Raw genomic sequence first — 144,179 nt, 5'->3', positions numbered from 1 at the left:
AGTGGATGGTGTTGTTTTCCATGTATTGTAGAAATACAGCTAAAAGCAACATTTATCTATCTTTCAGAGTTAACTGACACCCCCCCCAAAAAAAACCCCAAACACCCAAAAAAATGGATTTCTTTCCTTCTTAGGTGCTTTAAGGTACATAACAAAAACCCAATAACAAGGTTGTTTCTGCTTAAAAAAACCAAAACATTTGCAAGGGTTGCAAACCCCGTCAGGTTTACAGGACAACCACTGTATTTGTCTTGAGCTAGTACACTCAGAGCAGTTCTTACTTATGAGAAGATGCTACTTTCACTTCACATAATGTAGGATAATTCTTTTATAAACTAAGCTAAATTATCTTTAAGGGTATCACTGGAGTTATTCTGGATTTACAATAATGTAACTATGAGCGGAGTGCGAGCATGAATTTGTGTCTTACTCCATCTTTATATGCAGTTTTCACAATTTTGTTTTTACATAATTTGCCACACTGGGAGGGCCAATGGTATGAATGTAGCAGGCAACAGGGAAGTATTCATTCCTCCTGATATTTGACAGTAAACTGAAAACTTTGTCCTAGTGGGGAGGTTAGTCTCCAGAAGCTTCCTGTATAATCCATGCAGAAAGAAAAGCTCCTCCAGAGAGTGTCTGAGAGCACCTGAGTTAGGCTTCTGCTCTGAACTGCTCTGTGGAGCGTCCTTTCACTCTCTTCATATATAAGGAGATTGCCTTCCTCCCAATATACATTGGGTGCCTAAACTTACATGAAGGTGAAGAACCACCCTGGAGAATCTATTTTGTGCATGAATTTTTGTGCATAGACTACATGACTAGTGGGAGAATGCTTTTTATTTTGGGGGGAGGGTTAATTTGCACTGCTGTACAATTGTATTTAAATCTTTTTGCAAAGAACAACCTTTTGCCTACTGTCCTAAAGAATTTATTTGTTTTCATGAGTTTGTCTCAACCTTCAAGTTACTGTAACAGTTTTGTGTATTTAATATACAGTGTGTGTTAATATCACAGACAGTTTTATAACAGCATTATAACATACACCATTCCCTCCAGCTTTTTATGGACATCTACGCTTCTGCATTAAACTACTGTAGCTTGTGGAATTTACAGTAGAAATCAAGAATGAAGCCTGATGAAAAGTCTTTTAAATTGTGTTGTATACATCCACTGCATCCATCTTGCAAAAGGACTAAAATGAAGAGAACTCTTACGAGATAATTTCTAGCATCGTATCTTAGCAAGAGTACAGGATTACCGTTCTGCTAGACAAACCATAAAGGAAAAAAGATTGTAGTACAGTAGGAAGGCTAACTTCATCTTTTTATTTGAAGTCAAGTTTAATTATTTATGTTTTCTGAGGAAAATAAAACCAAAATGGTAACTATGCATTCTTAGTTTAATAGAGGTCTCATTTTAGATTCTGCAACATTAAAATACAACTAATATATCCTATCTAGAAAAATAAAAGCAGAAGAGACCTGGGGGGGAGGGAGGGGGAGGTGGGGAGAGAGAGAAATACAGACAGACAGATAGATATCTCTCCCTACCTCTGCAAAAAAAAATGGAGCTAAAGAATGAGGAATTTTATAGTTACAAAGCAGTCTAATTATTTATTGTACTCTGAAGATATATTAATTCTTAATTTGAGAATTTCTGTATGATTTTTAATGTGAGCTTTATGCAAGTGACGGAAGTTCTTATTATATTACCAACCAAATAGAAAAGACACAAAAAACCTGGACTGTTCTTCTTACCTTAGAAATGCTCTGATTTTCTACTGAAAAATATAATAGATGACACAAGTTATACTTCACATTATCAGTAAATACTACCATAAACTCACCATGAGGCAACACAGGTTGTCATATCTAGTTACTACTTTCTTTGGAAATAAATGACTTCTGGTTATCATAGGCCGATGTGACATGACAGTGTAAAATCATATTCCAGTCTGTGGTGAGCAAGATGATAACATATGTCACCACTCTACTAAACCTGTGAAAATCCCTTGGAATTTTTATTTATTAAACCTCATGTTCACCACACTGTACAGTACATGGCTTATTCACTGGTTACAGTAAAGCACTGCTTACTGTTAATTGCTTCTGTGGATTCAATTTCAATAGCAATCAAGCTTAAACAAACTAGTGAAAACTCTGCTTAAAGAAATACTATGAGCATTTCTCAAAAGTACTAGTATGCTACCAAATTAACTCAAGGACAGCTCTTTAGCAATCTGCGTTGCCTGTTTGCAGTCTACTAATTCAACTAAATTTAGCTCACAATTAAAATACAGCTGACCCATACTAAAAGTACATTACCTGCATTTAGGTTCTATTTACATAACAGTTCTTACCCTCTTTATCACTCTATCTCTCAATTTTTTTTCTTGTTTATCTTACTACAGATGTTCTTCATGGGGGAATTATCCTGAAGAAATACTTTAAGGAAAATTATGATTAAACAGTCTATATATAATAGATAGAAGCAATTCTTGCAGAACTAGCTTTGCAAAGCAAAAAGCAAACTGAAAAATTTAATTCCAGAGTTTAAGACCTCTATGTTCATAGAAATGTCCAATCCCTCTTTGACTTTTGCCAAACTAACATTCCATAGCAACAAGATCCACGTTCTGTGAGAAGTACATCTTCTGCTTTAAATTTCACTGAGTGTTTTTATCATACATGACAAGATCCTAACCATCCTTATCAAGACATTATTTTGTGGCTTTTTATCATATCTATCATGTAGCCCTTCTGTGAAGCTGGTGATGCCAATTGTTTCAGTCTTTTCTCCTTATCCTCTGTCATCCTTGCCAGATAGAACTGAGCTGCTCCTAATTTCGCAAAACTTCTGTTTGCAGTTGGTGACCAGGATTGTACATGGTGTTTGAAATGCAAGGGACAACTGATTTAATGACAATAAAGAGTTTTTCATATTATTCCTCCTTCCTGTACCAAAACTTTCTACTATAGCTGCATGCCAAGCAGAGGACTTTAATGCACTCTTGACAATGCTATCTAGGTCCTTTCCCTTTGATACAATTAATTTAGAACTCACTAAGGTATAAAAATAGATAAAAAAAATCCTTGTAAAGTACATTAATTTGCATATATCAACACTGAATTTAATCTGCCATCAGGTTGATCATTCACCTAACTTGTTTATTTTCTTCTGAAGTTTCTTATTACCCTCTCTGGACTTGGTTAACCTGAATAATTTTGTGTCACCTGTGAATTATATCACCTCAATGCTCATCCCTTTTTCCAGTTCATTAAAAAATATATTAAGCTATGCCACTCCTGCTGCAGAATAGCATGCACTTGGATGTCAGATTCTACTATGGTAAAAACTGAGAATTCATTTCTTCCTCCTTTTTATATCTCCTAGTTTGATTGATCCATGGCAAAAACTAAGTGAAATCTTTTTTGACTGAAAGGTACAGGAACTTCATTGGGCATGGAATTTATATTTTTTCTCCAGCTTCGTGACTACTTAATTTCTGTAAATTTTGTGAGGGTTTGAAAGGCTAGACTTAAATGATTAAGCAGTTTACCTTTATCCACATTTTTATGACATGTTAAATGAGTTCTAGTAGATAAATTGGTATGTGAATGTCCTGTTGTATACAGAAAATCAGAAAACCAATTTTTGTTTACCAGATCAAGTTCATTTAAAAGTAGTATTTATATTATCCTAATTCAAGGTTGTATAGTTCTGAGCACTTCGGACATTTCAACATGCGTCTTTATTTAGAATATTTGTCTGAAGGGGTTAACTGAATTCCTTCAGAATGTGTGGCTCCCCATATTTGTCATTTATGTTTGAGAGGACACTTGGCACACTTGGAGCCTCTTTAGCCCTGCAAAGCTTCATTTTCAGAAGCAAACAAGCAACCTGCTTCCCCACCTGACATATAATTGGTCCCTAGGATAGTCTGGCAAGCAAAATCATTACCAGTACTGAGCAGCTAAGTTTCTTGTTCCTGCAAAGAAGGATTTGCAGTTGTTAGCTCAAACATAAAAATTCTCTGTATTTCTAACTAGCAGATTTCCTCAGTTCTCTGTCCCTTGAGAGCAAGTTATCAGTTCAATGAAGGCCAAAGAATGGGCCATACTACTACCCTGAAAGTAACCAGACTGTAGGCAGGTATGTCAGGGCTACCCATCTTCCCCCTAAAAGATGATACCCTGCTCTGCTGGTGTCCTCTGCCTGATGATGAAAGTGAAATTAATAGCAACATTGGAGCCTTCCACTGTCTGAAACAAGAGGACTTTTCTGAAGCCCGATATTTTGGAAGGTGGAAAAGGGAATGAATAAGAGAGGACAGAGGGAATTATTTGCTGACCTCCCTAAGATATCTTGGGAAAGTTTATTGAGTTTGCTAAGGATTTAGTAGAGGGAGGCAAGTGGAAGCTATAGAAGTATCACTGATGCTTCCCTAAAATTGGAAAGTAATCCTCTAAGTTATATTAATAATTAATTCCACATCTTGATGCTCTGTAATTCCTTTAAAAGGAATCTATATTATTATTTTCCCAGGAACATGGGGTACAATACATTATACACAGGATTAACATATCTGTCTGGTAATTATGTAATCTGCATATAACCCATGTTACAGAATTTTTTTCCATGCATTAGATTTTCTGAGCTTTTTGAACACCTGACAGCTCAATATGCAGAATAGAAATATTTTTTACACAAAGGAGTCCTTTTACAAGATGGAGTCCCTACCTCTTTGCTAGATTATCTGTTCTAGACAAGATCACTGTTCGAAAACTTCTAGTGAAAGGTGGCACACATCAATTTTTGATGGTTCTAAATTCCTTGGAAATTCATATTGCATTGTGCAAACAGTTTCAAAATATGTAAGCTGAATTTTTTTGGTGATCTGATGACTTAAGATCATCTCTCCATATGAGAAGAGGCTCAGAGAACTAGGACTGCAGCCTGGAGAAGAGAAGGCTGATGGGGGATCTTATCAATGTGCATAAATACCTGATCAGAGGGAATGAAGAATAAGGAGCCAGACTCTTCTTGGTAGTGCCCACTGATAGGACAAAAGATGTCGGACACAAATTAAAAATCTAAAATTCAGTCTGAACACAAGACAACTTTTTTACTGTGAGGATGGTCAAACACTAGAACAGGCTGCCCAGAGAGGCTGTGGAGTCCATTTGTGCAGATACTCAAAACTTGACTGGAAACAGTCCTGGGCAAACAGCTCCAGCTGGCCCTGCTTGAGCCAGGGCGTTGGACTAGATGATCCAAGACCAGGTGTTTAGGTTGGACTAGATGATCCCTTCAAAAGTAAACAATTCTGTGTAAATGTATACAGAATATTTAATGATTATTATTTAAAAATAATTAATGCTAGCTATAACTACTAATAGACAGTCTAAACACAGGAACTAATTAACAAGTCAAACATAATCCAAAACCAGCCAAACCAAACAACAGATGAGAGTAGTTCAGTCTTTGGTGAAGCTTGGAATTTCCAAACCACTTAACTCCTTTTGAAGTCAGTCTCCTGCTGAGAAGCTTCAATACATTTACAAAATTTACACCTAGTGCCTCTTCTTTGTGCATAAATTTAGTCCTATTATACAGGTCCAGTAATGAATATAAACTCTCAGAATTTTAAAACATCATCAAATCTATGCACCTCTCTCTCATGAAGAAGTGAGAGAAGTCAAAAATCCACCCTTTACTGATTCAGCCAGTAACAATTCAGTTAATTGTCTCAATGTAGTTAAATCCCTAAGGCATGATTTTATGGGTGAAAATGTGAGAAACGCTTTAATAAAAACTAATACCTCATTATTTTTTTCCCAATAAATTCATAGAATAGAGTACTAATGAAATTATTAAACCCTTATGCTCTTTTGTAAAGACTACCTTTTTTTGGTGATACAAATTATGAAAATGTTTCAACAATGGTACTTAAAATATTTTCGAAGGAATCTTTATCCCATTATTGCACATTAGACATGTTTTATGATATGTTAGTGTTTAGAGTGTGAAGAAGAAGAGACTTCTCACTTCTTCCAAAGCAACATAAGGGACATCTTGAAAACAGAACACAACAGAGGTGGGAAATGTTTATGAGTTAGAGGAGCATGTGCTACCAGAGCCAACTTAAGTAAGAGGTATCAGATGTTTTTGGTGATGAAAATCTTTGTGTAAGGTGAAATGGTCTACATTCTGTTTCTTTTATTCCAAAGATGAGATGGATTTGAAAAACCTACCTGGCTCCTTGATGCAAGGACTCGCCACATGAGATAATCTCCAGCACATTACTATTGGCAAGCAGATCTTTCACCCTTTTTTCTCCGTGCATTACAGAAAATATTAAATCAGTTTGGTGTCCATAAAAACTTTTGATCCCAGGAATAGCCTAGGGTACTATCATTATCTTCAGGAGAACCATTTGTAGATCTTCAGTAGGTAGCACTAATTTAATTTCTTTGCTAGAGAAAAAGTGGCTGATTTTCTAGATCAATATTTGATTGAATATGTTTGAAATGTCAGCAGATAAAGGCCCCTTTTTCTGGCCCAAAGAGTTTTTGAACCACAGAGGTATACTGTTCTAGCTCCCCTGGGATCTGACTGCAAGGAGGTCTCAAAGATCTGTTAGAAACCTTCCTGCTGTTCCTTGTGTTCTTCCAGCAAGACTTTCTAAAGATTGAGATGAGAAGAAAGAAGATCAAGAACCAAAATGTCTTTATATCCATTTTTTAATCTTTCCTGGTGCTTCTCTTAACTAAAAATAATCGTTTATAACACCAGTTTACAAAAAAACTCCTGTAATAGGATCATGTGAAAGGAAGAAAAAGAAAGTGAGGGCTAGTCCTTCAGATTTGCTTTAAGAAGATGCTCCAACAACTTTTGCAAGCCATTGACATTTGAAAGGCTCTTTCTCTTTCATGACACTAATTAAAGCAGAATATCAATGTATCATCATCTTGAAAGTGATCTGTTAAAGAGATATGCTCAAGGCTGAAAAACCAGGGCAATGGACATATGTTTTAGAACTTCAGAAGAAAAGTTGCCCAGTTATGTTAGATAACTACAGAAAAGCATAAAAGTGAAAAGATATTCTTAAACAATAAGAGCTGCTGTTGCAAAAATGGCATGATGTGAGACGCTGCGTCAATATATTCCATATAAATTCATGCCAAATACAGGCACACACAGTCATTCCCCTCCCTCAGCCCCATACAGAACAATGCTCATGTTCATGCTGTTCAAATGGAGAGGCTTCTTTAAATCTTCAGGACCTAGACTTACATTTCCCAGAATGAGACAATGAAATATTGTGGATGGAAACTTCTTGTAAAATTGAGATAAGAAATGCATCTGAAGAGTAAACCATATTGCCTATCTTGACTACATGTATAGCTTGATGTTACATGATTAACAGTATATATACTTCTACATAATAAGATCCATTCATCTTAACATTAAAAACTAATTTCAATAAGAGACAATTGATGGTGATTTGCTTCATTATATTTTACTTAGAGCTTTGATTTTATTTTTAGAAGTAAGTATGTTTAACTTGTTAATGTATATGCACACTTTTTTGATATATAAGTTAGAAAGAAAACTGTATCAAAGATAGTGAAAGCATGTGGTACCCTATCAGTTCTGATGATAGTGGTTCTTACTCAGCTGCTGCAGTGTCTAATATCACTTTTCTGCCATCTTTATAAATATTATTTGCAGGGATCCAAAGTCCTCTGCTTTAAAAACGCCTGTTCAATTAGCCAGTATTTGAGCAACATTATGTACTACTTTAATTTATTTCGCTGTGAAGTAAAACATATCCCTATAAGCCAAAAATGTGTATGATACATCAGTAGGTGGTTTGTATGTCATTTCAGCGACCCTGGGAAAGACTTTCAGCCTTTTCATTTCTTTTGGAAGCAGCAAAACTGCACCAACATTTCTGTTAATCTCTTGGGAAATACAGAAAAAAAATCACTACCGCTCTTGTATCTACCACATAATTTAGAAAGATGCTCTAGTAACTCCAATGCCTTGTATGTAAATAGAATGTTGGTTGCTCATTATTTCGTAAAAAAAAAAAATTAGCAGCTCTGCCACCCACTATTTCTGCATCATACCTAAATGACTAGATTATATCAAAAACACCTCATCCGGTTGCTGTACCAGGTTCTGCTAACCGAAACCATAAGCCTCCAGCAGCGAAGTCAGATACCCAATAGTCTCTGCATGGATCAAAGTAAGCCAAACAAAATCTATGTTTTGTACCTGCTTCCAATACATTTGGGAAGCACTGTTAATGAAAAATGAGGTTGATGTACCTATTGCACACTTTTGGATTATTGTTCACTACCATCAATCTGAAACCTAATGAAACAGAGACCACCTACAGTGGAGGGATATTGTGTCCATCTGACAAACTGCATCCAATTTACTAACTGATGGGATGGCATAAGCTGCCACTGGTCATATGATTTTCAGCTTCTGATTGGTCATACATTAAGCATTAGTAATGGGGCAATGCCATTTCCACTATCATTCTCTGGCAAGAGTAAAAGTATTACATAGTACACTATAATTCTGTGATAATGATAGCATGCAATGTGCTGTTTTCTCCCCACTGCGGACACAAAAATCGTAGGAGACTTGGCTTCTCCAGACTGTCTTTATGGAATTAACAAAGAAATATGCTTGCTATGACATATATTGAACCTTTTCAGTGCATTTCTGAGTAACTTTATAGGCACATGTGTTATGTATGTCACAACCAAACTCTGCAGGAAGAGATAAAATAGTGCACACATCACACAATGGGTATAAACAATGGGCAACCTAGGCTCCAACCTGCATAGCACAAAGAGTTTTTTTCAAAGAAAAATGCTGACTCTCTAAATGGAAGATGCTTTTGTTTCTGCACCTGTTTTGCTCAGTATCTTGTTAGGCTGCTTCTACTTCTACTATATGTCATACTAATAGGGAGAAGCAAAACAGGGAGAAATTATGATGGATATTAGTTGATCCTCTTGTTATTGCTAGATGTGATTATTGCTTTTTCCTGCTTGGGCTCCCTCAGTGTACTCCTAACAGAGTGCAGCTTATTAAAAAGCTCTGCTGTTTAAGTTTTACTAGCATAATAACCAGTTCTCTCTTTATGGTTGTTGTGAAGTCGATTCACTGGCCACCTGTCAGTTTGTGAAATAAATGTTAGGTTTTCCTAATGACTATTAAGGTTTTTCATGGATTTTTCTCCTATCGTATCTCTCTGAACTTGTCCAGTGCTGTGTTCGTGCTTGTGATTTATGCTTAGCAGGTGTTTGTTTGCTATGGGTTTCTAAATGTTGGCTTCCTACTGTAAGAAAGGAATGGGAAGGTGGGAATGGGTTTATTGTATCCTGTATATTGTTCCACAACTACGAAATGGATTTCCAGCTGACACTCTATGTGCTGCTACGTATTAAGCCACAAAGCCCTATCTATATCAGCAATATACCAACTAATGCAAGGGAATTCACAGTTAAGACTGAACCTCCGTTATTAAATCAGTGTGTTGTGCCTAGGTATTGCTGTACGTATTGTTTTGATATATACCAAGAACACTGCAATAGGTAAACAAAAGCAGGTGAGCTCACAATACAACTTCAGTCTTCACTATGAGATTCTGTGCCCTGACTGTTTTAACCAGACCTTTTATATTCCCTGAATTTTATCTTTTGCTATTTCAGTTTTTCAACTTTAAAATGTTTGTTGAGGCTATGTGATCCAGTAAAAAATATCCTTAGGGATCTCGTGTAAATACATAAAATGTTTAGCTAACTTCTTTTAAAAGACATTATTCACCTGATAGTTTGGATCTAAAATACTAAAAAACACTGCAATTAGCTAGATTAGAGCAACCTAATTTTAAAATGCATATTACTTACCTGATAAACTGTAAAAGCTCTTGTCACAGCCATTACAGTGTTTGTTATAAATACTTTTTTGCCCCTAATTCTCACAGACATTCACTTTAGAGGATAACTACTGCTGTGAAGTTGTGGATTGTTAAGTGTTACTAACAGCATCGAGACGGTTTTCAAAACTGTACGTATACAAACAGTGGAATACTGTAGAAATCGTACCTTCCCTTAGTCTGTAAGAGCTTCTGAGGCTGCTTGTGTCACCTGCAGGATCATTATCCAAAGCCTCCCGAGTCAGCAGATAGAAAATTTATTGCCTTCAGTGGGCTTTGGATTAGTCTACATTTTAATATACCTTTCAAAGATGGGATTTTACATGCACGGCTCCTCTTTTTCCCCAAAGACAGATCCTACTTAGCCTATAAGTCATAATTTACTTATGTCCTCAAGGGGCTCCACTGCATTTTGGTCACCTTCTTCCCCCAGGTTAGGTCTTCTTTTTTCCAGTGCTCCTGACTGAGCATGATTTGGGGCTTTCTGTTATTATTACATTCTCATCTTGTTACTCATGTTACCCAAGTAGTCATTGCCATGATCTGTAGTTAACTCTTACAGTTTTATGAAGTTTTGACTTTTTTCCTGGTGGCTTATAATGGCACTGGTATGCCATAAAGGGGAAAGAACATATAGCTCAGCTTTCTGGAAAAAGTAGGAACCAACCTAATACAAGATACTGCAAAAACCTGCAACTGGTTATCACACTCAGTACTGTGGGCTGGCTTTGATTCACCTTAAAATCATGATTATAGAGGTTTAAGTCAGCATTTCACTTGAAATTAGAGCCTACTATAAAGAATGAAATCTTAACAACAAAACCACTACACTTAACGGTGTTTGTAGGACTACCCGAAAATTACATTTAAACTAAAATAGCCTTGTATCTATCCTTTGCAGGAATTTAGTTACTGCTCTTTTTTCTTCAGCCATTCAGTGTGTTTGGGAAGTTGCAATGCACACAATTTTATTTATCATATAACTTTCCTTCATACCATTGAGATATACACTAGAGCTAAGATTGGCTGTCATTTGCCAACAAAAGGTTGTTATTTTTGTTGTTAAGTATCTGCATGCTGTTTTGACAATAACTCTTCAGTTTCCTTGTCTCCTCCATTTAAACTTCATAGCACATACTAGATAATTTAGAAGATCTTCTGAAGACTGCTACTTATCAATATCCGTTAGCTCCATTTTGTAACTCATTTGAGGAAGGTGTCATTTGATTTATTTCTTTATTTGGATATTTACTACTCTATAATAAGAGTACCCAGTCAATGCTCTGGGCTCTACCGACAACCTTTTTAAAATATGCACATAAATAAATAGAATTTCCAGTTGTCACAAGATCATCAGAGAGTCCAGCAACAAAATAGATATAACAAAAATAATTTTTCCCTACAAAGTGACTGATAGTTCCAATGACCTCACTTGAACAGAAGCTGTATATCATTACTGTAGTACCATAATGACATCACTAATCCTTTCCACCTGTATTCTTATGGGATAGGGAGAAAAAATGGACCAAAGATGAGAAAACATATGATTTTATAAACCGAGGGAAGGCACCTTGAACAGTTCTAAGAGGGATGCTTCTAATATGTGTAAGACAACTTAAGAGAAAGGAATCTGGATGGAAGAGATCCTGTTTATATCATATTAATCTGGCCTATCAATATCTGCGGATCTTTCCATAATTTTATTGGTTTAAAAAGAACACAGCCAAGCTTATAATAGGCCTAGTTAGCATTATTAGAATACTAAACACAAACTACCTGCCAAACAGAATCATGTACACATGTGTGTTTTTGTAAAATCTGAATTCTGGTATTGTACCACAGTGGAATCCTATTTTTCTCATAAAGTCTGCAACAATGCTGTATAGCTCTTGAGAGAGCAACTTTTTTGTATAGTGTTTGAATCACCTTCCTTTTAAAATGCTGCTAAGTGTGAAATTAGTGTTGTCCTTCAAAGTGCATGAGAATAATTGTCAGTAATTGAACACAGTTTGGGGGCTAATTATATAAAAATTGATATTAAAAGAAAACTACAGAATTGATTGAGTTTTGCAGTTCATATTTAGTTTTCAAATTACTAGAGTTGAAAGGCTGTGGTAAGAAACAATAAAAATCCATTCAAAGCTGCTAAAGCAAATTAAGGTTTACTAGTCCTTTGAAAGACAAATGATCCAAGTGAGGTAATGTAGGGAGGACAGTAAAAATGCTCTTGACGTTCACCATAGATTTAAAATATCAGGTGTTTTGGGATGCCATATGTTGAACACATTTAATTTTTCCACCGAATTTCTGTTTAAATGGTTGGGATTTCTATTTTGGTTTGTCTTTAGAAGGGAAAACTCAAAATGTCATGGAAGAAATGCCTTCTTCAGGTGTATCAACTCCAGAATTTTGTTGAGGATCCATTAGAGTTAGTACATGCTGAGATGTGAAAGGAGCATAGCCTGTCATGACCTTGATCTATGCTTTTGAATGGGAGAAGGAAATTAGTTTTGAGGAGAATTTTTAACCACCACTTGTTCTAATTATATAGTGTCAGAAATAAATGGGATCTTGACAAAAGCAGAGCAAATGAACTTACTGCTGTTCCTCATGCTGGAAGGAATTTTGCAATCCCAGAAACAGTTGAAGCATTCCCAAATTTTCCTGGAAGAACAACTGTAAAGAAATAAGACAGAAGGGAGAGAAATTATGTTGCAGGTCATAGGCCCAGAGGGCTTCAAGTTCTATTGTATATTTCTTTGCAACGAGAAATAGCTGGAAATTGCTGAATAATTAAGGGAAAAAAAAGTCAAATAAACATTGATCTACCCCAAAAAGTTATTGGTAGAGAAACATTTCATTTTTGAACTAGTAGCATGGAAAGACCACTAAGCGATATTTTGAACATGCATGTGACACTGCTGAATGTTTTAGATGTGGATAGCCTACTCATGGAACATTCAAAAGACTGGTCCAAAACAATTTAATTCAGGTTTGTTTTTTTTATTGAAGCTTATAAGTATTGTGAGGAAGATGATTGTCATGGTTTAACCCCAGCCAGCAACTAAGCACCACGCAGCTGCTCACTCACTCCCCCCCCATCCAGTGGGATGGGGGAGAAAATCAGGAAAAGAAGTAAAACTCGTGGGTTGAGATAAGAACAGTTTAATAGAACAGAAAAGAAGAAACTAATAATGATAATGATAACACTAATAAAATGAAAACACTAATGATAAAAGGATTGGAATGTACAAATGATGCGCAGGGCAATTGCTCACCACCCGCTGACTGACACCCAGCTAGTCCCCTGAGTGGCGATTCCCCGCCCCCACTTCCCAGTTCCTAAACTAGATGGGACGTTGCATGGTATGGAATACACCGTTGGCCAGTTTGGGTCAGGTGCCCTGGCTGGGCATGAGAAGCTGAAAAATCTTTCACTATAGTCTAAACACTACTGAGCAACAACTGAAAACATCAGTGTTATCAACATTCCTCCCATACTGAACTCAAAACATAGCACTGTACCAGCTACTAGGAAGACAGTTAACTCTATCCCAGCTGAAACCAGGACAATGATACACTTTTCAGATTTGTTTATTTTCATAGAATAGAATCATAGAATCATAGAATCATTTAGGTTGGAAAAGACCTTCAAGATCATCGAGTCCAAACATCATCCATGCCCACTAAACCATGTTATGGAGTACCCCATCTACGTGCTTTTTGAATACCTCCAGGGATGGTGACTCAACCACTTCCCTGGGCAGCCTGTTCCAATGTCTGACAACCCTCTCAGTAAAGAAATTTTTCCTAATATCTAACCTAAATCTCCCTTGTTGCAACTTGAGGCCATTTCCTCTCGTCCTACCTCCAGCCACCTGACAGAAGAGACCAGCACCCACATGGCTACAACCCCCTTTCAGGTAGTTGTAGAGAGCGATAAGGTCTCCCCTCAGCCTCCTCTTTTCTAGACTAAACAGCCCCAGCTCCCTCAGCTGCTCCTCATAAGACTTGTGCTCCAGGCCCCTCACCAACTTGGTTGCCCTTCTCTGAACATGCTCCAGCAACTCAATGTCTTTCCTGTAGTGAGGGGCCCAAAACTGAACACAGCACTCGAGGTGCAGCCTCACCAGTGCCAAATACAGGGGAACATCCACCTCCCTGAACCTGCTGGCCACACTATTTCTGATACAGGCTAGGATGCCATTGGCCTCCTTGGCCACCTGGGCACACTGCTGGCTCATATTCACCTGGCTGTCAACCAGCACCCCCAGGTCTTTCTCTGCCGGGCAGCTTTCCAGCCACTCTTCCCCAAGCCTGTAGCACTGCATGGGGTTGCCATGACCTAAGTGCAGGACGCAGCACTTGGCCTTGTTGAACTTCGTACGATTGGCCCCAGCCCATTGATCCAGCCTGTCCAGATCTCTCTGTAGAGCCTCCCTACCCTCAAGCAGATTGACACTGCCTCCCAACTTGGTGTTGTCTGCAAACTTGCTGAGGGTGCGCTCAATCCCCTCATCCAGATCATTGATCAAGATATTAAACAGAAGGGGCCCAACACTGAGCCCTGGGGAACACCACTTGTGACCCACTGCCAACTGGATTTCACCCCACAACCCTCTGGGCTCGTCCATCCAGGCAGTTTTTCACCCAGCGAAGAGTGCACTTGTCCAAGCCATGAGACGCCATCTTCTCAAGGAGTATGCTGTGAGAGACAGTGTCAAAGGCCTTGCTGAAGTCAAGGTAGATAACATCCACAGCCTTTCCCTCATCCACTAGGCGGGCCACCTGGTCGTAGAAGGAGATCAGGTTGGTCAAGCAGGACCTGCCTTTTGTAAACCCATGCTGACTGGGTCCGATCCCCTGCTTGTCCCGGACTTGCCATGCGAGTGCTCTCAAGACAAATCGTTCCATAATCTTCCCCGGTACCGAGGTCAGCCTGACAGGCCCATAGTTCCCCGGATCCTCCCTCCGACCCTTCTTGTAAATGGGAGTCACATTGGCAAGCCTCCAGCCCTCTGGGACCTCCCCCGTTGACCAGGATTGCCGATAGATGATGGAGAGTGGTTTGGCAAGGACCTCTGCCAGCTCCCTCAGTACTCTTGGATGGATCCCATCTGGTCCCATAGAGTTTGTGAGTGTCCAGATGGTGTAGTAGGTCACTAACTATTTCCTCCTGGATTAAGGGGGGTATATTCTGCTCTTTGTCCTTGCCTTCCAGCTCAGGGGGCAGAGTACCCTGAGGATAACTGGTCTCCCTATTAAAGACTGAGGCAAAGAAGGCATTAAGTACCTCAGCCTTTTCCTCATCTCTGGTGACTATGTTCCTTTCTGTATCCATTAAAGGACAGATATTCTCCTTGGCTTTCTTTTTATTGTTAACATATTTGTAAAAACATTTTTTGTTGTCCCTTACAATAGTGGCCAGATTGAGTTCTAGCTGAGCATTGCCTTCTAATTTTCTCTCTGAATGATCTAACAAGATCCTCCCAAGTTGCCTGTCCTTTCTTCCAGAGATGATAAACTCTCCTTTTTTTCTTGACTCCTAGCAAAAGCCCTCTGTTGAGCCATGCTGGTCATTTTCCTTGGCAGTTCAACTTGCAGCACATGGGAATAGCCTGGTCCTGAGCCATTAAGATTTCATTCTTAAAGAGTGTCCATCCCTCCTGGACCCCTTTGCCCTTCAGGACCATCTCCCAAGGGACTCTCTCAACCAGTGCCTTGAAGAGGCCAAAGTTTGCCCTCTGGAAGTCCATAGTGGTGATTTTGCTGACCACCTTCCTTGCCCCACCAAGAATTGAGACCATCACACCTCCCACCAGTCATTCCCTGTTCGTAAACAATAGATCTAGCAAGGCTTCTCCCCTGGTTGGCTCACCTACCAGCTGTGTCAGGAAGTTATCTTCCACACTCTCCAGGAACCTCCTAGATTGTTTACTCACTGCTGTGTTGCATTTCCAGCAGACATCTGGAAAGTTGAAGTCCCCCACGAGAACAAGGGCACATGATTCTGAGACTACTGCCAGCCACTTGTAGAACGATTCATCCGTTTCTTCAACCTGGTCGGGCGGTCTGTAACAGACTCCCAGCACAATATCTGCCTTATTGGCTTTGCCTCTCATCCTCACCCATAAGCACTCCACCTTGTAATCAGAATCGTGTAGCTCTCTACAGTTAAAACATTCCCTAACAGAGAGCCACCCCACCACCTCTTCTACCTTGCCTATCCCTTCTGAAGAGCTTGTAGCCATCCATTGCACCACTCCAGTCATGGGAGTCATCCCACCATGTTTCTGTGATGGCAACTAAGTCATATCTATCCTGCTGCACGATGGCTTCCAGCTCCTCCTGTTTATTGCCCATGCTGCGTGCACTGGCATAGATGCATTTGAGCTAGGTTATCGAATCCATCCCTAACATCAGCATGCTGCCCCCAGGCTCATCTCTGGTGCACCTAGTTTTATCCCTTATCCCCTTCAAACCTAGTTTAAAGCCCTCTCTCTGAGCCCCACCATCTCACGAGTGAGGATTCTTTTACCCCTTTGAGATAGCTGGATGCCATCTGTCACTAGCAAGTCTGGTGCCGTGTAAACCTCCCCATGATCAAAAACCCCCAAATTCCACCGATGGCACCAGCCTCTGAGCCACGAATTAACCAGGTGTGTTTTCCTGTTCCTTTCAGTGTATTTCCCTGCCACTGAAGGGATTGAGGAAAACACTACCTGTGCTCCCGATCCTTCTACTAATCACCCCACGGCCTTGAAGTCCCTTTTGATTGCCTTTGGATTTCTCTCTGCAATCTCATCACTGCCAACCTGCACAACCAGCAATGGGTAATAATCAGAGGTCCGAACCAGACCAGGGAGTTCCCTGGTCATGTCTTTTACCCGGGCCCCAGGGAGGCAGCAGACTTCCCTGTGGGATGGGTCAGGTCTGCATATTGGGCCCTCTGTCCCCCTCAGAAGGGAGTCGCCTACGACAATTACCCTCCTTTTTCTTTTTCCAGAGGATGTGAGAATGCATGGGGCTGCCCGACTGAGCCTAGGCACCTCCCTAGATAGGGCTTCATCTACACACTGATCTTCATTGACCTGGTCCTCAAATTCCAGAGCCCCATACCTGTTGTGTAGGGGCAACATTATTTTCCTATAAAAATGTCATTCCCTCTTTATCAAAAAATCTAGAGAAGGTTTGTATGAATGATTGCTGGTATTTTTCTCTTAATGAAAAATGGTAACGCTAGAAAAAAGAAATATTACAATAACATTTTAAATAAATACAAGCTAGCTAAGTATAAAATAAATATTCCTGTAAATTTTTTTTAAAAAAATCTGATAAATTTCAGCTTCCATGTAATTTTTTTCTAAATGAAATAGCAAGTTTTGGAAAAATAACTGAAATGCATCTGAGTAAAAAAAATCCATTTCTTTCAATAAAGACAAAGTTCAAGGCTAAACAAACAAACAAAGTCCAAAGAAAAGAAATCACACCAGGATGAAGAGATATGAGGAAAGACTGCATAATACTTGCAACCTCTAAATGACCCTAAACAGGGAATCAGCATCTGATGAATCATAAGATTATCATTAAAGTAATTGCTTTAAGGAAAAAACTTTTTCTTCTATTTTACTGTTAGTATAGAGAACACAGAATTTGAGCTTCCAAGGCTCTGCTGACAGCCACAATGTCATCGACTTAAGCTGCTCTCAGCAGCTAGGCCTTTTAAAAAATAGTCATGGTATCTAGAGTCACATCTCTGAAATTCACAGCTTTGGCTGGATACTAGGTATACCATGAGAGCATCCATTCTGCAAAATTGTTTTATGTCCAGCAAAAATTTAATATTCACAAAACCATATTACATGCCTGGGCATACACTCAGAGAGCAAAGTTTAGGTGGTCACGAAGAAACTAAGTTAATTATTCTGTTTCTAAAACATTCAATCACAGACCCTTTAAGTAATAGTTTGCAACACTAGAAATAAAGGCAACATGCAGTAGTTTTGCAAATTGTGTGAAATGTAATAGTGGTAAACATATGCAGAAAAACTAACAACCACCCAATGCTCAAATACTAAAGTACTAAATATGATTCATTAGCAAGCAATTAAAATGTTAAAGAGATGAAGCCAAACTGTTTTACAGAGGAGATGCCACTGGCTAAAGTTATAAGCAGTGGAACAGGAAACATGCTTAGATATAACAGTCAACTCCAAGTGTGTAGGATCAAACAAATTTGTCTACTGAAATGGATGTACAAACTACAGTTAATGAATCTGATGAAGCTTTTAATGGATTGGGATGCATTAAATCTATAATATATCACATTGCTATAGGCCCCAATGTGCTTTCTGAAGTAGATGTGCCACATAAAACTCAATTAACTCTCAGAGACAGAATACAAACTGAACTTCACCAGATGGCTCAATCATTTGGAGTTAATTCAGACACTATTGACTGGGTTAATAGTATGGTCACTGTACTAAAACAACAAAAAAAGTTATGAGAACTTTAGAGATAAGAAAGACATGCATAAAGCAATCACCCTAAAGTAGTTCCCCAGAAGACTAGGTGAAGAGGTCACATCTAGACTTCAAAATGCAAGAGAGCTTTTAGTTTAGGATGTCAGCCAAGGAGCCTGGCAAACCTAACTTTATAAAGAATTTGTTTCTTCCACTCTTTTTGAAGAGGTTTGCAAGAAAGAATATGTTTCACAATTCCATCAGCACCTGATTTTTAGGAGTATCTTGTTGCAGATTTTGAAGGGTGTGGACACCATGGAATCAAGTAATTACTACTGACCTGCTAGGAAGTGAAGAAGATCAGCTCCCAAATCAGAATGTTTAATTTCTATAACAGAGAAAGAACATTAGACTGAACAGAAACACACTTCTTGTTCAGCCTGGAAGAATTTGGTTATGTAGAAGAAAATAGTGACAAATAGCCAGATTTGACCCTGCAAAAATGGATTTAAGTGTATGAATGGAATATCCCAGAACAAGAGGGTCTGGCATACATTCATGGGCTTGTTCCCATACTTGAACATATTGATCCATAACTTCTTATGGTTAAGCACTTCCTTCAAAGAATACACAATGACAGTAGGTTGAATGGCAGAAGAAAAGCCTTTGGAATACAGAAGACATTATACTGCAAGTACTGGAATATTTTGAGATTAAGCAAGGTCCACAATCTCAGCTGTGTTATGGACCGTTTTAATATTTACTGACATGTACTTCTAACCCTATAAAACATAACAGAATGCTCACACTTCTTTTAGTTCAGAAACAGTCTCTCATCTAATGCCTAAGAAATCAGGATTATTTAAAAATAAAAAAATCCAATATACAAACGATTGTTTTCATAAATCCTGCTGTCCTTGCTGAAGCCTTATTTTATACTAACACCTCTGTTTTGAAAAATAGGTTAATTATTTTACTTTTTCTATCTGTCACTATTACTGCCATTTTTAAACATGCTTAATTGAGATATAAATGTTACGTAGCTGGCAGGAATCTTCACTGCTGTAAATGTTGCCTTCTCTTTAGCTGCCTTCGAAATACCAGTCCAAGGTCAATCTGAAAACAGATTTTCCTTAAAAATAATCCTTCCTTACAAACAGCTCACACATATTACTGAGTAGTACAATATTACCCAGTTGCACCAGAAAAATCTTTCAAGCTTTCAACAACTTCAAGGCCACATAGTTTGAAGAAGGAAACTTCAAAGATCAGCCTCAACTCCTAGTTCTTCTATATGACTGCACTCTTAGCAAAGCCCCTCCCTATTTTCTTTGTGATCTTTCTTGATTTAATTAGAAACATCTTTAAAAAGCGCCTTTTTTTTTTTTTTTTTTACTATGGTAGTATAACATCTGCATTTTCAGCAGTATGCTATTTAATCACATTGGGTTATAAAGTGAAATTCTTAGTACTTAGTGTAGTATCTTGTAGAACCCATGCATTTTGTCTTTTAGTGTCCCTGACTCATCATCTTATATTCTTTCATCAACATTTTAATAGCCACTCTTAAAAATGTAATTTGATGGGTAATTCTTGAAACCTGTTTCAGTTGTTATTTCTTTAAAAAGTTATGTCTCTGCACAGGTTTTCTTTCTGTGATTACTGCACCTGAAACTAATTCCAAGCATTCAAACATACAGACTTAGACTCAGGGCCACCGTAAACTCAGAAGGTGATAGAGCTGTGCTAGATTGTCATCCAAGATTCTGATTCACAGGTAAGAAAATTTTGTCAGTGTCAAGAATTTCACTTTTAGCTTTAATTTAAATATGTTTGTTTATTATGTATCTAATGTATGGTATGCAGTGTAGTTTTAGTTCAGACACCTAAATTCTGTTTTAACCCTGTGTTCAGCCCCCATGTGCTTTATTGGATCTAGCACTCACTGTCTACATTTAGTCCTCTGTTCCAAGGTAATTTAGTCAGTAACTCTGAAAATCAACTATCTGCAACTATTTTGCAGCAGACTAACTGGGTAGAGCATTTATTCACTTTAACTTCTTTCTTGTTAATTTGACAAAAATAAAACTCTATATAGTAAAGTAGAATATCTATGCATTTCAGGGAATTTTTGGATCAAAGCTTCCCTGAGGATAGCACTTACTTAAAACCATACCTGATCTGGATAGCTCTGAAATAGATATTTATGTTAAATGTTTACTTAAATAGTTTTCTGAGTCTTCTTTCTTGAATATGGGGGTTGAATAATCATACTTATTTCAACTGGACAATTTAACATAAGAAAGTTACCTATAAGAGTATCTGTTCCTTTCTTCTCTAGCAATTCATAAATAGTTATCACAGAAACCAGGGGCTAGGTTGACTGTGAAAGCCCAAAAGAGAGTTCTACTCCCATATTTTTCCTTTGACAGATTTCTGCTAAAGTACTGGGAAATAGGGAAATTCAAACTAATTCAAACTACTCCCTGGACTCTCTGAAAAATGCCAATAAGGCCGGGGGCGGGGGGGGGGGGGGAAGACACAATAGAAGTGGCATTGAATTATTGGCAAGATCTAACATAACTGTACTGTATAATGTTTAAAACAAAACAAAACAAACCCCCACAAACCCAAAACAAAAACCCTCAACCAAACAAAAACCTTTAAGGTGTCTGCCATTGTTAAGGAGATTCCAGAAAGATAAATAACTTGAAAAAGCAGAGGAAAGAAGGTGTAGATGCTAAATATCTGATGGGGACTCTTCACCTAAAACTTGAAAATATACTTTAAGTTCTGGTTTGAAAAGTGACTATGCAGTACTGATGCTTGCTTATTCAACAGCTATGTGCACTACGGAAGTCATATGTGCCTGCTTGGGTTTTTAAACCACATTCTGCAGAGCACACAAAAATGTGACAGTATTTTCTTCCTATGTGTTTAAAAAAAATAACCTCTATACAAATTTCTACTACATATTTAATGACACACCCAGAAAACTACTGTTTCTATAGGAATAAGGGAATGTACTGAAGAAAGAAAATCTAAATTTTGCCTACAAACATTTGCCTTACTAAACTGCATTAGTCGTTACAGATAGACAGGCTCCTCTGGGGAGTAATACAGAGCAAAAGCGTAATTTTAAGTGCTTTGAATTGCTTTCGGAAGGGTTGGGTTCTTGCTATACAGATATTGCTTGACAGTGCTAAAGTCAGCATATGTGCACAGCCCCTAAAGAATAGGATGGAAGCGCTGAAACTCTATGGCAATATCTCTATTCTCAATCTGGATATTGAAAATAATCAGTCTGCAGAAATGTGCCCTTTGCAGATTCTGCATAGCATACCTCCCCTTTGGAGAATTCTACCAAACCTTGTAAACTGAAACCTGCAAAAATTCTTGATACTTCTACAGCACACACACAGAAAGTTAACCTTATCAGTTACTTTGCATAAACAAAATCTTTTTTGTATTTATGTACGTATATGTTATACCAGGTGACCAGTCCTTACTTCCAGGCGGTGTTGCTGAAGTCTTCATGCACGTCTCGATATGCCCACCTCTCGCTTTCTTAAGCAAAATCTTTAAAGCACGTTGGTCCTTGAAGCACCATTGGGCTGAATACATGCTTTTGACTCACAAGTGATAATTATGAAGCCTTGTTTCAATGGTGGAAGGACTTTGCATTGCAACTTACATTACTAGTTCATTCTTAAAGAAGTAATAATCGGAGCCATTGTCTGAACTCAATTTCATTACACATGAGCAAATCTGGAATAAAGCTACTGCAGTCAGGTTAAAATCAATGAACTATATCAGATTTATATTGGCTCAACTGAGATCATAAATTGGTCCTGTAATTGGACCTTTGGTTTTAAATAAAACATTTGCAATTGGCTGTTCTGCCCAGGAAACAGAAAACTGTATCTTGACAGCATTCTGAACCTATTAGAATTAGTTGGGAGAGGGTAACTACATGATGAACATTTAATTCTATAAAAGAGAGACAAGTAAAACAAGAAATAGGGAGGTGCTGAATTTGAAGTAGATTATCCTTAAACTTGCATCTGCATTAGCAGTGTTTATAGACCAGGAGGAATGTTAACTTAAAGCAAAATAGGTTGTGATGAAGGTGTGATGTCCTTGTCACACTTTTTTTTTTTTTTTTAATTTTAAAAAAGCTGTAGTTGTATTCAAGTGACTGAATGCCCATTTGCAGCTGGAGTGCATTAGATGCATTCCAGCATTTTCCACTTCATTTTAATCCAAAAGGAATTCAGTTCATGTGCTTTAATACCACATCATGATGTGAATTAAAGCACAGAACATCAGGACAATCAGAGATTCACTTCAAAAGCACCAATGCTGATCTGAACTAAAATGACACTAAAAAGCGAAGAACCCCCAGGTACAGAAAGATATTTGTAGGCTTTGCTAAAGATTGTTTATATGCTCAGTGGAAACTCTTACAAAAAGGCCCTGAGTGACTCCTATCTGAGTTCTGTGGTAAAGTGGGAAGACAGGGCAAGAAGGCCTGTGAATGAATTGCTTTTTAAACAATGAGATAAAATGATCTTGTCAAGATGAAACTATGCTTGCTGGTTTTTAGGGAGCTATAACTAATATGTAATACAAAAGTGGTATATAAGACATCTCTTAGGACTGAATTGTTCCTGAAAAGAACAAAGACTTACTGAGATGACATTAACTCTTCTTTAAGAGAAAACATCAACTGCAGTGCAGATACTTCTAGTCCAAACCAGCTAACCTGGATAGGTTAAGGGCTGAAATACAGGCTTGCTCTCTCTTATATAACACCTTCCATTTTCAGTGCAGATGAAAGCCGTAATGTGTTGATAGTCCCTTTACGCCCTTTTCACAGCTCACCCTCATGGGCCAACAAGGTGTCTTACAAGTCAACTTGCAGAAGAATCCCATGTTACTTGACAACAGGTCATGTTCAGGGGAAGGCAGAAACTGCAAGGAATCCTTCATACAGATAAGGCTTGATAAGAGAGGATGCTCACACGGTGACGGAACTGTCTGCCTTATGTACCTGCAGCAGCCATCTCAGTTCTGGATTTCTGTTTCCAGAGCTTTTCTGGAAAAGGCAACATAATCTGCTTCAGAAGCCTTCATCAAATATTTAAATCTATGTGGACAGCTTTGCTAGAAGCAGAAGAATCTACTGTGTTCCCTCACTCTGATCAGCTGAAGCAGCGCTTTTTGGCACAGAAGGAACAGCTAGGTCAATGGTGTCTTCAGCATCTTCAACCAGTACAGCTATTCATGAAAGGAGTGTCTGTCCATGGCCTGACATTGGGGTACAAATCTGCAAGTTAGCTGTACACTGCAGATACAGCCTAAATGTAATTAGTTCTTTTGTTTAAGAATAAACTGACTCTAACCACTTCTTGGGCATGTGATTCCTTCAAGACAAAAAGGCAAATAACTCAGTTACATTTAGAAAAATGGCTTTAATGAACAGGAAAATGGCATTTAATCTTTCAGTGCATCCTGCATTTTATGAGTAAATTCCGTGGGAAACTGTGTAAATGGAACATAATTATTTTTAAAATAGAATCCTTTGTTATTAGCTACATAACTGTCATGTGTACATAAAGCACCCTGCTGTACAGACAAAAGACTGGAAAAGTTTCCTGGAGAGTTTCTGCTATTGAAAGAATAAAAATTGAAGCAGTGGGGTGAACTTTTGGTTTACAGACTCAAATACTGAATGTTAAACCTGGCTGAGAGAAAATCACTTTATTCTGATAACCGGATTACTTAGAACAAAAATAGAGAAAATTAAGAACTGAAGAGCAGAAAATTAAGGTGGAATGCAATTTAAAGAGTAAGTAGATGATGTAGGCTTTCATTTTTATCCCCCCCAGTGTCCAGCTAATTAAAATTACAATCAAAATGAAAGTCTAAACTTGTAAATATCTTTAGCTAATGATTTTGTCTTTTTAATCATCTTCACATTCAAAGACTTTATTTTATTCATTTAGAGCTTTACAATAAAATGAAATTGTTTTTCTCTAGTAAAATCCTTTTAATTTTCGTTATCTGTTTCTTTGTACATCATACATTATGTATTTTTCTTTTTTCTTTCTAATTTCTGCACAGTATTCTCTACTTTTATAGTCTGTGCTCCTCTTAGGCATTTACTTAAAACTATTAAAAGTTAAATGTAATAAAATGCTATAATGTAAACTTTTTGCTTAACATAAAATCACTAGAGTTGCATCTACTGGCTCGAAAACTAATCTAGACAAACACTAGCTTTCTTCATAAGGTGCATATACAGATACAATGACTTTTTAAGCCACTGATCACATACAACTTTAAATTTAGACAGAACAATAAGTATTCATCATCTTTGTTTCTAAGACAAAGAATGGATTTGCCCCAATTTATAGACTGCTATCCATGAATAATGGCTGGTTTTTCTGTGAGTTTTGAGGCAACTCTTTGAAATGGTTCAAGAGTTAAAAGTAATTAAAGACATTCTTAATGTACTGGGCAGCAATGACTCACCTTTCTGCCCTTAGTGTTCTAAAAATTAGTGTTTGCTGTAAGTATACTTTGCACTTCCCAACAATCTGGGAATACAGAGTAATTTTATCATTTAAAAATGCACACAAACTTAGATCCTTTTTTACATGCTTATGTCACCATGAAATTTATAAAAAAATTATTTAGTTTGGCTTCAAAATTTGTTATTATGTAAGTTTTTCTAAACTGTGGTGAGGAAACCTTGAAAATGTAGGAAAAATGATGCTCGGTGATATGGCTCAGTCTTAATGAATTCCCTCATTTTGGATAATACAGGCATTTTTATTTTATTTTATTTTGCTAGATGATATTGACTTACAATGGGCACGAAGGTTGGAACTTAGCCAGTCATAACAGTGTAGTTTAACACCATACAAATACAACATTTCTTTAGTAACCTAGTTCATTTTGACCTCAGTATTACTTGCATGATCTAGCTACACTGAGAAATCTGAGGATTCTGACCTGGATCCTGGGAGTCAGACTGTGGATTCTGAGCTATGCTTGAGAGATGGTTTTGTATTCCTACAGTATTTAGAAAATGCCACAAAAAGGTAGTGCCAGTACCCAAGCGAAATACCACAGGGTCAAAATACTCAGATTCAGTGACTGGCTGATGGACAAAAATTCAGTGTGAACATATCTAAAGGTGCTAAGCCTTTAACTTTACAGAAAGATGTTTCTCAAGTTTCACATCTGTAAAGACTGCCATGGATGCTACAAGTTACGTGTGTACAGGAGATCCCATTCACATGCAAACACAGACCATGGGTGCATTTGCAACTTTTAACAGTTTTCAACCTACCTGGGAAGATTTATACTGTCAATCACCGTGGTATCTGAATTATCTCCAGGTAAAACCTATTAGCAGCACAAAAGACCCTCAAAGCTATCATGAAGTATTTGACAAATGTTTTGGGGGTTATAAAATTCTAGCTGGAACAAGACAATATTTTCATTTGTTATCTTCACTTCGATTTTCTTATGGATTAACAAAAAAGAGGATGGTAGCATTATAATCTATTTTGCAGGATAATGACCAATTTTACATTGGCGTACATATACACATCTCCACTGAAATAGTCTCATTTTACATTGGTAAAAGCAAGGCCAGATTTTGGCCCAGCATCTTTTAGAATCCCTAACAACATACGTTCCCTGGTTCTGAAAGGCAACTTTCGTCTGGCTGCTTGGAAGATCTCCAAGAGTCTGTGCTCTGCAAGGCTTGAAAGGGATTAACTGCATACTCTCATGCCTTTAGAATCAATATAACATATGGATTGGCCTTGTCTTCTTGAGTTGCCACTGACTGCAAAGGGAGTATTTGTACAATTCAGGAAGATGTAATTGGGCTTAAAGCCTCTGTGTTTTTTATGTGCACAAGTTAATTTATGTGAATGCATTAATGTTCATACATCAGTTATTTCACTGGGTCATCTGCCAAAAAGAGTGCCAGGATTTTTCCTATATGTACAAAGATGAACATGAGCTTTGAAAGCCCTCTGGACTGAAGATATTTTAAAATATCCAATGCTTACTTAATAATTTTATACTGTTAATAGATCAATCAGTGTTCTTGGGTTTGGCACTAGCATATGTTTTCTAATATTAAAGTTCTTAAATACAGAACAACAATTGCATTCAAAATCATCAGAACAGACTCATTTGCTGCTTCAGACACTTTTGTTAACAGCTGCACCGCTTTGTACTGAGGTATTAGAGATGTCCACCGTTTCCATCTGAGTTTGTGAACTGTTAATGATGCAAAATGGTTTTAAAATAGCCAGAAATAAAAGTAAGACAATTCTGTGCAAATCACTAGAAGTATTTTGTAGCAAAAATTTCATGGGTAAAGCAAAGCAGGGAGTACACATGAAAACTGTGCCAGTAACAGGCTGTGGCCTGGGAGGATTGTAGTAGAAGGGGAAGCCTGGTGGTTCTCACCTGCGTACTCTTTCAGTGTCCGATCTGACATCTCACTGTTTCCAAACAGGGTGGTTTGGCTTGTGGATGTGCCCTCCTGATGCTTGCTTCATGGCAGCTCCAGTGCTTGTGTTACAGCTTCAGCAAGCCAGGCCAGCCTAAAACTAATTCATCAAAAAAGCAGTTAGTTTTTGGTCAGTGAACAAACTGGACCAGTGTACAAGGGGATCAATGAGGAGCCAGAGTTGGCAGAAGTGAGAAGAAGGGACTGCATGGCCAGGAGCAGGGTGAAGGGAAGAGCACGACTGTCCTTCACAACAGTGAGCCCTTCAGTGGGATCAGTAGTACAATAAAACCTCTTTCACATGACAACCATGGCCTGCTGCTTTAGTCACAGAAACCTCCATCTAGTCCCAATGGCTGTTAGCGTCTGAGCTGTGTTTTCAGTGGAAAATTGAAGCTTGAGAGGGAAACTCCTCAATTAGCTGAGGACAAGGTTTAAGTGTTATTTTTTTGTCTAAGACCTCAGTTAATTTTCACTGGTTTTCAGTATGTACACCTTCGGTGTAGCTTTTAGGCATGAGCAAGCAAATTTACCTTAGTAAAAAAAAGATACAACTGCATACTATTCAAAGTATTCTTTTGCTATATTTAAGAGTACTTTCACATGCTTCTACCTTTAAGAATTCATTAGGGCTGGAATTCTTAAACTGTATTCTATGGTGCATTTTGTAGAGGCCTGTGAAGTTGTTCTGTGTGTTTAGGTCTGTGCAGAAGCCAAAACATTATAAATATTTTTCTAGTGTGGCTTTTCTTTACAAACAACTACTGCTTTTAACACCAGATTTTGTGATCACTAGGTAGGTGAGGAATCACCTCAGAAGAGAGGTGCTCTCTGAAATAGAGATGTTCTGTATGAAAAAATAATCTAAACTATGAAAGTTTAAAAACAGTTGATCGATGGCTTTGCTCTCTTAGTAACACTGACCTTCAGTGGCTTGAAATACTATTGTAATTTTCCAATTTGCTATTATAAAATCCAGATTTCATAAACATATTATTATCTTTCCATTATGATTACTTACTCCCTTGAAGGTCTACAATGCTTTTCTATAACATCTAAATGGAAATGGGATTAGGATGAGATTCTGTCACTCAGGGGATTTGTGGAAAAAGGTGGGGATACACACAGAAAAGGTCATTTTTTAGGGGCGAGATGAACAAAATGACACTGAGTTATGAAGGACAGCAATAACAGTATTAGCAATTTTGCATGTTTTTAAATTGATTGTTTTATGTTGGAGATACTAATGTTGGAGAACAATGCACTGTTATTTTCCTGCCTTTCATAATATCCTTAAATAAATAAAAAAAATCAAGCTCTTAAGAAATCTACATTATTTCAATGATTTATTTTTTTTTTAGGTTACTGAGTGTTTTCACATGAATTCTGTCTTCTGTGAATGTACTTGCTGTTTGACTGTGGGATAATTTTACTTACAAAATCTAGCTTAGAAATTGTCGCTTTCAAATGTTTGGTCTGCATACTGTTTGTTTTGTCACTCAAGTCATGATTTTTTGATTACTTAACTGGCTGAATGTGATATTTGAATGGACAAATAATTAATAACAAACTCCATTATGATTCTTGCAAACAATGATTGTAATTAAATTAGTAACGGTGGCCTGTGGCTGAAAGATCAGATCAAGACTCCTTTGCCTTAAGAAGTATACCTGTCAAACCTCTTTCTTGCTTTCATTTTGCTATTTTCCTGTTTTAAAAATTTTGAAGTCTGTGTGCCAGATCAAAGGAACATGATGTTTCGAGTAATTGCATTTTTATACAAAGTTTAAAAGTGTACAGTATATACAGTGTAAGATAATGATTAATGTTCTCTGGGCCCGAGTACTAAAATATTTTATGGTTCTGATATTACAGTATTTTTATTTAGATACATTACTCCATAACTGCACTTGGCTAAAGTGACTTGACATTTCTTTTAATGTCAGAGACTAAGATAAACAAGTCCAAAAGAAGAAGAAAAACTGTTTTCAGTTTTGCATTTGATGCAATTAAGAAATAATCTCTCTACCTGGTAAAGTACAGAGATACTTCGCAATTAAATAAGGTAATTTCTAGTATAATGCACATTGAGAGAAAACAGCTCAAGAGAAGAAGTATTTTGATCAAAATGAAATTAATAGATAACATGAAGGACACAATTTACTATGAAGCATTGGATTAACTGCTCAAGGTGAGCCATGCTGGGTATTGAAATGCACATGCACAGCTTTAGGGGAGCAAAATATGGGCATACAGCTTAAAGATAGTGATATTTAAAACCTGTTTGTGCATATATTTAGAAAATGTTTCCTAAATTGGTAACTGAGTCTTGCATTGTCCAAAGTTCTCTGGAGCAAAAAAGGGTGACTAGAGCAACATTCTTGCAAAGAACTGAACTTCTAGAACATGTCTTTCTCGGGTACAGATAACTTGCTGGAAGTCTGGAGATCATCAGTGACACTTGCAAGGTGTAAAAAACCATGTTAACCAGCACTGAGGAGGTATTTTTATTACCATGTATTCCTGAAAATCTTATTATGATGAATTTAAATGGCAAATCTTGGGAATCTTTCACCTCTCTATTGACTCTTCTTAGTGCATTTTATGCCTGATGCTTGGGCAAATCATTGGCAGAATCTGGATACAGGACAGAGGAACTTCGGCGGCATACAAAAAAAACACAGAACACAAGAGACTTTAACATGTAGCTCAAATGAGCAAACAAGGCTTCATGTTCATTCCCTTACATGGTAGCTATATATCTAAAAGCCACTACAATATAAAACTGCAAAGGGTTTGACCCTTTTTGACTCCTCTGTTTCCATGCAATAGCCATGTACAGATCTCCCAAGCTAAGGGAACAAGATCTAGCAGCAGGTATAAACATTTTTGTTGTTTTCTTTCCTTCTCTTTCAATTCTCCTCATGTCCCGCAGGTACTGAGCTGCTGCCAACCACCAGAGACAGTGTTCCTCTGACTGCCATAAAAACTTGCAGAAAACACTTGCAGCGGGTTCCCAGTTCCCTGGCCTGGAACAGCTGATCTCCTGCTAATAATGCCTTTTCTACATCTTGGGAGCCTTCTGTACTCATTTCCACAGTGAGAAGCACTGGTTTAAAGACATGAATGACTCAACGTGCATTGGGAGAAATAACCTCCTCTACTACAAGAGATGAATAACTGGAAAAATTGACAAGATTTAGCCACTTTAGTCATTCACACCATATCCAACAGCGGAGGCCTTATCAGCTGGCCTATAAATATATGACCTTCTACAAACTTCAGCAATATATTGCATGCTAATCAGATTGCATTTGCATTTGTTCCCAAAGGAAGCAGCCTCAGGGATTCTCAAGATTCAGTCACTAGTTCTGCAACACACCTCTTAGATGACTGTGGTAAGTCACCTATCCCTTTGTAAAACTGTTTTTTCTTTCTCAAACGTGTCTATTTTCGCAGAAACTGCCTCTCGTGTTTTGTGTGATGCCTTGCCTTGGTGATACGCAAAGTCTTAATGCCTCCTGAAACATACATAATAAACCCCGAAGTTGTGTTTAAGTCTCTTTCCTCAGGCTTTCCCAAACACAGGGACTGTCAGGCCCTAGTGGCAGGGCACCCAGGAAAGTGAGGAAGGTTTTTATCCCAACAGCTGCCTGAGAGGGCAGAAGAGCTTTTATCACCCTGAATGTGTTCCGGCAGGAAACATTATATGATTCCTAGAAAAGCAAGGCACGAATCGAGCCAGAAGTAAACCCTTGCCTTGCTTTGGGTGGCACTTCAACCTGCCTGGCGCAGCCGGCTGCCTATTAAGAGCCCTGCTCGACGGTTCTCCTTAGCCCAGGGCGCTCGTGCCCTCGGGACGCGCTAAAGCGTGAGGAAACCCCGCGGCTGGTCCGCGGCCCGGCTCGCCTCCCGGGCAGCCGTGCACCCTCGCAGCTCTGGCGGCCGCTCCTCGCCGCGGGCGCCTCCGCAGGACTGCCCCCCTCCGGTAACGGTCGGCACGCGCCCCTCCCTCCCCCTCAGGCGCGTGCGCCGTCTGCCGCCGGGGGCGGGGCCTCACCCGGCGGCGCGTCGGATTCGAACGGCTGTGCCGGGCGGGAGGGAAGGAGCGACGCGGCATGACGGGCTCGGGGGCCTTGCTCCGCCAGTGCCCGCTGCTGCTGCCTCAGAACCGGGAGGGGACGGCCTACGAGGGCTTCGTCACCGCGCAGGTACCGGAGCCCGCGCCGCCGCTTGGTCGGCGGCCGTTACACCGCGTCAGCCCCCCCCCCCGCTCTCGCTCTCTCCAAGGCCTGCGCTGGCGGGCAGCCCCCGTCAGCCGGGCGGGGGCGGGGTGGAGGGGGGGCGCTTCCCGCCTCGCCCTTTTGCCGGGCCGGCGGCTTCCCGGCCGAGCGCGGAGCCGCCGGGTTTGTGAAGCAGGAGGCGCCGGGGCTGGGGGTGGGGACGGACGGGACGGACGTTGTAGCAGGGCACCTCGGCTCGCGCCGCCTTCCTGCGCCCGGTTCCCTGCCGCGTGCCGTGAGGGGGCTGTGGAGAGGCGCCCAGGCCGCGATCCCGCGGGTTTGCGCTGTTTGTGCCCGCGGAATTGCTCTTCTTTTGGCGGCGCGGTCTCGCTGATGGCTTGTGGGCTGGACGTGTGCTGGCGAATGTTTTGGGGGGGGGCAGATTCGATGTGCCTGCACTCTTGGCCTAGGGTAAAGGTTGAAGCAAATGACTAATGGTGGGTATTTTCCTTTCACCTACCGTGTTTGTGAGGTTTCAGCTTAAGTAGCTACATCATCTCTCTGAGGATGTGGTAAATTGCAGTGCCGGGAGGAGAACAGCACCTCAAGACAGGTTGAGAGTGGATGCTCTTAAGCCAACTTTGCCATCACAGCAGTGACGCTACAGCCATGGCTCATTAAAATATCACACAGGCACGTGCATACAGATCGCAGAAACAGCTCTTAGCAGGTGTATTTTCATTTAGAAATAGCGTGGGATTTTCTACCTATAAAAATAAGTAAAAGTCAAAAGACATTTTGCATTTTCAAAAATGTAGTTTTGCAGTCAAAATTCAGGAAGGTGTTTGGTGACTCTTGTATTCAACTTTCACAAGACGTGTGCGAGCATGTGTTTATATTTGCATTACTCTCAAAGCTGCAACTTTTGAAACGCCCTGTGTGTTAGAACGCATCCTGGAAATAATGGGAAGGTTAAGATGCAAGTGTGAACATCTGTTCTCGGATGTGGTTTTTTGATTAGGGCTAAGGCCATAATGTAGCAAAGTCTGAGGTTACACGCTTAATTTAAGCGTCCAGTAAACATCAGCTTTGGAGGAGTTTGGAAGCAACTGATGTGCCAATGGGCTATATTCAGCTCTGAAATGGGTATCTTGTTTTTGCCCGTGAGCATCACAGAAACAATAAGGTTGAAAGGAACCTCTGGAGATCCTCTAGCAGGGTCAGCTGGAGCAGGTTGCTCTAGACCATGTCCAGTCCGTTTTTTAATATCTCCAAGCACGGAGACCACGTGACGTCTTGGGCAGCCTGTTCCATTGTTTGACTACCCTCACTGAGTTTTTTTCATTGCATTTAGGTGAAATTTCCTGTGTTTCAACTTGTACCCATTGCCTCTCATCCTGGCAGTGTGTCGCTCAGAGTCTGGCTATACCTTCTCTAGTCGTCCTCCATCAGGTATTTGTACACACTGGCAAGGTGTCCCCTGAGCCTTCTTTTCTCCAGGCTGACCAGCTGAGCTCCCTCAGTCTCTCCTCGTATGAGAAATGCTTTAAGCTCTTAGTCAACTTCATAGCTCTTCACTGGACTAACTCCAGCATATCCATGCCTTTCTTGTACTGGGGACCTGGCACTCCTGGTGTGCCTCACCAGCGCTGACCAGAGGGGAAGGATCACCCCCTTGACCTGTTGGAAATGCTTTGCCTAATGCAGCACACGAGGCTCTTGGCCTTCTTTGCTGCAAGGGTGCATTGCTGGCTTAGGGTCAACATCATATCCATGAGGACCACCAGGTCCTTTTCTGCAGAAGTGCTCTCTAGCTGGTCAGTCACCAGCACGTGCTGGTGCATGGGCTGAATCCTCTCCCGGTGCAAGACTTTGCACTTTCCTTTCTTGAGTTTCCTGTCAGCCCATTTCCTCAGCCTGTTGAGGTCCCTCTGAATGGTAGCACAATCACACGGTCTATCAACCACTCCTCCCAGTTTTGTATTCTCTGCCAACTTGCTGAGCGAGGGTGTATCCTGTTCCATCATCCAGGCCACTAGCGAAGGTCAAATAGTGTTGGTCCCAGGACTGACCCCTGGTGTGCAGTTAGTCAGGGGCCTTCCTGCTGGACTTTGTCCTGCTGGTCACAATCCTTTGAGCCCAGCAGTTCTGTGGGTTTTCAGTCCACCTCACTGTCAGCTTATCCAGTTCATCCTTCTTCAGTTTGTCTATGAGAATGTTATGGGAAACAGTATTAAAGGCCTTTCTGAAATTGAGATAAAGCATCCACTGTATCAGTCATCTAATCACGGGAGGAAACCTGGGTTTGTTCTTAACTTCCCGCTGAAGGAATTTCAGAATTCGTGGACATAATTCAAGGTATGCTGCTCTGGAATAAAAATTGTGAGAGGAGTTAACTGCTGTCTTCGGTTCAGGGAGGAATTAAACCTACTCGCAAACCTTCTTTATTTCAGTTTTATTTTGATCATCCCTTAAGAAAGTAGAAGGAGGATCACAAACAGGGACAATAATTGAAAATATAAGTAGGGCATTTAGGAACTGCCCCATATGGATTGCACTAACAGGAAGAAAAATTACATTAATGTACTTGGGATTGTTTTTGTTTACAGTTCCTAAAACCTTGCTGAAATGTGTTGTGGATGAGTGCCCAAGTTCCTTTTCAGTGTAGTGCTTTTATCATAAGAGTCAGGTTTGACTTTTTCTTGAGTTGAAGACAGACTTTCATGTACTTCATCATGACTTGGGTTAAATTGTATTTCTTGGTTTTGTCCAGATTTGGATAATGTTTATTTTTCTTCTGAAAGGTGTTATTTTTGTCTTTATGAAATGTGCACTGAAGCATTTTTACTGAATTCTGTGAGTTAGAGGTCAAGAGTATTTCAAGTTAAGAATTAAAATCGGCTTATTTCTACCTGTCACTCATGCTGCTTTCTCCTAAGTAAAGAAATTCTGAATAATATTCCTGAAAGTAGGAGAAGACAAACTTTCTTGGAAGCTGATCTTATGGAGAATGCTTCCCACAAGTGTGTAATATTTTTCTTTGCTGACCTTCCTATTAACTAAATGTTTATTTTCAAGGGTAGAGACTTCCATATCAGGATACTGTTACCAATAGATTTTCAACTGAAAAATGCAAGGTAAGATAGTTTTATGAAAGCAATTTGTAAGTGCATGTAACAAGAGTTTATTGTGATAAAAGCAATGATGGATATGTATATGAATTATTCTTTTTTCCATTATCAGTGTTGGTAATTAATTCTTACTGGTTTCAGCTTAACCTTGCAGCAAAATTGTACAGTGTTAATAAACACTGACAATAAACATTGCCTATATCAAAATATTTTGTTGTTAATTAACTTAGAAACCTGTTGTAATTAATTGGTTGTATTTATATATAAATCAATATACTTGGGGAAAAAAACATGTTCATTTAAATCAGATTATTTATATGTCACCATTTGGGAAACAGAAAATTTGGTGCAAAGTTGTAAATTTAAGCAATTATGTACTTGATGGTTAGCATAGGTTTTTTAAACTTCATTTTCTCTTTCCTGTTAGTACGTATTAATTTGCGTTACTTTTCTTTAAAAACTCAGTTCTTAATACTGTATTTATCATAGTAATTTGGGGGGGGGGGGGGCGTGTATTGTGTATATGCACACATACATGGATTAGTCCTTAACATTGTATTCTGTACTTTTGCCTAGGCCAGTCTGCTCTGAACTGTGAACAGATGTGGTATTCGATAGCTTTATTACTTTCTAGGTTGGATGCTTAAAACTGCATTATAGGTAACTTTGACATTTTCAGGATATCATTTTTAAATATTGGTATATTTTATGAAGTCATATTAGCTTGCAAGAATTATGTTGTTGTCTTCGGCAAAGAACAGGCTTTTGTAGGTAAATGCTTAATTTTTAATAGGCTTTGGGATAGTGACATTTGAAAGTTTTAAATAACTTCGAATATGAAACTCAAACTGAAGTACTGTTTACTTCATCTTTTTAAAGAAAAACTTTTGTGTTATTGTGTAGCAGACTTTCTAATCTCTTCTAAAAATCATGTACTGTGAATTTAAAATGTATATAAAATACTGTTTGTCTAGGATAGAGTGTAGCTGGCACCTAAAGAAGATACTGCATGGATATCAGCATATTTTAAAGCAGGTATACAACTTTTAAAACCGTTTCTTTTTAATGTATATTTATAATAATTCTGAGAAGCTTATACTTGTACACCTATTCTAAAAGTGTTAAAGAACTCTCATTGTATAGGCAAGATTTATTTTGAAATGCTTGAGGATTTGCAGGTCAATCTAGAGAGAGGGATAGAATTCAGTAAATTATTTTATTTTTTTGAAGATTGAGATAGAACAATTTTTAATAAATGGCTGCTGACATTTTACTGGAATTTAATCTCAGAAACAGATTTTGTTTTTCCTTTTTCTTCCTTTTTTATATATTGAATTTTTACAAACTGTTCCTAATGCAAAGAAGAGAATTCACATTAACTATTGATAGATCTAGCTCATTCTGTGTTGTAGACAGTCAAGGAATCTAAGTTAAACCTCCCTATCCAGAAAGAACTTTGGAGCAAGGGTACAGCAGCCCTGCAGTCACAAAGAGTATTTTGCTTCTAAGAAGGCATCTTTGCCACACCTGCTAGTTGAGACACTGTATCTGACAGACTGGGCACCCCAAGGGTTTTGAGTAACCAGAGATACAGAGCTGAGGAAACAGAAGTGTAAATATGTACCACACCTGAAGGTAGACAGGGATCCTTAATCATGTACAGTATCTAAAAGCAAACGGGTCTGGAGAGTTCCTGAAGGAAATGTAACAAACTAAGAAAGATTTTTGAGTAATTCTAAAGCTTCTGTTCTCCTTGGTGAAGACTAAAGTGTTCATAAATACAAAAAGTGTAAAGTCTTCGTAAACTGTATAAATGTGTAATGTGACATGATGTGATGAAGGTGATGGTTAATTTTCAGTAAAGTTTCCTGTACTTTGGGAGATGTGTTCTGTGATAGAAATATTTAAACGTGGTATGCGGTTGGGGTTTTTTACGTTAGTTGGTTTGACAATACTAGAAAAATAGATAGACTGAAATTGTTTACCGCGAAAAGTTATGAGTTTAAGAAAAGGAACTGATACTGTGTTCTCTCCAGAGGTTGCACAGCTGTCCAGATCTTGTCAGTTTTATGGTGGAGCTGAAAACTATTTTGGTAAGTGACAGAATATATATATGTGGGAGATGGGATCTTATAGCTCTGGGCTTCCCTTTCAGGTTTTTTTACAGTTTACTGTTTGGTGGATGAATTTATGGTTTTCTTTAAGAAGAGGTGATTTTGTATGTGTGCTGTTCATGTAATATTTGTATAAATATCCTTTAGGATTTTAAGTGACTGTACTCTCTGGAAATTGAAGTGTTTATAGAAAAATTAAAATCCTGGCAAGGGATCTCAGTATAGAGCCATCCTCTTTACAGTGATTTTCTTGGAATTTCTGGAATTGACCAGATAGTAAAGAAGGCTTATAATCACACAAAAGATTATACAGTCAGTGGATTGCTGAAGGTGCTTCCACCTGTGTGACAACTTGACCAATAAGTGCAGAAAGCTTTTTTTTTTTATAATTCAGAGACTTGTTTATTTTTTTTAAAGTTTTTTTCTAATCTGGGATTGAAGAGTAGCAAAATCTTTAGTTAACAACATGAAACTGACAATTTCTTGTCTGTTAGTAATCCTATGAGCGTTCTTGGTAAAGAATACTGGCATACAACCTACTTAACTTAGAAATAAAACACAGTAAGTATTCTTCAAAACAACAACAAAAATACCGCCCTGGTATTACGCTACTGCTCTATACTGGGAATGCCTTTCCTCAGTATTGGTTCAATCCCTGCCAAACTGGATTCCACTAAACCAGGCAAAGGCGCTTGGAATAGGACTGAATAAAGAATGTCTACATGTGGCTATTTTGGAATATTTCACAATAGTTATTCCAATCTATTTGCCTGGATACACAAGCACTCAGAAAATGAGAATGTAATGAAAGTATAATGCATTCAAAATAGTAAAATAGTGATCTTCAGTGCAAATAGTAAAAACAACAGAAGATGCTGTGGGAGAACTGAGCAGAAATGATTGTTACACTGATTTTATTATTAATTCTATTTATTATGTCATTTATTTAAATTTATTTTAAATTATTAATAATTTTATTATAAATGTCATTATTTATTTGCCCTGTAAGCATAATTTTAACTTAAGTACATTTTTAAAGAACAAGTAGCACAACACAAATGTGGAACATGTAGTTTGGTTTTGTTTTTCTTTGTGATGTGGCATTACTTTTTTGATAAAAATTTCTTCTTGAGGCATCATGACATACTTGATGAGTGTCTGTATCAAAACTTACTCTCTGGGATCCTATGATGTTAAAACTGAGAAATTGACTTTTTTTTTTAATTGCTATATAAAGTTGTATATAGCTACTTAAAAATAATATGGGGAATTTCATATATGTGTCGTCTTTTGTAGCTGTGGAGCCCAGGAGACAGCTGTGGGCTTAATAGAACTTTTTTTGCAATGTTCTTTCAGTCAAGATGCTTGACTTCAAATTTATTAGCTGAAAAAGAGGCACATTTGATATTTGCATCTGAAGACTATGTTGTCAACATCTGTGGGGTTTTTTTAAATTGCAGATGTTTTCATTACCAGTATCTGAAGTAATTTACCAAACAGCTTCTTTGTCTGCTTTAGCTGGAGGCTATAACAAAACAAATGCAGTGTACAGTTAATTTTACATAAGCTTAATATTTTTGAATGAATTGCAAAAGTCACATGACTAAATAGATGCAAAAATATTGAAATCTCTCTTAATGATGTTTTTAATGTTCTTTTAAACAGGAAATTGCTTTAAAGAATACACAAGACCTGCATATACCACGGCCACCAGAATACTATTCCTGTCTTGTCAGAGATCTAGAAATACTGGGTTGGAATAAGTATGTTTATTTTATTTCTTAATAGGCATTATCTTTAGAATATCCGTTCTTTTATATTTGTGAGTTGAACATATCAAATATACTTGTTCTGTTAATTTATCCTGTTCAAAAACTGGTTTTGCTTTAAAAACTCAGCTGCTTTGTTTTTAATGCAAAAAACCCCAACAAACCTGTATAAACTGAAGGTATACTTTCAGTCTCAAATAACTGAGCTGAAAGGTGAGATGCTGCTACTACTAAGAAATCAATTCTTCTTTGACCTATAAACTCTTGGCATAGTAAACATATTTAATACAACTTCTAACAGTTCTCCTTTTTCTTCTTTCTTTTCCCTGCTTTGTACAGTTTTTTTCAACTATTCCCACATGCTATGGTTGATTATCATGTACCTTTATGCTTTCATAAAAACAGCTCATACATTTTTTAGAATTAGAGTAATTATTTTTAAAGAACAGTTCTATCTTCATAGCACAAGGATCTCCTTAGACAAAGGAATAACATAGTTAATCCACAAAAAAGTAAATCTACAAAAAAAAAGAAATGTGAGTGGAGGGGAGAATTTGGAAAGCTGGACTTCAAAACAGCCAGCTCTTTGTAACACCCACAGGGAGAAATGTATATATATTTTTTGCTACCCAGATGGGCTCAAACAGCAATGAGGGGTATTGAAAAGCATTAATTAGTCTCCAAAAACCGTGTAAGCAGACCATATTTGGGGTAGCAGGGGGGCATTTCCATGTGGGAAAAACGTTGGTTACTGCACAAGTATAAACTGTCACCTGAGGACAGAGGGTCAGTGCATCCAAGAACATGGTTTCATGTATGTGCTGTACTACAAATTGAGTATCTGTGGAACAAGATGTGGCAGTTCAGGTCTTTTTCTGGGGGAAGAACTAGAAATGAATCTTTTCACCCCAACTAAAATGGATGGTTTAATACCATGAGAAAGAATGTCACATTAGCAAAGGATATTTGACTTTGTTGAGGAATCGAATAGACACATAGCTGCCTCTGGGTGCCTTCTCATTAGGGTCTGAATGAGTGCAAACAGATTATATTATTCAGTCCCATATACTCTCAGATGAGCTCATACAACAAATTTAATTTCATCCTCCTGCAGAAGAAAACAAGGTTGTTCTCCTACCTCCTATAGAAACCTGAAAGAACACACAGTTGTGATCAAGTGCATGAGGTCCGTGTGGAAATTTTTCAGAAATCTGCAAAGCTTCCTGTTTTGCAGACTTTTACTTGAAAGGCTTTAACTGCCATCACATGTGCCACCACTGGCAAGTTCTCTGATACTGAGTCTTTTACTTCTCCAGCAGAGAGCCTGGAATGGACTGATTTCTATCCTTTCCCCTAGAACCTCCAGGAGATCTCTCTGGTGTTGAAGGTAGTTGTTTCTGTGTAGGGAGGCATTAAGGAAATATATTTGAAGGCTGTCTTTAACTAATAATATGCAATTAATCTCACAGTGCCTTCTTTCAAGGGGTTAAGGTAAAAGATTTTGTAGGATGCTGAAGAGTTTTGAATGAAAAGCTACTTAATTTCAGTAAAGTGAAAGTTAAAAGAAAAAAGTCTACATTTGTGGTTTTCAACATGACAAATCTACTTTTATCTTAGTCTTGGATGGTAAGTTAACTTTAACAAGTGTTTATTTTGCTAAATGAAATAAAGAAGCCTTGGGTTTAAGCACAGTTTTGAGTTTTCTCACCTGATTTATATATAAATAAATAATATGTGATTAACATTAAGTAGGAATTTGCTTTGAAGGCCCACTTTTATTTAAAGATTTAAAATATCCTTGTTAAATCAGCTGAAGTTTTTTTGGTGATTTCCATTATTAAGTATGTCATTGTGCCAGCTGATGACATTCTCTATTCAAATTTCTCAGAATCAGGTCTGAGAATATTAGTTAAAATTTCCTAAATACATGGGAAATAAACTTTGAATCATGCCTGCTCTCCCAAATGAAAAAAAGTAAAAAGCAAAACCTTAAAAAGCCCATGCCAGCAAAATAGACACTGACACACAATAAATATACTTTAAAAATATAAATATAAAATGTACTATATTTATAATTGGATATATAAATATAGTATATCGCTAAATATACCAAAAATAAACTTAGAAAATACAATTTAGTAGCTTATCTCAAAACTGCTATTTCTTCTGACTTGCTGTACATACAATACATCCAGTGGTTTATTATTAAAAAGCACATCAGTGTTTTGTCAGAGAGCATGCTTCTAGGGCAGATTTTGACCTAGTTTCTAGGCAAAGATGTGGTCTTCATGTAGACACACAACTTTGTGCTTTTCTCCAGTGTAGTCATGTAAGTCACTAAACATACACCTCTTGATTGACTTATGTTACAGATAAAGTCTCTATTTGATTGGGTTTTTTTGGATGGGGAAGTCAATCATTAATCAAAGGGCTAGTCTGTACATAAGAGGATCATATCTGGTTTACTGTGAGTTGGAAGGATAATTACCCAGAGAGGTGATTTGAAGTACATTGGTAAGTTACACCTCTAATTCTAGTGTGCTTTTAACAGTATAATGAACTACTAAGAAGGCCTCTTAACCTAGACTGATTTTGTGTTGCAGGTGATGTGTATTTGCATGTTAGTTAACATCCTGGTGTGGTCTTTCAGCACAAAACTAAGCCTGCATTTAGTACTGGCAGTAAGGATCAAACATTGCTCACACCTTGAGAAGCCTCCAGCTTTACTTATCAGGATTTTTCTTAGAAAAGAACTGGCTTGTTGTGGACCCTAGATTTAGTTTTTCCTAGTGAGTTTGGGGTCATGCTGGAAGCTGACTGCATCCAAATCCAACTGAAAAGCTGAAGGATATTTTGTTTGAAAGAGAATCAAAGCAATAGGCTATGGTTGCTTGACCTCTGGAGTGAGTTAAGAAGCTCTCAGGTATGGCACAAATTTAGTGTGTTCTAATGGCTTTCATCTAAGGAATATGTGAAGTTTCTCAGAAACAAATTGAAGGCATTGTCTGCAATGATCTTACACCTGTTTCCTCCTAAACCACTGAAAGTACAAACTGTAATGAAGATTGCAAATGTGCAGGCTGCTGTGATTAGATATAATCACTTTCTCTGTGATACAGAAAAGTTGATTCTTTGACCTAATTTAGGTGTGGGGGAGGGTGAATATGCTTTCATATTCAAATACTTGTACACAAAAGTCACAGTTCAACAGGTTAAAATTGTACCAAATTGGCAACACTAAGTGCTGTCCTAACAGCTGAGGAGTTCAAAGAAGGATACTTCCTCATTTTAAGAACATGGAAAATTACCAGCACAAACCTAATCAGCTGAGGTGGGAGAGAGTACACATGTAGTAGTATTAAGCTATAGGAAAGGCTCTTCTAATACTACCTCATAATCTTCCTGGTTGATTCAATGACAATGTCTTGGGAAGGTAAATTATCGACTATAAAACATTTGTAGGACTCTTATCACCCTCATGTGGATTCATAAAGGTTGCTAGTATATCTTAAGTCCATAGTGTGAGTCATGATCTCTGAAGTCTCAATGCATTTCTGCTTGATACTTGCCAAGTTTTTTCATAGAAAGTATCTTCTCCTTTTGCCTTCTCCATTTCCAAGGGAATCTTGCCTTGTTGTATGCTCTCAATCATTTGTGTTATGTTGAATTACAGTACTTCAGAGATTTAACTGAAGTTTTCCATCTTTATAGTCATTGCATTTTTTTCTATGTGATAAAATGATGGAGCCTACAGAGGAATGAAGTTTTATATAACTGAAATATCACCTATGTAAACAACTCCTTATTTGATACAATCATAGGAAGAAGTTCATACAATTCTTACAGCGTTGTCCAACTTTCTCCAGACCTGCAGAACTAACCCTTTTATCTCTTCTTATCCAAAGAGTAGTGTGGTAGAGTGGTGTTACAGAACAGGTAGCCACAAAGCTACTGGGTTCCTTTTTTCTACCCTAAATGGAAAATTGAATACTCCTTCATTCCCCAGAGGCAGTTTACTGTTTTTACATTCTGTTGAGAAGAAGGAAGGCTAGCTATGAATTTTCATTCTGGGCATTCTTCAGCCCTCTATGCCACTTGTTGGCTGAGTTTTTTATTCCTTGGTGTTCCTGTTTGTGAAAAAGTTTGTGAAGAGAACATTTTACTAAAAAAACCTTTAAGTACATGGTTTGTAATGAATAGTACTTAAAAGGTGTGTTGCTTAGCTTGAATAGTTGTCTTCTAGCAGCAAGTTGTTGAAGTCAAAATTAAATAAAAGTTGTAAGAATTTCCAGACTGATCTGGCTTGTAGGGGTGCTTCATAGTGGTGATGATCTACATTTTTTTAACATTTTTTTTCTGTTATTTCCAAGCTCAGTATGAATATGAATTCTAAAACTAAAAATATGTTAAAAAATGAATAACGGACAGAACTTGAAAATCGTTTTATGATGTATTCCTCGATACATAATTAAACAGGTAGCCATTATTGGCAAATAATGCTTATTTTTTATAAAAAATGCTTTTCCAAATGCTTACTTTTTTAAAAAAAGTTTATCTAATTTACATTCTGTCAGTAAAACTGAATGTGAAGGTTCTTTACAAATATGACTGAACATAATCATTGTCTCTATTTTTACTATAATGGTGTGCATATATTTATATTTTAAATATATAAATAGGTGCACACATGTATGTATGTTTATTTTAGAGGCTCTCAGGTTGTTAAACTAGTTGTAAAAGTACTGAACCCTTAAGGATTTCAGAAATAAATTTTAAGATATAGATGTCCATTGTTATCTAAGAAAAAAAAAAATTTTTTAATCTTGTTCCCTCTCACCTAAGGAGCAAGGAACTGCAAAAATGTTTGATTTTAAATTAAAATAATCCATACCTTTCTGACACCTCAAGAGTGAACTGGTCCAAACAAGATGATTGTTAGAACAGATGATTTTAAATCCTAAATGCCTTGACAGTATCCCTTTAATTTTTTCATTCTCTTTTGCTATCTAACCTTACAGTGCATTGATGTGGGCACTGGTTGTGCTTTATTTTGGGCACTGCTATGTATTTTATTGCAGTAACCATTCTGTGCCTTAGCTGCTGGTTTAGGATTTCCCCAACCCAGGCAACAGTAGGTGGAGGTGTGCGATATAGGTAATTTCTTATCTTTATAAAACTCTGTGATATAATTTTGAGGTAAAGTTGGAACAAAGCGGGAGTAATGATTGTTTTTTTCCAATTAGAGGAAGAATGCTCTAATTCTTTCTAAATAAATTGAGTTTAATTGACTACAGTTGAATTACACTTTTATCAAGACTTGTATTTCTTTCAACTGTTGTGGAGAAAAGGAGTGTCAAAATACTCCCAGGAATCTGTAGGACTATTTAATATTGCATTAAAGTTAATCAGGTTTAAACATGAAATAATATATCTCTTTCCCTACCTACTACCACTGTATTTTTCAGTTCCCTCATATTGAGGCTATGTCACTTACATAGATAATTTTCTTTTCTTCTTTTTGCTTCCTTCCTAGGAATGTGAACACCCTTTGGTGTACGTCTACTTTTTCTTGTACAGGCTTCTACAACTCTGTTGCCAGTTTCACTTGAAAGAGAACCATTTTTCCCAGCATGCTGGCTTGAGTGACTGGGCTAGTATGTAATGGTTTAAAAAACCCCATGTTACTTAGGCCAGTGAGCAGATGCTTTCTTTGAACTGTGATAGGCCTTTCCATCAGTCTAGGTGATAAGTTGTACAATAATCTTGGACTGCTTTTTATCTTCACACAAGAATGATGTAGTAAAAATGCCAAAATATCCATATGCCTAGTTCACTGGTAAATATATGGAGAAGTTTGAACCTTCTTGGCAGTTGTTGAAGCTATTCAGCAGAACATATTTCTAGAGAACAATGTATTTTACAATTGTATTCGTCTTCATTGTTGTGGAAGCACAAATAAGTGACATCTTAAGCAAAGAGTCAGTGATTATGTCAGAAGTTTTAAAACTTATTTACATTTAGTACGTACTTGCTACTTGCTTGGGTGCATGTATACTGTGTAAAACTGTCATGAAACAAAGGCAAATCATCATAAATAACTCATTTTGTACCTGTTTGGGTACTATTTTCTGCAGAAAATCAATTTCGGAATATGAACCAATATCCGCTGAATTTTCCACAATAATAGTATTGATAATAAAAGAGAACTTCATTGAAGAGAAAAGCAAATCAAGAGCATAAAAGTCTCATACAGTAAGAAACTGCAGAAATGGATCAAAGATTTGACAGGAAGTTTAATGTGTACATAAGTAGAGGCTGACAGGAACATGCTGTGTGTGTCAAAGGTTCCAGTGATGGAAAACTGAAACACAGTGCTCACTGACCACAGCATGAGCCTTGACACACATTGTAAATAACCCAAAGATATATGACTGCATTAAGCAGTAGACTGGTGTATTAACAGCAGTAAATCTAGAACAGCAGAAATGGTTGGCATATAGGACTTCCTCTGATTAATATTGTAACAGACTAATAAGAGTATTGCAGACATTTCAAACTGTACTTCTTACAATGCTGTTAGTTTTCTTTTCTGTTTCAGAGTTGCATATGTGGATACTGGTCTTACCACAATCAAGCTAAAGGCTGAAGACTCTTGTGGTCGACAGCATCTCATGACTCTGAAGTTAAATGCAAAGGTGAATTTATGTGGGAGAAAATATTTTAAGGCTTCCTTGAAATAAATGGATTTTTGTTAATTCATAAGGATTTTAGAGAGTTGGTTTGTTTGTTAGTATGTCTATTCTGCAAGATAACAGTGGGGGGTTTTGTGAGAAATTTTTTTATAGAGAGTTTTCAGACTTTTAACTATATTTAAAATTAATATTCCATTATGGTTATCTAAAAATCTCTTCATATGAAACTGTGCATCACATGAAAAACACTTTATGATATTGCAGTTATTTTACTGGATTACAGGCAAAGCCATCTGGAAGACTTTCATTCATTATCACTCAGTCCAGAGACTATGCATATAACAAGAATTAGAGGATGTTGGGTTTCTTCTTTAGCAAGTCTTACTGTTAAAGCTATAGAGATAAAGATTTATGAAAAACTGACTACAGAAGTGAGTTCCTTATGTTAAAAAAAAAATTTCTTCTTAGTCTAAATAATTGTCTGATTTTGACATTGCTTGCAAAGCAAATGCATGGTGTGCGCAGAAGCAGAAAAATTTTAATTCTTCCTGGTACTTAGAACTGAACTCAAATGGCAATGTTTTTCATAAAATTTCTCATTTCAAGGCATAAATCTCTTATCAGAAACTATGAACATCCAGGCTGTATGGTGACAGTTGTATGGTAATAGCTGTTGTCTTCAAAAAAGTTAGTCCAGGGGAAAAAGTAGATCCAAAAGTGTCTAAACATTGTTGTTTGGGACTATCCTTGGTCCATCAACTGGAGTAATAATCTTGAAGGGCTGAGGAGTGGGCATGGTATTGTAAGATTAAATTTCTCCTTTGCAGATGTCCTATATTCCTTTAGATACCAGGATATTTTAGTTTTACATAAGACAAGCTAATTTTACCTCAGAGGGGAAAAAGGAGCCTGTGAAAAAAGTAGTCTTTGGGAATTGAGTTTGCTAAAGTGGTGTTGTGGTTTAACCCCAGCCGGCAACTAAGCACCGTGCAGCTGCTTACTCACTTCCCCCCCACCTGGTGGGATGGGAGAGAGAATTGGACAAAAAAAAGTAAAACTTGTGAGTTGAGATAAGAACAGTTTAACAGGACTGAAAGGAAGAAAACAATAATGATAATAGTAACAATAATAAAATGACAGTAATAATAATAATAAAAGGATTGAAATATACAAAACAAGTGATGCACAATGCAATTGCTCACCACTCACTGACCGATGCCCAGTTAGTTCCCAAGCAGCAATCCGCCCCCAGGTCAAATCCCCCCAGTCTATATACTGGGCATGATGTCACACGGTATGGAATACCCCTTTGGCCAGTTTGGGTCAGCTGCCCTGGCTGTGTCCCCTCCCAACTTCTTGTGCCCCTCCAGCCTTCTTGCTGGCTGGGCATGAGAAGCTAAAAAATCCTTGACTTGGTCTGAGCACTACTGAGCAACAACTGAAAACATCAGTGTGTTATCAACATTCTTCTCATACTGAACCCAAAACACAGCACTATACCATCTACTAGGAAAACAATTAACTCTATCCCAGCCGAAACCAGGACAAGTGGATTTAAAAAAAAAGACTAAAACTATCCTACCTGCACAGAGTAATGAATGCATAATTAATTTGCTAGTCAGTCTGTTATTAAATACATCAATGGAGAAAATATATCAGGAAGTACAATTATGGTCTATTTAATGTGTGAAGAGAGTAACCAGACTGTACTGTCATTGTTTATAAGGGAGCTGCTATCCCATACTTAGTATGACACTAGAAATTAAGTGCAGCCTGTTGCCCCAAAGTTTTTTCTTGATTTTATGGCCACTGAAATATTTTAACTATTTGGAAGCATAAAAGTGCAGGAAAAAAAATACAGTGCAATACCCATTTTTACCAAGCAACTGCCATGGCCAAACACTATTACACTTACGCATTGGCTGGTTCTGTTTAGCTTTAACTTATCACTGAACTGTGAGGGGAATCAAGATCAGCTTTTTCTGTTCTTGTAAAAACTTGTGTATTTTTTTTATAGTAATAAAATATCTGAAGTTGAGACTCCTCATAGCAGAAGAAAGCACCATCTAAAAACTAAGGATATAGTGTAATAAAAAGATTAGATTATCCAACTTGTCTATTGCAACAAGTAATCATCAATTTTTTATTTTTTTTTCTCCAAGTGATTGTTATGATGAAGGATCAATTGCTTGTCCTTTTTAAACCATGTCTGGCATTTAAACTTGCCACAAGAGAAAATTTATATGTGAAACGTGGTTTTGGTGACATGGGGATTTGATTTTCCTTCATGTACATATCTAATACACTTGAAAAGACTTGGCCGAAGTATTTTTTGAAGGGATTTCTTTTTATAACCTGCTTTAATAAAAGTATGTTTATTTCTGTTATGCTGTTTCTTTGATTAAGATTACTATCTGAGCTAAACCTCTCCTCCCCAGCATATATTGCTGCCTCTTGTCTGTATTCTGGCAGATGGTTTTGTTCAGCCTTGCCCTCATGGATGCCATACAGTGAAATGAGTTCATGAGCCTGCTGACAATGTTTTCAGGAAGAAGGTCTTCAAAGAGTGATTTAGTAAATTCTTTTTCATAAAGTTATCATGTGTATTCAGATAATCACCTAAATATTCCTTTGCTGTCACTCTTAACGGTTTGGATGTATTTTGAGGACTTTTCCTTAAAGCGCTCTCAAATGTTTCCACCTGTTATCCTTGTTTTATGTGCTTTGTGTTAGGAACTGTCCTTTCAAAACAGAAGTAAAGTGTCTAGGAAATGGGGTGATCAGTTCAAACCTGGAAGAATTGAGAATGGTCATATCATAGTTAGGTATGTTAGCCAAATCATGTGCTACACAATTTTGACTTTTGTAAATTATTAGGCTTAAACCTCGTAAGAAAATATATTGTTTAATGCTCAGATTACATTTCATGAAATAGTTTTCCGATTTATTTGGTTGAAAATGCCTGGTCTAGAAATCTTTATCCATTCACAATTTAAATAAATAACTAGAGAAGTTTTCTGAAAAAAAAGCATGCATCTTTGCAAGTATGAAACTAAATACATTGCATTTTATTTATCAGATTTCATTTTGTATTGCATGAGAAGTGGGTTGGGTGCTTGCCATTTCAGATCTGAGAATTCAAATAGGCCACTGCAAGAATTTGCATACCATGTAGTAATCAAGATGCTTTGGTAAACATCTGAATGATTTGGCAAGGGTTGTGAAAATACTTTTTCTAGATAAATTTAGCTGCATGCTCAAAAATACAATATAAATATTTTGTTCAACAATTGCTTAAATTTTCTAAAGAATAATAGGATGGTTTCTGACATACATATTTGAAGGTAACTGTAATAACATATGATGTCATTGATATGCTCTGGTATAGTATTTTAAAATACTGTCTCCTGGGGAATCATTCACCTTATTTTATATAGGATTTCATTCTGCAAGGTCTAAAAACATTATGTACATATGTACAGAATCATTGTTGCATAGTTCTTGGCAATTATCTAGTGCACAGTACAAAACTGTGCTCTTAAAGAAAATTTGACTAAAAAATGCGGGGAAAATGTGCTGTAGGTTTTTTTTGGTTTGGTTTTTTTTTTAAAGTAATATAAAGTTAGAATCTGTTTGCAAGCACTTGTTCAAAGGCACCCTACAAATGACTGCATAAAATGAATTTATTTACCAAGAAAGTAAACACATAATTGGCTAGTGCTGCTGGGATTTAAATGAGGTAGTCCTAAAACCAATCCTACGGAAAAATTGTTCTGACTTAGTTTGTTCTAGGCATACTTTTATACATTGAAAACAAGTTTATTTCTATGCAAGCATTGAAGTATTTCATGAAAAATAATACCTACAATACAAAACCACTAACACTACAATACAATACATGAACAGTAACACTACAATAAAAGAAACTGTAACAGCTTTTGTGGCTATACATTTCTAAGTTGTAACCACCTCCTGTCCAAACTGATTGTTTCACTTCTCTTGCTCTCTCACTGTTGTTTGTCTGCCACCAATTTGATAAAATGGTAAAGCACAAGATATTCAAGTTATAGGAGTTGTTTTCAGAAAGTGGATGCCTAACAGAAACCACAAATGAAGGGAAATTAAAAAGCAAGTTTAAACAAATTTCTGTAAAATCATAAATCCAGTAAATTATTATTAAAATCAAGCAGTAAAGAATGGATGCTCTAGGGAAGCTGCATCTCTTTTTTGCTCTTTGCCATAGAGAACCGTTTGAAACTAAGTACTGTAGAATTACATTTTACATAAAATAAAGACACATTTAAAAAACTGATAAATTGATTGATGTCTGATAAATAAGGACAGTGTCTATGTCTAGAGGTTTACTTTGGATGGAGAACGGTTATGGGAGGCAGCACAGCTAAACTTTGCCTCTTTGTCTTAGCTCTCTAATTCTGTGAGGAAGCTGGGACTTTTTTTTCCTATGTCTCCCCAAATAAGATTCTCTGTAACATCTTCTTGGCTTGGCAGTTGATGCAATACTAATACAATTTCTATAAAACTGCTGTGGACATCATTGGTAGAATTTGAAAGGTTGCATAGGACTAAAGGAGGCAACTTCTCAGGTGAATAAAATTTTGGATCGGTGCTTTTAGAAAGGACATAGTTTATTTGTAATTAGATGTTTCTTTCCTTTGCTACTTTATTTTTCAGAAAATACCATTTTTTTTTTCCACAGACTTCATATTGGATGCTGAACAGCAATAGATTTACTAGTGTAATGAATAGCAAGTGCTTAATTTTGGAGTTATCAAACCTTTTATAGCTTCAGTTTTCTTAATACAGCTATTTTTTCTTTTCCTCATTGATACCTTTTAATTTGGGGCAGGGGGTGGGGAGTTGTTTTAATTTGGGGTGTGTGTTTATTAATCTCTTTCTAAATAGTTATATACTTACTGATTACTTTCAGTTTCAAAACAAAAAATGTTGCCAATCAGAGCAAATATTTTAGTTTAAATGGAAATTAGTTCTTGACCCATGAAAGGGTTGTTTGGGTTTTTAACCTTTCCTATCCAGTACAAGTAATTGAGGAGAATTTTTTTTTAAATATTTGATGTTTTAAGTTCTTTTTTAATGTGTCTGTGAACACTGAACACAGAAAACTGTGATTCTCCTGCCTTTACAAAAAATTGATATATAAAAACTGTTTACATGTAGATTTCTTCTTTAAATGATAATTAACAATCATAACTATTTCTGAAAATGCTTTACAGACTGTTTCCTCCAAGAGCCAAGTTCTCAAGATGCTTGAAATGCTTGTATTTCGTTATCAAATTTGGCAGCTGAGTATTAGTCTGACTTTAAACTGAAAAAAAAAAAAAAAAGAAAAGAAAAACTGTATTTTCTTTCCCTCCCTCAGTATCCAACAGAACCACCAGATTGCCTTGTGGATTTTCCTGTTCAGTTTGCTATTTCTTGGATGCCACAGGTAAACTGCTGTACTGTATTTCTTTTTTTAATAACTGAGATACTTACGCAATATGTAGGTGGTAATGAGGGGTTGGACTTTATTTTTTAACTCCAGCTTTTTTCACTGCATGCATTTTACTTTTATACATCCTTATGTAAATGTAATAATACTGAACTCTATATTTCTTATGATAGTATTTTAAGTATTTTCCTTGCCACATAGATACACCTTGCATGTTGTATGCTTTGCACTCATACTGGCTGGTTTTTTTCTTAAGCTGTTCCTACAGCTGAAATATCTTTAGGAATGAGATTGGGAAAATATATGCGTGAGAAACAATTGTCTTAGAAAAGAAGCACCCTCTAAAGTTGACAGAACTTAAAAAAGGCGGTCCCCCAGTTTGTTACCCTATATAGTTTTCATAACATAACAAAACCTTTTCAGTTACAATCAAAAGAACAACAGAAAAGTACTTAATAGAATTCCAATTTCATAGTTTAACTGATATCGTTAATATAGAGAACCAAAAGCCATTGTCTTTTTTTAGTCTCTCTTGCATTATTTCATGTATCTTTTTTCCTTAATAGAGCATGTGTACTTGATTAAATGGATTTAAATGTGGCCACTTATATGTAAGTTAATTTGAATTATCTCTAGAAAATAGTTGATGTTTAATTCCATTTAATTCAGGAAAATAGATTTTACATAAATGATTGCATTTCATAATTCTAACTCTTGTGAGGATTTCTACCCATCAATAAAGCCTGTCCTTATGGTACTAAATTTACATAGGGAACATGGCTGAAAGGTTGCATCAGAATGATTTTAGGACGGGCATATAATTTTGACTGCAAAGCTCAAGGTTCTGTGTGTCCTCTCAGATCCCCTAATATGAGAGCTTGAGGAACTAACTGCAAGAAGGGACCATTGCAAGTGAAAAATATATTTAGTTTCACATGTAATTTTAGGGTTTGATTCTCTGGTATGGTTTGGAACAATTTAAACAGATACTGTTTTTCCCTTAAATTATACTGGATTCCATATACTACAGGCAGGATTTCAAGTGCTGTTTCTAACCTCAAACTTTATACATACTTTTAATAGTATTTTATTAATTTTACAGTTTTGCAATTTATGATGCCTCAAATTAACAACATTTCAAATATCCTTGACAGTCATTATTTCTCTGTGTTTACTGTTTGTAATTTTAAAGCCACTAGCTGGCCTTATGTTTTAATAAAATGTTCTTGAAAAACATGATATGAAGCAGCCTCTGACAAGTTAAAGATGGGAGCGAATATATTAATATTGACACTACAACCAAGTAAAAATCTAGTGTTAAAAATATTACATTCTGATGCTTGAGATTTTAAAATCTTTTTACAGTTAGAATTACCTATGAACTATTTGAAAACATGAACAATAGATGTTTGTATTTAACTGAAGACCAGGTTTTGAAATCATGAGATACTAATTCTAGCTGCTGATAGCCTGCTTTAATACTGAAACAAATACCAGCAACCTGTGTGTTCTGCTGGTATAAATGCTTTAGTTGTAGTCTTTTTTGAAAATTGACCTTATCTGTGTGAGTGACATGAACCTAACACTTCTGGAAAAAAATGTCTGTAGTAATTGTGTAAATTGTGTTTATTTTCAAAATGTATAGAAATCATTGCAGTGAGCAGTCTTCACGCCATGGTAAAATAAGGGTTAAGCTTAGGTAACGCTGAAACACCACTAGTAACAGAATTTAGCAGGTCCTCAAGTGGTTGAAAGTTTTGGTTCCTAAAAGGCAAAACCCCCATGCTATACCTATTTTATAGTAAAGTAACATGAAATTTTGATACTGATAGGTCTTAAATTTTAATATTTATTGGTCATCTTTAATGTAAAAACCAACAAGGCTTAATTAAATTTATGCAATCGCACCGTTAGAATCTAAACACCCATGAAAGAAAATATAAATAAATTTCAGGTAATTGATTATTTTTTTTTTTCACCCCCCTGTGTGTGCTGTTGCCTATTTCAGGTTCTTTTCAGCTCGTGGACTTTAAACTTGAGGGTTTGTTGGGTGGTTGTTTTGGGTTTTTTTTTCTTTTCTTTTCTTTTTTTTTTTTCCTCCCCTCCGTATAATAATAGACATGGCTTTATGGCATCCATATTAAAAATGGGTAATTTTCCTTATGGTCCCTGTCTTCCTGCTGGGTTGATAATGTTTTGATGTATTTTTCTTTTGCTCTGATGAGAGGTCTGCTGCTGCTGCTCTGACATATTCATTTGGATGAATAATTATAACTTGCACAATGTCAAGCTGAAGATGGTAGGGTTTTGTGCGTCATGACAAGCCTAGTAGCCAGTGCAGGTGTCTCACAGCATGATCAGCAACAGCCAGTGTATTCTGGCTCAGAGGAGACATTTTAGAGTAGTAAGAAATCAGCACCAAGGGCAATGCTGCTGCTGCTACTGTTATAAGTGCCAAATAAATGCAGAGTGCTTCTCAATGACAAGTGCAAGAACATCTACTTATTTCAGTTATATTCTTTTTCTAAATAACCAGATAAATGTGCTGTCTCCACATTTTAGCATACATTGTAAGCATGGGTCTGCAGTTTCACTGCATCTATATTCTGCTGCCCTCACATCAGGGTATTGTTTCTATACTGACCACTGCCCACCTGGTTGGCTACATGAAGGTCATGAGAGTGGAAATTAATGACTAATGAGGTCATGCAGCCAGCCAACAATGAAACAGTAATACAAGATTCAGAATGTATAGTGGTATGAATGAGGTTATTCAGTTATTTTGATGAAAACACAGTAAACTGCATCATAATTGTGCTTTTTCTTAGCAAAGGAGCTTCACAGACACCAGCTTTACATGCCTCTATAAATACAAAAAATGGAGATGGTTGACAAGACACTTTATAAAGATTTCAGAGTGTTGTGTCTCATTTTGATTTGTGCTAAGGAGGGGGAAAATTGCTGAAGTTCTGTTTGTGAGAAATGAACAGTTCCCAAGCAAATCTAAAGAATCATAAATTATTTAGGTGATACAGGTGATCCCTTTTCCAGTCAACAACGTTCGCTTTATTAAACTGTATTTTACCTATGAATTCATAAAGGGCAAACAAGTAACAGCACCTGCATTTTAGGCTACTTTACCTTTTCCATTAGGAGGCTTTGCAGTTGTTTCAATTTTGGATAAGCAAATTTTGTGTGAGGAAGAATTTTAGCAAAAAAAAAAAATCTCAGAATAAAGATCACATTTTAATCTTTAAAAAAAATAATAAATTTTGCTGTATTTGCCTTAATTAGAACATTTTTACTACTATTTGGTTAATGTTTAGTCCATTGAGGATTTGGAGCAGGTGTTTGAAATTTGGCAGCATAGCCATATAGGCATATAGCACTTCTTAAGAGTTACTGAAAGGCTTCATGGATTTTATGGCAGGAGCAGACTCAAGACTTTCTCTTTATTCTTCCCAGCCTCTATGGCTCTAGAAATACGGACCAAGAGTAGAGTGACTTTTTTCCATTCCTTCTTAATCCTTTAATTGAAGGAAATAGTGTATGGGCAATAGGGGTGAACTTGGGAAGGTGTCCGAGTTGGAGTAAAGTAAAAAAAGAAGGAAAGGATTGGCATGAAGAGCTACCAGTGATGAGATGGAGACGAGCGTGCAGAGGGTTGAAATGGAAACAAACATGTTGCAAAACTACATGAGACTTTCCTGCTAGCAGTGAAAGTATGTTCCTCTCGGAAACAGACAGGTCCTGAATACCTGATTTTCACTGACCAAAGTAAGTGCTTTGTCTCCTACCAGTTGTTGAACTAGATGGAGGATACATGTAGTCTGACAGCACAAAGGTAACATTTGGGTCAAAGTTTTCAAAAACTTCTGGGGAATCATCACAGTTGATATGTTTACTTGTCTGTTTTCCTGTAAAATAACCAATTTAACCCAGTCTCTACAAACACCTGTTTTCAGAAGTGAAGATCACAGAATCATGGCCCTCCAAATTAACATGAAATTGCTGTTCAGTCCAAAGGACTATGTTGGTATAGCTTGTGTCACTATGTGTCGGATTTTTGCCTCATAGAGCCTTGAATAACAAGGACTTTGAGGCTGAATATATGCTTTGTTGGGAGAGAAAACTGTGTGTGCTGAGAGTCACTTACAGTGCTTTTTCGGGAGTCGTCACTAATCGTATTCTTTGTTTTCTACACTCACAACTTGAAATTTGAAAAATCTGGAGAAGTGTTGAGTGTTTAAAGCTATGACTATGGTCACGGGAGGTGATGTTCTAATAAAACCAGTCCTCTTAAAGCCAGATGAAAGGATCTCAAGCTGAGTGTTCCCAACTAACATTTTCTCAGTCTCTTGGTTTTCCATATGAAAACACAGAATGAGGCCATCTAATGTGAAAAATGCATTTTGATGGTAAACCCAATAATGTTTTTGGGCTGCTCAGCTGCTGTGGTGGTCATTGTAGAGAGCCGAAGGGAACGGGGTCATTAAATCATGCAGCGTATCTCTGTCAAAAACTTACCAAGCTCCCACTTGAAAGTAATGAGGTGTCCTGGGACTGGAGGGCCTTCTCAGGACCTCAGTGCTGTAAGGGAGAGAGGAAGCCAGCTCCGGCTGCTGATTTGGTATGAATTCACATTTGATGGGTCCTTCACCCAGCCCGAGCTCTCGGTATCTCGTACAACTACCATAGCATAGGTAACAGTAGCTAGTCATCGCATCTCCTCTTAGGCTGGTTTGCTAGTCTAAACCAGTAAAACTTTGACCTTGGCGAATGGTGGAGTCTCCATTCCCCATCTTAGAAACATTTTTGTCCCAGCCATGGTGGGTTTGCTTGAGAAGGTCTGGTCAGAATCATGCGCCCTCACTAGTGCCTTCTGCCCTGGCTTCAGTAGTGCCCGGTCAGGCTGGGGATCAGGGAGCACAGCTGCAGAGGGATTGCCTTCCAGCCACTGCAAGAGATGTCAGCGATCCCACGGGGGGGGAATAGTAGTATGTGATCAAGTTAGAAAAGACTGTGATATCCACTTGTGCAAAAAAATGCATTAAGGTTTTGTGACTATTCCAGCACTAGTATTTCCTCACCTCTGCTAGCTAGTCATTACTACTCATATGGGCAGCTGATGTCAGTATCCTCAGTAGTTAGAAATAAAATGCAAGGTTGATGCTACACATTAAAAATATCTTCATTTTGGTTTAAGTTGTCGTGAAAGATTAAACTGCCACAATGTTCTCTGTTTTTGTAATGGATGTCTTGCCTGATGAGCATGGTAACAGTAGCAGATACAGAGGATGGAGTAACCAGTTTGGTTTTGCTAGTGCTTTTTAGAGTCGGGGCAGCCAGCGATGATATCCTGAATTATGAATGTCTTATTTTCCAAAGAATATTTGACATATTTCATACAAATTCTAATGCATTTGTACAAAGGTTGCCAAGAAACAAAGAGCTTGTGCTATTTGACGTTATTAGTGACTACCTTGGTGTAGTGTAGACAAAAAAAAAAAAAAGCATGATAGCAGTCTTTTCTAGGAAGAGTGTTGGGCAATGACCAAAAATTAGTTGGTTAATCAAATAAAAAGGAACGTTACAGTTTTCATGGTTTGCATGACAAGCATGTGATGTATTTAAATAGCTATAGATGCATTTATGTATATAGCAGGAGACAGCTGGCAACATCAATGAAGCATGCAAATAAGATCAAATGAACAGTGCATTAAAAAAAAGATTTAACTACCTTTTTAAGGAACATCATTGAAAAATTACAATTAGTATTAAAATTAATTGGATTTTAAAACTTATCTGTGGGTTATAATCCCTTGATGTTTCTTTTTTCTAGTGAAACCCTTTGAATTCCCGGAAGATAAAGATAAAAATGATTATTAGAGGATTTATCTGTATGTGATATAGAAAAATGTAAAAATCAAAATGGAAAGCAACTGTTGCAAGTACCAGAAAATTATGCTATTAATTTAAGTGTCATCAGAGCACAAAAGATCACATTTCAGGACTGTGTGAAAATTATTAAAATACTGGAAATAATAGTACTTAAGATGAAGATATTATACTCTAAGATGTGGTTAAGTGACTGACACTATTATATCACTTCAGGTATTATAAAAGTAACAAAATGCTTTTAAAGATAATAAGCGTTACATTTTGAGATTGGCAGTATTCACACTTTTCCGCTTAAGTGCTTTCCTACTTTAATATAATTTAATAACAGCAGGAAAAAATGTAGCATTTTATTTCTAAGCTACACCGTTTCTTTCTAAAATATGTATGTGTAAAATATAAAAACTTATTACATATAAAAATCATATTTCTTCATCTGAAAATGTTCATATAATTTGCTTCTTTTTGTCCAGGTGAGAAAGGAAGAACATAATCACTAAAGATTAAAGGAAACCATTCCATGTATATTTTGTGTTATTTATAGAAAAATACCTCTTTAAGAACTGATCACTTGCTTTGCTTTTCCTTTTTGACCCCAAGAACTCTTTCCCAGGCCAAAAGATACCTGAAATATTTTTGTGTTATCTTTTTTGGGTTTTTAGAACATATGTTACCATCTCTTTATCCTAATTGAAGAAGGAAGTCCTGTCCGTTCTCTCCTATCCTTCCTGCTTTTACTCATGCATTTAATTGGTCAGTTGTGTTCTGTGTAAATGATTCCAAAATCCCCTTCGGTGCTCCCAAATGATTCCTCTCTTTCCACTCTTGAGTTTCCCACTACCAAACAATTTGAGAAGGAAGTTATCTGGGAAGAGTTTGTCTCCAAAACGCTTCCCCCCACCCTTGATCTCTCCTCACTGCCACCCTTGTCTAGTTCCTTGACACCTTCAATTTTTTCCTGTCGTAGCTTTGTCTCTCCCCAGGAAGCCACATTGTCATGGCTCCTTGTTCTCCTGCTGGTCAGGTCAGGACACTTCCCAGTTCCTCCACCGATTCCCTCTGACGTCAGGCTGAAAACCTGTATGGGGCATTACGCCAAACAGAACTCCTCTCGTTCCGTTCCTCCTCGTGCATCCTTCACCTCCTTTCGGTTCCCTGAATTCATGTTCTGTACCCTCTGGGCATCTGCATTTGGAAAGGGGTTAACTTGACTGCTGAATGTTTTCTCTGCTTGGATAAGTCTTTCCCTGTAGAAATAGTTACTTCTCTTGTGCTCAGTGATGATTTTAAAAAGACTTCTTTTGCATTGCTGTTCTGTATATTCTCCTGTATAATGAAAGATTTTTCTGATTCCATCTAATCCACTCTCAAATACTGAAATCCCTTGAGTGTAATCCTCTGATTATTAGATGGTTTCTTCTTCTCTTACCATACTTACATGGCTTGAAATCTAATGTTAAGTACCTGTTTTTATACTGCTTAATTTTGAGATAATTATGCCATTGTTAGGCTATATTTCTTAGAGTCTTTAAAAAATAAATAAGCCACATCAGTTATGTGGGTATTTCTGTGTATTTATATTTGGTACTACTGCCATGTTGCTCAGCTGAAGTAGAGACAAAATATCAGAATGTTAGAAGTTTAACAGTAGATAATGATGATTTTTACTTTAATTTTACAGTAGTTTGTTACAAGTTACAAGGCAAATTAATAGTTGTTACCAGTTTTCAGAAAAGTTTTCTGAAAAGGAGTATAAAACACTATCAAATCCAGGTATGATGTATGTATATCACAACATGTTAGAACTACCAGGATTAGAGTACTTATTTGTACTCAGGATACAACACTGTGTTGTTTCAGTTAAAGATACATAACTAGATTTTAACACTTCTTAAATTACCTACAGTTTGTTTTTTAAATATTCTGATGGCTGCAGGTGGAAGCTATATGAAACTTGTTTAAATTTCTTCTTTTCTTAGAACTCTTTAATAGACATTTATAACCAGTTCCTGGTGGCATTAGAATCGCTGAAAGAATTCTGGGATGCCATGGATGAAATTGACAGGAAGACATGGGTGCTTGAGCCAGAAAATCCCACACGGAGTGCTACAACAAGAAGAATTGCAATAGGTATGAAAAGATTTGAAGGAATACAGTGGGTCTGAGAAGTAAAACTTAGGGTGCTGTTGTGCTTTGCTTATCTAATCAGATGGTGCTTGTTGGTGTTAGGAAAATGAACGGTAGCACTTAAAACCAGCAAGACACAACTCTCTTATTCTGTGTAGTTAAAAAAATAACCTCCCAGAGAATACTAAACTTGTTCAGAAAATTAATTACAACTTTATGGTGTCACATAAAATGAAAGTTTCTGCAGGAAAATATTGTGTATTTGAAAATTATGAACATGTAACTGTCAAAAACTGAGGACTTGCATGATAACTCGAGAAAAATCAGTTATTTGTAAAAAATCAGCTTCGATGAAGCCCTTGTTCACAAATTCCAGGGGTTTTTTAACAGTTTATTACTTTAGATTGATCCTGTCCTGGAAGAGTGAAAGGAATGTTAAGAGTGCAGTCAAAAGGGAGAAAAGGGGGTTAAAAGAGGCAGGTGGAAAGGACAAAGAAATAAGAGAAGAGAGGGAATGCGAGGCTTACAGTGTTAAAGTACCTTAATTCACATGCTGATGGCTGGCATTTCAAGGTCTTAATATATATAGGATGAGGAGTCTTGTAATTGTAAAGGAGAAACTTGCCACTGTCAGAGGTTAGAAATGGGGAGCGGGGGCGGAGTGTATCTTTGAAAGAAGAGTTCTGATTTTTAGCTTAAATCCAAAATACCAATAGCACATTGTAGAAATCTGAGAACATACAATGGACCAAAGTAGACCTACGTTGTCCCTGAAACCAGTGGCAAGAATGACCGAAGAAGGAAAGGAGCTAGTGGGGTGCTGAGGCTGCTTCTTCATTGGGGGTGGAGGGCGGGACAGAAGAAGTTCAGCAACTGGCTAAAATGACATGGGTTGGACAACACTTCTTTTTTGTGTGTGCGTGCAGTCAGGGTGGCTTTATGTTGGTTCTGCTGTACTTTGACACAGACCAATGAAAAGGAAAGAAGCGCCTCAAAAAGTGCCTCACGTTACATCAATGGAGGGCAGTACAAGGCTTTGAGCCCTTTGAAGATGGTGATGAACAACAGTTATGACTAAACTTTGATTTCAGTCATTCCTCCCTTCAAGGAGGGCAAGCCTAACGTACTTCTTTATTACAAAAAATGTTGGGTTTCACCTGGTTTTATTTAGAAGAGAATTTGCTGTGAGGTTTTTAACCTGGATCCAGAACATTTTTGAGCTGCTTACCCCTTATGAATAGCAGACCTTAGGAGGATGATGGGGTTATCTTGTAAAAGAAAAAGTATTTGCTATTTCAAAAATATGCCATTGTTCACTCAGTCCAGGAGTATGCTGGGGGGGGACTTTTACTGCTTAATAGGGTCTTTATGCTTCTCTCTTTGACTGTAAAAGATAATGAGGAATTAATAACAATTACCTCCCTACTACCTTTAAAATTTCACTAAGATTTCAAGTGGATTATGTCATCCAGCTTGAGTTTGATTATTCAGAAACAAGTCTAAGTGTTAGGTTAAGATTAGTCTAAAAGAAATGCAAGACTGGCAGGTTTTTTTAATCAGTTGCTATTTTTAATTACAGTCCATTGAAATTTAAATATTTAATATATACTAATATTTTGTACAGTTAATTTGGATACCTACCAACTTTTTAATCATTTACTGCAATGAAAACCAGCCTGAATTAACCAATTTAAAACTGCTTTTAAAAAAAGGTTAATGTTTCCATTTTCAAACACTTGACTGCAAAGAAAAGCTTCCCCTATGACTTACTTGCTTTCTCATTGTAGGGAACAATGTCTCTGTGACCATAGAGGTAGATCCTCGACATCCAAGCATGCTCCCCGACTGTTATTTTCTTGGAGCAGATCACGGTAAGGCAGCAGACACACACCGTTTGTTTCTCTTCTAGAATCTGATCTCTGGCAAGCAGATAGTAGTGTAAGCTATGTCAGACTCCTGGGGTAAACTTTACTTAAGCAGAGCCAGGAATTAAGCTGAATACGTGTGTAGGAGAGTGTTACACAGTAGATGCTGGGGTTTTTAACAGCCTAAATCCATAGCATGCTGGTTTGCTCTGTGAGTGACACTTTTTTCCAGTGCTTTCCTAGCACAGTTTGGAGGGAACTCTGTCCCCTACAGGTGATTACCTAACTGTGTTTATATTTTAATATAATTTTCTTCAAAAAAAAAAAAAATTACTACATAGGTCCTAATAGTGTTTGGGAATATTTAAGTCTCTTATTCTGTGTCCCACAGCTTTTTACCAACTTTTTAAGGTAACTACGATCGTATCTTCAACAGTATGATGTTTTAAATATTAGTGTAATGAATTCCCCAAACTGAAAACTAAGAGCAGTCTTTGACTTGGGTACCTTAAGTAATTAAAGAACCCCTGACCTATGCCTTCCCCTTCAGTGCTGAAATATTGGGTTAAATTGGGTGGGAGAGCAAAGGGGATCGTAAAGATGATGTAATTATTTATGTACATTGTTTGCAGGGGTTAACCCTTTGAGAATTAAGCTGAACAACAATATGCACTTATGGTAAGCATCTTTAATAATATAGGTTTGAAACTGAAATGGTATTTGCCATTCCTAGTGTTGACTTTTTCACCCTCTCTCCCACCTGCAGGGATCCAGAAATCAGTTTATTACAAAACTTGAAAGACCTCTTAGAAATTGATTTTCCATCTCGTGCTGTGTTAGAAAAAAGTGTAAGTTGCTTTCTGTTAATCATCGTTAATTCTGAATAAGTAAAATTTAAATAGTCATTTTATAACTGCCAGCAAAAATAAGAGACTTCGAATAGAGGTAATTGGATTAATATATTGTCATAAGGACTTCTGAACTTCAAGCAACAATTGTCAGAGCTTGTTAACCTTTGATTAGAGGTGCAGACTTTCCTGTGGCCTTCATAGCAGTAAGGCGATTAATAATAGGCTTCACTATTAAAAGGGAAAGAGGAAGTTCCAGAGTAGCTAATGAGATGTGGAAAATCCAAACACTCTGTTACGGATGTTGATGACTTAAGTTCTAATTAGGCAGAGCTCCTTAGAGGGGACAAGAGGCCATCCAAATACTGGTGCATTTCAAACAAACTTGGAATTAATTTTTGACAACGCTGTATTTACTAGCTTCACTTTCAACTTGTGAAATTTTTAAATTAATATCTGACTGAGGTCTCGTGTCTAATGTCCAAATGTAATGACAAATCATTGTGTTTAATAAAAAAGAAACAATGGGGCCCAAGAGTATGAAAATGCTTGTCAAACTCGATGTAATTCAGTGAGAAGATAAAATAGAACCTACTAAAGTCTTGTATGTCCGGCACCTAATCTCACTCTTTATACCATACAGTGTAAACATATATATTGAAGGCAAAATACTTAGTAATTCTAAGTAACAAAAACTGCAAAACCAAAGACAAATGGATGAACGTGTTTTCTGTGTTACCAGCCCTATTTCTTCCTTTCAGTTGTACTGCAAGCTAAAACATGTTGTGTTTTAAGGATTTTGCTAAGGACTGTGGAATCTGCTATGCCTATCGACTCAATGGCACTACTCCAGATCAAGTGTGTGATGATCCCCGATGCGGACAACCTTTTCACCAGGCTTGCCTCTATGAGGTAAAGTAATTAATGGGACAGACTTGCTCATTAACTGACAGAGTCTAGAAAGTAAGCATTGCCCACTGAAATTTAAGATGAAGCAAAATCCTTTAAGGAGTGCTACAGCAGTCACTGTGCTTCCTCTTCTCTCCTAACCCACAATTCATAAATAGGCTCCCTGTGGAAGGGAACCTGCCTCACTTTGTGGTTATACAGACTCTTGACTTGACACACCCCCTGTCAGGTGTTGATCAACTGAACTCTGTTTGGAAAAACCCCTGGTAATAGATTGTTCTTAAATTTGATATGGAACAAATGTGAATTTTAATCCACTTTTACTTATGTTGCAGTGGCTACAAAGTCTTCCTTCTAGCAGACAGAGTTTTAATGTCATCTTTGGTGAATGTCCATATTGTAATAAGGTAAGGAAATCTCACGAAAATGAGTGATTGAACTAAATTGTTAGGTTTCGCCTTTATGTAAGCTACCACAGACTAAGTCAGTTGTAAAAGAGAGTATGTGACTACTATATTCCCTTTACACATTGGCATAAAGAGAGGAAAACTTTAAATTCCCATGCATTTAATGCATCAGCATTTAACTAAAGGTTTTCTGAAACAGTATAAAGAAAGACAGCTACACACTAGTTATCAACATACTAGTGAGAGTAATTAAATATCACACCCCATTTTACTCCATGATACTTTTTTAATGTTGCTGTAGTAAAGGTCCAGTTTCAAAAAAAAAAAAAAAATCCCAACATTTTAGCATTTGTAACACTAAACAGCCTTGTACAAATAGCTTAGTGCATACATAACTATTGAGTGCAGATTTGGAAAGTTTAAGAGAACTTGCCTGTAAAAGAGATGTATTGACAGTATTATTTAAAAAAATCTTTTTCAAGCCACTGACGCTGAAATCTTCAGTGAAGAAACTTTGAGGGAAAAACTGTGCGATGGGCACACAGCTGCACTTAGACTGAAGACACTGAAACAGTGACATCAAAGAAGATACAAGGAAAGTAATATTAGTAGCAGAAGTACAAGTATAGCTATACTGTAGTGGTATGTTTCGTCAGTAAATGCAAGCCGAAATATAATGGACATCGAAGGACTAGTGATGTCAGAATCAGTTTCTTGCAGTGATAGCGGATGATCTGTAGTTAAGAGTTGATTGTGTTTCTTTTTGGATTCAGAGAATGTTGCTTGGGGGTCGAATGGTGGTAATTCTCTTGCAGTGTCTTTCTGCAGGAAAAGAAAATAAATATGGGAATAGCAAACTTAATATTGAATAAGTGAGTGTGAATCGGAAAAACAAAGACGCGAAAGATGACATCTAGGTATTTAAATTATCCTGGAGAAAGCAAGACAATTCTTACAAAGTCTTAACTCTGGGATTTGCAGGTATAAGTATATTGTATATTAAGTGTACAACATTAGGTATGATTAAAAACCATCTAAGGAGACATACTCTATTACTGAAGTCAACAGCTGAAATCCTTCTATATCTTTAACTTGTTTCCAAATAATGTTAATATTTTAAGTCTTTACAGTGTTTCTGCTAATAAAGTTTAGCCTGGAAACCCTAGACATTACTCTGAAGTCTGATTTGCTGTTTTAATTTGTGTAAGTTTTTGGTTTTCCTAGTGAAGCTAAACTTCTCCTGCTTTATCACAGATAGCATAAATATGCGAGTAGTGGGGATTTTGTTCTAGTTGGATAGGGTGGTGGTTGGGGGCTTTTTAGGTCTCCAGAAGCAATGTCATCCTTGGCTTACCTTTTTGATCTCCATTTCTGAAAGGAATCCCCAAACACCATGCTTCTGTTTCTCATCTATCCAAGACTTGACCATATTTTCCATTGTCCCTTAGAAAAATTTCTACCTCTGGTTTCCTCTCCATGATCCCATTTGCAATATGTTATTTTTTACCAATACATCCCACTCAATTTCAACCCTAGCAATGTAGTTCTCTTCGTGAAAATTCATAATGTAAATTGTATTTCTCTAATAGAAATTTCCTGTCTTCCTGTTTTATTCCTCTCTCAAATTGGTGATAGACATGTCTGTTTCTCTTCTTTTAATTAAATATGGGCTCCATCTGATAGAAAGATACTATTACGTCCAACACAAGGGCAGCTTACAGGTTTTTTCTTCTCTGCTTTTTGTTGTTTCCCTGTATTTTCTAGACATTACCTCGTTCTCTCTTCCCCAGGTTGTCTAGCTGTCCTGTCTCTCATAAGCATCCTACCCTTCTTGTCCTACTCCTCTCGGTCAGGTGTTCCCCTTTCAGCATAGAAATGCTTCTTGGTTTAATTTATACCTACACTTTAACTGCTTTCCAGTAGCATCTTACTAAGACACACTCAATTCATTCATTGTCCCAGCTATGTGATGTTCTTCTGAATGGACTTCCCCAAAAGATAAAAAAACAGGGAGAAAGAGAACTTTCCCTCCAAGTTCTGTATTCAGACGGTTAACTGCATCGTCTGTTAATGGCAACAGGATGGCCATCCCATCTAAGTGTCTAACTTAGTTAGAGTGAGGTGCCTGCAGTTTACTACTGCAGGCAGTTGCCTACTCAAAGGGTTTGGAATTGCTCTCTGGAGAATGCGTGACAGCCTCTCACCACTCTAGTTCCTGCATGAACCATTGTTTTTTCCCTGCTTTGTGCCTGAAGAATCCTCCTGAATTTTCATAACCTCAGTACTCTAAAATTTCCTATATAGCTTTCCTTTACCAACCTCCTAAATTATGTGAAAAAAATTGAGAGGAAGTCTGCAAAATGAAACTAATACAGTCTTGCCTTTTTTTCCTTCTCCAGTTTCTCACTTGAATATCTTAAATGTTATCTGACATCCGTTTTAACTCTCCCCTATTATGCATAATATTCAGTGAGTACCACAGAACTATTCTACATCAATGCAGCACTATTAATCATACTGGAGTAGCAGCTTCTCTTTTATAAAGACTAAATCAAAACACAAATATAATCTAAATACTAGACCAGTGATTGGTCCCTTTTCTGCAAGAATGTGCTTTTCATTCCTCCCACTAAAAGTTGGGAAACACGAATCCCCAAGTTACTCTCCAGTGTCAAGATCTGTAATCCATACTGTGTGTTTACTGTTCAAGTAAACAGGGGAATTTACACCAGCTCTTGTTTTTTTTTTTTCTTATGCCATGTTGGAAACCTAAATGTGGCTCTCTTTTCCATATTGGCTTCTTTCTTAGGACTATGGTAGCTTTTTTACACAAAATCAGGAGGGAGGAGATTTGGGGGAAGAATTTGCTACCTTTTTTTTGCTAATATCTTTTAAATGTTACATTTGAGGACTAGGAAGTAGCACTGCAATACCTTCATATTACAAAATCATATTTGTTACTTTGAGTCACTGTTGTGTCAGGACTCGAGAGACTTTTCAGAATCTATCTACCTTGCTATCAGCCAAAACATCTCCAAAAATTGTTCTGCTCACCACTTTACTGCCTGATGCTCTCAGGTACAGCTGTGCTTTTTCTGCTTCACTCTCCTAGCTTGTACCAGAGTCTCCAGGCAGTGATCAGCAGACTGCTTGAAGCAAAGAATTTTGGATTAATAATAAAGCTATCCTTAAAGTTGCATTTTTGTGCTTATTAGAAATCATCCTCATTTAACAAGTTATTTTTCTATATGAAAGAAACAAACAGGGTAGAATCTCTTTGTCGAAGTATACATAAACTCCATAGAAAAGGAGCACAGTATGATTACTAAGGTGTACTTTATTCTGCATTATTTTTACTAACATTTTTTCATCAATTTTTTCATGTACAGTTGAAGAGTGAGACTTGAATACATTCATTCAACCCTTTTATGCAGTAAATTACCAATAATATTTGAGATGAGTTAGTTAACTACTAAAATCCTCAGATTAAACAGTCAGAATTTAAGAATTTAATTAAGAGTGCTATGAAGTTTTCCACTACGTAGAAAAGGAAACTACTAAAGTAAGTTTCTACCAAGAAAACAACGGTTCACAAACGGAGATTGTTGTTTCCCCAGCACCTTTATCTGTTGGGCAGATACACTGGTGCAGTACTCAAAGTGCAGTGTTTTACTATCAAACTATAAAAAAACAGGAGCGGTAGTTTGGGAATAGTATGACCAAGCAACTATACGCAGACTTTTAGTGTTTGTGGCATATATTTAGTTTAGGCTTTGTTTGTGGTCGTGTGGTGGTTTGTTTTTTTTTTTTAAACTCTTATTTTTAGAAAAGCTGATCTTTCTCTTGCAAGGTGCCATGACTGTTCTAAGGTAACACCAAAAACCTCACCTTTTGTGGGTGTTCAGTCTCCTGAATCGTAGTGTAAAATTTAACTAGCTTCTCTTCAGCCTGGAATTGCCGGTGTGTTACCCGAGCATGGGGCCTGCTTAGGCAGTTACATTCTTCCTCTTTCACTGTGTTTTGCTTCTGTTGCACTGGCTTTGGTGAAGGCTTTGGTAAGCGAACCTGTAGATGTACATAGTAATTCTGTATGCTTACAAGAATTCAGTAACGTTCAAAATTGTCACAGGTACCATTCTGATACTTGGACCTGTCAGGTTTGAGACAGGTAAGTTTAGTGCCCTCTCTGCACTTATTCCCTGGGCTTACAAGAAACTCTGAGTTTTAGGCTTGGAATAATACAAGCCAGTAAGCGTATGCCAACTTCTGGAGTATGAGACATAGCTCCTGGCTTTTTTCAAGCACTTTTTTCCCTTGCCGACCCCAAAAGGTGGACATTGAGCTGACAGAGCAAACAAACTCCCAGGAGATACCATGCATTACTGCGATGCCCAAATCCTCACCTGCTGAGGCTCCGTTTGGTGAAGCATCCTGTTAAACTTAGTTGGCTTTTCTTCATCTTGGAGTTGTTTGCCTGTTACCCCAGTACAGGCTTTGTTTTGACAGACGTATTCTTCACCTTCCATCTTTTTTTGCTTCTGCTGAACTGGCTTTGGCATAGGCTTTGGTAAGTGAACCTGTTGATGTACAGTGAACAATTTTGTATAGTGAAAAAAAGTCAGTATTTCAAAAAGAAAAATGTTCCGTCTTCAGTTCTGAGAACACAGAATGAGAGTAAGCTTTTATCTTTCTCAAAAGAATTGTTTTCAGCATTTTAATTATCAATAAATGTCTTCTTCAAACAGTACAAAGTTAGAGCTATGCTGTATTTGCGAAGTATGCTATAAAATAAACTTCAGTTATACATTTCAAAACATTCACTAATAGCCTTTATTGGGAACGATGCCAGTAAGTCACTGTTTGTTTCATTAACAAGTAGAGCTGAATGCATTTTGTATCACTGGATTGAGTCAAATGCAAAATTCTCTAAAGTAAGATAATAGCCAAGTCTTCTGACTTGGGTAATCTAATTTAAGAGTTAAGGCTTATATTCTTCTACAGTCTCCTAAAACGTAAATGGGGAATACACGGTGAATAGTTGCATGAGTTAATGCAAGTTTTTTCCAGTGCTGCTCTAAGCAGTATCAAATGATGTCTGGTTTTGGCTTTTCTAACTTGGAAGACAAATGTAGCCAAAACACAGGCTGTATGCCACATGCCTTTGGTACTTCTGGCACACTAATAACTCTGTAACTGTAATGTTTGCATATGGTCCTCTATGCAACAGCTGTATCTGAATATAGCAGCTAAAAAAGAAATAATGGGCTGCTTTTTTATTCTGCAAATTAAATACACACAGGAGATAGAAACTGCACAAACTAAATACCGTTGAAAGTGCCAGCAGGCACTTCATATATTGTTTAATCCAAAACACCTCTTAAGAATATAATCTGTATAGTTCTGCTCTGTGAAAATTACTAACTTTAAGAACATAAAGGTGTATCTGTTCTGAACAACAACTCAAGCTAGTTTCGGACAGTCTACCTCAGGACCTAACACTGTAGGTAGCCCTGAGCAATGGAATTGCACAGGCAAGGCTCTGTGCCACACTGACAGTTATCTGAATGCAGGGGCCCAAGCTGTTTTCTCTGCATCAGGGCACCACACTGCGCCGTGCAAGAACTGCTGAGCTTGTTGCCAGCAACCCCTGGTATCTTCACAATGTATACATACTTTAAATGACTACACCAGTTTCAAAACAGGACTTGGAGCACTTGTGAAAATATTTATTTTCTGCCTAAAAATTACCATAGTCCACACTAATAAAAATTACAGGTTGGTATCGATGTAATTACTTTTCAATACAAAATCTAGCAGGTAGTCAGCTGGCCTTACCATACTTCATTTGGGCGTAATGCTGGCACTTTTACTGCAGGTGAAAAAGCTGAAAATATTTAGCCACTGCCAAAAACTGCGGTAAACAAATTTGAGAATTAATGCAATTAATATTTTATCACCTATGTTTGGTGTGCAATTGAAACAAAGAACCAGGATGTAGCCACTGTTAGGCTTTTTATGTCACCTCAAGATTAGACTCATATACTATATAGGGAGCTGCATCTTAAAATTCATGTTCTGTAGCAATTCCTCTTCACATCATCTTCAAGGAGCTGATGTTACAGGATCCCCTTATTGGTATTTATGGGTGTTTACTGGCCTTCAGAAAGGAATTAACCCAAAATCACCTCTTTCCTGTGTACCAAACTGGTACAGGTGGAATCAGACAGGTCATCTGGAGTCAGATTCTGCTCATAAGCAAAGAAGTGAGGAGACAGTGGATTGTTTGTAGTGGCTCCCACTATTCTTAGGTTGCCTCTTTAATGGGAGAAGTGTTTGGTGAATAAAAGGAGAGGTGGAAAGGGAATGCAGAGATGAAAAGAGTCAGACCTAGGATAACTACAGACAGGGCCATGAAGAGATGCAGTGGGAAGTGCCTGCCTGTCATCGAACACTTTGTCAGGACTGTAGCACCAAAGTGCACCAGGCCTTGAACATCCTCTGCAGCCAGTAACCACAGATGGAAAAATTGGATTTTCTGAAAACGGCAATAAATTTAGAGAAAGTTCAGTTATCTGCTCTCTCTACTTGTATTTAAGTACTCCGTAAGTCCTCTGAATAACCCTAAAATTTCCTTTCTGCAGCTGTTCTGCAGTGAATGTTACAGGCAACTTGCTCATGTAAGGCAGCAGAACTGGTTGAAGAAACATACTCGGATAAGAAATAGGTGATCATTGCTGCAGTGCTAGCATTCTTACTATTCCAAGAAGCAAGACACTCAACATTAAAAATTTCTCTGAAAAAGTGATGACAGGTGCCAAGATTTAGTAATATGCAGACATACTCTCTCTCTGATCTTGTTCTTGGCCATCAAAACCAATTCCGCGTAGTCCTACAGCACAAGAGTGCTGATAACTGACACTCCTCATTCATGGATTTTTCAGTGGGGTTGCGCACTTGCAAATAGCAAGTGCTACAGCAGCTTTTACAGCCTGGAAGGTCAGGATCACCCTTTATGCCAGCATACTGTCAAGTGTTAGGCCAGGCAATAAGAAGAAAATAGATTTACTATTCAGTATCTGACTTAAGAAATCAAAGACTCCTGTGAACCAGAGATCCAACAGGATCAGCTGGAGATCAGTTAACAGCTACCTGATATTTCAACTCAGTTCAGAAAACAGTACAAACTTAAAAAAAAAGCTTCTCAAATTAGTGAGGACAAAGTGGTCACCATCATAGCAAGAGAAATACTGTCACTGAAACAGCTTTTGGTTTTGTTAAAAGAAAAAAAAAAAACCAGAAAAGTCAATAAAATTGCCAAAATAAGTATCTGTAATTACCAAGATCAAAACCCAGTGCCTTTTTATTAAACATGAACTTTTGTTCTGCCTTCCATAATACGTAAATACTGCTGACAATTGGTTTGTGAGACACTTGCTACAATAAAATGTAATTGTATCATGAGAGAAAGGTGACAATCAGGAGATCATGAAAAAATTACATATTCTCACTGGTGGTTAATTAGCCATGCAAAACCCCCTCAAACAGATATTCTCTTCTATTAGAAATGATTACTATGCAGGCCTACAGATGTCAATACCACAGTCATTCAAATACTTCTTTCCCTACTAATTGAAGGTTGTAAAGCTCTGGTGCCAAGGTTTTGCTTCCAAAGAGCTAATTTATGACTAGAAGGATATTTTATGTCTTCAGTTGCAGCAGCTACAAAACTCAGCAAATCAGAACCATCTGTGCACTGATACTTGAATCACCATTCATCTAGCAGCCTATCAGTCACATTAGTTTGCATCCTGCATTCTTGGCTCACATACACTTGTGATGGTCCAAAGTTCACCAGAAATATTAAAAATGAATGGTACCCTGACCCTGCCTTATTGCACAAGCATCAGAGACAGAAACGGGGCTTTTGCATACGGGGGGGTTTCAAGGCAGAGGTATGATGGGACTGACATTTCACAGCAAGTCCAGTAAGACTGCTAACTACCTCAATCTCCACTTATTAAAACACGGTTTTATTAACTGTACAATTGCAGACTTAAAAGTACAAAAGGAAAATATAACACGATAGCTGTCAGTTTTAAAATTCTGTGTTAGTGCATCACATAGCACTGCATACCAATAACACAGTTAAACCCCAGAATAATACCTCCTCCACATTAGGGGCTGCAGGAGTATAAAGGCAAACGACAAAGAACAGTTTGAAAGCAAGAAAATGAATTAAATGCTTTCACTAATAAAGGTAACTTTGCTTTTAATCTGGAACGAAGGAAAAACCTGGCATTCAGGCTTGTCTTCAAGATGTTAGTGAACAAAGTCCTTTACTTCCCCATTATCCTGAAAGTAAATCATTCTCCACAGAGCTGCTGCTTTGAAGTGAAAGGCTGTAGGTCAAAAGGACTCATGACAGTTCTTCCTCCTTAAGGGTTGACATCCCACTTTTTAGCAAAGCCAGGGGAAACAGGAAGTAACAAACATGGTGTATTTAAGGCAAAAGAACTGCTGTGTCAGTCTCATTTTGAGATCTTAAACCATTTCCTCTTCTACAAAAGAAAAAGCAACAATCAAGCAGGAGATGTCAGAAATAATCCCAGAACTGTCTTTCTTACTTTTGACACTTTAGCAGCAGAGTGAGTTCGTGTGCAGGCTGCAGCGGAAAATTCCAGAGGGCCATCGTAGCGAATTCCACTTGACTCTAGTCCATCTAGCAGGATTTTCTTGAGCACTTGATACTTTGGCTTCTCATCATAAGCTAAGCCATAAACACATGCCAAAAACTTGGATATTTCACCTGTAGAGCATATTTTAATGTAAATTTCACTTGCTGTAGACCTAGAACTTCAGAAAGAATTTAATTCCAAAATGGATGCCAATCCTACACTGCCAAACAAGATGACACCATTTCAGCTGAAGACACACTCAAAACACAGAACTGACACTATCTTGTCTTTTTGAGATGAGAAAAGGAAAAGATAAACTTGGATAAACAAGCTAACCCTTAAGTGCTATGTCTTCTTATGCACATGCACTAATTCATATAGTACCGAAAGCTATCTAAGTATAAAAATTAGTCAAAATAATTTACGGACAAATATTGATAGTTCTGTATAAAATAAAATCATTTTATATTTGATAGATCATAATACCCCTCTAAATATTAACTACTCTCAACAACACTATTTTAATCTGCATAGATATAACACTTTGAATGCTTTGGAAAAAAGCTACTTTTTTTTTTTTTATACTTCTACTACTTGGACACATATTGTTTTTGAGATTACATCCTAGAGCAGTCTAACAGCAGCATTATTTTGCTATCATTATCAAGCAGTTCTAGAAACAGGGAAACCACTGAATGGGCAGAAATAATGCTATTAGGAAAAACATATGGGGGGGGGGGGGGAATCAAACTTTTCTTTCAGTTGAAGACCCAAGTGTATCCTAAAACTGGAGTACTACACCAGATATTAGCATCTGATAAAATCTCAGAAGTAAAGATTTATTAAATATGTATACACATCATGAATATATTTTATGTAATACATGATGCATTCTAATAATTCTAATACAGAAATGCTATGAAAATAAGTCAATAAATCAAAATAGATACTGACCTTTGAAGAAAAGTTGGTGTTTTCCCTTGGTTACTTTTGTATTTCAGTGAAGGAAGAAACATATGACAAGATAAACTGTCCATTCACTTGCTTTTTCAAATTCTGAATACTAAGCAATAAACCTTTTGTAGACAGTTGCTTACTATTTCCATACTAAAAGCTACTTCTGTTTCTAAGATAGTCACTGCTTCCTAACACCTTGGATTACATATGGCTAAGATCCCTTATGTCACAGCATGGCATACATCACAGATGAGACTGATTAAGATTTTTACACTACCACACACTGGGGATGAAAATTTAGCCCTCAACATCCATTTCATCTGCTTCATACTTGTTTATGGGATAATGCAGGAAAGTCGCAGAAAAAGAGTTCCTGCAATAAAAGCATTAAGCATCCCAAGTATCCTGTATCAGTAATCATCAAGAGTCATTTATTGCAGAGTGACCAGCATTCAACAGCATCCAGAATTTACCTTCTTCCTCTGCAATAAACAAGCCTTTGAGCTAAAAATGCTTAAAATATAATAAGCTTGTACATGAAGGGCCTGATCCATTTCCACTGAAGTCAGAAATATTAGTTCAATTAAACTGCAACCTGAATTAACGAGTGTGACATAATCTAACAATGAGTATTACGTAACTACTGCGTTATCAGCTAAACACAGATACTGCAGGCTGAATTCTTCTGTTGGAAAGGTATGCGTAACAGTGGTTCACGCAGGCTTGATTTCAAGGGCTTGATTCAAGGATGACTTCTGCTTGCACACTATAGTTTGCCCCAAGACCAGAGCCCAGTAATACTGCATGGACTCAGGCCTGGTGAAGGCACCTGCCTTAAGGTGCAAAACTTAGCAATTGCATTTAAGATTTTAAACCGAAGACTTTGTTAAATTTGTGTTACTTTCACTTATCTTCTGCTTCCCCCAAATAGAGTAAGACATTCAAGTATTTTTTGTAACAGGCTAAAGAACTATATGGTACATAGTGCAAGTACACTTACTACAGCTGCTTCCAGAAGAATCCCATTCCATCACTGAATCTGGGAGCTCATCCATAAGCCTGAAACAACATGAGAGTGCAACAATTTAATGTGGTTTTGGAGCAGGTGATTCTTCATTTGGGATTTCAGAAGACAGCAAGTCTCAATTCCAAAGGGAGTGGACCTCCAGGATAGCTAATGATTCACAGTACTGCTTTTAAAACAAAATCTCCTCTTACCAGCTATATTTTTAACCCTTTGGAGACTGCTGATTTCACCAAGACCAGGCTTACAGCTAAGACTGCACTTTAACATTAAGTTTTTCTTTGCAGATGTTTTAAGCTTTCTAGAAAGAAAAAGAAAAATCCTTTGAGCTGAAATAGCTTGTTCTGATTTCAGCTTAATGATTAATACTTGTATTTTGGAATTTAAGAAGCAGTTCTGGTCTGCCTACTAGTCATTTAGCATCAGGCTCTTTCTGCCACATAGCTCACAGGCAGCTGGGTGATGGCTGTCAAAATTACAAGCAAGCACAGCAGGGACAAAAGGGGAGAGGGAGGTTAAACGACCTTAAGTCCCATGCACTTCATAAACTGAAGGGCAGGGTCACAGATGTACTTTCTATCTATCCAGAAACAGAAATAGCAAAGGACACTGGAGCTTAGAATCAATCATACCCTAAAAACAGATGAAGTATCACCAGCTCATCTTTGTGCAGACATGAACCAGGATGATCTCCTAGCACCTGTAGGAACCTGCAGCTGCACAAGCCCCCTTGCCCCGAGTAAGTGAAATCTGTTAGTTCAGTCTAGCTGTTAATACTGTTAAAGGATCCCTTTTGTTTGTTTAAAGGAGCCATAAAAGCTCCACCAATAAGTAATGGGGTGTGTTCTCAAATGCATAAAGTTGGGGTACATAAGTTAATACCTTCAATTCAGTAATCTGTTGTTTAGTATCAGAAATAGGGGTTTCAATTTTGGGGAAATGAAACATCTAAACATAAACATTTTCCTGTAACCTAGCTTAAATTCCAATTCAAATGGAGCCTCTCCTCCAATTATAGAATGGCACTAACATTTCTAAACTCAAATATACCAGCAGTCCTTAAATATTCCTTTACCAATGCCGAAAGCTTTGGCACAGTTGCCTCATTGCCCCAGTGTCACTGGGAGGAAAGACTAAGAACTTGTAGTGAAAGGGTGAGAGGATGAGACAATTTGTGAACAACAGAGTTGGAGGTGCTGCTTGGGCTCCTACCTTTCAACTGCACCCCACCTTCCAGGCCCAGCCCCTTCTTCCTCAGCATCACAGACTCTGCAGCAAAGGACTGGCACGCTTAGCAGTGATTCAACTGTGCTGCTTAATGTACTAACTAACCTGTAGGCAACTGGATACACACATATATCCAGATGTCTATTTCTGGCCTTTGAAAACAGTATAGGCACTGAAAATTAAGATAAATACAAGGGGATTACCTGACCAAGTTACCTAATACCAAGAACATAATTCATTAGACTAACTGGATATTTCTGATAAATAGAATCCATATCATTTTCTGTGCATTTCCTCAAAGCATCTGTTTGCTTGGCCTCCTGAAAATGCTAGCAATCTAAGGGTTAACCGCAAGGGAAGAATTAGTGAAGCAGCTTGATTGATTAAATTGATTTAACATTGAATTGTATAAGTGTTACCTTGCAGGGGGTTGTGTAATGATCAGAACTTCTAAAGGAGAAATATTAAACATAACATACGATGTCAACATTTACAGATGCAATCTGTATTATCCACAGTCTGCAGGCTAACCTTTTTCTCTGTTGAGAACCAATGCCACACTGAATTTGCAGATTGATTTCTGTGGATCAGCTATCCCTATTGTGTACCTCTGTTGTGACTTGCCCTACTTAAAAGTTTGCTGCCTTCTCCAATTGTGATGTTACATTTATGGGTAACTACTCTTCTGTATAGTCTTCTACAGCCCTACACTGTACTACATGCAATTAACTCTCTCAAGTCCCAACCGTGAAAGCAGAGAAAGAAAACACTAATGCACTTGGTTCCTTTAGTAAGCTCTAAATGAGTCATGCTGGGAAAAAGGAAAGATTTTAATCAAGTTCCTTACTACTTTGGTATTTAATTGTTTTTAGTGGCAGTAGGCTTATATAACATTAAAAACCTACATAAAGACATCTGAAAAACAGTATCATATAGAAAGTTAAATAAATTGAATGCATGTGTGGAAAAACTTCCCAAGAGATATTTGTATTATAGTCTCTACAAAGCACCCATGAAGTTTAATGGAAACACACAACAACCTTCTGTACGTGCAATCAGGCCTGCACTAATTCACAAATGTTTTCTTTAAAAAGGAGTATTAAAAAAAAATACATAGCAGACAAAATGACTGTGTAGTGTGCATTTGAATTTATCATCTCGGTACAGCAGTACAGACATAAACATGTGGAAGACTCCATGTGCACATGGAGCCCACATTTTTAACTGCTTCTTTCTTAAGGAAAATTGTTTTAGCTTTCTCATAATGTCTTACTCTACAGCATGTAAAGCTGTCTTTTTCAGACCTGTTTTGTTAAGTGATGAGGGCATTGCAGGGTTCTAGGGTGGTATGCGCATGTACATGTGTGTTGTTTTATTTTTACTTTGTTTTCGCAGTCTGGACAGCTACAGGGTCCTTCAGGTTCTGTTCCCAGGGTAGCTTCCCACATAACCATTGCAGCATGCAGTAGCCAAGGATTTCAAGGTCACCTCGTCTGGATGGGGCTAAAATGTGGGGAAGGAGGGGGGAAGAGGAAAAAAAAAAAAAAAAAAGATGAAGAATAAAAACCTCTTCTTAGGAAATAGAAAAGACTTTGATTGAACTAGTGTTGATGAAATATGAAAAAGCCAAATGGGCAAAGTGTTTTGTTTATTCAGCTGTATTAGACCTAAAACGCCCCGGCATTTGGCCACAGTCCACAGACAGGCAGTGACTTGTTACTGTTGAAGTAAGGGTCAGCTTCCTCACCTCCTCCAACTTCATCCTTCCTCAGTCTGGCCTGTCACATGGACTTGATCCCCATGGCCTCTGACATGATCCAGACAGCCCATAACTGAGTACCAACACTTTCTCAAAGAGCCAAGCAGTAAAACAAAGAAATAAATGTCTGCTGCTAAATTGCTAACACATGTTCCAGGAAGTCCATGGGGTCCACATTGGTCATGCAGGGACCCTGTGAGTGCAGACTAAACACTGATGGCCTTTCCTGTTCTCCTACAGAGCTATTTGAACTTGGAAGATATGACAAAACTGCCATCTAGTGTACATTTACACACCAAAGTTGTCTGCTTACAAGTACTGTGAACTGTTTGTTTAGAGAGTTGTAGCATAGGCTAAAATATACTTGGTGTTTAGCAAGTCCTGTGTAAACTTACCACTATTGCTTCCAAAAAGGAAGTTATTTCAGGAACATCTTATTCTCACTCTGTACACCCCAAATACACTAACTACAGAATACAAATACAGTACATATAATTCAATCACAAATTAACCCCATCCCCAACCATCTTCTATGCAGAAAAATGGGTAACTGAAGTTAATCTCTAGATTGACTTTTCCAAGAGAAGGGGGGGGGGGGAGTGCAATACTAATAGAATTGCTATTGCTTGCTGCTATTCAGAGGAAACCAAACTTGAAAAAAACTGAACAAGCAGGATTGCTGTAATATTTCTTCATACACATTTGACTTGCAGCCTATAGTTTGCAAGTTGAAACCACATGGAAGCTGCAAAACCAGAAACTGTTAATTGTGATTAAAGACAGACAGGTGTAGAAGTTAAATTTATGCTTTTCCAAAATGAATTTGCACTTTCCAGAAAGGAAAGATTTCAGATTTGTTTGGTACTTTTTGTTTAGCCTAAAGCCTAGTAGTTGAGCACTATGCTGTTAATCCAGCTGTAAACAGATACCATATTTTATGGGCCTTCATTAAATAAATTCCAGAAAGTCACTCAGCAAACTTATTTTTTAATTTAAAGAGTCATCTGCTAAAAGCTACAGTGCCAACACATCATAACTGTTTCTTGATACCGTACACACTTTATTGTAAAAGCAGAAGATTAGTTCTTACACATTCTCTATCTTAACTGCTATTAGACTATGGGATTATTAAAGGCCCTTCTATCTAACAGAATGCTACACTATCCCTTGGGTGTCATTTATTTTCTGCACTAGATTCAGCAACATCCTAATGCAAGACTTGGCTCTCATATTAAAATAAAAACACAATCTCTACCACTTGCTGTTCTGTAGTGATTTCTTCAGCCATAAATCTCCTGTTAACTGTGGAACAATTCCATTCATACACATGTGTTCACAACTCCTTTTTCCATTATGGCAATTCCAGATTATAACCATATAAGCCAGCATTTTTGATTGCAGATCCTCTGATTTTCACACAATGCTTTTCTGGCACCTGCTCGTGTAAGATGAGCTACAGAAAGTGGCCTTTGGAGAAAAACTGTCAAAGTTACAATAGACCACTTTTTTTCCACTGAGGGACTAATTGATATGAATCTGTAAATAATGCTAAGTCAATTAGATTTCAGAAGCTAACCTAAGATAACTTGTTTTCTGACAAAGCAGTCCCCAGAGAGTAAAGTTTACTTCACAGTTAACATTTTGGCCATGACTAATTACCTTCTTGCTCACATGCCAATCTTGAGCCATTTTCTGACTAACACTAGGGCAAAACCACCACAAACAGGGAGACGTGTGCAAGTAAGACTTTACTAGTACCTTCCTAAAGCCACAGTAGTCAGCTAGGGAAAAAAAAGGTATGTGTAACTAAGCCATACATTACTAAAAAAATAAAAGGGGAAATGTTTTACAGAGAGATGGTAAACTCCCATATCACTTTATCTCCCAGGTCACTGCAAGTGTTACTACATAAAGATATTTACATGTGTTTTTTTTCACAGAACCACGTGAAAATGTCAATGTTTGAGTATTTGATTGTACTATCTTATTCTTTCTCTCTGCTCCTTTGTCAGCTTGGTATTAGAGATGCTAACTTCCACAACTTTTTAAATCATTTAGATCTTTATAATAAAAGTATTCACTCACTAATCTTTAATGAATTAATATGATCTATGAACAATGGAATAATTAGGGTTTCACCCCAAATAAAGTACTAATACATAAGTTTCAACTATATGTTTACTTGCAAAAATAAATCTGCTAATACAACTAGGGATTCCAAGAATTCTTGGTAAACATCAACTGACAGAAGTCAATCTGCCTTCATTTTAAATCTGATAGCCATGCAAAAATAAAATGATTCTGCTTGATAACTGCCACACGAGAGTATACATTCAAAATAGTACTTATTTAAATCAAATTCTCTTATTTCTCTGTAGACTAAAGACTTGTTGGGGTTTTTTTCTTTCTTTCTTTTTAATAGATATTTGATTTCTGCTTTTCTATTAACCAGGATTTTTTTAATTATTATTTTAGTCTCATATGAAATACTATTTAACGGGAACACATTGGTGATATTTTATTTCACAGTATTTTTATAGTTTAATTTTTTAATTTGAAGATTTAACGCCTGATTCTGTCCTCACTCCTGCCAAAATAAATGAGGAACAACTCCACTGAAGTTAATGAACTAACAACCATGTCAATGAAATCAGAGTCAGGCCATAACAAGTTTAATGTACACCACAAACATATACTCAAACATGCAGGCACAGGGTTCAATGATAACTCAGAACAACGTAACTGAAGCAATTCACCCTGAGAAGAAAATGTATTATGTATCTCTGTATACTGGATTTGGCAGCTACCTGAGCCCTAATTTATACTCAGATTACTATTTCAAAATAGGTCATAAATGTTATCACACTGGCCACAATATGCTTTCAAAACTACACTGCTCCCAAGAACTCATCTGAAACCCACATAAAAATGGGAGTTTTCCTCTATGGCCCTTGTTAAGCTAACTTTCTCAAGCCTTTTGTAAGGATCTAGGAGGCTAATGAGTGACAGATGAAATGTTCTTCTATTATATTTAATTAGCACTGTTACATTATAATTTCACCATTAGCATTTCTTTAGATTGGAAGGTTTTCATAAAAAGGATCATTTTAGTTGCTCACATTGCATCTGCATGCAGTGGAACCTCCAATTCTCACTGGCATTACAGCATACAAATTCATGTTAATTCACAAACAAATATAACTCTCAGCCATTAATCCAAAAGCCCATAAAGGAAAGGAGTGTTAACATGACCACAGAGAAATATAATTATGTTAAAAATGTATCATCACAATGTTTTAATAAATGAACTAAAAGTGATATAACTTCTTAACTCAAGGTTGAGATGATAAAAAAAACAGACAAATACAAGACTTGTCAAAAATCTGCCTACGTTAGGGGCAGGAGAAAGGAAAAGACCAAAAAAAAAGCTAATAATGAAGTATTGCTTCCCCCAGGTACTGGTCAGTCTGAGGAGTTCACTGCAGCAGGACAGTGACTAACTGGATAGAGCGGGTGGCTACAGAGAAAAGGTTAGATAAATATAGTTAAATTAATGATAAATTTTAATGCTTGGAGGCCATTCCGTACAGAGTTATCCAGTCTCAGGCAGGGCAACTGCCAGCAGGGGCCAGGAACAACCTCTCCTCCTCTCATGTACAGTTCTGCACCATTAGCTTGGCATGTTGCTGAAGTACTCACTGACAATAACCACCACCACAGAATGCTGGAAAGAAAAATCCAGTGCAAACATGGTGTCACCACAACAGGACTCCAACTCTTCCAGAGAACTCAGTCTGGGACATAGCAATGAGTGACTTTTCCTGCGCCAGCTGTGGTCTCTCTCCTCAACTCGGATCCTACAGCTATACGCTCAACTGGTCATATGGCTGATCAGCACAAAACATACTGCAGAGCTGGCAGGAGTTCCTGCAGTTGTTCACAAGGAGGATACAACTGCAACTCCCCAGCACTGACCTCGCCTTGGGCAGTCACAGAGGTGCCATGCTGACAATACCGGCCTCACAGTCCTGAAGGCTCACATCCTCTCAAAAGCAGCCTCGAACCTGGAGACCAGCCCACACATCAGCACTGTCGGTCACGGGATGCAGTCCCAGCACAGTAGTTGAATAACTCACTTCAAGACCCACAAAAGCAGGAACACCACTGCCGCTGTCCTGCCATGGCCAAGCTCATGAGCACACTGCGAGCCAGCAGGTCCTGCAGGCCAGAAGTTCCCAAACTGTGATCCTCAAACCTCTTCAAAATAGCAGAGCCGGCCCGGACAATCACAACAGCCTAATGTGCAAACATGTGCACAGCAACCTCCAAACAAGCAGTTACACATATCCACTGACCAGCAAGATCTAACTGCAGAGCCTCCTTGTTTTCACGTTTGCTCTGCTGCACCTGTAATAGAAGAGTGTAGCCAGCAGCAAAATTCTCCTCTAAACATGGACAGAGAGTGAATAATCATCAGGACTGGTGGAATGGGATGTGCTGAAAGGAAGAAGGCTGGGGTCCTTATTTGATGGGGAGAAGTTTATGTAGTGGGAAGGCTGGAAGATGCAAGGGAACTTCACCACGAGATCTGGGTGGGAGATAAAATGGTGGTGGCAAGAGGTGCAGGTACCTGGTCGGAAGCAAAAGGTTCCAAGCTTGTAGTAAGGAGAACGTGTGGCAGGAGAGTAGGGACAGGAAGTTTTACTCTTCTTTCACATCTGTGTGGCAGAAAAAAAAAAAAAAATCATAAAGGTAAGGGGCTGGCAAGCAGCTGTGAGATTCACTAATTTTTTGAATTCCTGGTGTAGAGAATGAGAACCAAAATTAAACAGCCAAAATTAAACAGCCAATTCCCAGCCACACTTATCAGTTGTGCTAGAAAGTTGTGATGCTCATCATATTATTTTTGCTGCTTCTGGACATTGTTGGCAGGACAGAATAAGCTTACAGAGGTGGTTATAGGAACCTATGCAATCTTCTCCTTGCTAAAGCCTGACTCTTCTTTCGCTTACAACAACTTCCTGCTCCCTCTTCTGCTGGGCACACATCTCTAATCCAACACTCAGAAACTAAAGCATCTTTTTATTTATTTCACACTGCGAAGTTCCACCCATTTTTCACCAGATCAGTTATATTTGCCTTTTATTTTTAGGATTTAAAATTTGTCCTGCACACAGTCTTTGGGAAACACATACCAAACTGCAGCAAATCAATAATTCATTTGACTGACAAAAAAATCCAGCAGGCTCCCTCTGAATCCTAACTACACATGGACAGATGCCAAATAAACCTCTTGATCCAGAGCCATTTAGAGCTCTGTTCTCTGGAAGCCATGTGGGCTCAGAAAGAATATGTTTCCAGGCACAGGTGTTTATATTCTTGCACATCCTTCCTCACAAAATGAACCCTGCATATATTCTAGTCGACCCCTGCATGTAAAGGAAAAGGAAAAATGGACCAGCATTGAGCTATGTTTTTAATATCAAACAGCAACAGTTCTGTCAGACCAGCGGGGAAAGTAAGAACAAGAACTGCAGAGCTTTCCCTACAATCAGCCCGATGCCTGCACCGCCCTGTACAAACACAGAGTACAGGCATTCAGATGGACCTCAAGGAGCGCATGTTGCAATAACCCAATGTGAGGGGCACAAAGAACTGGCTAAAATATGGCATCAAACATAGCTGCAACTGCCTTCCCCAACACAGAAGATGAAAATAAACACACTTTTGCTCAATGAAACCAGCTCAGACAACACTTATTCACCAGCTACAAAAAAGCGACAACCAGTGGGCCTAATTGAGGCAAATGTAATCAGACATTCTACTTATCCTTAAGCTTGTCAATAGTCACTATTACTGTCTTAAGCAGCTTTTACTATTCCAGATGTAGACAGAAGTTCTGCAAGGATTTCGGTAGGCCCTCTACCCAATGCGAGAGGTGGCAAAACTGCTAATAGCTGCTGTGAAATGTTGTTAAAAGGAAGAGAGTCATCTTGAAATCTATGGCAAACACAAATATATGCTGGAGGGAATTCAACATAGACAGTTCATACTCTTATGTTCATCAATGATAGCAAATTAAAACTGGTCTTATGCACTCAATGCACAGGACCAGAGTATTTAAAAAAAACTCAATATGTTAAGCGCAGTATATCTCCAGAGAAATTAGGTATTGACTGCATGCCTCAGTGAGTAGAAAATCTACAAAAAATCCATAGGAGGCATTGATCCAAATATTACTTTTTAACACTAACTATGTAACAATTTTTTAAATGTACACTGGGTGCAGATATAATTCTCTTTAATTATCAATCAACAAACAAAAATGTAGTACTGTTTATACAGTATGGTCTTTAAAAATGAATACAATGAATACACTCAAATACTACTCTAAAACTAACAATGCAGTTGTGCCACATGAAATCTGCATTAAAGAAAAAGGTTTTAATTTTAAAAAACCCACATGCTGGTTGCAATGAGATCCAGCCACCAAATACAGGAATGCTGACGGTGCGGGTCAGATCTTGTGGCAAAGTCCAACTTGGGCCCTGACTTGGTTCAAAGTGAACTCTAGACATAGATAGGGGATGTAACTGAGATTGCAATGAATATTTGCAAACACCTGCCAAGTCTGGAAGCCCCCAAGCAGTGCTGTGGCACAGAAGAGCCAGTCTCTGGGGCCCACACACACCAGGCAGAGCAGAGGTGAGCCATGCAAAACTAAAGACAAAACCAGCATGGAGAGCTGGGACACGAGGCAGGGCAGCTGCTCCTAGCCTTTCCCAGCTCAGGGGGAATTCTTCTTCAGTTCCAGCACAAAGTCAAAGCCATCAGTACCATCAGTGTACACCAGCATGCACTAAAGTAACTTGTTTGAAGGCAGCAATTCGCCATCAGCTGCCACAGGAACAGCACATCCGACTCACCCCTTACCAGAGGCTGTCAGAAGAATACGGACTAATTCTACCACCTAAAAGTGTTACCATGCGGTGGCCACTGGTAGGAAACTTTCTGGATCTCAGTGGACTGCCTAACCTCTACATGAGGTTGAGCTGATGAACTGTACAGAGAGCCTGGGGAATAAACAGGCATGCAGCTAAGCTAAACTCTCAGTTCAACTAGGGAAACACCAGTGTTGATCTAAATTAGTGGGAAGTAGTTACATTTCACTGGTGTTATGCAAGGAGGTTATCAGCTTCAAGCATTGCCAAGAGGCACTTTTGAAAGCAACAAATTCATAATTTTGTTTTAAGTTTCAGCATGTACCTCAAATCGCTGTATATATTCAGGTTCCTACTTTATGAGCAAGTCAAAATGTTCTCGTTTGCCTAGCCCAGTGCAGCAACTGGTACTATTCAGGGTTTTTGAGGTTTGAGATATTTATGTCGCTAAGTAAATTCAGGAAACACCCTCTGGAAAGGATCTCATTTATATAAAATAACATTTGAAAATTAGAACTACATTCCATGTGCACTGAAATAAGAAAATACTCCACTCTGAAAAATCAGGCAATACTAGAATGAAGGCTATCTATGCAGCTTCAATTTGCCATCAGCAAAGCAGTCTTTAAACACCTTTCAGAAGAGCATCCCACCTCACTTGGTACATCAGACTGTGCTGAGACTCAATCATAAGTCGGGAGTACAGGAGACTGTTGAGCAAAGCAGCCCTTTGCCCCAACTGTTGGAAGTCCTTTAGTATACTGAAACATATCTGCAACTCTAAACCTCGCAACAAGAGATGAGATGATGGAAACCAGTCGCTGTGTTCTGTCATCCGGACCTGTGCAATCTCTGACAGAAGTTGCTACAGATGCATATTTTCTCTGGGATGTTGAGAGACCTGCTGCAAATGGGAACTCTGGTAATTTGACCTTAATGGATTCAGGCTGTTACAAGGTCAGAGCTGAGGCATTCAATGGGAACAGTTTGGATTCTCTGCAACATACCAGATACCACATCATGTTCTGCAGGCTTTTCCGGCAGGAGCATCAGAAAAATCTGTAGATTTTCTGTTTGCAGCTATTAACAAGCAAAAAATTTTCAAGTGTAAGATGGGGTAAGCTCCCTCAAGCTATCTTTCTGAATATTTTGTTTTCTGGAGTCCTCTGCTTTTCACCAATTCCCATCATGGCTTTAGCTACTCGAGAGGGTAATCTAACCCACAGATTGCAAAAGACAACTTAACTCACACTTGCATGTGCACACCTTTTGCCACCCAAGTTTGTAAAATTACCCTACTCTTTCAAATAAAAGGAATTACCTGTCCTGTAATCACATACTCATCAACAGACACCTGTCCACTAGACAAACTAGCTGCTCTAACTATCCAACTGCCAAATCCCAAATACTCCAGCTTCCACCTATTCTTCAAACAGCATCCACATCAAATAGTAGTACACAGCCACATTGCTCACACTACCAGGAAAAACAGCCAGAGTCAGATCTCCAGAAAATGCACTGTATGCTTGGGAGGGCTAGAGTCTGAAACAGATGCTCTCTTCACCACAAAATATTTTTTAGCAGGTGAAATTGTGCAATTGTCTTAGCAGCAAATACTTGACAGTCTTATTTCATTTTTCCTAATGACCAGAGTTAAACGATTGCAGGTTTTAACAGCGCCGGCAAATTATCAAGACCCTCTACATTACATGGTCAATGGTCCTTTTAATAGAAAAAGCAATAATATACAGTTGTTTGTGCCAACTAAAACTCGTTAGAAAGTATTAGTTTAAGGTAACAGTTCAGCAGCTATTAACAAGCACAAATTTCTACAGTTATCACTAGTGACACTATGATCCTAGCAAAGCTGGCAGCAGAAAACCATTCCTTTTGTTTTAGAAGATCCCGGGGGTAAGGGGGCTGGGGGAATAGGGGAAAGAAAAGTTAACAAAAACAGTGTTTTGTAGCAAGAATCAAAGTTTTTCAATAATCACCATTTTTTTCACTAGCATAACATTAGAATTGACTTTTTGTCTTGCTGACATAGCAACTAAGAAAGTTGTGTTGCATTGACCATATTGATTGTGAACAATGCAGCCATCAGTGGGACTCTGCACCATATATTTTCGATATTGACCTCCCATTCCCTTTTCCATGGCTCTATGGGTCTGCTATTGGATTTGGACTGCAGTGTAATAAACAGCTAAGGTTTAATTAATGGTAAATGAATACAAGACATAGGTTATGACTTTAACTAATTAGGGAATTGTTGAATTAAGTCTGCCTTGGAATGCAAGGCAGTACAATCAATATCCAATAAAAGGACTATGTATGTAATTTACCTGCAAATGTGTTTCCAATACCATCAAAGTGAGTTTAAATAAGTAAGATATATGAAAGGCTACTGGAAAAAGATTTCAAAAAGTTAACACTTTATGGCTTCAAAAAAGGTTCTTCTCCTTGCTGAAGAAATGTCATCTTGAAATATCCTCTCATAACACAGATGGTGACACTCAGACACAGCTCTCCCTAAAGGACAGTGCAGCCTCGAAACATTTTTCTTTGACAATGCAACACTAACAAATATTGCCTCTGCCTCTATAGAGTATAGCAAACGCAAACCAGTACTCCCAACATGAACCAATTAAGTTTAATAGCAAGCTCCTCTTAGGGCATCTTGGTCTGCCTTCCAGTACCACACGTGCAGCAGCCTTTCAGTTTTAATCGTGCTGCCCCTCTTCCCCCACAAGCCTTGGAAAAGCCTTCCCAGGCACAAGAAGAGGTCACCACACAAGGGTCTGATCAACCCTGAGCAATCCCCAAGACTACTTCTATTGTATACATCAGCTCACACAGCCTGATTACTCATTCTGTAATCACTCCTCTGAAATAAAAAAAAAGAAACCTACCTACTCCCTTGTGGGCATCTACGCTGGTAAACTCTATTGTCCCATTATGGCCCTTCCTAGGATTTTCCTGATACTGTTTGTGGTTCCCATTGGGACAATATCTGTAGGAAAGTCCATAATCTGCAAGATAAACCTGGAAGACATGAACAGACAAATGAATAATGCTTTTGTCCTTTGAAAGTATAACCTTTATAATTAAGTCTTAAGAAACTGATAGGTTAAGGACAGCCTTAGATCTAAATTTTATTAAACCAAATGGTGCCTCAGGATAAAATATGTACAACTGGGGGCTATAACAGCTGCCCTCCCCATTTAAATCCTTCCACTACTATACTCTTATCTTATTTCAGAGTCGAGCAGAATTTCAGTCTTTTTATTTTGTTCCCAAGCTCTCTCCTCTCCAGGTGAGAATCTAGACATCATAAATTGCAATACGCCTTTTATGTACCCTCACGTTGCTTATGGGACCCCTTCCCCTCCTTACTTAAACAGGAAAATATACACTCCTGTTCAAATTTTCCAACAGCTGAGACTGTACAATTTCATAACAGCAGTGCAACTTAAAATCCAGAGGAAGCAAAAGGCAGCAGCTTCCCCCAGCCAGACTGGACACAGGGCTCCAGCGCTAACAGGGAGTGTGACCACAGGGCTGCTGGACATCAGCCTAACTGTAGTCTCACCTTTCTGCATGTCACTGTCAGTAACTTCGTACTGGCAACAACTATTTAAACATAAAGTGTAAGATGAAACAAAGCAAAACAACTAGCCCCCCCCCTCAACCCAGAAAGCAATCTTAGTAAATCACTCCTGAATTTATAATAAATTTTAAAAAGGCACAGAGCCAGTCTTCACTCTAAGTTACTGTGAAGCAAATCCATGGAGCTAAATCAGCGTAAGAGAAAAAAATTTGGGCCCCCACTGTGTATACTGCAGCAAGCTCATGCATTCTGCCACACTTACCTTTCCATCCTGGCACAGGTGATTTTTTTTTTTTCCCCAAGATGCTTCACTGTAGCTACCTAAATAACCAGAGGGAGGAAGCCCCTCAGTTCTGAATGACGTATCTGGGAGATGCACTTGCATATTCTTGGGACTTGACTGTAAAAGTATTAACTGACTTTAAACTTAGTCTTGCTCACTTTTATGGTATTTGAAGCTGAAAACAGTACAGCTCAGGAGAGCTGAATTCTACTTTCCATTCTTCTGCTGGCTGTCAAGACAAACCCAAACATGCCATCTGGCTCCTACGCCTCTGTAGAGAACTATATGCATAGTGCATGTGGTACTGCATCTGTGTCAATTCTGCCACATGATTTAGATTAAAGGCACAAGTCCACTCTATGAAGTTCAGATTAACAAGTTCTACCCTCCAACAGGGGTAGACTTAATACATGCACATGGTCAATTACTGCAGCGCAGCTGACAAGCAGTAACTTGTTGAAACCAGCTGGAATTTAATCACAGTCTGTCCACCCCACAATATCCCATAGGTTATTTTCTCACTCTGTCATTTTCACACTCCCACCTGGCCTTTGCCCCTTACATTGACCAGTTCTCACATTAGGTAATTGCTTTTTTTATAAATATCCAAGTATGGTACTTTCACTTAAGAGGAAAAAAAAAAAACCACAGACTGCTATTACATTGTCATTGGAACTGATCTCTTGGGCAAAAGCTAAATCATCTGAAGCCATATAAAGATCATTTCTACTAAATCATATTATATTATAAAAAAAAAGTTTTTCTTATTCGAACCTTAGTTTTGTTTCCTCTTTAGCTAAAAAACAGTTTATCCTATAAAAGTCTAAAATAAACTCTTCTGGCACTTACTTGTAATTTAATTATGTCACTCCTGGTAGAGGAAAAACAAACAAACAAAAAACCCTCAAGAAAACTTAACGCATTATTTTGTAGCACATTCTGTTGAACTACTGATTCCTGTTTGTGCTCCAGGCAGCTTCAAATCCTGGGATGGCTGGTCTCTTGGTTTTACTGTTTCTGCTGCAGGATCTGTGCTTATTTGGAGCATGTAAGCTGGGATGCAGCACTCACTTCCTGCAGGGTGATGGCTTTTAAGATTACCAATGATGTTTTTTACCTGACAGACTATACAAACTGTGATACAAGATTAAAGACCGTAGGCATGTTTAGAAAATCTGGAACAAGGCATAAAATTTGTTGGGTTGACCGATTTGATTTTCTCCTGTAACCATTCTCCAGCGTATTCCTGATGCTTTGGTACCTGTCCTAATTGAGCCCACAGTCAGTGTGAGAGAACTAATTTAAACTACCGTAATATCAAGTTTTGCGAGTCTTCTGCATCCTTTGTGGGCTGGGAAGGACAGAGTAGGCTAGAAGGTGCATTCTTTCCAGGCTAAGTGGTACATTCTGGATTTTGCTTGACTATAGATTTCTGACATGTACAGTTGACCAGATACAATAAGATGAAATACAGAGCGCATTTCAACCTTTAAAAATTCAGGTTATGCCTTATATTAAAATGAAATGTTAACTGTTAGAAAAAACAATACAAGAAAAGCACCTCTGTCAGCTCTGGTTCTGTTTGGGCTAGGAAAGCTAGCTTATGTGATAGACCCTCCCATATGGCAGCCCAGCCTTGGTGGTCTCTCAAACTATCTTAACAACAGGGCATCTAGAAAGTAGCCACAAATATTTGCTAGTCAAACTTGAACTATGTAAAAAAGTTACCAGTTATCCTACAGGTAAATCACAGTAACTCTTAATCCATTTTTAAGCAACAGATTTGCTTAAAATACCTTCAGTAGTTGTATCAGCAGGGCAGTTTAAATTTATACTGAAAAACCCCTCTAAAAGTGAGAAGCAGCTTTAGGTTATCCTGCCTTGACTGATGGTGGCAAGACCTGGAAACCAAGAAGCAATTACTTCTTAAAGCCACTCACATGCAATCGCAACAACATCTATGATTGTACCACAGTTTGCTCCAGAAGTTGGTCATGAGTGTCATTAGCTGAGCCATTTAACGCTTCCACAACTGTCACATCAGATTTTTTCCACAAATATGCAACCAATGGTAGCCTCTCAAGGCAAAGCCTCTTGGCCACCAACAAATATCAATCCCCTTCAGCTTGTACAAAACCAGCAATGCACTGTTACAACCTTGCTACAACCATTATCAGAATGACTACATTATTTTAAATTAACATTAACTTCATTTCATCAATTCTCATTACAACCCTTTCATCATTAAAAAGATATATAGTTCTTTATATAGTTGTCACTTTTTTATAATGTAACACAGCATGCCCTTCCAAATTTGCTCAGAACATGGTGGGTAGGGGTGGTTAACAAATTTGTAGGTTGTTGCGGTTTTTATAAGGTTATAGGGAGGGGGAAAAGAAGATGAGTATTAAAGAATATTGAGAAAAATTAAGTCAGTGTTAATATGTGTTTCAATACCATAAATATTTTTCATCTGTGTGCTTTTTTTAGGAACAACAAAACAAATAAGAACAAGAAGAGAACAAAACATATGCAGAGTAAGATAAACAAGACACTTGAAACAAGAAATAGTAACATGGATGATGAAGGTGCAACAGTGACATAAGCCTACAACAGCTGGGTTTAGCTGTGTTACACTGTACACTCCTTCCCACACACTTACTTATTTTAACTCTTGTTTTTGTTCAAGTTTCTCTTTTTTACACATCCCATTCTGCACTAGACTCAGCAGTGCTTAGCACAGTCTGTTACTAATAGATTTTGTTATAGATTAGAAGCCAGATTTCTAAAGTCTTTGCATTTAATTTCATGCAAACATGAATGTGCCCATCTTATTCAAGCGAACAGCCACACAGGCACAAATAATTATTTATGTGCACAAGCAACCAGCCGTAGATTCGGCAGTCCTCTTGTCCTTTCTGTGCATGACTCCCTCGCAGTGCTTTATATCTGAAGTGCTAAATATCTGCTTAACATAAAATTCTTACAACTTCTATACATTATGATATATAACTGCACTGATCTGTGAAGTCATAAGTCCAGCACTTTGGATTCTCATGGCATTCTCTTTATCTTGAAGCACATATAGCAGGAGATTTATCACTGAAAGGATAACAATACCGTGGTTTTCTCCGTAACTTTCTTTCCAGTGGTTCCACTACTAGACTTACATAAAGCGCTGTAAATAATTAAGTAGATACCTACTAATAAGAGGCAGATTGGTTGCTAGTGGCCACAGCGCTGTCAGCTTCAGTTGGACACCACACTACAAGAAGTCTAAAGGTAGACTGAAGTCCATCTTGGGACAGGAAGTCTGAAGTATAGTGTTTGGGGCAGAAATAGCATCTTTCACAAAATAGAAGCCAAGGAAGGAGGAAAGCAGGTTAAACAAAGGAGAAAGGGGAAGAAATCTTCTGTGACTTGTCAGTGGCAAGTCCCAATGCTGGAATCAACTGAACTCCAACATATTTGGGCCATTACTACAAAAAGAAATTAAACCTGTGTAAACAATCCTATCCAAATGTAGCAGTAGGACTGATGAATGAAAGTTAAGGCTGTCTGATGGTGAAGGTACATCTCAGATCGGGGCATAGCCAGCATCCATGAGTTAAAATTCAACTGTTTCTGTATGGTATCTCTGCATACTGTATCCCTCCTAAAAACATGGGAAGGAGAACAGAAAAGATTTTCCTTTTTCTCAATTCATCTGTCATACTAAACTAAAGAGCAGGAATGACAATGATTTATCTCACAACGAAAAATGGCTTGAAGTTGGAATTGTTTTCAAGCATGCTTTTACCATATGATCAACGTGTGAGCTCTCTATCTTCTACGCTGGTCCACTGAAAGCCAGTCTTAAAAGTTAACATTTTGAAACATTTTTGTATTCTTTTTTCCTTTTTGGTTAGGGCTGTCTATGATAATCAAGTCTGAGAGTTTTATTCTGTAACTGTCTTGTCTAAGAAATGCTTGAAATCAAAATCAGAACTGAGATGCAAATGTAATTAAAATTTATGGCTTAAAAATCCAAATAGGCAACTTCTCGTGCAGACCTGAGTCTGCAACACTGCAGCATGTCTGCCTGTATAATCCATGGGGGGAGGGGAGGGAAGAAATACTGCAAGAAAATTGTTTTGAAGAGGCCTTCTTCCAAACCTTATTTCATTTATTAAAAACCTCTGATTTTAAGCTTGTTTGGTGACCACTTGTCCTTTTTAACAGTATCACAATTTAAATGAGTTTCATGGATTTGAATTTCTCTTTTAGAGTCTATATCAATAATGTTTATTCTACTTTATCATACAAACTGGTACTGGTATGCACCAAATTATCTTTAACTAGCTGCAATACTGAAGACAGTGCTTCACTTGTTCTGTAATTTATAGATCTGATCACTTCAAGTTTTCTTTCAGGCCTCTCTGAGATTCATGGGCTGTGTACTTCCCTCAGTACATCACTCCTATTGTCAGTCATTGTGCTGGGTCCATGTTCAGAAACATATTGACTAGAGAATTGATCTTTTGACCTGTAACTCACTGAATGGCCTATCTCCCTTCTATTGAATAGATCTGCAGCAAGCTGCTCTTTGAGGTCAGTTGATTCTGATCTTCTAACCATTTCTAAACATCATTTGGAGGTCACAGAGTGACAGGACCTTTACTTTATTTGTTTCTCTGTCTTGCCACAGAAGGTAGGGGACAGCAGTATGGATTTCACACATTCTTTCAAAAAAGGGGACTATTCTATTTATTGGCTGTAGTGTAAATTTACTAGGTTAATTTACAGGAGAGAGTAGCAGCAGAAAGTCTAACATAGAAAAAATGGGTTTTTTTGGAACTGCAGGAAATCTGTGACAAATTTGCACATAAGAGTACACACGAACAGCCACTAAATGACAAAAAAAAAACCAAAAAGTTGAGTATAAAGGTACACATACTTTTTTGAACAGAGATTTAAGTCTCTTCACCAAAAGAGAATACAGAGATAAATTTTGAATAAGTACTTTTTTTTTTTAAGATATTAGTTAGTGTTTCTTTAAAAAAAAAAATTAGAATTAAAGAACACTTCCAATTTATTTTCTCTTAAAATCCTAGACCCTAAAGAGCAAGAACCCACTAGCATAAAATTCTTAACAAAAACTCACCACAGAAATTGTTAGGTCAGACAGCTTTATTATGCCAACTCCTGCTGGAGCTACAGGTCTCTCAGCTTGTATGCCTGAGTCTGAGTGCCACTGGCTAGATGCTCTCACTCCCTATTTATGAGATTAGGTTGATTGCTTTACCTCTCAGTTCCACTGTTTTAAAAAGACATGACCAACGCAATCTATCTATCCACCATTTTAGCAGAGAGAGTAGGTTGGACAAAACACTACACAGGGATTTGGTAGCAATAACAGTGTCTGAGGTTTTATCTGAAGTATCTAAGGTTAGTACAAGATTGCCAAATTAAAATACAGCATCTCTGACAACAGTTTAGAGGATACAGGACAGGATATTCCATATTGTTGTCATAGTCAGTCAATGGCAATGCTCCACAGAGCTTCCCAAAATACTGTTCTGGTAAATACATAATACATTCAGCTCACCAGCATGTTATAAAGACAGCTTGATTTGTAGAAAAGCCTGTCGCAACATCACAAAGTCTTACATAGGAACTGGACGCATTTGGAATAGGAAAAAGCAACTTTCATGGCAAAATTGCATGCAAATTAACGACACATGCAGAGAGCCAGGACATGACAAATGCAAAATCATCTGTGCAAGTACACATGTACAGTCCTGAATACCTGAATCTGTGTGACAATATTGTCTAGTACTACTCCTAACCCAGGTAAAGAACATTTATTGAAGTATGGGGGCAGACAGCACAGAGTCAACAATTCCAGGGGAAGGATATTCAATTAGTGGCATATGTAGATCTGCCAATTCTAAAGTTTTAGCTGTGGTATTGGTGAGATTATTCCTTCTTTTCATGCCCCACAAGCCACAGAGCATACATGCTTCAAGATATTGTGCAAGTTGTGTCTGGAAAATAATTTTTTATTTGACCAGGAACAGTCCCATTAAACCATCTGCCCTGCTGTGTAAGCTAAATATAGTACACATTACCTTAAAATACATGGTTGTAGGCTGGTACAGTATAGTATCATGGCTTCAGTGAAATTAGCAGACCTGTGGCCACTTGCTGTACTTTCTGGGGACCATGACTGGGAAGTTTATCTGAGTAATACCTGAACAGCTCTAAGCTTTCTTAAGCATACAGAAATGAAAGTTTAATTCATACCTTACAAATCAAGCAAATATTAGAAATTCTGTCCTGTTAGCTCTTCTGAATGAGAATGTGAACTTTTTAAAATGTTGTATAGAATAATTCCAGTGGAAAAGAAATTTTACTGAAACAAAATTCTACACAAAGCCTCTCAGCAGTAACATACACTTTGTACGTGTTGAGCTGGGAGCTAGTTAAACTGGAATATCTATTGATTTCTTTTATTCAATAAATATAACTTAAGTCATACTTCCACCTAAAACCTCTGTCCAGTAACTCACAAATACCTTAATTTTAATCTGTCAATGAATTTACTACTTGTGAAAACAAAATACTAGTATAGCATGATCTTCATGCAGACAACATGAGAAACAATCAGAAAATCACCCACAACCTGGTTAATTCAAAAGCAGCTGATCAAAGTCAGCTACATGTCTTAAAATTTTATGATTACTGTAAACGGACACTTCCAAAATGACTTCAATGTGAAAAACAGCAGCGTTTCTTGCAGTCATAAAAATACACAATAGCCAAGACAAAAAAAGTCATTTGAGTTATGCTAATGGGTTTGGGTAGCAGATCGTTTTGCCTCTAAATAGCCTCCTTCTTTGGATTCAGCAGGCTGGTAAACACCATAAACTGAGATTATGTACTAGCAGCTACCACTACCTAAAAACATGGTTGTTTTAAACAGCCATGATAGTTTTCAAACTATGTGTTTTAGAAAGCTGAATAGTTAAATTTGACTCAACCATTTCACTTGAAACCTGTAAAAATGCATATATAGTTCAACACTTCAACCTCCAATGGCAGTGAGGTGTTCTGCGAGATCTGTTTCTTCATCACTGCAGTAGAAAAACAAAAACTGAAAGCAAATAAGTATTGCTTATGCTAATTATATTTAAGTGAAGTTAGAGATGTCCTTTTTTCCTAAATGATTTTTTTTTTCCCAAGAAAAAAGCATACTTAGATTTGATTAACTGAAGAAAAAAAAGACATCATAAGAGCATGTGGAGTATGACAGGATCAAAAGATTTGTTTCAAAATGTTTCACCAAAATGCTTCAATTTCAAGGCTAGCTTTAGGCCTGTTATATCCACTACTATGAGCAAGACGTAAGACTTAGTGGCATGGAAACACAATTCATGACAATTATTAGAAATCTAGAACTTCCCAAGAATGAAAAAACAACAGGCCACATCCTTAAACTCTACTAGTATACTTAAACTAGCATAGCCTAGAACAGCAATTAGGTCCTCTAACTTACTCTCTTGATTAGTTTACCAATCCATACCAGTACCCCAGTCAGCAGAGCACAAAAGGAACAAAGCAGAGTTTTGTCCTGCTTCTTTCTCAGAACTTAAGCTCCACGGAGCCACTCTCAGATTTGTCATGAGAAGATGTGAATGTTCATGCATAAACCTCTTTTAACTTGTGAACTGTTAATGCAGAATATACATAACTTAAAAACTATTAAACAGTTATAAACACATTAGAGTAACACCCTAGATAAGTAAACATGCTTACCTCATGTGGACTGGTATAGCCCAAAAGTAGATTTGCTGCTTTAATGTCACCATGAACATACTCATTTTCATGTATATATTCCAAAGTATCCAACTAGGAAAGGATTTAGGACAGAAAAGAAAACATCATCATCTTCTCCACTCTGCCCCTAACCCTACCAGCAAATATTTCTCACTTATACAGTGAAATCAAGGGCTACACAGACCGAGCTGAGAAATTTGTTTTGAATTAGAGCACAAGGACTACCCACTCTGTCCACAGGGTCTGCTCCTACCAGGCACATAGCTGATGGTAAATCATAAACAAGCTATACTTTGCCATGAGGTATCCCTGTGTAAACTACCTATGAGTACAGGCTTCTAAGGTCACAAAACAAGAATGATACTAGTACTTTATAAACACTGGAGGAAATGTTGAGAACAAGCTCTTAAAAAGAACATATTCAATCAGCCCTGAAGGTTTATATTTGATCCTGCCAGTTATTATTTGACTTGCATTTCATGTCACCATCCCCCTGCATCATCATCATCATCCTTCTTCAGCCCCTTGCACATGTTCGCACTTGGCAACTCATACAAAGGACAATCTAATCTTGGCTTTTGGAGAGTACAAAGAGTGTTACAAGTTTGTCAATTATGTGACTACAAAAGCCCTTCACTTTTTTTTTTTTTTAATTATTACTGTTATTTAGGTTAGAAGGAAACTTCGGAGATCTCCAGTCTAAACCCCCTGCTTCAAGCAGGACTAATGTAAGTTAGGTCAGGTTGTACGAAGGATTGAATAGTCAAGTTTTAAAAGTCCCCAAGCATGGACATTTCACAGCCTCTGGGAAGCATGTTCCAGTGCTAAGACACTCTTTCTGCAAAAACTCCTTTACACTCAGAGTTCCTCTTCCTGTAACTTAAGACCATTGCCTCCCATTTGCTGTGCACCTCTGTTCAGTAATAGCACAAATGATATTACAAAGGAGCATGTATACAACCTTCCATTAGTATGTGCCAGTCTACAAGCATTTGAAAACAAAACTGTATTTGCAGACTAGCCTAATCCTGGCCTGTACAATCAGTGTGTTCAGCAAACACACTGAAAATTTTGCATTCAGGCATGCAATTGTGAACTTTGACAAATATGGATGTCTAATACAATACCCTTCAGACACTGAAAAAAAAAAATCAATACATGTTAAAGCATATGAGAATAGGCTTACACATCTCAGTCTAGACATACATTTTGAAGTGTATGGTCTATGTTTTAACCTATTAAAAAAAATTCTGTCTAAGCCCACCAACTTCCAGTCTGCAGGGGGTCTCAATTTTCTACTTAATACTCATTTTATTTAAAAAAAAAAAATAAAAAAGAAAAATAAGAAAACACATAGCATTTATGCATGTTTAATTCTAAACTCAAGAGATAGCTAAAGGAACAACACTAGAAAGATAATTTTCTAGCTGAACTCAGCAAGTTTGAGACATAGCAATTTCCTCTCTATATATACAAACCATTCGTGCCCCAAGTTGCAGAACAGTCTCCTTCTTAAATCTCCTTCCACAATCTTCAAAGATTCTTTGAAGGTCTTCCCCCAGTCTCTCCATGACCATGAATCTATAGCTATCAGGAAATACATAAAAGGGAGGAATCCTTTAAGACAAGACTGCAAGTTTGTGTCAGATTGAAAGGACTTATCTCGATTTTGTTGAAAATGGATCTTCAGTCAATTTGAGGCTTAATTACAATTCATCTTGTTACCTTTTTCCCTTGTACTCAGCCAAGCCTGATCCCCAAAACACTGGAATTCCTAAACATCTTATTTTTTTGAGATTCATCCATTTTCTTACTGTAATAATAATAAAAAAAAAAAAGATAACATTGGGTTAAAGGTAGCTAGAGAATTTCAGGTTTGGTGTGGGGGTTTTTTGTTGTTTTTGTTTTCGCTATCAAGCCAAGACTTTAAATGAAACAATGAAACAAATAAGGCTTATTTGACAGGCTGTGTAGCAAACAATTCAGACCACAAATTTACTCCGAAGTTCTCTACATTCTGCAAAACAAGTTTTTTGTTCTAACAAACACTTTGTTCCCTTAGAAGGCAGATAAGCAATTATCAATAGCTGAAGAAATAATTCCTTTAGAAGCTCTACGTTATTCAATACAGAATGCTTCAAGCTATCAAAAGTGCTTATGTCTACCAGCAATCTAAGTCATCTAAAGTCTTTAGAACGGTTCCCATGAATAAATCACATCCATGCTTAAGTGTCTGCAGAATCAAGTGCCTTGATTACTACTAAATCCTGTGATGATTACACACACTCTTAGCTCTGCATATGGAAATAGTTACTAGCAGAAATACGGCCACCAATTAGTCCATGTAGTACCTCTGTTCTAAGGCTGGCCTCTTTCCATTCATCGTTGTGCACTCTGAAGTGCACACATAATAAATTTGGCATGTTTCTGTTCTCCCTTCTGATCAGAAAGGACAAGGATGACATCCAAGTAAAGAAACCTATAGCAATCTAGAATTATTATACCACCAACTAAGATTAGTTCAGTGTATGTGAAATGAGCTGGCTATCAAGCTCTAAAGCAACACTTCTTATTAGAAGCAGTTAAACCCAAACTTGTCCTTAAATCTACCTGAACCAGAACTGATATATTACTTACTATGCTCTTGTTTTGCAGCCCTCTGGTAAAATTTCAGTTCAGAAAATAAGGGTCCATTTTCAAGATATTCCTATTGAGAAATAAATAAACTTAGTATCATAAAATGCATTAGAAAGACAACAGTTTCTAAAGAAAAGTGTATGAGAAATTCAAAGGGGATGAAACCCCTTTTTTTCCCTACCTCCCATATACCATACCATCTGAAATGTGATTTTAATAAGCAGCTAAAAAGAAAAGTTGTTTGGCAACACATTTCCATAAACAACTCTGATTCTTTCAGGAATTATTTAAGACACTATTTTCAGAAATACTGTAGATCAGGTGTGTCTAAGTTCATAGTCTACTTTTCCTTACTAAACTGTTGAGGGTAGTAAATCAAGGAAAGGAAAGAATCAAGTCAAGGAAATACTGTGTGTCACAGAAACGCCAAATATATCCCCAAGCAGGGAAAGTATATCAATATATAAAAAAAACAGGGAAAAAACCAAAAGCCACAAGCATCCAATACAGACCCAATGTTGAAAATAAGGATAGATAATTAAGAGAAAGAAATGCATTCAAGTTAACAATATAGAAATGAGATCTACATATTACCACTTTAATTACATGCACTGCATCATCTTCTACAGGAACATGAGTCTGAGGGGAAGCTGCAAAATGAGAAAGAGATGGGGATCAAGCTGTATGCAACAAAATGTAATTGCAAACAAAGACCTACCTAACATTGCATAAGGTGACCAAAAAAACCCATGACAAAGATATCCAATGTTTTGTTTGAATTCCTGCTTTTAAAGGTCAGAGTTTTGCCAAGTTCAAAGAAAAACAAAATGAAAACAACACACACACGCACACACAGAAGTTTTAATCAACAAGTACAGAAGCAATTTTAACCCACGTTTTCAGAACTCTCTCCTTCGATGCTAATTAAGGAGTAAGCAGGATGTCCCTATTGCACGTTTGCACCACAATGAGGTATTCCATTATAACAGACTATGTTTAAGTCATTCCAGTCAATTGGATAAGTTCTGTATTTGGTTGCTGTCAATCCACTGTCGTGACAAAGACACCACTTAAAAGTTGTGACCTACATTATGCCTGTAGACAGGATTGTCTGCTTTCCTCTATTACAAATTAATTTGGCCCTAGAACCTTGATTTCTATTCTGACATTATTTAGACACCAGCCTAAGTTAGGGACAGCACAGCCACCACCTACCTAAAGGGGAGATGAGGGATTGTGTCTCTTAGTTCAAGTAGAGATTTCAAAACAATAATTGACCACATGTGCCAATTACAGCCCAGGAGACAGAACCTCTCTGCACAGACAATGCAATCCTATTTTCTTCTGACCCTGAGAGAACTATCAGTTCTCTCTGATAGTACTGAAGCTACATGCAGCTACACTGGGATTAAAATTTAATGAGACTAAATCATCTTTTAGAATCATCACTGAAAAAAAAAAAGTAAAAAGAATACAGTTCCTAGGAAATAAGTGTCCCTTTCAAACTTCTTATAATGATCAAATACCAACAACAGTCCAGGTGTGAAGCACTTCAACTATCAGCACACACAAAAAATAGACTAGTTTTATCCGCATAATAAAAATCAAGTAAACTTGGACCTAATCAAACCACCCAAGCTTACATTTTTTGATGGTCAGGGCATAAAAATATTTTTACAATTAACAGACTCCTTCAGCTGCCATCTTCCTTCAATTCTATTCAGCACCTGGGCTGAATCTGGCAGCATACACACCCCAAACACCTGCGGGGTCCCCACTGCCTTCTGCTTGACATTTCCCCATGTGAATGCTTCTGTGTTAATAACACATTAAGATAAAATGAACATATCCTATAACAGTAGCTCTGTAAGGTGCGAACTATCCATAGACTCAAACGGGTAGCAGTCACATTCAGAATACAATTTAAAACTATCATACAACCAGGAAGGAAATTTTGGTAAACTGTGTTCTTACCATATTATTGTACAGAACTGGGAATTAAGGCACAGGTGCTTGAAGTCTTTATCTTTCTCTGCCACATGTAGACTATGAGTTAATAGCTGAAGACATTAGTTTAAAGGAACACATCCCATGTGTTTTCATTGTATTCAACAACATCACATTACCCAAACAGAATTAGATGTGCTCCCTTACTGACACAGATCAGAAAAGAACCTGTGTATAAGGAAATGTATTTTAATACGAAGTTACTTAACAGAGGTTTGATAGGTATAGAGAAGTATCAAATTTAAGTGTATTTGAAAGAGTCTGATCTAACTTCCCTGTAGACATCTTGACATTTTATAAAGAGAGGCCTCATTCATGGTAATCTGGAACAGACAGTAACAGCTGTCAGGGTAATGAAGAAGAGCAATTAACGGGAGGTAGCCCAGCAAAAGGGCCTAACCCCCATGGTTCTTACACTACGCCAGTGTGGATGCTTTTTGGAGTCACACTGAAAGAACATCCTGAAGAAAAATAAAACCAAAACTAACTGGCAATCATTACAATGTGAAAAGGAAGAAGAGTCAGACAAAGCTCAACAACATACAGGAACAGAAGCACCACAAAATGAGTAACACGACATTCAAATCCACAAAAGGAGAAATGGTATTATTGTTTTTACTGCACATACATGAAACAAGGCATAACATTCACAGTTAATAACATTCTGAACTTCTTACATAGATAATGCTTAGACAATTATTCTCATACATACAGATAAGCAGAAGTTGCATGCATACCTTTTGTTACATCATTTTAATTAACCATTCATATATCAGGCAACAATACTTTAGCCGCAACTCAGAAATAAGACAAGGCTATTTTTTGTCCATAAACATACATAAATGGTTTTTAAAAAATTGTCTCATTACTATGTATAGTTACTTAACAGAGTGGAAAGGCTCCCAAGGTTTAACAAACAGTCTGATTACATACCTCATAGACCACCACCACATACTCTCCTGTGAGTTTAGCTCATAGTTAATTACTGTATACTCGTAATTAGCCATGTGCTAGCCTCGTTCTGTGTGGTAGCACATGGCTATTTATAATATTACAATCAGTTAAATGCTAGACTGCAGGACAGTAAGCAGAGACCCTGCAGGAGAGCAATGCTGATAGGCAGGAGGTCTCTGATGGCATACAAGTACACACATAGAGTACCAGGAGCACTATATGGCGAGATTACGTTTGCAAAGGATATCTTGAAATAGCGTAACAAATGTGAGTGTTCCCAGTTTACAGTTTATGTTGCTTTTACCAACTAGAGATGCACAATCTCCTTGCATTTTGGGGGAAGGGTGCTGATGTATGCATATAATCAAAACCATTGTCTGCATAATTGTTAACTGGGAACACTGGTGCAAGATGAAGCTGTGTAGGGGGCTGTGGCTGTTTCTATCTCATGCCAAGATGAGTCTCACAAAACATTAGCAAAGGGCAAAGGACACAGCTCTGTTTCCCCTTCCTCCCCTTCATCCCACAATCATAGCTACCATGCCAGTGAAAAGCATTTGAATTTAAAATGCACTCTGAAGTAAAGCAGTGCAGGAAGATTCACATTTTTTGCCATAATTTCCAACTGTTGTGCCTACACAACACAGCAAATAACTTACCTCAAATTAACCCATGTCCAGAATTCCCTAGCTTCACCCAGGCACAGCAGTTATGGTCTTATCATCCACTTTAATTGTGAATTTCATCCGTTTTGTTGCTGAGTGCCACAACCTTAATTAATGTAGCTTTCTAAATGTTAATAAGACATGGTAACAAAAGGGTGTTTCTGGACGAACTGCAATTTCCTACAACCACACAGCACAATTGCATGCAGTCTGACAAAGAAACGTGCCAATTCTATTTGCCAGTTCAGACGTGCTTGTTGTAGTTTTAGCAGTTAATATGTGGCAGTCACATTTGGAAGACGGTGAAATATTTTCAATGGCTCTCACAGAACCAGTTTTGTTGACAAAGTTTGCACAGTGGAAAAGAAAACAGCATTGATTTGGCAGTTTGGAAAAACATCCCTGTTCCTGTCCACAGCTGTTGTCTTTGCAACTGCTGGATATTTTGAGAATATATTTGTTTGGGAAACATGAATAAAATTATTTTCAGAAGTTCTTGGGTTGCTAGTATTTTATTTTTGCTTTGCTTCATTGGTTAACTAATCCTGAAGAGTGATATTGTCAGCTTAGTTTTTTGCAGAAATAAAAACTAACCTCAAAAATACCACACTTCGAAGTTACAGCCTACCTATAAAAAAAGCTGGAAAAATTCTGACCCTGTTTAAGTCAAGCCAAGAGCTGTTAAATTCAATGGCTAACAAACGGGGGGGGGGGGGAGTGTCACTCAGGGCATCTAACAATAAAAAACGATCCAAGTTGCAGGAATATTGTTACTAAAAACAAAATGTAAACAAATAAATAAAAAGTAGCATCTGCTATTTAACACACAACTTCAAATACTTCCTACATCTGGAGGGTACTAAGGCAAATATTTAAAGGCGAACAAAGTACATTGCATTCCCCCCACACCTTTGCAATATCCAGTATTTCCCAAGAACTGAAACATTCAGTGCTTGAAGTCTGTTTTTAACATAGCCTAAGGAAGACCTGCTTCTCTGCTCATATTGTTACTTTAAAGATAGATCATCATTTCCTGGACAGACTTTTCTGAACAGTGTTTATGAATAGGGTTTTTTCTAGATTGTTCTTCTAGGTAGCTTTATGAATGTAGCGTTTTATTATACAGATTACAGATACATAGCCCTCTATACCATGCTTGTGAAACCATCTCCTACAAGACCCAACTAAACCCGTTTTGGTAGAAAATTGTGTTCAACTGCTAAACTGTTTTGCGGGTAACTGCAAACACCTCCAAGTTAAGAGCATTCAGTACTGGTAGGAAATTTCACTACTACTACTACTTACTCATCTTTCTATGAAACCTTAATCTTGATTCACTAGAGCCAAAGTATTCTATTCTACAGCAATGGAAGCCACTGTTTGACTTTCAAAGTTAATTACTCTAAGCTGAAATAGGTATGACACATCCTTTAACCCCAGGCAGAAAAGCTATGCATGGTCTGCTCTTACAGCACTCTCAGATGGGAGTCCAGGCCTCTAATATTTAAAACTTGATGCACAAACTCTTTTCTGGCAAGATTCTGCTCCAGCCCATCTGCTAGTCTGACATGGTGCCCACTCAGAATATACCATGCCAGTTTCAGTAGGGTCCAGGTGCCAAAGACGGCTGCAGGGAGTGCCCTCCATAAAGCAACAGGTGCCCTATCTCTCATCCAAAGCTCTTCCTGTTACCATATAACACTGCTCAGAAACACATCACCCACTGAAGGCAAAAAAACCACTAACAAACAACCTACCCAACAACAACAAAAAAAATCAAACCTGCTCTCTTGACTTTCTAGTTTTAGTTTGCATGCCAAGGTCTCAGTCCCTGACCAGAACTCTCACAAGGTGGACTAATGAAGAGCACGACAACAGCTCCCAAATGACAGGTCCACATATATGGGGGAAAAAAACCCCACTCAATACATTATGTGACAGAACACTAAAGTGTAATAGTAATGATCTCTGCAGACTTTGTAACATAACAGGCTTTAGACTACTGGGTAAAAATGACTTATGCTTTCAAAGTTAAGACTTCTAGCCTACAGACGACCAAAAAAAGAAGAAAGAAGGAAGATTCAAGAGGAAGCAGCCATCAGCAAGAACAAATTGAGGTGAAGAGTATTTCCTCTTTAACAGATGATGCAGGCCGATGCTGTACCACGTGTCAGTCCTCAGTAACTCCCGAGTAGCAAAATCAGGCTAAATTTATGATATAGTTTGCCTACAGACAGGGTGAAAAATTAGGTAATCTGCTTGCTCTATCTATATCTATACAGTCTAATATTAGTGACTAGATAAAAAGACTTTCCTGAAGTGGTGCTTGTCTGCCAACGAATTTATTTTCACACTAAGATTCACACCTGCAGGTACAATGAGACCTTTACTGAAATGCATTTTAACTTCTGAAGGTTAAGAAAAATCCATCCCTAACCAGACAGTTACCTACTAGCGCTATTAATTACAAGGTTTTGCTATTAATATTCTTCTTTCTATTGAGTTTATAAAAATTACGCTGAATGTATACCTTTCAGTATCATTTTTACTGCATTTTTAATTCATTTGCTGCACTATAGTAAATATTTTCAGTGAAGTTAATTTAAGCAACTGCTGAAGTACTTCATTTCTCTAGAACCAATTGCTAAAGCTGGCTTCCTAACGCAAACCAAGGAATGAACACTATGAAAATAACAAAATGTGCTTCCATCAACGCTTCTCTTCCCTGACACATGTACACCCCTGCTCACAGCTATACAAATTATCCATGGAAATTACTCTTTCTGAAATAGAGACAACCTTTCTTTCACACCTCAGCCTGATTCCCACACCACCAGGCCTCAGAATATCAATGGCAGTGTGTACTATAGTCGAAGCTTAAAAGTAGAAAAGGCCACAACCATACCTCTTCCCTGCCTCCACCAGCAGCAGAGCTCCCTGTGCTGCTGGTATTAAAAGACAATACTCACCCATTTAATCGCTGTTTACTGTTGAAGCAGATATTCTTTGCCTCTTCTTGGAAAATGAGGGAGAAAAAAAAAGAAAAAAGAAAAGGATAGTGCGCTGGCTATATTGGTGACAGATCTCCAAGTAGGGTAGAATAATCATCAGTTATAGCTTTATCAGTATGTACTTTCCTGAGCTTCCCATATTGTAACAACACACACAAAAATAGCAGTCAAACCGCAACACACAAACACGTGCTGCAAAGCCAGGTTTCAAAAGGTTTCAAAACTCTTAAGTTTTCACCTATCACTTACCAAGTTTCATTACAATATACACACATAATACAATTAAAACACATTTACAATGGAGTAAGTTCTATTGTAAAAGACATTAACAAACATGTGCATATATAAATATATATATTAAAAAAAATATTTTGCAGAACCATCAGTTTCCACGAGAAAGAAGCCTTCAAGCAGACAGTGCTGTGTACAGCAGATTTCACTGTGACAGTGGAATCTTAACAAAACATTGCGTGACCTTTCTGCATTTAAATTTTCAGTCCAAATTGTGCATTAATAGAGTGCTTGCAGCAGAACTAGAGAATGATTTATATAAAGACTGGTGTTAATTACTGACTGTGATCAGGAAGATAAATGAGAGAATGTAAGGCTCTCAGTAGCACCCTCCTCAACTCTTGCTTAATTTTCCAATGTACTGCCGCTGTTCTCCACAAGGCTACAAACTAGCCGTGAGATCACCAATGTCATTCTTCCCCAGTTGCTCTCCATTCTGTTCCCCCTTATCAAAGCGTAGCAGTTCTGAGATGCCTGACAGCAAATCAGCCCTATTTACAAAAATAAAATAAAATAAAACTTCTAACATACAACAGTATAATTAATTCCAGCTTATGATCCATATTGCTTTTGCTACAACAAAAGCAATGCTTGAGAGAACATCTCTAGATGGCTTCTATTGCTTCTGGCTGCAGAGGAAGCTCTTCTCTTCAGAAGCATTGGGAGGAATCGGGTTTTGTAAGCTTTCTGCTGCTGGATTTGCTCTGGTTGAAATAAAAATGCAAAGGGAGTCCAAGGGAAGGAACAAGTCAACAAAAAAACAGATAACATGGCACAGACTGGAAAGAGAAAGAATAATTACAAAACCAGGGAAAACATTTGTGAGGCAGGACAGAACTTATAGATAGTGATAACTTTCATGTACATAACTAGAAGTTTAGAAGCCCTGCACCTGAAGAGACTATTTGCATCTTAGGGCTCAGGATCAGTAAACGGTTTTCAGCAGCTCTGATCTAGTGAACAGAACCTTCCACAGAATGCATCCCTTGTAAATATATTTTGCAGAGATACTGTAAAATTTCTCAAGAACATTGTTACAGATTAATGGAGTATGGAGTACCCTTAATGGGAAATTAAGCTATAACAACGCACATCAAAATCTTTACACTGCTACTGTAAAAATACTTATTAAAAGATACAGCCAGCAGAGTTAACCTTTACTTTTACAAAAGGGCGGTGCTGTTCGTATCTGGCAGGCAGTCGAATCTGTCTCTTCTCTCCTATCTTGCCCACCTCTCTACAGCTCTTTCTGGGTTAGCTTCTCACTGAAAGTTTAGTGGTCCTCTCACATCTTGTTGTATATGCACTAAAAACTAGTCTGAACACCACAGAAAAAGAAGGTGCCTCTCAGCACCAAGCACCCATATCGTACCCTCAAAGGTTCATCATCTACTTCACGTCCCTTGACTCTCAGAGACAGCTGAACTCTTTGGTAGGATCAAGCCCCAAAAAAGCTACTGAATGGTATACTTTACATAATATAAATACTTATCAGAGATAAAGAGGTGGACTAAACAAGAAAGCTACAGTCAGTGTCAATACTTGGGAATAAATCCTGCCCATTCCCTCTTTTAATTATAGGATAGGCTACAAGGAGAACTAAGCCTTCAGTTCAGTGCTACATGTAACATTCACTACCCCTTCTGAAAGAAGAGATTAAATGAACACAAATACCATTATAGAAGTGGCAGCTATATTTCTTTAGCCATGCTGTCACTTACGAAGAAACACAGAGTAGTAATACCAAGGGTCCCAGATTGTATTCTCATTCTCAACTAATTGACTGACTGCTTTCCACCTCAGTTCAGTGGGAGCCAAACTGCAACAAACACCACAATATATGAAATCACTTCAGTGGTCTGTGTGCTCAGGCAGAAAACTAATCAAATCTGCATGAAACTGACTGAATCCCACGTGCTATACCACCCACAAGGTCCAGTGTGATTTGACTGCAACAGCAAATGACAGAGCTATATTCTAAGTGATTCAGGAATACAACATTTTGTCTTACACATTCAAAACAGTTCCTTCAGACAGCCTCCAACCATGCATTTGGTGAAGAAATTCAGTGCAGCAGACCACACCAAATCTAGCCCAAAGTAAAACAAACCCTCAACTTAAATAAAGGGTAGATGTACCCACCAACTGTTGCCATTTACTCATTCACTTCTGTTACACTGAACTACTTGCAAATATATACACTGCCTTAGTTTTCTCCAGGTTTTTCAGTGAGCGTGTCTACTCTGCAGAAAAGCAAAAGCAGTGGCATTTAGGTTGTTACTAAAATCTTTTTGCTTCATTTACACAGGCATTCGGTGGAACAAAGTGCCAGCTTACACCTTTTTCCCCCCCAGAAAGTTTCTCCACTCAAACCTGAAGCCTAGATGCAACTTAAGTCCAGATGCACAAGTAAAATTGTCCACCCTCCTGCAGTTTACAGCCACACATTAATAGCTGGAAGAACAGTACAACTGGGCAACCACTTTAGAGAAGCAACATCTGACCACGTATGGGACTATCACACCATGAAATAAAATATGGGTCTTCAGTTGCCATTTAGTTTTTTGTGATTAATCATAATGGACATAAGGAGGAAAAAAAGAGGGAGAGGAAGAACACTTCAGTGCAATATAAAATGTTCCTGAACAGCTGAAAGCAGACAAGCACCTTGAGATAGCCAGACAGATGTAACAAAGATCACAGTAAATCTGTCACCAAGAGGCCAGTGGCATGCACGTGCTACACTTATGTCTTCAAATACAAAAAGAGCAAACATGCTAACCCTTCTATAGAAAATGTGCCCTTTTTCTCTCTACAGTAGGTCCCTGATGCTACAGTTTGACACTGATGGACAACTCGTTCACCTCCATGAAACCACATTGAATCTAGCACAGCTCTGCATATTCGAAAGGAGTTACTAAAGACAAAAGAACTGAGAAGGCATGTAACACCTGTTCTAATGAAAACTTGTCTCGTTATAAAAATCTGGAAATCGCACTAAGTGGAAAACTCATGCTGCTTAACAGCACATTAACAGATTATTTTCTAACAAATCACTCAATGTGAAGGAAATATCATTAAGAGATCAACTGAAAAAACCCAACAGTAGGTAACAATCAAAACTGTATTTTCCATGGCAGAAGCACACAAGGAAAAGCTTAAAAAAAAAAAAAAGGTATAGCTGATTTATGCATAAAAGGAAGTCAATTTATGTATAGGAGTGACTTGCTTATCAAGTTTTAAACATTAATACTCCAAATAGAGAGTTAACATACCTCCAACTTAAAAAGATCATGTTTGGTTCCAGGAATGACGTACTAAACTGCTTCTAGATAATTCTTTACTGCTGCCTTAATACAAGTTCAATTTAGTCTCTACCAGTCACTGTTGGCTAGTTTGCATGTATTTGTTTGCCGTGAAAAAACAAAACAAAGCAAAACCCAAACTCATAATATTGCTTTGAAAACAGGATTTGCTCTTTCATAGAAACCAGCAATAGTTACATACATTATATCCTCTTCAGTGACCCAGCATGCTTTACAAACTGCTTTTGAGAACCATTCATTCCTCATAAAACACTGGCTGAGTGAAACACAGCAGCTTCTTCTGAAGAAAATACAAAAAAGTATCTAGGCTAAAGCAAATAAAGAACAGCATTTCCACCTCTGGCGAAAGGTTTTAATTCAGAGGCAACACCCAGCTAACTATTGTTACTGTTATGTTTCTTGGACGAAAACCGATTCAGTCTTGGCCAGGAGATAACATTTCCAATAACCAGAAACCCAGAGAGCGCTCCAGAGCATAAGACTGGCCTAAGTCCAAAGCGGCAGCTAACAAAAGCATCACCATTACTTTGAAGAGCGTCGCCTGGCAGTGCTCTTCGGTAGTTTTTGACAGCAGCAGAAACTTGCCTACCCCACCCAAGCTCCACAGAAAAGCGCACTAGGAACCACTGAACTGGGCTAGACAGCCCACGGAGAACACGCTCCACCATCAGCAACACTTCTGAACAACAAGGACACCTACCAGGGCGCTGCAAATGTCAGAAAACCACACTTCAACACAGATGACCACCAGCATGTAAACAACAGTAACTTTTAAAACCCATTCTGTCTTATTTATGTCAGAAAGTTACAAAGAAATTTAGAAGTCACCCTTCTAATCACCACGCGTATTTTACCTAAATAGATCAAGCCAAATCCTCCACGGCCGATCTGACTGCCCAGCCTCCAGACTTTTCCTTCGGTGTCTTTCAGGATCATGTCTCTTGGCAGAGGAACCGGCAGCTTGCCTCTGCCTCGATCCTTAGGCGGCATCGCACCTTGAGGGAGGGGAAAATTAAAGTTGAGGTTTTTTACAAGAAACAATATCCCTCAATGTCCCTTTGCTAACAGGCACCGAGCAGGGGCCCAGCTCTCCGCGGCCGCCCTCGGCGATCCCCCTCAGGGCGGCGCCGGGCGGTTCCTCCCCGCCTCAGGGCCAAAGGGCCTTTCAGCCGAGCGGCAGGCCGAGGCGGCCGACTCGCAGCGGCGTCCCCTCCAACGGCCGACGGGACGGGGGTAGTAAGCGGCCCGCGCTCGGCCCCGCCGCCCGCTCCCCCCACACCCACCTCCGCCAGCTACGAACTTCCCAGCTGGGAACTTCCCGCAAGCCGGGCCCAAGCGGCGAGGACCCGCCCGCAGCAGGAGGAGGAGGACGGCCGCCGTCCTCCCGCGGCAAACACCGGGGCGGGGAACAGGGAAGCACCCGACGGCCTTCGGCGGGGACGCGGGCTCTGCCCGCCCTGCCCGGCCGGCGGCGGGGCGGGCCTCCCTCAGCAGCCCCGCTCCCCTCAGCGAGGCGGAGCCCGACGCGGGGTGGTGGGGGAGGTGTCGCGCGCCTCCCTCGGGCCGCCGGCCGCTCGCGCAGCGCTCCCCCCTGAGGCGCCGGCACGTCCCTTCAGGGGAAACGGAGGCGGTGGAGGAGCCCGGCCGGCGCGGCCTTGCCTCCTCTTGAGCCGCGCTTCGCAAGTGAGCAATTTACTTTTTTTTTTTTTTCCTTAAAGTGCTTTGGTGCATATCGAAGTAGTTGATGAGACTGTTCCCCGAGGTTTAAAAAAAAATAATAATAATAATTAAAAAAAAAATCTTAACTCACAGGGGTTTCAGGGTGCAGCACAGACTTCAGGAGCTGTCATAGTGCCACTCCTTAGCCAGGCTGCTTCATTTTTACCTCGGGGTCTTCCAGGTGTAGGTCCAGGGTCACTTCTACGCACAGAAACTTGCCCCAAACCGGCACGCAACACCTCCTGCGTTCATCCCGGGTGAGACGACAGAGGCTCACGCTGCCTCGAGCGTTGGTAGCCACCAGCAGCCCTGTAGCACAGTGGGAAGAGGCAGCAGTCAGCCATTGGTAGTCAGCCATTGCTCCGGGCAGGTAGAGAGAACAGATGCAGCTGACCCAGGGGTGGATCACCCCATCACCACCACTAGGCTGCAAGTTGGGAATAAAGGACAAGAGTGCTTTTTTTATTCCCCAGGCTCACAGGGCATGCCTCTAATCACAAGCAACCACCTTGTGCTATCTTTGCTTTATTAATAGGGTCCACCCACCCCACCAGCACGCCACACCTAGTTAGAGCTCACTGGGGACCACCATGTCTTCCAAGCAATGACTACCAGTCCTTTTACCAAAAAAAAAATAGGTTCAAGAATAATCAAAATCCAGAACATCTTCAGCAACCACATAATTTGCAAGTGAACTTAAAAGTAGTAACACCGCTTATGACTACAAAGTGTATATTGCCATCAGTACAGTAGGCCTTAACACAACAAACCTTTCTGCTTCATCAGTCTGGCAGGGTTTGTGGGTTTACCATTACTGAAAGGAACAGCTGAGGAATTACCAGTAGAAAGGTCAACCATAAAGCAAACAAATTCAAGATTGCCATAAAGCATTTCACAGGGTTTCTCCCCTTTGCAAAAGTCAAAACAGACTGTAGGAGGGTGGGGTTGGGGTTATTTTGTTTGTTGGGGTTTTTTTTCTTAAAAAAAACCAAACGAAACCACAGATGCCCCATGCTGCAAAGAAACCATTACCACTCATTGGAGAGAGCTAGCACCTTTATTCAGAGACCATTTGGGCAAAGCTCTCGGGATATCTGTCACTTGGTATGACAGCCACTGTTCTGCCATGGGTGAAGGATCTTTTCAGAAGAAAATTGTCTTCAAAGAGTTGCCTAGGAAAAAGAGAACAAGCGTCTGTTTAAGGAGAAAGCGTTTTTGCTGAACTGTTGTGAAGAGGTATTCACATGAATAAACTGAAATGAAAGCATTTATTAGAGTGTTTACTGCTTCTTAGCTATCTTTCCCTGCCCACAAAAGTACAACAACATCAGGACAAGAAAGTGAAACAAATCAGGTGAGGTTTGCATCTGTCTTCTACACATTCAGGAGATTCCAGTGATAGCATTAGATTGCTAGCAGATGCCTACATTGTCACATAGTTTAAGGCTTTTTTTTTTTTTTTTTTTTTAGAACCAGGAAAAAACCCCATAAATTAGAAGACTCGAAATTGTGTGGAGAAAAAAACAGATTAAGTATAAATAGAAAGATACATGATCCTACAGAAAAAGAACTGATTAGATATTTTTATTTTATTTAAGTACAGAAGAACTGGAATTGATTTCCCTTTTGTTCCCACAAAACCATTGAGAATACTCTTAACATCAGGAAGTTAGTGGAATATATTGATTTAATGAAAGGTTGGGGTTCAATGCAAAACTTTACAATTCAGAAATATAAGTTGTTTTGAGCTTATTTAGTGCTTTTTATTCATGAGTAAGGATAAGATCACAGAAAGAAAACAAGTTCCTACAGTTCTGAGGAATAATGAAGTCATCAGAAAAGGCTATTTTGAAAATAGTCATTGTAAGCTAACAGCAAAACTAGAAGGAGAACTAGAAACACAAAGGTCTATTTCATTGTTAATGAATACAGTAGCATATGCAATCTGTTACTGTTTTTGAAAACTTCAGTCAGGTTGTATAACAGCTGTTTGACTTGTACAACACAGATACCTACATAGGTAGTCGAAGTTTAAGGTCTTCATTTTTTAAAAGAAAGTTTTCTTGTACTACTAAAAGAAAAGAAATTGCAAGTTTACAGCTCCAACTCCATCCAAAATGGAGGAGTATCTGAAGTCTTAGCCATCTTTAATATCATGCAGCTCTTTCATAACTTGCACAGTTTAACATTATCATGTAGTATAAAAAGGTTTAAAATATATACCCTACAAGTCCCAGAAAATATTTATGGGTTTGGTTGGTTGGGGTTTTTTGTTTTGGGTTGGTTTTTTTTGAGAGAGAGGACAAAGTACAAACTTTTAAAGCTTTTATAATTTATTAGAACAGTTAAAAAACCCTCAAAGAAAAACACATAGGAATGTAATAGAGACTAATAATATCACTCAGGCAAAAAGAAAAAAATTTACTAAAAAGATAAGTTTCTTGCACATACCAGGCTACTTCTGAAGAATGAGTTTGTCACTTAAATCCAGACCTTTATTAATAAACCACCATAACTAGTAGGCCCACAGAAATAATATATGCAAATGTCACTAACATTTTTTTTATACAATTCTGTTCTAGACAATGCAAAATAAAAACTTAACACACAAATTTTTTTAAAAATCAACAAAGATCAAAGACCTTACATGAGGAAAATCTCTAATCAGATTAAAGCTTAATACTAGAGCCTTTTGCCCTATAAATAGCACATCCCTGTGTTTTGTAGGCAGGACTAAGGAAACCTCGTTTCCTGTCGGGCTGAACTGGAAATGGGGTGCTTTTTTTCCCCCTGCTTATCATCAGCCAACTAGCAACCCTCCCAAGAAACAGGAGCTTTATTTAGTCAGGTTTAAGCCTCCATTACCTCTTCACAATTGCTTCAAATCAGCAGTTTGGGGTTGTGATATAAAGGGGATGAATGACCAAAATAATTATAGCTATGAGGGTGGGTTTTTTTCAGGAAAGCCTAATTATGATGGAAGCAATTTCCTTTCAAGGTGATGTAGGCACCATTACTGCCAAATTCAAGAATCCTTATAGGAGAAAGGTGTGTATGCTAACAAGAGTAAAAATATTCAAATCCTGCCAGCATACAGCGGAAAATGCTACCAAATTACTGTTATTTTACTTCCTAATGGCACATTGCTGCAAACAGCTGAGGGCCACAGGCCTTCCTCGTGAAGAATCTATCCCTCATGCAGCTCAGGTGGGCATTTTCTCATTAGTCAGAATTAGAAGTGGTAGAAAAGATACAGGTTGGATGTTTGTTTTAGTGTTCTGGGTATTTTTAGGGTTTTATTAATTTGTTTTGCTTGGTATATACTTACACAATACATGAGAAAATCTGAGTGTCTCTGTAGAGTTGATACAGGTGTGGTCACTGTTGTATTACTGAAAAAGAAAATGGTGGCACTGTACTTCTTAAGTTATTCTAAGATCATTGCTAATATCCTGGGCTGGCTCTTCTGTAAAGGTAAATACAGTGATCTAGTTTGGGGGTGAAGATGCGAGTGTAGATCATTTTACATAGTAGATCAAAGTTAGGTACCCAAGTAATGTCTGGTTTTCTGTCTAGCTGTGTATTCAGGTGTCTGGTGCTATTTAATATTTGGCCTTTTGGATTTGTAGGTGCCCAAGAGGCACTTTGAAGTTGGAAGTAAGCCTGTAAGGTACAAACTTTGGAAGTTTTATCCTTGTCTGTGGCTCAGAAGTAGTATTGTACTCCTAATCCTTTTCCCAGAGTAAGTTCTAGAGGGTTACAAAAAGCTATGCTATGTTATCATGGGTTGTGTTTTAAAAGTGTGGTGAGATTCTTGGGGCATGAGTGCTTTCATTAAGTGTTTAATAATACAGTGAACTGGTTTTATCTCTGTCCTGAGACTGTATTTGTTTCTGTCTTTGTCTTAAAGCACTGTACATTAAACACTTGCTCTGTTTTCCATTTATTTCAATCCTTTTTTTCTTCTCCTTGCTCAAACCTAAGCTTGAGCATGAAAGATTTTAGTCAATTATATGAAATCTTGCAGTATCCAATACACAAAGCCCCTTAAATTTGCTACAGTAGGTGAGCAACTTGTAGCTTTTCTCACTGTTGCTTTGTGATGCTTTTGTGGTATTTAACACTGACATTTTAACACTTCCACATTTAATTCCCCCCTTCCACTCTGGATCTCCTTGTTGCTTAAAATATCATTGCTAAATTTACACTAGAGATGTAACATCTCTGTATAAGAACACTGACAACAAGGCATCAAGTTTCAGACTGTTTCCCAGTTTCTGCTGAGAAATCTATTTGTGTTTGTGCATCTGTGCAGAGTCCCGTGCTCTTGCCGTGCTTATTCAGTTGTCACTGTGCTTGCTGCCAGTTTCTTAGAACTTTTAAAGTAATTACTTTTTGCAGTATCAAGGGATCTCCAACATCCAGGGGGCATGTTGCTCAACTCCGTCATTGTCTAGGTGCATTGACACCCATTTTAAAGACTCGACTCTATTTTGTGTGACTGGCCCCATGATTGAGATCACATAATTACAATAATTAGGAAGCTCACCTCAGGATATTATCAGAGCAACCCACCCAAACCTAAGTCCATATGGTTTGAAATAGCTAATGAGTCAGTTAATGTGCTATGTCCAGGAGTAATGGACACTCAATATGGATGGCATGAAGACATAATTTACCAACTTCCTGACTGATTAAGGTTTTCCACACAGACAGTTCTTGTATTTTGCATCTCACAATAAGTTCAAAGTATTAAAGGCTTTTACGTGTTAAACAGAGCGGAAGAAAACGGCTGAGACTTTTAAAAGGCAGGCAAGAAATTAGTCCTCTCTTTAAAGAAAATACAAAAAATTAGAGATCTTAGAACTTTCATCTTAAATATAATACTGCAAACAAATGATTTGAAAAGCTGTATTAAAGTACAAGAGATGACAGTGGCAATAGGTGACATTTGCTTTAACACAAAGTAGCCTGAATGAATGACTCCCACACTTCTAGAGGGGCTGCTTTAGCCTCTGTAACTTGTCTACCCAGTCTCCTTTTAACACTCATCTCGCTCCCAATACCATGGAAATCTCTAACCAGTTCTACGTTCTGAACCAGCCAGAATAGGGGACTAATACAAGGAGGTCAAACCTTCTGGCAACAAAAGCACCAAAAGCCCTGAAACAGGGAAGAAGTGATGTCTGGTTTTTAATGAGCTACAGAATCTCTCTGTCCAGTCAGGGTCAGGATTCCTCTCACCAAGTCTGTTCCTGCTCTCGTGCCATTTTAATGGCTTTTGGGATGAGATGTTACTCCCAGTTCCCATCACTATAACTGAAAAGACAACCAGACCCTGGGTGTGTTCCTTATCGTATGTTAGAGGTTTTATTGCTCATACCTTTAGAAAGCAATTATTTATGAGCACTGAAGAAAAAGTGTTTTCTTAACCATGTTTATTTACTTTCAGAAATGTGCAAAGAGATTATGTAAGTTTATTGTTGTTGTGGGAATGGATTGTATTTGCAGGGAGAGCAGAATGTCTAGTGGTTAGAGCAGAGAGGGGGATCAGGAATGATTTTTCTTGTGAGAGTAATTCCAGGAATCCCAATCCTGGCTCTGCTACTGGCTGACCTTATACAAATAATTTCGTATCTGTTTCATTTCATCCATCTGAGGCAAACGGGTGGCTTGTTTTAAGGCACTGAGATTCTCAGGTGAGAGTTACTGTGTATGTATTATTGCCATGGCTATTACCCGATGGTGAACATTAGCCCTCCCTTATCATGGGATATGTGATACATTAGAACTGGTTTTGCATGTAGGCAGCTCGAACGTATGTTCTTCTTTCTGTCATTGTTTCAAGCTTTTTTTTATTAAGGCTCTTCCCCTCCAAAACCAAACACCCATGGAACACACAAAATTTGCATGAAGTTAAAGTTATTCCAGCCTTGCAAAGAAAATACGTAGTTTGCCTCCACTGTTTTTTTTTTTTTTTGTGCATTTTATCCTAGGCGTGAAAGCAAAGATATGCTGGTCAAAAAAGCAGGAGGAAGGTTGCTAAGCTTCTGTGGTGGTTACTACTTAGGCACTAGGTCTTTTCAAAGGATATCTAGGAATGGGAATGAAGAAATTACAGGAATATTAGCAGTAGCACACCAGTGTTCTTGGTCTACAGGAGGCAGTGACTTTTTTTTTTTTTTCCTATACAGCAGTGTATGTGAAAAAGTTTAGAGAAACAAAGAGGAATTTGGCAAAGCACTCAGGGAGAAGGTGCATATAATCATTTAAGTCTTTCCATTTCTGAGATTATCCACATAAAGTTGTCTGAGAAGGGAAACTCATCTGTCATAGCATTCATTATTCACATATCAATGCTACTTTTTATGTATAAACTTAATTACGATGATAGGATATATTAAATATGACTCATTTTACTGCAAGATTGATTTTTTTCCTGACCTCAGAATAAATATTGATCTTCATGATCTTTAAATGTAGTGCAAAGGTTGTTATATTAATGGCATATTAATAGAAAGTAGCCCAGACCATGCAATCTTAATATATTTGCATTGTTATTTCTCAGCTCCTATCCAGAAGGAAAGAGGCAGGGTGCCGATGCCTTCTTTCCCAGGAGAAATCAGGAAGCCATTGATTTTAACGACTGTTCAGACTGCTTTCAATTTGTTGTTGTGCTTTGGGGGTTTTTTTTGGTTGTAGGGTTTGGGGTTTTGGGGTTTTTTTAATTAAAAATAGTGATGAAGTGGCAAATAGATTGTATAATACATCTAATAAGATAGCGATGTGTTGCTTTTCCAGCATGCCCAGGAAAGCAAGGTGCTGTCCTTACCTGATAGTGCTCCACTACCCATTGCCATGCAGTCAGTTCTGTGAGCAGAATCATAGTTGTGAAAGGAGACTGATGGGATAATTTGACAGTTTTGGATTCAGTATCTGGGGCTCTGATTTCTCCAATAATCATGTTAGTAATTTTCTTAATAGCTGATTCTTAAAATCAGTTAGCTTATTCAAGTGAGTCTTTGCCCTGCTTGTGTGACTTTTTTTCCCTTCTTTTTTGCATTTATAGTGACTCTTGAAAGTCCAGGCTTAGTACTGTGGTTCTAATGGTTAGCTGAACCAAGGCAGATCCGTTGTTTTTAAATATTCCTCAAGGAGTAACTGTGTATGACTTTTAGAGATCATACGTTGAAATAACCTTTAAATAATACTGTATAGTTTCTACAGCTGCTGAGAAAACAGTGCCCACTTAGAGGAGGAATACTTGCATGCCTTTTATAAATGCTGGTTTATGAGCAGTCTTTCTGTTTAATACATGTTTTGAGTGTTTTTATGTCAGGTGGCATAAGTCAAGAGGGAAGATGACAGCTTGCATTCCGTAGTTTACAGACAGCAAGGAAAATAAATGTGTCTAGTATGACATATTTCCATACAGAAAATACTTAAAATTAAGAAAAGAAAGTGCTTTGAGCAACTAAAAATCTGGTAGCCTGACTTCTACAGTTTGCAGCTTTAGAACTAATTTTGAAAGAAAGAATAGTAACAGTCCATGATGATAAATGGAAAATGGAATAAAATACAGTATTGCTTTGCATAGTACCAAACTAACTTGGTATCTATCTTTGCTACGATAACTGATTTGCTAGATGAGAAATGTGATAGAACCAATTCATTTGGACTTCAAGGCATTTAATGCAGAATCACATGGGAAATTATTAATAAAGCTGGAGAATGTGAGAGTAAGCGCAAAAAGTGTGAAACAGTGGAGAAATGGGCAAGCAGTAATAAACTGAAAGGGGAAATAGTGAATGACAGAGAAGTTACTAGTTTCCTAAGAATCTATCTCAGGACCTGTTTAATTCAGTATTACTAATTTTATGAGTAACAAAAACAAAACAGAAATGTCCTTATACAATTTGCTGATGAATATAAAGTTGCGAGGCACTGGGGAATTGGTGTAAGAGAAACAGAACAGAACTTCATAATACAAAATTTGAGGCTGTGCTTTTTAAGGCTGCTGGTTTGGAGGAAAAAGAGGAGAATCGCAGAATGACCATGGGCTGGTAACGTGACTTAAGAAGTTTGAAGAAAAGTCAGGCCTGATTCTAGGCTGTATCAGATCAAGTACTTTTATTATGAAATTCAGAATATATATTTGGTAGTCTTTCACTGAGAATTAATCTTTACTGTCCTGTGTATTCCTTAAATGTTAAATCATGAATATTATCTCAAACGATGCATGCAGAGGACGATGATCATATTCAGTTCTGCTGTGGAAAGCAGAGCTAGATTATGACTGTGAATTGAGTTGGAAGAGGACCTCTTCTGCTGGAAAGCAGTTCTTGTAAGAAACAGATCTGAAAAGAAGTTCTAAAGAGATTTCTTTTCAGAGGTAGAGTAAGCAAAATTATATAGTTTTTCAGATGTTAGGTGTGCTGAGGCGTAGGAATACACAGAAACTCCTTTACATAAACAGTAAGTGGTAGGGAATTAATTAACTTGATAGATTAATTAGGAGCTGTGCTGAGGACAGAAAGGGGATATCTGTTTTATATCTTCAGAAATAACATCAGAAATACCATGAAAGGTAATAGGGAGGCTGAGGGTAATATAATGTGAATTATTTTAGGATATGCAGGGCTAAATTTTGGAATCAACCTATCCTTCTCTTTCTCTACTTCATGATGTGAAGACCTATTACTTGGTATACTTTCATCCCTTGCACAGGAAAAAAGGCATGAACTGCTAAGTTTTGAGATAATTTTCTTTTTTCCCCATTGGATTTTCTAGAAAAGGTGAGATTTCAGCCCATTTAAGCACCATTATTAGTTTGGTCCTTCCAAAGTATAGTGATACAATAATAGCTATGCACTATTCAAGTAAATTAAGATAACAGCATTTAAGTAGTATTTCAGTAATCTTGGGCTCAGTTTGTCCCAGAATTTTTCAAGGAAAATCAGACCTGCTTACTTGTTGACTTAATATTTTGTGGAAAATGTAACTTTTTGCATTTTGCTGTGATTTTAAAAATTAGTAACTACATTTATATATTAGGGATATCAACAGAAACAGTTCATGTATATTACTGTGTACCTAATATACTGCATATGGTACTGTTAATTTGCTTGTTTGTATGTCTGCTGTTTGGATATCTTCTGTGTGTGATATTTTGTTGGAGCCCATATGATTTGAAGAAGCTGATTGCCTGCTGTGGTATTTATCCTATATAAATTCTACATTAAATGACAAATTTTAGACCCATCAGAGACAGAAGACTAAGTCCATCCATTGAATTCCTATTTGTATTATTACTTTCTAATGAATTCTGTACTACAGCAGGTGTCAAATCATATCTGTTGTTTTGCAATCGAGTATGAATAGAAGATGTATTGCTATTGCAAATGAACCTAATATGAATCTAATGAGCAGTAATGAGCAACTGTTTTGTCATTATTGAGGCAACCACTGTGATGCTAATAAACTCTCATTTCTGCTCTTTAGAAAAAAACACTGACCAGGATTTATAACATGGCCTTAATGTCCCAAAAGCCTGAGGCAAAAAAGAAAAGTGGAACCCCTAAACTGAGCATAATTTAGTAATTTTCTGTGTGGCAGGCTTCTTATTTTCTTTTATTAAACTCAACCTGGTTTAAGTCTTTCAAGCTTTCTTACATTTGAAAGGAAAAAGATGAAGAATGAGTGCCTATTAAAGGAACATAAAGTTAAGAAGACGGGCATTCTGCCTTAATTTTCTTTAATGTAAGTACACTAATTCCATACTTCTACACTTGACAGTGATTTTGTAATAGTAAAGGCAACCATGTGCTACTGTTTTAAAAGCAGTCACTTTAAAAGTAACAGGCCATTAAATCAATATAGAACTATAATATTTTGGGGGGGAAATATCACAACTGTCTCTTAATTGAAACTTCATTTCTTATTTTTTAATTTATTTTTGTTGTCTGTGGACCATACGACTGCTGAATAAACAAATATACCTTTGACACAATAGCACCAATAGCTTACTACATAACTGATATGTAAACGAGTTCTGACTCCTGTGTGGCTCTGCCTTTTCCAAGTATAAATAATATATAGAATAATACATAAAGCTGTGTAAAAGGGACAGCTGGGTACATGGTACTTACAAGTGGAGCACAGGAAAACCAGTCAGCACTGCTTTTCTAAAAGCTAAGTACTATACTTCCATCAAAAAATAATGCTTCTGTGTATATAGTCTTCATGGACTCATCTCTCTGTGCAATAAAGCTAGATGCACTGTAGAGATTCATTTCAGTATTTCATTTGGAGGTTTGAACTATTCTGTGTAGGGTACAGCTGTTTGTTTTACTACAGTACACTCCATACTTGCTTTAACTGCTGAATGGAGACTATATTGCCAATATTTAAGGTATTATATAGACACAGCAGTGAAACTGTGAATTTGTGAGCAAGCCAGGGGATGGGCATTAGGACAAATTACAGCAGTCATCTCTCAAAGTTGCAAATAGGGCACCAAAGGTTGTATGAAAGCCATAAACTGTTCCTTCCATGCTGGGGCATTAAAAGGACTTTTGGCCCGCTGAGCAGTAGCTTGCAATAGTTCTCATTTACTGACATTTCAATTCCTAAGAAGGGAGGGGAGCAGGAAGTCAGGACGCTGCTGGCTTTCTATCAGTTGCTCTGCCAAAGCTGTGTTGTTAACTGGGTAAGCCATTATGTTCAGCTTCTCTTCCCATCATTAGTAATACATGGATCATATTTACTTACCCTTTCAGTATATCACAGGGTTAGTTTTTAGTAATGCTTGATGTACAGAGTTGAAAAAGGCAACTCTGCTTAACAGCGTCAGTATCCTGGAACTCACCAGGAAATACCTGTCTAGATATATTCACATTCACTCCAAAATTCACATTCACATAGCTTTATTCACTCCAAAAGCAGTCAGTTCTCATACTCCACAACTGTTCTGTAACACAAATGAAGGCATGACAAAGGGAGACAAATAGGAGCTTTGCTTCAAAAGTATAACTCTGATCTGAACTAAAACACTGGTGGAAATGCATCCATAGTTTAGAAGAAAAGGTGAAGCAAGAACAGGTCCAAGTCTCAAGCATGACTATTAAACTACCATCTTTAGGCAGGAGAGTCTGTAAGTTGCCCATGATGATAAAAGGACTTTGGTTATAGGAAGCTTTTGTATGAAATATCTGATTTCTCTTTGTATTAATTTCTTTATTGGGGATTTGATTCCTTAGATGATACATAAATTCTTGTGATTCATCACATCTAATGAAGGCTTTTAGGTTGCTCATGGAACTAATTGTACCATACATACAAGTTACAGTTTAAAGGTGTAAATTAATATTGCATAAAAGTTCAAAACATTTTATATTTCACTTTGGTAACTGTAATTTCACAAAATCATAGAATTTAGGCTGAAAAGGACCTCTTGAGGTCATCTGGTCCAATGCCAGTACACAAAGCAGGACCAATTCTGAAGTTATATCAATCTTTGAAGTTAAATCAAATTGCTCAGGGCTAGAGCTTCCCTGTCACTTGAAAGCTGTAATAGTTTGTTATTGAATGTCTGGCAGTTTTATTACAATTTACATTTTTTCTGATTGCTTTCATCTGCGCTAATAATAGAGGTATATTACAGTGGCATCCACAGGCCTTTGTTAGGACTGGATCTTTCCCATAGCAAACATGGTAGAAATAAAGAGGTGGAAGTGGCTGCTCTCTGAAATGTAGCTTATGATCACAAGGTAAAAATGTTTTGTGGTAGTAGAAGCCGTCTTTCTGTTGCTTTGTTTGTACAGCACCTTACAGACAATGTCTGCATTCATGACTCAGGATCATCTGTGTGTACTATGTGGACAGTAAGAAGACGGGGTAAATTTTCCTGTTCCACTGTGATAGATTTGTTTGGGAACACATTCAATGTTTCATCTGACCAAAACCAACAGGCTTTTACTGCTACCTTTAAGAAAAATTTGCACAAGTACTCATTCAAGTCTATACCTGGTAACCTAGCGGTACATATATCATTATATATCTTGTATACATCAGTTTGAAGTATTTTATGATTTAATTAATGTGAATATCATTTACATTTCAGTAGTGGTCCATAGCTCTTTATATTGAGATACTTAGAGCCTCTAAAAATACCATTTAACCTACTTCTGTAGTGTCTGTGCTTCAGCATCACTGGGCAAGATGGGCTCAAGACATTAAGCTATAAATTTGTTGGAGAAACAATGACCTGGAGGTAGCTAATGAATGGATTACAGACTTTTATGCCAGAGGCAGTAAGTATTGAGGGGTCTGTTCATCTGACTGACTTTTTTTTTTTTTGTGTGTGTGCTTATAAATTTTGCTCACATAGAAAGGCAAAGTAGTTATTAACTCTGAAGCCACCTTGTCACGGAATTGCTGAGTAGTAGAAAGCTGAGCTGAATGTTTCCTTAGACACTGTCACATGTTTGCACGGTCAGTTTCATTTTGCAGTAAGGAGTTGCACAGTGGCCATTCTCGTGCTCTCTGGGCACAATCCTGGAAGCTCTGGACAATTCTTTGAGGTCTCCCATACCTTTTGCAGTACTGAAACAGAGCAGAGTTTTTGCACACATGAGGCTACAGAGGTCCAAGGGAACTTGAACAATTGAGTATTCAAAAGAAAGGATTCTGCTCAGTTAGAGTCCAAGTGGCAGAAACATTTCCAAAGATTAGAAGATTAAATGAGAATGGAGAAAAAGGTGGCAGAAAGGGAGGAAAGAAGAGCTCACTGTAGTTTTTTACAGCATTATGCATAACACAAGAGGCTTGCATGGTATCATCACTAGTATGTAGATTACAAGAATCTCTCTTTGGTGGGAGCATGAGATAATGAGAGCAGATGTTCAAGGCTTTGTGTTGTCCACCTTGCAGCTCATGTTCTGCAGTGGCCTGTGGGTGGAGTGGCTTGGGTAGAAAGGAGATTGCTACTGAAATTTGGGCAGGCAGGTTTGGGAAGCAGTTGTTGTTTAGACCATCTTTGAATTCTTTAGTTACATAGGGAACTTTCCAGCAGCAATACCAATGGTACACAGACTTTGTTGTGCTGAATGTACTGTTTGCAAACTGTGTCAAGCCCCACTTGGAAAATTGCACCAAGAAGGTAAAAGCAACTCCAAAATAAAGTACTGTAACTGAAATAACTAGAAATTCCATTGAGATGACTACAATTTTTCTGCTTGTATAACATAAAACTGCCTTACTGCCTTGTATAAGTGTCTGTCCCTGACATTATCATTATATCACTACAGTGACCTACTGTAGTTGAGTGGTTCATCAGCTAGGGGCTTTATGGAAAGTAGATTGTCATGAGAAGGCATTTGATGAAATCCCTTAAGGATATAAATATCATTTGCAGGAATCCAGAGGCATGTCTTTAGGAAAAGAAAAAAGATTTCCTTCCAAGAATCCTAGTTTTCATATGCTACTACTTTTTACATAAATAATGAAACAGCTGTTTAGCATAACCATTGCAAGCATGCACTAACTTTTGTTTACATATGCACCAAACCCTAGACAATCTCCAGAGATATCCTTCCCTTTGCTTATGGCTCTCTTCTCTTGTTCTGCTGCCGCCTCTGACTAAATGTCAACAACAAATTACTCAAGGGGTCATTAAGCTCTAATAATCTATCCCAGTCCATCCCCTTGTTCACATAGACTAGAATCATAGAATCATTTAGGTTGGAAAAGACCCTTAAGATCATTGAGGTCAACTGTAAACCTAACGCTGCCAAGTCCACCAATAAACCATGTCCCTAAGCGCTATGTCTACACGTCTTTTAAATAACCTCCAGGGATGGTGACTCAACCACTTCCCTCAGCAGCCTGTTCCAGTGCTTGATAACCCTCTCAGTGAAGATGTTTTTCCTAATATCCAATCTAAACCTCTCCTGGTGCAACTTGAGGTTGTTTCTTCTTGTCCTATCACTTGTTACCTGGGAAAAGAAACCTACATACTTATGGCTCTCTTCCTGTCTCTAGGGGGCTGGAGCAGGGAAAAAACCCACACCTTCCATTCTCCCCTATTACATCACTGCCTGTGTATACACAGAGTAAGCCAGTAAATCTTCTCCAATGTATCCTTTCTGTCGATGTGGCTCAGTTCAGCACCTGATGCAGTTAATGCTTGGGGAAAGGGCGCTAGAAACTACCTGGCATCCTAGGAATTTTGGTGAGAGGTTTTGGTAGGCATGTGGCTAAATTTCTGGAAGAGGTGGGCATGAAACTTTGTTAAGGAGAAAGTAGTAACTGTAGCTCTACAGTAATTGTATGCAACATAGCTTTATAAAGTTATATTAAATTGTATATGCATTCTTATGAAACCATTATAAACACTACAAGAGCCATGTGTAAACCAGCAGCAGTATCACCATGTAGATAGCGTTCCGTTTGGATTGAGAAATACAATCTTGCACTTTTTTCTCTCTTAAAGAGCTGACCATACTCTTAAAGAGTGAAGGGCACCTGAATCCAAATGAGAGAGACAATATGCATAAAGAAAATTGAGTTACATTCCCTATTCTAATAGGTGGCAGAAAATCTATAAAGCAGCTGTTTGTAAATTTGTTCACAAGGCATGTGAAAAAGCAATAATGCAGCCAAGGTAAATGTTACCCATACAGAAGATGAGCCTACCACGTACTAACAGTATAGAAGGGCTATATGTACTGTGCAGTATGGTAAGAACATATGTATAAGGAGCACCGCAACCAAAAGGTGATGGCCTCCAGGGAATCCTTGTTATAGGCTTTAATCCAGCACCCTTCCAGGCCTCAAAACATCTGTAGTGCTGCTAAGCCTTCTTTACAAACTCTGGAACCACAGATTTGAAAGCATACTGTGCCGGGAATGCCTTCCCATTTCATCAACTGTATAATGCATACATGGATACAGGCTCTCCTTCCTCTTCCAGGAGGGAAAGATGGCCAGTCACCAAGTATAGATGTTCTCAAAGTTTCCCTCAAGCTATTAGTGATCTTGCCATTCTCTAGCTCTCATGTGCTTTGTTCCTTGACTCTATAGTGGAGTTTCACTATGACTTTTAAATCTCTTTTTTAATAGCTAAATGCACAAGGGAGTGAGGTTTGTTTCTAGGTCTTGGGAGATATTTCTTGTCCCCAGTTCTTCTGTACTATTAGAAGCTGAATTTTTGGCAAAAGGGAAGCGTAAGATAATTCCAAATGCACTCTCTGGGCACTACTCTGTATTTCTTAACTCCTAGATACTGTGATGCTTTTGTATTTGTCTAATGCAAGGCTTTAATTTCATCAGTGTTCTTATGCAGGCTTCCTGATTAAATAAGAGTGTGTGCTTGGTGACTGCCAGATCACCTTTGATCTGTTTCGAGAACGGCCTCTCTAGAGGGTCTTAGTAACACGGAGCAAAAACTTGGTGTCAGTCCATGGCAGAAAAGTTACCTTGCCCTGTGGAAACCCTCCTGCTCCCGTGTTTTTGTTCATCTCCTTTAGTGAGCAGTTGCTGTCATGAGCAACCTACTGCTTAGTACAGAGAGCCTTAATGCAGCTGTGCTTGTGATTCCTGATAAGCTTCATGAGGGACTACACTGCAGCCCTCAGAGGAATTCTCTTCTTCAGTTGAGCTCTATCCTTCTCAGAGCCATGCTGCCCTAGATGACACTGTGTTGCTGATGTTGAGTGTTGCTGTAATGCAACTGTGTGAGGCAGACTGATGAAAAAGTCATTATAATTTTCAGTTAGAAAAGGCAGAACTTAAGCAAGTGTCTAAGTGTTAAAAGATTCATGTTCTTTTCATTGGCTAGTCTGGGATGTTTTGTACAAGGCCATTTGGTAAAGTTCAAGGGTAACTTGATTTTTAAATTTTTGTTATTATAGCAAGGAGAGATTTTTTTCCTGATGGAAGAAGAAAAATTGCTGGCATAATATAGCTTTTAAAAAAATATTTAAGGGAAGAAGAAGGAGGTTTAGGGATTAAACAAAGAGGTCATTTCTAAATAGCAAAAGCATAAAAACCATCTCCCTATTGAACTCTGTAGTTGGGGACAAAACAGTTTCATGAGACTACTGCAAACAATAATCATTGTGATAAAGACACAGGCTCACCCTCTGCAGAATGGTTCTAGTGATAGTCATTCAGCTTCTGATTCATGCAGTGAAATCCAGAGAACAGAAGGCAAAGGACATCCAAGCGTAGTAAGTGGAAAAAGGGTAATAGATATTTTACATTCCAGGTTTAAGTAGATTGTAAAAAGAGAAGTAAAAGAGAATAAGGAAGGAACCTAGCTTTTATTTTGGGGGGCAGGAATGTTGGAGACTTCTATAACTTCAAGGAGCTTTGTTTTCAATGTCTGGAATGATTTTTCATTGATTTTCCTGAGGGTTCCCCAAGATGTATTTTTAAGGTGCAGTGGTAAACAAAATATTATTTGCAGCTTCTCTTTCCAGCTTTACAGTGAAAACATTGTAATAAATGCAGCATGCATGCAAAACATCTGTCAGAACCTGACATTATTTCCTCTTTATAGCTCAGAGTGGTTTTTCATTAATTGGTTGTAAAATGAAAATATCAAAAAGCTTGTTCAAAATGCACAGTAAAAACCATGAATGCTTAGAGGGCTGTTTATAAGTGTGAATTTCATGCTGACATTTGAATGAGTCAAGAAACACAAGCAGATGAAACAGAAATGTAGACAAAGTATTGAAAAGTCCAAGAGTTCAGTGTGTTATTCTTCTGTTTCACTAGTTGCTGTTAAGGTATGCAACGTACTTTTAAGGTTCTTTTTGAAAAAAACCTCATAGCTTATAGTGTGCTATGAGCTACTATGTGATGGGCTGTCCCAAATGACGTATGATGTTCGCATATGAGGTCATTTGAGGGTTTTGCAGTCTTGCAAAGAAAGCAAAAGCTTTGTAGTTTATGCATCAAACTACGAACTTACAAGTGTAAGTCTTTTGTATGCACCAAGCTTGAGACTATGGACTATCATAAAAAGGGGGGGGGGGGGGGGGGGGAATGTGTTAACTTTTACTGCTTTGGAAGGGGAAGCAGTTGAAAGTAGAGTACAAGCACATGCTTTTACTGATGTGATCAGAGTATTGAAGTTGCTTCTAGGGTTTAAATGGAATCCAAACAAATCTCAGGTCTCTGCTTTGGTGAGGTACAACAGATAATTAGTCTGATGACATAATTAATGGATATTTGGCAGAAGTGTGAAGTACCAAAGGGAACCAAACAAATTCACCTTTATCTGCTTAGATTTTCATGAAACTTGCATCTGTTTTGCAGATGCCTGTCCAAGGTGTATAACAAGCATTCATAAGAATTTGGATTTTTTTCACAAAACATTTGTATCTCTGTGTGATTTTGTTTGTTGTGTTTGTTTGTTTTAATTAAACCATTGACTTCCAAGAAAAGCAGCAAACTAGCAAGCCTGTATTAAAGTGCATTTGCTTAGTGTTTTTGAAGTAGGCTACAGTGCTCTTGGTAGCCCAGGAAGATAGTGACATATCAGATGATTTGCAGATTACCAAGAATGTGTTTAAAACATATTTGGATATTATATTTTTATATTTTAATTCATAGAAGTGTATCTTGTATGACAGATATGTAATATTCCAACCCGCTACAAAAATAGCTTTTCACGGTTAGATACAGTTTAATTTAAATGAATTTTTATTTTATATCAAGTGAAAATTCTTTCAGGTATTTTGCTTTCTCCTCTGTTTTTTTACCCCTTGTTAAAATTGTCATTTAAGAAATATCATTATTAATGATTTGTCATTTTTCTATAATTCGGAACAAATCCACTGAGTAAATTGTAACATATAGAACAGAATATCTAGAATAATTTGAATTTAGTCAAGGTTTGTATAACATCAAAAAGCCTGTTTGGTCTAGTGGTATGAAAATTTAGTTTATTAAATAAAGGGAAAGTAACTGTCTTCTACACAACTTCTACTTGCAGAAGGTTTTCAAAGATGTGAAAATTCTTATGATTGTATCTACTAGATAAATTACTTATCTCAGTTCCTTTTAATCTTTTTACATTGTGTAGCTACAAGTTATATTACAAATCTAAGTACTGTTCTATTTTCTTTTCCTTCTCCCCACCCACTTGAAGTAAAGTCCCAGCTCAATGAAGTCAATGGAAAACTCATTGTGTTCTGTGGAAACAAGGCTTAGAACATAATACTTGGTTCTTCCTTCTTTCACTTCTGCTTTTTTACTTTTTTCCTGTTTGTTTATCATGTTATTCTTTCATGTGAAAATGGAAATTGGATTCAAAGATGGTATTTTTAAATAGGTCAGCTGGACTTCAATGTAGCATTTTTTGGAGGTCAGCACAGGAAGAAAAGGTTAGATTAGTTATGTGGTGACTCATCAATAGAGTGGATAGGATACCTTTCCCAAAAATACCATTTCTAGCATGCTGATATTTGGACCAAAATCTTTGCAAACGTATTTGAGTCAAGGTGATAAGAAGCCAGTCAGTGTGTTTAATATCTTTTTTTTTTCTGCAACTGTTTAGAATTCTTCAGATATAAAGGTGAACGTTTGAAAAGTTTTTGTAAGCGTTTATGCAAAAACCATAATAAAAAGAATTTCAGAAGTCTTCTTGGAAGCCATATTGCTTAAAGCATGTTTGGCAGTCTTTAGCATTATAGCACATTATGGGGAACATTTGCTCCTTATGCTCTGTCATGTTTTCCTAATAGACTGCATTGCCAGACTCAGCGGACTGCTTTGTACTTACCAGTCTCTGCTCTATTCTCCAGTCATCTATAAATATGGCACCCAAAATTACTTTTTGCTGATTTGACATTTATCCCAGTCTCTCAGGAGATTCTTCCAAGCAATTCTGTCAACAAGACCTTTGTCATTATACATAAACATCACAAAATATGGTCTATATCTCTTCTCCTTATAGTGTTTGGCTCTTGAGATGAATTCAGAAGGAACCCTATCTGAGTCTCAGACATAATTTTTTCAACAGGATTATCTTCCCTGGGATAGGTATATTTTCAGTCTGATTCAGTTTTTCTTTGAGGGTCTGCAAGATTTCAGAATTTTCATTCTTGGAAAATGCTGTGGTGATGGTAGATCTATTGTGTGTAATGGCAGCTGAAGATTGCATCCATTTCTGTATTTTTTAGCTGGCTTTAGCAGGTGATTGCAAGCCAGCTTTCTGCTGTCCGTCCCTGCATAGTGTTGTAAACTCTGAACATGCAGAGTCATGCATCTGTAAAGTATTCCATTGATTTGACTGATTTCACTGAAATTCCTTGGCAGATTCTTTCACTTACTGATAAGATATAAGAGCTTTTTTTTAACCATTTAACTTTTTGACCTAAAAAGTTAACAAGATATTTGTGATCTAATACAAATGTAAATATCTTCCTATTCAGAGATCTACAGGATTTCCAAATTCCTGCAAGTACTTAGAGCATCCTTTTTTATTTTTATGGTTATGTTTGTGGGAATTTTTGTTTGGGTTTTGGTGGCGTTGGGTTGTTTGGTTTGGGTTGGGTTTTTTTCTTTAAAGAAAAGTTGATTTCTGAAAGTAATTTACCCTTTAGTACTTTTTAATATTTCACATGATACGAAGTCACCCACAACTGCAGGTTTGAAAATTAGAATTTTCAAATTCTAATCCTGACAGAAGCGTAGGCTGAAGGTATCTGCAGCTTCTTGCTATCTTCATGTATCTTATTGTATTTTCTAGTCTGAATAAGATCTTCTATAAGGACCATCTCATCAGACTTATTACCTGTATTAAGGACTTACGGTAAAGTGATGAAATTTCCATTTCAACTAGGTAGAATTAAAAATTATTGAAGCTTTCTGACAGTTATGGACACAGCTCCTACATACATGGATTTGCTTTTGCTGGGAAGTAGCTGTAAGTCTCTTATCTGTGATGTAAATTCTATGTAACTCGAAAATTCAGTTGTTAAATCTGCAGAATTGTCAGTCTCAAGTGTTCAAAAATATATATCCATGTATAACATTTTAGCATTGACTTTATGTGATTAAGTAAATGTTTGTCAGTTTTTTTATTTATCTCCTGGGTTTCTATGATTTCATGTTTTCCAACTTTTCTTTTTAATGGCAAGGTTTACAATCTTTTAGAATAAGAGCTAAAATTTGTGTTGACTCACAATACCCCAAGAAACCTAGGGCTTTATGAGATACTTCAAGTATCAGAGGACAACAATGAAAGAATAAAAAAGATCCTGGATGCGATACAACTTTATTACATAATTTGCTCATTTTTGAGAGAGGCTAATACAGTGAACAAACAGGTGGTAAGTCTAGGAATTGTCCCACCATCTAGGCTTCAGAAGGGGCAAATTTCTTTTACTTTTGATCCAAACGTGACACACCATATCTCAGTGTATCAAAATTGAACAGAAGTGAGGACAAATAGCGCTAAGATGTATTTCCAGGGACTGATACATCTACCACATAACAAGTGGAATTAACTGAAAGTGTGCATCTGCATTTCTGAGTATAGGAGAGAGAAGAAAAACAAGTCCAGGTGTTTGGGTCACAGAAAAATCCCAGGGAGGAATGCTTAGGCACTGACTGAGAAGGGGTCTTGGAATTTGAGCAAAAAAAGTGCTTCTTGTTGAGCCCTGCTGTCTTCAGGGAAATGGAGCTTTGTATGCTCTTTATAGATGAACAGAATTGCTTGGAGGGGATGCACAGCTCCATTGCCAGTTCTGCCTTTAACTAGAATAAAGTCCTAAGACTCTTGAGTTTTTGGCTGCTTGGAGAAGAAAAGATAAGATTTTGTGTATTTTTCCTCAGCCTGGCTTGCCACAATAAACTACTTAAGCTTTTGCATTGATTACTTTCACTACCCACTTTTTACACAAAAACAGCAGTAGTTGTTCTGGTACAGATAGAACCTATATAAGCAGCAGTATTTCATTCCAAGTAGCTGAAACTGCTGCCACTTTCTTGTGGGGTGGAAGTGTCTCTTATCTTCCCTCTACATATGCACATGAAAGAGTCATGCCTCTTCTAAGGTCCCACAGGAAATCAGTATCAAAGACTGAAATAGATGTGTGTGTATATATATATACATATACATAAATGTATAGCTACAAGACCTTTCCTTTCTTGTCTGTCTTTCTGCTAGCATTTTCACCCTGTTCTTCCTATTAATCCTTTTGCTTTTTCCCTTGCTTTTCCCTTCCCATTGCACTCCCCTCTTCTTGGAAAGCCCCACCTTACCTCCCAGTTCTTACTTTCTAGACCACTCCACACTCCTTTCTCTTTCACTTGTTCACAGAAAAACTTTTCAGATCCTTCTCATGCTGAGCTTTTGTTCTTCTGTACAGTTGTAATGCTGCTTTATTGTGATGTGAGATCCAACTGGGGTGAAAAGGATAAGGGACAGCTATGCTGCTTCTCCTCTGCTTAGAAATGCAAAGTGTAGTCTGTGGCTGGAGTGAAGCTGCAGGGGAAACAGGGCTTAGTGCACACAGCTCAGGCTTAGGAGCCTTGCCATCATCAGCAGAAACGGAATGACAGCCATGGCAAGTGTCAGCTCTCGGCAGGTATGATACTGCAGCATGAAGGTTTTAAATGTTGTAAATACAGCACTGAGTATGCCTAAGTTTGGGGCTTCTCTGAAATTAAAAAGCAAAACACAAATAAAAACTCAGCTGAACAAAAGCTGAGCATATAAGAGAAGTGTGTTAGTTCCAGGTTCTGTAAAAAGAAGCTGCTTTGGAATAAATCTGACCTGACAATGACCTTCAGAATAGGCTGGTCTTCCCAAAGGAGCTTCCTAATTTGTACCTATAATGAACACATCATCTATATAACAGATTCCTGCATTTGAACTATGCCATGTTTGTTCCATTAAATGATGAAATACAGATGTATTTCCAGACACACCAGGAAGCTATTTCTAAATCATCTTTTGCCCCACTGCTGACTAAATAAAGTGATTCCAGGCTTTCAGGATTTAAAACAGGTTCCTATCTAAACAGTTGTTGAGCGTTGCTTTATAGTCCCTGTAACCACAGAGAAAGTCCTATTTCACAGGATACTTGCCCAGCACTTGTAGAAAGTTACGGTGTTAATAGCTTATGCTAACCATTTTCTCCCACAGTTTTCAGAAGTTTTATTCTATGCTTTAGAGCACATAGTCCTCATGCTGACAAAGAAACTGAAGCCTGTCCCTTTCTAACCATATGGTCCTTACGTTCTTTTTCTAGCAAGGCAAAAAACCTCTTACATATGCTTATTGCCCAGGATTGCTTTCAGAGGGGTGGGCCTTAAAAATCTCAGATAATGGAGCCACAACACCTCTAAAGAGAAAACTGGGACTAACTTCACCTGTAGGTAGCTACCTAGAGCAACAGATTTCTATGGTTAGCAAAGACTTCTGGCTTTGTAAGCTGTTGTGTCTATACAGTAATGTGTCAGTGTCTGTGACTTCTCTAGCCATCATGTTAGGGGTTGACCATCAATTAACCCATTATCATAATTATTCCTTCACCCTTCTGACAGAGACTGCCCTGAGCCAACCAGTTGCACTGAAGTGGTGCCTGATGAGAACTTCTTTATGTTAAAATAAGACATAAGATACTCTTCAGTGTTTTTAATGTTTAAGTAATATTTATGTATCACATTAATGCTGATAGAAATGCATGGAGTATCACCTGTGTGGCTACACAGTAGCATGCCTCTTCTGCATTCCCACCATTTAGATCTTACTTTAATGAGCAGTGTTGCTAGGATAATTGGAAAGATCTTCTGTCTCACCATACTGACCCTGTGCACTTAAATGGTGTGTATTTTTTAAGTCCCTGAGTCCATCCCTCTTCTATTACGTTATTTCTTATGGGAAAATATCTTTGCTATCTGTAAAATCATGAACCATTACACTCCTCAGGAATTTGGCTGGACATTGGTATATCTTGGCTAGATGTGAAAAGCAAATTAGTTCTCCTGACATGTTTAGGCCAGGTTACTTAAACTACTGCAAAAGGCAGTTGTTCCTTTCAAAAGTAGCAAGATTATCTTCTCTTTCTGGCAGCAATAGGAGTAGTAGGATGACTTTCCTGACCTGATTCTGTCTTAATTCTGTACCAGTCCTCTATGTCTCCCCATTCTGGGGTAAAGCAATGGCTGGCGGTTTTCATGGCTGTGGTGATCTTTTCTGACAACACCTAATGTTCCAGTGTTTCCCCAGTTTTTGGGCCATCTTGCTCAATCTAATTCTATCATGATCTGTTTGGGCTTGGAGAAAATACAGCTATTGGTTCGCATAGTAAATTCAACTCTATTAAGTGTGTATAATTATGAGAAGCTAAGACTTTCTTCACGATGGGTAGCATGCTGCTCACCCAGGAGTGTCAGGTACACTTCTGTCTCTCACTTGGGTTTGTATTGACTGTCTTTATGCCACCTGCTTCCCCTTCTCATTCCCTTTGTGCCAACCTAGAGCAGCAGTTCTGACCTCTAGCACATTCTTGGCAATATGCTCTGGACGTCTGCAGTTTTAGCTGTCTGCTGTTAACAGGAGCATGATCCGTGCTCATGTTTGCAAGACAGGCTTCTGCAGTGCAGTTTCACTGGCTTCTATAAGCATTCTTCTTGTGTATAATCAATTGTACATACCTGCAGACTCACATGCCTGAATGCTGTAGCGGGCATATGTATGTCAAACTACAATGAGGACTCTTTAAAAAAAACAGCAATCAACTTCCTTGTAATGTGGTCAGAAGGGGACAATACATGTTTCAGAGTACACTGGGCACATTCTGAAGGGAGGCAATGGCTTGGGGGTTTTTTAGGCAACTTTGATATGCTCTAGCTGCATTTCCTCTTTTACTGCTTGAAGCTTAGATCGTGGCTGAAAAGGTTCCATGTCCTGGCTGAGCAGCCCCAGGAAACCCTAATCCAACACCACTGTGAATCTGATGCTGTTAGATGTGGTGCCAGGAGGTGTATGTGTTTCAGCAACAGATGGACAAGCAACTCTGCTGTGGCATTCTTACAGGAGATTTAACGAAGTTTCTTGTATTGCAGCCTTACAAAAGGCTCTTCCTACCTCTTGTTGATGCAGTTTTATCCTTCCTTCATGGAGCAGTTTTTATAAGATTTAACTCATGCCTTTTGGCTTTCTGAAATCATTTGGCTGTATGTGGATGATGGTGATGAAAGTTTAGAAGAGTTAAGTCACTGAACCTAAAGAAAACAAAACTTACAAGGAATGAATTTATGGCTTGATAAACTTGTATTTTGCATTATTTTTATGTGATACATCAGGGGGAATATATGAATGAAATATTAAAAATCTAATTAGATCAAATCCAAAAGGTTATATACTGATTTTCAAAGTCTGTCTGTTCTCTGAAACAATGACAGAAAAAGTCATACTTACAATAAGTGATACCACTGTCAAGAGTTCTTAGACTAAATTTTGTACAAGCACAACATCAAATGACCCATTTTTGGTGCTAGCCAAATTTCCTCTTGGAAATTTTGTATTGGGGTATTTTCTCTTCAAGTACTCTTTTCAGCTGGAACTTCTAAGGTATTTCAGAGGGGTGGGCCTTAAAAATCTCAGATAATGGAGCCACAACACCTCTAAGTACAGGTATTTACTACAACAACAGTTTGGGGATGTTTTAAACCACATTTATTATTGAGAGAATTACTATTCAGAACACTTTACTGATTAATACACAAGAGTAGCACATACATGGACGTCCCATTCCACATTGTATTGGTTTTGTGTGGCAAGGTTTTGGTAGCGGGGGGGGGGGGGGGAGGTGTGTCCTACAGGGGTGGCTTCTTTAAGAAGCTGCTGGAAGCTTCCCCTGTGTTCGAGAGAGCCCATACCAGCCGGCTGTAAGATGGACCCGCCGCCGGCCAAGGCCGAGCCAATCAGTGATAGTGGTAACGCCTCTGTGATAACATTTTTAAGAAGGAAAAAAAAGTTGGGACAGGGAGAAAACAGCCACCGGAGAGAGGAGTGAGAACATGTAAGAGAAACAACCCTGCGGACACCAAGGTCAGTGAAGAAGGAGGGGGAGGAGATGCTCCAGGCACCGGAGCAGAGATTCCCCTGCAGCCTGTGGTGAAGACCCTGGTGAGGCAGGCTGTCCCCCTGCAGTCCAGGGAGGTCCACGGTGGAGCAGATCTCCACCTGCAGCCCGTGGAGGACCCCACACTGGAGCAGGTGGGTTCCCGAAGGAGGCTGTGACCCCGCAGGAACCCCGTGCTGGAGCAGGCTCCTGGCAGGACCTGTGGATCTGTGGAGAGAGGAGCCCACGGAGCAGGTTTTCTGGCAGGACTTGTGACCCCGTGGGGGACCCACGCTGGAGCAGTGTGGTCCTGAAGGACTGCACACCGTGGAAAGGACCCATGCTGGAGCAGTTCATGAAGAACTGCAGCCCATGGGAAGGGCCCACGTTGGAGAAGTTCATGGAGGACTGTCTCCCGTGGGTGGGACCCCACGCTGGAGCAGGGGAAGAGTGTGATGAGCCCTCCTCCTAAGAAGGATGAAGTGGCAGAAAATAATGTGTGATGACTGTAAACCCCATCCCCGTTCCCCTGTGCTGCTGGGGGGGGTTTGGTAGAGAAATCCAGGAGTGAAGTTGTGCCCGGGAAGAAGGGAGGGGTGGAGGGAAGGTGTTCTGAGATTTGGGTTTATTTCTCATTACCTTACTCTGGTTGATTTGTAATAAATTGAGCTAATTTTCCCCAAACTGAGTCTGTTTTGCCCATGACAGTAATTGGTGAGTGATCTGTCCTGTCCTTATCTCGACCCGCAAGCTCTTTGTTATATTTTTCTCTCCCCTGTCCAGCTGAGGAGGGGGAGTGATAGAACGGCTTTGGTGGGCACCTGGCATCCAGCCAGGGTCAACCCATCACACACATATATAAGATTATGCAAACTCTGCATTTGGTGTTTTGTGATAGCATTGCCTCCCAAAATTTATAAGTATGTAAAATTGGAAAAGAAAGGCCAGTGGTACTGGACTGTATATGACACTTTCAAACTGTCAATATCAAAGCTCTCAGTAAAAACAAATGGATCAGATTGCATGGAGTTTGAATGAAGCATGCATCTTTATATACGTAGGGACATGCATGAATTTAAGACACTTTGAGTTTAAACAGCATTAAAGCTCAACTTTACTTTCTCCTGATAGGGCTGACGCTACATGCCCTAAGCTGAGACAGCCCCCTCAACAAATTGTTGCAGGGAAATAACTAAGCGTATGGTCATCAACTCATGCCATATTTTCCTCACAACACCACCAGCAAGCAGATGCTTTATGTAATCATAAATTCCTGCTTACTAACAGAGAAATCACAAATATGTCACATTGCCCAACATTTGGGCTTTTTTTTTAATTATGGGATGGTTACAGGAATTTTAAATAATGCAGTATAAAACTAGTGAGTGAATCTGTCTTTGTAATTTTCTTAAAAAAAATAGAGCCTCCCTAGCCACCATTTCCAGGCCCTTTCTCCTGTCTCATTAAGCCAATATTCCTTTAGAAATAAGGTCATAAGATTACTTTTTTGTATCCTGATGACTTCTTATTAGCCCACCTCTGTGGCCTTGTTTCCTGTGCCTTTGTCCAAGTAATCTGTGAGGGCTGGCGTATACCATCATGCCCCCCCTACAAAGAGGTGGCAGGTACCTGACTTTGAATGTCCTGGTTTTCACAGATTTAAAATTCTATTTCTTGCATGTGCACAGGACATGCTTTTGGACACCCATCCTTACTTCCCAGAGGAACAGGGTTTCCCCAGGACATGACACAAATGTGGAGGAGCCTCTTAAACTCCTGAAACACACGTAAGGGGGGAGAAAAAGCATGTGAGTTGCTCACCCGCTTCTTCCCTTGTCTCCTCAAGTTCTTTGCAGGATCTTAAGACCTTCCTCTCTGGCTCCCCACTGCCCTTAAAATGCTCTTCCTTCCTTGGTCTCCTCACTGTTCATTAGTTCCCCTGTCCTTCAAAGCAAGAATTTGTGTGTGTAACTTGCTTTATTTTTCAAAAAATATTTTAACTGTATTTACCCCAAATAATAAAGTATGTCTTTGTCAAAGGTTTTTGCATTACTAATAATCCCTACTCGGTTGGTTTTCAGAATTCCTTTTGAGGATCAAATGCAAACTGCCACTAGGTATACAGTAAGTTAAAATTATTCATCCTCTTGTACCACCCAGCTCATTCTAAAGTTGGTCTGTAAAGTGGAAGCCATTTTTGATTTCAGAATCCTAAAATGTTCTGTAGTCCCTTAGGATCAGGAGTTTAGGCACTTACCTATTCGGGGTGCCAAATGTTGAATGTTAAGAACATTTGGAGCATTGTGGAAGGCTGTGGTTTGATCCACTAAGGATATGCAAGAAGAGAAAAAACAGTTTATCAGAATTTTATCACTTAGGAGAAGCTGTTTTTTCAAGCCATATCTTGAAAAGCACAGGCAAACATGACCCTCAGCTTATGACTCTAACCTTACCTTGCATCCCCATGAGGCACACCAAATTTCAAGGCAGTTTGAGCAAGTATGTGGATTTTAAAGCACTTAGTGTCGACCTTTAAACAGAAACAGGTACTCAACCTTGGAGAGCCTGCACTCCCTGATAATTAACAGGAGGATTTAGTTTTTAAACTGTATTGTGGGAATGTAAAAGCTCTTTGTTGATATTATTAAAATTGAATTTTTTGAGCTATGACAGATTTGGATTTTGCTCTTACAGATTCTAATGAATAACACTCCTTAGAATATGTCAGAGCAGAGCTCTGCACACACACACAAAAATCTCCTTCTAAGTTGATTTTTATCTACTTCAACCTACTCATCCACATGGCCTTTTACCATCAGAAACAGGAACAAACCAGTGGAAAGAAAGTGGTACCTACCTTGCTTACTCCAGTGAGTTCACTGTTCTGGAACAAAAGCAGCATGTTTTCATTCACTAAAGGCAGTAAATATAAAATGAACAAGATACATTTACATGATTTAATTGAAATTACACAAATTAAAAACAGTACTAATGGAAGTGTAAGCAGTTAATATTTTAAATAATTTAATTGAATTCACAGGCAGATTTGTATGTTAAAATTGGTAAGCCTCAGTAACTTGGGATATTTTTTCCTTTCTTAGTTGTTCTGTGCATGTCTTCTAAGAAGATTTCCTTAGCTTGAAAAGAGCTGTGGAAGGAAAAACCCTTCTGTCTGTTGGCCTGACATTGGAGACACAAATTTGAATATCACATCAGACAAGCTAACTTCTTACTGGTCTGTCACCCCTGGCAAGTTCTTTGTCTTCTAAAATGTAGGTGTTTTGGGATGTGGAAAATTACCTTGTCTGTACTTTTCATGGCAATGTGGTATTAAAAGACAGTAAAAATAGACAACTAACAAGGGAACATCTTTACAAGAGGGCAAAGAAGCATTTAGACCTGTGGGAGATGACTCTTTCCCCCTCTCTCTTTTTCTCTCTCACACACATATGCACACGCTCAGACACACACACAACCCAAGACATGAGTGATCAATGCACCTGCTGGGCCAGGCTCCTGCTGAAATCACAAGTGAGTTCTAATAAAACAGCTGCCTTCGTGGCATCCTGTAGCATGCTCTTCAGGACAAGGCGAACGCATTCACCTAAAATCATGTTTTGTTTGCATCCTAACTGAAACAGCATTAAAGGGGGAAATGGGAATTCAGAGCTGCCAGCTACAGTATCTCTGCTATCAGTTCACCAATAAGGCCTAGTACAGACCCGCAGAGCCTCTGGATAAATTGTATTTTCCAAGGGTTAATTAAGCTGTCTTGAGCTTCTGCATGAAGGGGAACAAACTGGCACTTGCAGCGTTTTCTGAAACCTGCTGTCGACATTACAGTCCCTGCTGCTTTTAGCTGTATCGATCCGATGCCTGACCTGTGAAATCCTTGATGGCTGCTAACACTGGAAGCTTACTGGAGCTTTCCAAGGGAGCTTCAGGACAGCTTGTGTAGTCAAGTACAATTACCTGTCCCTCCAGGAGAGCCAATTAGTTCACAAAGAGCTGGAGCAGAACAAATGTTTTGTGTGTGATTTAGAATCTTTAAAAAAAAAGCTTTGTTCTGTCTGATTCTTTTGTTTCTAATTTTATGATTATTGCTCTGTTCACGACAATCCACACTGCATTTCCTTACGTGTCTCGTAAAGGACTACTTGGGCATGAAAAAACAGATTTAGAGTTGTTATTTTTTTAACAGAAAAAAGCCTGATGTGTGATGCAAAAGCCAGCCTTAGTAATTTTAAATATCATGGACCTAAAAGTAGGATGCTCACATATTGAATATTTTCAGAGCCTTAGATTAATGTGTCTAAAACTGACAGCATATGTAGATATTTGTGCTGTAATTTTTATAGCACATATATGCATATATGTATATATAGTTATACACAGATCTCACTTTAAATTCTAGGTCTTGATTTTCTGAAAGTGAAAAGACAGCAACTGTTGTACAAAAAAAAACCCAACATAAAAAGAGTGGAAATTAAAGAGATCACCATGTACATTAAAACCCAGTTAATATAGTATTTATAACTTTTAAAAGTAGAAATAAAAGACAGTAAACCAAAATTTAATCTCTGTTATTCCAAACAACCTTATTTCTTGGCTGAAGTTGTACAGGGGTAACAGCAGCATTGGCTCGGTAACAAACCTCTTCAATTAGTCTGAACTAATAATTCAAATAAATAAGGACCCAGTAATTTAAGTGGTCAGTTACCGTGGACTGAGTCCAAAATATGCAATGTTCTACATATAAATCAGACTATGGCAAAGGTGGTTGCAATAGGAAAATGTTGGATGGTTATCAGCTGGTGGTGAGAGATGTCCTGGGGTCAGCGATTATGAGTTTTGTAGGTATTGCACAGTTCATAGCCTGTTGCTGAAAATTGAATCCTTGGTTTTTTTGGTTTTTGGGAGGTGTTGTTTGGGTTGTTTTTTTAATCTTCCCTTAGAAGAGTGGTAGAGAATAGATCTCACTGGCTTCCAGTTTAGGGCTCAGGGTTCAATGACATATCCATTACATTTGGATTCCTTCCAATCCTAAGAACTCTTGGCATTGCTGTTCCGCTTGAGAAATGGAAGGAAGGGGAATGGGACACGGACCTTTTCATTTCAAGGTCACTGGTTTGATGAGGTCTGGGTTAGTAGTGACCAAAAGTTATTACTGTATGATGACTGTTTTGGTTTCCAGTGTGAAATGAGATGATGGTCTTTTAGTCCAATTCCCAGTTGAAGAATGTTCGTAGTACAGAAACCACCATTACAAGTGACACTAATTGGCACTCTGCTTAGCAGTGATAGCAGATAGACCAAGGATTGAATGGACATTAGAAAGGATTTATATTCTAATTCTTTGTGGTTGTCCTTCCAAAGGAGGCTTGAAACACTGCAGTACAGCAGTGGGGAGACATAACTTGCTGCTCTATTTACTGTACAGGTGTGTCTTGTAGGGCATGCAGACTTCCATGCTATCAAGTTGGCAATTCTGACATGTAGGAGGAAAATAAAAGTTGATCCACTGGGCAGATAACTGAAACATTTTTACCAGAGTAAATGGCAAAAAAATCTTACCATTTTTTAACCAGAGCAAATTACCATGTAATTTATGTTAGATAATTGGGAGCAGTTAGTCACAGCTGAAAAAAAAATCCTGAGTCAGTCCCTATGCATAAGAAAAAAGGCTTTCATGCTCATGTACTGGTAAGGACATGAGTTGGAAAGTTGGAGTTTCCAAGCCTTTTCCTAAAGCATGAGCAAATGCGGGAAATGGCTTTTGTTTACTCATTTCCAGAGTTTGCTTTAATTGTTACTCTAAGTGTCACTAAATCACAGGCGTCAGTTTAGGACAAAATGTAAGTTTGGCTTAAGTGCTTTTGTCAGCTCCTTTTCATCGGCTTTGGGAACTTGTTTTACCTCTTGGACTGGTTGTGTTATGATACAATAGGACATGAAAGAGACTTGAGGAGTTAAATCCACCACAGGAGCTGCTGCAGTAAAATTTGCTGTTGTCAGGGAAGACAGCTGTTTCACTGATAATGCTTGTAGTCTCTGAAGCTCTCTCCAGCATGTGCAGGTCAGCATGTAGTCATTCTTTTTTATTGCATCTGGGTGCATGCATCCATACTTCATAGGTATGCAAGGAGGATTGTTGGTGCATTTGACAACCATCTTCATGGTTGAGATAGAACATCTTGAAAAAGAGATCCAGAAGTGTCTCATGCTGAGGAATGTTATTCTTACATTAAACTTAATCAGGCTAAGGCTGTGTCAGACATAGTCGTGGCAGCAGAGCCATCCATAGAGGGAAGGATTATTGCAGTGTCTCCTCTAGTTGTGCTTCTGCCAGGTTCTCTGACTGCTAGATGCCTCAATGAAGATGAAAAGCATGGACTATGTTGGAAACTAGAGGGTTGGATTGACCAAGTGACATAGTATAGGATCCGGAGGACTAAGATTTGTAAATGTGCCTGATTAACCTTCAGGATGGTGAGGCAAGGTTCTTGCCATTTGAAGGGACCCTCACTGACTTTCAGATATTTCCAAGAAATCTACTGGCAATGATAGAGCAAGATGATCCTGCAAAGAGTGAGGTGGTATGCTCTATAGGTGTTTTTTGTTTGAACTAGCAGTTCCCACAACTACATTCAGCCTATGGTCTTGTCAAATAGTGGGTGAAAGAAGGAACCATGTGAACAAATTTTGTCTGGCTTCCACTGGATTACCGACATGCTGCACTAAGTATCAACAAATGCCTGATCCTTTGTGCATTATGTGCTCTCATAGTAACTGCGCTGAGCTATAAAATGATCAATTATTTATATGGGAAGCATAGCAAGTCTGAGTGGCATTTCTGTAACCTGGAGCTTTGCAATTAATAAATAAAACCATTTCTTCTACTGTCAGTGGCCTGTATCCTTGCTTGCTGAGGTGCTTGCTGGGTGGCCAGAAGAGGGAATTGTAGGGGCACAATGCCATACATTTGCTTTGCTGTTGTAATTACTTGGCAACTTCATCAATATTATCTACCTTACTTAGAATAAAAAGGACATTACTGTGAAAATCTCTACAATAATATTAAATTAAGCCTTACTTAGTCATTTGCTAAGGCAGTATCATAAATTATGTTGCAGCAAGCCTTCAGAGCAATTACTTTATTTGGATTTCTCCCTTTCTTCCCTGCTACTTGATACCAAGTCCAGAAAAACTCCGTGATGTGGTGGGCAGAAAGCACAAGGTTAGCAGTAAGGTGTAAGTGTTAACCACCACAAATGCTGCAGTATTCCTTGCAGCATAGTGACTTTTGTCCTTTGAGTCAGGGTTAAGCACAGTACAGCAGCACTTTCAAACTGACTTATAAGAAGCTGCAAAGGAGGTCGTCTTGTGAAGGATCAGCAAAAGCAAAGTAACAAGGTATATCTGTGTGTGGGAGGGAAATCTTTGATGTGTTGGGGGTACAGGTAAGAGACCAAGTGAAATCTTCTTAAGAGTAACATTCAGTGTCCAATCCTGGAAGTTCATTTGAGCCTCTTTAGATTCTGATTAAGGTCTCCCTTAGAGGAGGGCAACTTGTTAAGGAAAATAAGAAGCAATTCATACCACCAAAATTTTGCAGGTTTTCACTTATTAGGTTTTATCCCCTGATGTCTTTCTGCAGAGCAGTCTCAGGTATCTGTTTCTTGAAAACTTAGCCACTCTTACATGGCCTAGCTGTACGTAGGGAGAGAGAAGAGTGGCAGCATGCCAGGAGGAGCATCAAAAGCATGTGCAGAAATGTTTTTCTGTGGCTTTCAGGTGCAAAAGGCTACCTGTCCCCCGTTGTGCTCCAGTACAGTGGGTAAAGCAGACTTTTTATTCAGGAACACAGACTGCAGAGGCTGAGTCCTTTTCTCCTGTACTTGGAGAGTCACAGACTCAAGGCGATCCTGCATTCCTATGAAACTGAGCATTGACTTGGGCAACAACATGGACTTGAAGGATTCTGGTGGAGAGGTGCAAAAAGTCAAATTTTGGTTGGTTGACTGATTGAGGCCTTTTGGTATGTGCTCATTCCCATGCCAAGTCATTGGAAATCAGCATGCAGTCTAGCCTGGAGGCTTAGCACTTCATCTTTTGGACTTTTTTTTTTTTTCAGATTGGTTTTCTACCTGCAGGTCATACCTTCTTTTTCTAACATTTAAGCAGTTCAGTCATCTTTTTATTCTTTTACTGCAAGAAAGATACAGAAAAAACAACCAAACCCTAAATTCTGTTTTTCTATAATTACAGCAACAGCTTTCATTTGAATATTTCAACAGAGTGCCTGACTGAGGAAATTTAACATGGTGCTGAATAGCTCTTATGGAAGAAAAGTACCTGTGCTCCACAGTTCCACTGAGCCACTAGACACAGTATTTGGGGCATGTACTGTCCACTTGGTATAGGCTTGCATTAAATTTGTAAAGCATGCAACTAAAAGTCCGTATACTAAGCATGTGTGTTGAGCTGTGTAAGAAAAAGCCCGCTTAAGGTGTAAGTGTAATATAAGCCAAGTTGCTTTTTAATTAATTAAACGGTTTTGTTCATCTCTCAGCATTAAAACAGTTTGAGCTTTTCAAGTGCAGAGAAGATTACATTCCACTTACCCACAATAACCATGTGCTCTATGGCCAGAGAGGTGGTCACATTAAAAAAAAAAAAAAAAAAAAATCCTATTGCGTAGCCTGAGGTGTCCCTACCCACTGTTGCAGCTCCCCAGTGGTCTTCATAAAAAATGGATTTGGGCAGGTTATAACCATTCTTTAAACATCTGTGAAATATCACTATCCACAAAACACTTGGGCTTTAATTGTTTGAAATGCCTCTCTTAAAATGATCCTTCTAAAAACGAGTTTGATTTTTCCTTTTCAATGTAAGCAAGATTTTTATGTTCTAAAAAAAAAAAAAAAAAATCCTACAGCATTGTCAGAAGTGCTGTGTTCCACTTTATGAACCCTGAAGTAATGGCTCTGCAAAAGTATATGCAGAAGTCTGTTATTGACTGCGAAGACATTCGGTACCTATTAACTGTGAACTAAAGCATCATTTTCACTCTCATACCAGCATCAAGATAATATTCCATTTGAACCTCTGATTTGATTGATACATCTCAGCAGAAGGACATTTAGACTTTTATGTCATAAAATGAAAATGAAATATTTTATGTCACTGAACACAACAGGCTGGCATGCAGTAGTTAAAATCCAATGAAGTTCCAATCAATCCTGTAGTTACTAAAATACCTAGAATCTTGACTTTTTGTTCTGAGAGGGCTTCCAGGAAAATGTCGTAAAGTTACAACGGTGACTAGCCAGTATTTGTACTTTAAAAACTCTAAAATTTCCCAGCTTGCAAAGGCTGCTAAATAACTGCAGCTTGGAATACAGGATATCCAACCTGCACATTTTGCAGACTGAAAACTCTGTATTTTACAAGCATATTGACCTACTAGTGTTCAGGCAGATACATTTTGTCCTTTGTTCAACTTGGGGGTCTAGTTTTGAAAAGTCTTTCCTAAAAACTCTTTTAATAGTATACTTCTAGTAAAATTCAGGTGATGTTTGAATTCTTCAGGTTTTGTAAGGCAAATATCTGTCCATTAATCTAGAAAATATTTAACTTAAATATATACTCTCAGCATTGGGTTTTTAAAGCAAAAAAAAGTAAAGGTTGTTTCAACTTTTTACATTAACTGCCTGTCTTGACAAGTTCCTAACTTCAGTATATTGTGCCTCATTAGTACTTTAAA

General features: G+C 38.1%; 2 protein-coding genes across 5 annotated transcripts; one reads left to right on the top strand and one right to left on the bottom strand.

The window, feature by feature from the left end:
• The first annotated feature begins 31,029 nt into the window (after window positions 1-31,029).
• On the top strand, window positions 31,030-63,146 carry FANCL (FA complementation group L). 2 transcript variants are annotated; one of them, XM_075035392.1, is made up of 14 exons: window positions 31,030-31,182; window positions 34,273-34,331; window positions 35,300-35,360; window positions 36,362-36,418; window positions 38,105-38,202; window positions 44,807-44,903; window positions 50,299-50,367; window positions 58,248-58,398; window positions 60,183-60,266; window positions 60,893-60,938; window positions 61,027-61,108; window positions 61,904-62,020; window positions 62,353-62,424; window positions 62,907-63,146. In XM_075035392.1, the coding sequence occupies exons 1-14, from the start codon at window positions 31,090-31,092 to the stop codon at window positions 62,940-62,942; spliced, it is 1,122 nt and encodes a 373-aa protein (XP_074891493.1). In that variant the 5' UTR covers window positions 31,030-31,089; the 3' UTR covers window positions 62,943-63,146. The 2 variants fall into 2 exon arrangements, with proteins under 2 accessions (XP_074891493.1, XP_074891492.1); XM_075035391.1 differs by having other exon boundaries at window positions 44,789-44,903.
• Window positions 62,508-109,350, bottom strand: VRK2 (VRK serine/threonine kinase 2). 3 transcript variants are annotated; one of them, XM_075035388.1, is made up of 15 exons: window positions 108,890-109,350; window positions 108,461-108,601; window positions 97,947-98,002; window positions 97,353-97,422; window positions 96,441-96,528; window positions 96,194-96,302; window positions 94,695-94,787; window positions 85,917-86,049; window positions 75,690-75,810; window positions 73,057-73,115; window positions 72,054-72,086; window positions 71,049-71,230; window positions 66,828-67,001; window positions 66,313-66,489; window positions 62,508-63,246 (listed from the first exon to the last, which is right to left on the bottom strand). In XM_075035388.1, exons 2-15 carry the CDS (start codon window positions 108,594-108,596, stop codon window positions 63,004-63,006), a joined length of 1,674 nt encoding a protein of 557 aa, XP_074891489.1. In that variant the 5' UTR covers window positions 108,597-108,601; window positions 108,890-109,350; the 3' UTR covers window positions 62,508-63,003. The 3 variants fall into 3 exon arrangements, with proteins under 3 accessions (XP_074891489.1, XP_074891490.1, XP_074891491.1); XM_075035389.1 differs by lacking the exon at window positions 72,054-72,086 and having other exon boundaries at window positions 62,517-63,246; window positions 108,890-109,347; XM_075035390.1 differs by lacking the exons at window positions 97,947-98,002; window positions 108,890-109,350 and having other exon boundaries at window positions 62,523-63,246; window positions 108,461-108,478.
• Between the last annotated feature and the right edge of the window lie 34,829 nt (window positions 109,351-144,179).

Source organism: Buteo buteo, chromosome 9 (assembly GCF_964188355.1).
Source record: "Buteo buteo chromosome 9, bButBut1.hap1.1, whole genome shotgun sequence".
Taxonomy (NCBI): domain Eukaryota; kingdom Metazoa; phylum Chordata; class Aves; order Accipitriformes; family Accipitridae; genus Buteo; species Buteo buteo.
Note: the sequence above shows the minus strand (reverse complement) of the source record. Positions and strands in the feature narration are given on the sequence as shown.

Excerpts from the sequence above, each read along its gene's own strand:
- VRK2 (XM_075035388.1), bottom strand. The coding sequence starts at position 108,596 with ATGCCGCCTAAGGATCGAGGCAGAGGCAAGCTGCCGGTTCCTCTGCCA. Across the intron at positions 97,423-97,946 it reads CAGTGCATGTAATTAAAGTG|GAATATCTTGAAAATGGACC; the intron begins GTAATATGTAGA and ends ATTTCTCAATAG. Across the intron at positions 96,529-97,352 it reads GGCTGCAAAACAAGAGCATA|TAAGAAAATGGATGAATCTC; the intron begins GTAAGTAATATA and ends TTATTATTACAG.
- FANCL (XM_075035391.1), top strand. The coding sequence starts at position 31,090 with ATGACGGGCTCGGGGGCCTTGCTCCGCCAGTGCCCGCTGCTGCTGCCT. Across the intron at positions 36,419-38,104 it reads TGGAGCTGAAAACTATTTTG|GAAATTGCTTTAAAGAATAC; the intron begins GTAAGTGACAGA and ends TCTTTTAAACAG. Across the intron at positions 50,368-58,247 it reads CTATTTCTTGGATGCCACAG|AACTCTTTAATAGACATTTA; the intron begins GTAAACTGCTGT and ends TTCTTTTCTTAG.